At 41.8% G+C, this 121,896-nt stretch overlaps 2 protein-coding genes across 2 annotated transcripts; both read right to left on the bottom strand.

The window, feature by feature from the left end:
- Positions 1-1,088: 1,088 nt before the first annotated feature.
- Positions 1,089-23,411, bottom strand: shmt2 (serine hydroxymethyltransferase 2 (mitochondrial)). The gene is made up of 12 exons (XM_083972108.1): positions 23,296-23,411; positions 15,543-15,734; positions 11,746-11,825; positions 10,761-10,961; positions 10,519-10,600; positions 7,686-7,808; positions 5,556-5,695; positions 5,270-5,432; positions 4,730-4,829; positions 3,783-3,938; positions 3,049-3,156; positions 1,089-2,867 (listed from the first exon to the last, which is right to left on the bottom strand). Exons 1-12 carry the CDS (start codon positions 23,326-23,328, stop codon positions 2,740-2,742), a joined length of 1,506 nt encoding a protein of 501 aa, XP_083828234.1. The 5' UTR covers positions 23,329-23,411; the 3' UTR covers positions 1,089-2,739.
- A 3,115-nt stretch (positions 23,412-26,526) lies between these two features.
- On the bottom strand, positions 26,527-76,530 carry nxph4 (neurexophilin 4; the record flags this gene model as incomplete). Its single annotated transcript, XM_083971447.1, has 2 exons — positions 26,527-27,300; positions 76,477-76,530. The coding sequence occupies 2 exons, from the start codon at positions 76,528-76,530 to the stop codon at positions 26,527-26,529; spliced, it is 828 nt and encodes a 275-aa protein (XP_083827573.1).
- Between the last annotated feature and the right edge of the window lie 45,366 nt (positions 76,531-121,896).

The raw sequence follows: 121,896 nt of genomic DNA, 5'->3' as shown, positions 1-121,896 counted from the left end.
TCTGCATTAGACTTAAAATAAAGTTATCATTACTTCGGGCGTCGTGTCTGAAGGGTTGAGCAGGCACCCCATATGCAGAGGCTCGAGTCATCCCTGCAGCCGGGTCCGGTTCGAATCCCTAGGTGTGCCCTTTACACTCCGTCTACTGTCTTGTCAACGCAAAACCCCCCAGAAAATACTTAAAAAAAAAAAAAACATTTCTGTGAAATGCAGGGCCGGCCCAAGCCTCCATGGGGCCCTAAAAATCTTTATTTTGGGCCCCCCAATAGTCACGGGGCCCCAAGCAGGTGCTTAGTTCACTTGTGCCTTGGGCCTGCTCAGTGTGAAATGCTACATGAGCTCCTGGTGCTAGTGTCTGGCTGTGTAGCGAACAGTTCACTATGGCACTAGAGGCCACATGGCAAACAGAGACTAGACATGTGGACAGGGTTTAAATATGGCGGCCTATCAGGAAGGGTGGGGTTGAATTGTCTTGCAGCTGGAGGAGTAAGGTGTCAAAAAGGGTTAGCCCTCAACTTATCTCACTGTAGCTGACCAGCAGGGCTGAATGTGGTGTTCACTATACAGCCATAAGGACTGTTTACTGAGACCCAGTGAAGGAAGCATGACCTAGTTTGGCTAATTGTTTCCCAAGTTTATTGAGTAGAAATCAATTCCATCATTTCCAAACACCATAGGCGTCATCACTAAACTTTGCATTTACTTTGTTGTTGAATTGTGCACTTAACACACAAAAGAAATGTGATAAAGGTCAGTATTATATAAGATACAAGCTTGTGATTTAGAAATTCTTTTTTCACAAAAGTTTAGTAAAAAAAAAAAAAAAAGTGTGATGTGGAGTGAAAGAATACAGTAAATAAAATAATGGATGCAATACTAAAATACAACTTAAACTGATTTTCAGTATTTAAAAAATTATCCCAACCCTGCCAGATAAAGAACCCCAGTAATAATCAACTTAAAGAAAAATGATTATCCATCAATGAATCAATCCTGTATACTGTATAGTTTAAAGATTTACTACTCCCCAAAAAATTGACAGAATGACATCTTTCTTTGCTTTTTGAACTTCACTGATTCTGACAGTATGCGAGAGGTGATGTTTATTGATATCACTTACACAGCATAAATGATTGGGTTTTATTAGGTTTCAGCTAGTAAAATAAAAATGTTATGTAAAAGACAGTTAGTTAAAACTTGATGTACAATAGCTGACAACATATCAGAGATGAGAACAGACAACAGTGAAAACAGTGGATTTATGAACACCGTATAGTAACAAAGTTAATGGTTTATTTTGGCAAACGTCTACTCCATTGGCCATGAAAAAAAAAACTACTTTTGAAGCAGTGTTTTGTGCAAAGTAATAAAGTATGACACCATTTCTAACATCTTTTATCTCAATTGTGCTGTAAGACCATTTCACAAACAGAAATCTTCCTCACTGATGCAGTGATAATGACAACAGTACCATCTGTGAACCAGGTACAAAACAAAGTGGAGTGAAAATGTTCACTGCACTTTGTCCAAATCCATCTGCTTCGTTTCCATGACTGAACACTGTGGTGTAATAAATGACAGTAAAATCAGACAGACTGCACTTTAAATCATTTTTCTTCTACAGCAATAAATTATATTGATTCCAGTATTAGACAAAAGAAACATGTAAAACATTGGCAGTTACATAGGTAATTCTTATTAAATAAGATATAGAAAAGTATACTCTTTGTAAACACATGAAGTGAAGTATGAGATTATCTGAAATTTCTCTAATTAAGCCAGCTGGTTATTGATCCCTCATACCAACACACAGAGCAATTAAAATATGACATCTATGGTAATACTGGAAGAAAAAAATGATGCAATCACAGTAGTGTCAAAATAGCAACACAGTTGGATTTTCACACAGGCTGGGCATATTATATTGTTAAGATATTTGGTTCTTGTTTCCACTGTGTGAGGTATGTTTTTAAACAATGTATGTGACCACAGGTAGTGTTGGACTAGAATATATCAAAAGATGTTAAGATTACTTAACCCACCAACTAATCATCCTTGGACCCTTTGGAGATAGCTACACAAATTTCCATAAAGTTAAGGAGCTAGGTAACTTAAAAAAAAAAAGATATGGTAATGTGTGATTTACAACAAACTCCCTCACACCAAAATGTCATGTAAGGCCAACACAACATTGCATTAGTACAACCTCTCACATCACGAAGCTTCCTTGTGTACCTGGTTTCATAAACAGGAAACGAGAGTAGAAAACTATCATGCACAGATCTCCAATGTGACTATAATAATCTCCATTAGTGACTTTAGTTAAGACTCTTCAGCATTACTTACAACTAATTATACATTTAATCAAGTTAAACAGTCTGTGACACCAATAAATGTTGGTTATTCTTCTCCTCCCACACACCCACATAAAATAAATGGCGTTAAGATCTTCACATATAATAGAAAATAAGCTCTTAGGCTCTAAAGAAAAACTGTATGATATTTTATTGTTCTTTTGCCTCAGTATGGAGGCCCTGTTTTTACAAGAATAGATTGACTGATGATTGTAAATAAGTATAAAAATGTTGTTTCCCAGATCTGATTTGAAAAAAAGGGAACTCAAGATTTATCCCAATTTACAGGCACCAACCACGTGACATCTCCCCTCTCCTTACACACTTTTGCTCAACCAGCTTTCTACTACCTGGCTTTCAGCCCCCTGACTCCATATTGACTGGCTTAATGATCATGGAAGCCTGGCATAGGAAAGGGCCTGGCAAAAGCCTCAACACGGTGCCGCAGTTCAGCGATGCGAGCAACGGTCTCTGGGTCCTGAAGAAGGAAGTTCTTGAAGTCCTGGAGCTTTGCTGGAGAAGACAAGCAAAAGCAGAGGGAAAATAGTTGGTCCTCCATACAGAACATACAACATGCTGCAACTTTCTAAAAAAAAAAAAGAAACTGAATAAAAAGGACCACAAAATTTTGACACGTTCTTCCCAACCACCATGCTAGACTGTAATAAATCTCCCATCTCACATAAAGGCTTACCTGTCTTTTTCTTGACATCCAAGGCAATCTTGAAGCCCTCATCCATGAACTCAACAACTTGCACAAAGTCTGCTTCTTTGAACTGTCTGGAGGTCAGGGCTGGAGCACCTGGGACATAGAACAACACAAATCTCACTACTTGATGTAAAAAGTAAAGATCTGCAATTTGTTCCTTTTACTTTGGCAGTTTATCTGATTGTTATTCATTTTTTCCCCCCATTTTTTGGGAACAAGCAACCTGAAGTATCTTGAGATTTCAGTAATGAAGCTGCAGACTCCAGACATGTCACACACACTATGCTGATAGTCAGTGGGTCGAAATAGGTGCAGTCCAAGTCAGACAGGGATAAGTGCAGAGCATTGTACTGTGGGTAAAATACCTCGCCTTAAGATAAAGCTAAAAATGTGGCAGTGTAGACGTGGAGCTCTTGAACTTCCTGGAAGATGATTAAAAAGCCAAACACACTTAATTAATCATGATTTGCTCAGTGCTTGTGGCTTAATTGGTGGCTGACTAATTTCCATATGCAGAACTAGATTTTGAATAACTAAGTCAAAAAAGATCAAGTGAAAAGGATGTTAACAAAAAAACACAGTATGAGATATGAAAGTGTTTGGACATACCGATCAACATTGTTTTCTTGTTCTGTATTTGATTTCTGATGAAACCTTTAAGAACTATATGAAGAAGCCAAGCTACTGTAAGTGTAGTTTAATGTGGAGTTGGTCCATACCTAGCCTGAGGCCACCAGGGGTCAGGGCGCTCTTGTCCCCAGGGCAGGTGTTCTTATTGGCGGTGATTGACACGAGCTCCAGCACCCTTTCCGCTCGAGCTCCGTCGATGCCCTTAGGCCGCAGGTCTACCAGGACCAGGTGGTTGTCGGTTCCACCTGAAATATTCAGCATGCCTTGTAAAAACTTTTGAAGAGCAGGAGAGTGGACACAAACACTTCACTTATAAGCCTTTGATCCGACAATCTCAACTTCACTTTTAGATGGGTGAGGTAATGCTACTGGATTTGATAACTATATGATATGAAACTGTGTACAACTAATGATGAAGCCAAACTACCGGTACTGAAGGCTGGTGTAGTGTCAGGACCTCAGATGCTTCACCTCTTCACGGTTCACATCCATCTGTCCATGTCTAAGCTCACATCTACATGTTTCAAATACCAGATTTCCACTCTACGCTAGGTACTGAGGGTGTACCTATATAAAGAACTGGCAGCTAATGCAGTTCATGGTCTGTTAAGCTGTTCCATTACATAGAGGTTTCTATTATTTCGTCCACCCTTCTTATATCAGTGTAGGAAGGCTGATTAACAGAAACATATCCCTGCATAATGCAATGCAGCTAAACAATATCACAACCTACATACTCCAAAATTGGCACACAGTGGATACTATATACATTTTTTTTTTTAAAGCTGATGCCAGCACATTAAATACAGTACAAGATTCAAGTATTCACTCGTCACAACCAGAAAAGGTTTCATTTTCTTGACTGATGAGGCAGTTTTATTGACAATTCCCCATTTGCACATCATCAATTTAAATGCATTTGTTTTTCCCCTGCCGTGTAATTTGCATTTGTGTGACAGGACATTTTTCTTTATTTCTCTGCAGCGATGACCAGTGTCTCAAAAAACAAAGGAAGTTTAAATACAAGTTAGATTACCTGATACCAGGGTGTAGCCTTTGCTGAGCAGAGCTGCAGCCATAGACTTGGAATTCTTTATCACCTGGACGATGTACTCCTTGAACATGGGGGACTGTGCCTGGTGACACATAAATGATAGAGTGAGCTGAGCTAATCCATAAGATATCAATTCAAGAAAACTATTTTCTACAATATGAACTTGTCATTTTGTTTAATTCAAAAGGTCCATTCCCTTTGCATCTTAGGAAGAAAAATATTAATAATTTCCTCTGATAACTCTTTAAAGACAATGATTAACCACGGGATCGAAGTACAGCAGAAGTTTATTTGATGCAAATGAAAGATACTGCTGTTCCACCCTCTTGGACAGATTACATTTCAGTAGCTTCATCCTGTTCAAGTTGTGCCAAAGCATCTGAGTGGTAAGATTTGCTTTCATGTGATTCACCACTTATCAGCATCTTATTAGGAAATAACCAGGGTGATAAAGCGTAACGTCAATACAAATAAAGTTAGTTACTTCTACATTGAAACTGGGCGTTGGCGTGTTGTGCTGACCTGTCTCAGTGCCACAGCTACACCGGCGATGGCGTGGTTGTGAGGTCCGCCCTGCAGGGAGGGGAAGACGGAGAAGTTGACCTTGTCCTCCAGGTCGTACATGATCTCCTTCCCCTTCTTGTCCAGCGAGCGAACGCCTTTACGGTAGAAGATGAGGCCGGCCCTGGACAAAACACAGCCATTCACCAACACAGCATTTCAACCTTTTTGTTTTTCTTGAAAACCCAAACAAGGTTTCATCCCCTTGTAATTTGATTTGTCCCTGCCTCATGTCCGTCCTCCTTACCTGGCTCCTCGGAGGGATTTGTGTGTGGTAGATGTGACCAGGTCAGCGTGGTCAAAGGGAGAGGGGATAGCTTTGGCCGCCACCAGGCCACTGATATGGGCCATGTCGGCGAGCATGTAGGCCTTAATGTCAGTGCACAGCTGGGAGAGAGAGAGCAAACAGAAAATTAGGATTCAAATGTATAATTTATGGCAGGAAGTTTTCTAATTCTTTTTCAGTATAAAATCCAAAATCATGACATTACTAAAATACTGCAGTGCAGGCAGTCAAGCCTCGGGGGATGTGAGACACTTTTCGTTAAGTTGGATCTATGATTGTGAGGTTAAAGTGCTGTGTCTCAGATAAATGTGAAGATGTCTGCATCCAGAAAGGTTTGGTGAAGCTGCTCTTTGTATTTAGTTGTATCCTTTGCAGCCATGAACTGCCTCAAGTCTAACACCTCTACAACACCTTTAGCCCTCCTCACTTCCACCTTGTTTCAGGAGATTTTCTGCCTTTAGTTTGATCTTCAGCGAGTGAGACATAAGCTCAGTTGAACTGAGGCCAAGTGACTGACTTGGCGAGCTAAGAGCATTCCACTGTTTGGCCATGAAAACCTCTTCAATTACCTTTTCAGTTTGCTCAGTATTTATAAAGTGTGAGACTATGTTAAAAAAAACAATTCCTGTAACGTCAATCCAATATACGGTAGAAATAGATTCTATATTGGTGACACCCTCCCCCCCAGTTGGCAGTCAGCCTTTGTCACTATTTAATTTTGAACATTAAGTCCTGTAAGAGTGAAAATGTGTACTATATTTGTATATGCATTGATTTGATGTACACTTCTCTACTAGAACTTACTAGATACACAATTCAACTTGCATCAGTCTGTATCATCAGTAACCCTAATGTGTAATGCTTTTCATGTGACTGGGCACACGCGCACACAGTTAAGTTGATAAGCAACTGTACATCTGTTAGCGGTACCTATCGTCTGAAAGCACAGATATTTCACATGGGAGCTCGTGCAATTAGATTCTTCAGCATTCTTCAGAGGCCAAAAAATATTACAGCATAATTCAATAAATACTTGATGTCTCTTGCCAGCATCTATTGAAAAAAAAGGTACAAACAATAAATAGCTCACAAACATGCAAATGACTCGCTGGCGAATGATCAGAGCAGTAAACAATCTTTCTAGTGCTCCAATTAATATGCATTATCATGACAATCTCCCTTCCTCTATCTAAACTGGATCAGCACATGTTTATTAGATTAAAAGGCAGGGGGGGTGGGGGGGGGCAGGGTTACTGGAGGGGGTTAAGAACACAAGAGGGTGACGTGCAGTAGCTGATGAACACTGATAGTGAAACAAGTTTCCTATGTGGGTGGAGGGGGGCTGCTTCAATCTAGGTAACACAACACTGAAAATCTGGAGTGCCGCCCGGCCCGGCAGATTCTGCCATAAAACAGTGAACAGTTCCACAGAGACATGCCAGGGGGAAAATATGGCCCCACTTCAGGCCTAGTGGCAAAGTAGTTATGGTGCTTAATAAAAACACAGCCCTGTAATGGTGGGACACTCCATCTGATGGTACTAGCTAAAGTGGAGCCGTGCAACAAAGGGAAGCAGTCATGGAGTGAATGAAGTGAGTCAGCAGGTGGGTATAACAAAACAGATAAAGAGGCCTCTTGTGCACTGTCAAAGAGGGCAGTGAAGTGTGCGGTTAAAAGTTGGTGCTGTGTATGCTGTGTGTGTGTGTGAGTCAGAGCGAGTGTCCATGTTTGGTTTGGTTGAGTAGGCAAGAGAGGAAGACAGCATCTGTGTTGTTGTGTACGAGGGTGAAAAGACCCGAAAAACTGGCTTGTGTTTGGAAGTGTTGAGGTTTTAAAAGCAAATCCTCTGTATTTGGAGCGGACAAAGATCTCTACTCAGGGATAGAAATTAAGAAAAAAAGATAAGATATGTTTGGAAGTAATCCTTCCTAGGTCTGACTACGGGACGCAGGTAACAGTCGAGTGGAGAAGGTTGACTGAGTTTTGAATAAGAGAACAAAAGCTGGTGTGTCTTTTCCTACAGTAATGTGGGATGATAAATGGAGAAACCAAGCTGCGGATAGAATTGAATATACAGAGTTATCCATGCACCTTCCGGATGCGGGCGTAGTCAATGAGGCGGGCATAGGCGCTGGTGCCAGCAATGATGAGCTTGGGCCGGAACAGCTTGGCCGTCATCTCCAGCTGGTCGTAGTCTATGAGTCCTGTAGCAGTCTGCAGAGAGTGAGACAGATTGAGGAGAGAGAGAAAGAGAGTGAAGAGGCAGAGAGGACAGGATAAAGAGAAAATGGAGGAGGAATATGAGGATATTAGAGGGAGAGTAAGGGTCAAGAGGAGGGGAAAAAAAGAAACACGGGAGGATGAAAAAAACCATTGGATATCTTGAGGATCAAGAGAAAACATATCAGTACGGAAGAGAGATTTTTTCCATTTGAAGCCCATTTGAAGTAGCTGCATTTGAAGTACTTTGGCTACCTTAAAAGTGGAAGGAATTTATCTAAGGGAGGCATTTCAACCTATCATATCATGGAGGGATATGGAGCAATTGCAGTAATTGCAATTGCACTCCCACTTATCCTTATTCAGCCTTTCAGAGATCTACTTGACTGGTGTGATGAGGCTGGACGGATTAGAGGTAGGTTTGGAGACTTTTCCTGCTCCGCTCATTGAACTGAGCCATTTCAGAGACATGCTAGACAACCCATTGTTCAGACGGTGTACTTCAGAGTCGCATGAAATAGAGTCAAGCAGGACGAGCTCGATGTCCAGTGGCTTGTGCCTGAATCGCAAGTTTTACAAACCTTCCTCCTCCACACATCGGAGAGGAGAAACAATGCAGGGGAGAGAAAAAGCACGATGGAGCAGAAAAAACAAAGGGGACAGAGAATGAGGAAGATGCCGATGAGAAAAAGAAGAGGGAAAAGGAGGCAAAGCTTTATTTAGACAACCTGATAATCTCCCATCTCCAGAGCACATCTATGGATGGCCCCTCACTCCATCAAGCTGCTCATTGTGAAGACAGAGCCAGTGGTGCTGGCCAGCCTGTCGATTTCCCATTATCTCTCTCGCAGAGGGGTCCTGCCAGACCATACATCAGCAGGTCTGGAAATGCAGACTTTCATGGCCATCCATCAGCCGCTACCAACACTGCCATGCAACTATGACTCAAAGAATGAAACACTACACACTCATATGTAACGTTGATCTTATCTACATGTTGACTTGAAGCACAGCTTGTCACATCTGAGTGTCTCAGGTATCATAGATCTTCATTCTGTGGGGAGCAGCATTTCAATTGCTGTATTAATAAGAGTCTATGGTTATATTGTGAGAAGACTACTTGTAGCCATACATCAGTTCAAACAAATGAGTTCAAGTCCCTCTGTTGGCAAGAACCTGCCAGTGAGCATCTGATGGACTGATGCTTCCTTGAGTTAAGGCAGGATCAGACTACATGATTTCAGGCCAATTTTCAGGCCTGATTATGAACATCGGGAACAACGAACGGATGTGTCGTGTAACATAACTGACGAACAGCGATTTTGCATCTAGGACGCTCTATGACACCCTGAAGTCAAGCGCGTTAGAATTTTTTTGCATTTCTTCGCCTAGTCTCACATCTCCTACGACATGAATCTTGATGTTGACCAATAGGATGAGAGAACGCTCTGACGTACTGTTTACACACAGTGAAGGTGCATGCTTAATGTGAGCAATGCAAGTTAATGGTTTTGAGGTGTACACATTCGTTAACATACTTCATGAACTACAGTCCATACTGTCCTCTTCAACAGACCCAGGACCAGCTCCATGATCGTTTTTTTTCTTACTTTTCTTTATGTGTCTGAGCAAAAGACTGCTCACATCACACACAGCGCTATAGAAACCATGATTGACAGTTTGTTGTGATGCCTCCCCTACGGCCCATGAAGTCACGCAGGGTCGTGATCGGTCTTGATCGATGTTTGGTCGGGGTCATACTTGTAGTGTTGCTGGTCTCACGACCAAGACACGCCAAGAATTTATGCCACTGTGATCGTTTAATCTGACATGGTGACCACTGGAAAGACCAAAAAATCGTGTAGTCCGAACCCGGCCTTAGACAATGAGCCCAAACTGCATGGTGTAGGGGAGGAAGCAGAATGGCAGGGTTTCTTCTTTTTTCTATTTATTTCAATGAAGATACTGTCACTCATTTGTTATTGTGTATGAAAAATATTCTTGTAGAAGAATTAGCCCTTTTTGCCTCATTATTTCAGAAAATTACTGCAACAGAAATTAAAAGAAAAACACTGATTTTACACTTGATTTAAAATTAACCAATTTCTCTACAGATCTTCAGATTTGATATGGCCTGATGAAGCTGACTGACAGTAGTGTGTAAAACACTCGCAGCATCATGGCAGAAATATAACATTGTTATAGTGTTTATTGTAAGCAGCCATTATTCTACATGGACTGGCCCGTTCTGGATTGGTCTGATTATTAACAATTTTCTCCCATTTTGTAAACCAAGCAGTTTATGGTTTGTCTATAAATGCCAACGCAATCTAGATAGCAGCAGAGATGACAGGTCACACCACTGAAAGCAACATCAAGCAAAACATCTCAGACATCTGAGCAGACTGCAGCAGCACTGGCACATGGACAACTCTAACCAACAATGCAACAACAACACTGAACACCTCTAATGAATCATTGGATGATGATCACAAACGTAGAAGCCTACAGCGGTTTCTTATATTATACTATGTATAAATATGATTTAATCTGCATCTGCTGCACAGTTTTCAGAACGCTTTTACATGTTTTAGTGTTGTCGCCTCCTTTCCCATCAATTTTCTTCAACATTTCTAAGAAACCTGGTGTCTTGTTTAATGTCTCCACTTGTTACTTGATATTGTCAGTGGGGGTCTGTACTTACATTTAGCTTGTAGGGCATGGACTCAAAATAGATTGAGGTTGCCGAGATCCTCTTTACATCGGACATGTAGCCATGGGTCAAACTGTGTTGACAAAATAAATATGAAGAAAAACAGAAAAAGAGTCAAGCACTCAGTTATATTACTTTGCACATTAATTGATTTATAGTAGACGTGACAGAAAAGACAACTTTTTATTATTCCTCAGGTCCATACTAGTGTTAAAATAAGTCTGACTACTGACTGTCCTCCGTCGGGCAGGTCCAGGCCCATGATGCGGTCGTGGGGGTTGAGCACCGCAGTGTAGACGGCAAAATTGGCGGGTGAGCCGGAATATGGCTGGACGTTGACGCCCCACAGAGCCGGGTCCAGGTCAAAAGCCTCCAGGGCTCGCTTCTGACACAGCAGCTCAATTTGGTCCACCACCTCTGCTCCACCATAGTATCTGTGGGTGTGTGGGTCACAGGGTTTTCAGAGGAAAAAAAAAAGAGACAAGACAAGACAAGATCGTCTATAAATGAAAACACTTTGGCCATTATTAGCGGAAGCATAACCCCTGCAAGTAACTTGAATGTATCTATAATCTCAACAAAACCTGTTACCTTGCATGCATTAAAAATACAGAAGGCAGGTTAGGTCATTAAGATGGAGAACAGATGTGATAAATGTTTAAATTGACCACAGATCTAGGTGGAAAAGCTCATCAAAGCTCTTCAGTGGAATTACAGATGAAGGAGCAACAGATGGTTATGAGCAAGCCACTCTTTCGGTGAGATAATCCTTTTTGGATCATTACATTCAAGAGTAAAACGGTAGTTAAGAAGGATGTGGGAAGAAAATAAAAACTGAACATATTCATAGGGAGGGAGATTTTTGTATGGCTTGTAATTCAGGCATTAAATGAGAGGTTTTTCAAAACATATCATCTCCCCTGTTTGCTGCTGATAAATTTGTATTATCCAAGGGAAATAATAGAAAATGGGAAAACAGAAAATAGAAAATGTGCAACTATCAGCCAGGCACAAAATTTTTTCAATGTTTCCCCTCGGGAATTTTCTTTGGCAAAGGCTGTGGATTATTAGCTGTGTGGTTGGCATGTACTTTACAGTAATAGCACAAGCTAGAGAAAACAGTAAATATCAGTGTGTGCGTTTATTTGTGACACGTATCCTGAAGCAGAAAATATCAACCACCTTAATAAGCTGGGGTGTGGCTGCATAAGCACTCACCTTCTCCCTGGGTAGCCCTCCGAGTATTTGTTGTTCAGACAGGAGCCCTGAGCTTCCAGAGCGGCTCGACTGCAGAAATTCTGTGGTGGGAACACACACAAAAGCAAACACACACTCAGATCAATTGCGTGAGTGGACAGAAGGGACAAGGACGGCAAATTAAAGTCTGTTAAGTGATAGTGAGAAATCCCCCTCCAGCTAAAGGCAATCATTACAATATTGAACCTCTGGACTTCCATAGACTAACAGTCTGCACTTTACAATGCTTATCCCCCTCGCTGCTGGAGGATACAAGATAATGTAATAAACTTTTCTGCACATGCTGAGATATGTTGGTGTGGCCTTTTTTTAATCATTTCGTGATGCGTTTCTCAAATAACACATTTTTTGTGAGTTGGTTTGCTGCAAAAAGAGTGCAATCATTCCCAAAGGTTCTTTGTTTATATTTTGTGCTGGAGGGTGAAAACGACAGGTTAAATAAACAATACCAATAACCAATATAGGACTCGGGCACCGATTCATTTTAGTACCCTGATTTCAGTCAACTCATTCCTGCGATTTTCTTTATTGGTTGTTTTCTGTTTTATTACCAATTACAGTATGTACCAGTTGTAATCTGACTGATGAATCATGATCCTATTTCTGTATTTCTATTAGAGTTACTTCCCCTTAAAATCGATAAGTTGATGAACAGCAAATGTAACATTTTAATAAACTATTTTGTTAAAAAAAAAAAAAAAAAAAAAAAAAACTTTTTAGCACAAGAACCAAACTTTAAAAAAAGGGACAACGAGGAGTTTCTCCATCGGCAGAACGAAAAATCTGCGACAATAAAAAAGTCTCATATTAATGTGGATGAATCTACGTTACCCACACTTGTTAATGGGCCCATTTTCGATAAATATATCGTTTTGTCTCTATCGTTATTTTGTTATTATTAGTGGTGGCGGAGATGCTGGGCGAGCCGACCAGTGTTTCCTTACTTTCGGTTTCGTGGCGAGTCATGAGAATAACGCCGCTGAATCGCCGTTTATGATCGGAACTACGACGGTATCTGAACCTCTTTGAACCTCTGACTTTAATTCTTGATGAATGAAAACATGAGTCGGTCTTGCGCCGGTCAAAGAATTTTACCGTGCGCGCGGAGGCTCATAAATGTTGTGTGAAAACGCTTCGCTTTTCCAAAACTCCTCGTTGTCCCTTTAAGTTGTTTTTCAAACATGATGATTTTCATTTTACGTGCATCTTAGGTGACAGTAAACTTTTATGCCACTGGGTTTTGGTTTGTCCAGCAATTTGACGAGATCTGATTGGTGTATAGACATCATAAAGACCTGAAAATTATTCTAGAAAATAATCAGTAAATTAATCAGTAATCCAAATTATCATGGGCTATGGCTCTAATTTCAACAATAATTCCATATATATACTGTATCTGGCATTTACAAAATATCATACTCATGCATTAGAGCTTATAATTCAAATTACAGTAAGTTACAGTAAGCCTTCTCTGGGACACATGCACAATTTGGGGAATATGGCACAGGAGTGGATGTTATGGCTTTTACCATATTAGATAATCATAGTTAATGATTGGAGGAGGGGAAAAGGAAATAAAATTGGGTGTGGGTTTAAAGCTTGACCCAGTGCTGGTGGTATTGAACAAAACAAATAGAATTTGACACAACAACCTGTTGCATATACACAAATGTGCTGCTCCAACAGTATAGCTGCTGATGGATACCACTTTGACACGACCTTCTAACACAATATATTATCCAAGTGGCCAGTAATAGGGTCTGACAGATAGCACACAAACACCTACAGTCTCCACTCTCTCCCTTGTGGGAGTGGTGGAGTGTGTGTGTGTTGTGTGTGTAGTTATGCTAATGCTTCACCTGGGAGCCAAGAGAAGATCAAGGGAGATAACAGCTCCAGTAACAGCTTTCTGCAGCGTCCGTCTGTCATGCTGACGACTGTGTATATATTAGAAAAGGAAATGTGTTTGCCTCTCAGTGTCTTGAAGTGTGTACATGTGTGTACGTGAGAGTACGTGTGAGAAAATGTATGTCTGCCCTGCCGGAGCTGCACTGTGGTGTGCCTTGCAGAATGAGGTGGGGAGGAGGCAGGATGAAGATATCAGCTTTATCTCACAGCAGAGTGGTCAGGCTTTGTGCTGAGAGGGGGCTGATATACTCCACTGAACAACTACTGTGGTGAAGAGGAAACAGGGGGAGAGAGAAAGAACAATGCCAGATAAAACCTTGTCTGCTCCCTTGAATAGTTAAATTTCCCCATTTCACACCATCCAGCCTTGGAGTGAAAACAAACAGTCACAAAAATGTGCTGCAAGTCATTCAAGCCAAGAATAATTTGCAGCACACTGTGCACAGTTTGGGTCAGTGGGTGAATAATAATGGTTATTTGAACAGGTTCTTTATTAAAGCAACATTATGCAACTATCTTATCTTAAAATACTAGCTTCAAAATAATTGTGTTGGTACACTGACTTGTAATAGAGAGAATGGTGCCTCTTTCCACACTCTCTCTGAGCAGAACTTCTATGTAACTTGGGCTGAGACTGTCCGATCTCCTGTCAGAATTATGTCATGCTTTATAGCACTAATGTTACACATCAATAACTATGGGCCGTTGGGTATCTATAAGAACAAGCTAATATTAGTAACATTAATATTCTTAGTGTGGACATCATGGCAGAGGCAACTGCTAGACAACTGCTGTGGACCGAGATGTTTTTGGTCAGTCAGATGAGCTGAGGGCCGATCTTCTAGGGTAGCGCTGCTTCCAGTAGACTTGGCCACTCAGACTAACAGAAGCTGAACAGAAGATTGTTGTGTACGATGTGTCCTGCAATAACCACTTGTGGCTGCAGAGGCTGCTGTAGCCGCTGCTCCTCAAAAGTTACACAATCTTGATTTTGTTGAAGTTATATCCATTTTATGCACTGTATGCTAGAGTAAGGAGGAGGTCAAAGTTTGACTGTCCTAGCAGACAACTGAAAACTTGAAAAACATGGGGATTTAGAACTAGAAATCAGTGAAAGAATATATGAAAATATATATTTAATTTATATAAACTTTTATTTAATTTTTAAATGCCAGGCCCATATCACTTATTGTCCTTGTTGTGGTGTACATACTGTATTGAATGAGCCCTAATAAATCACTGATAAAGTATTTTCTGTCAATTCTGACAGCAGCTGAACAGATACAGTACTAATCGCGCTGTTCAATCAGACAGAAACTTACATCATACCTGTGTTTCACAAATCAAACCAATCTATACAAAATGATGTAAGTTATTTCATCACACTCTGGTAAAGGCAGAATGAATGAAACACTATTTAAATTTTAATAGCAAAGTATCTTTAAAAAAAAAATCAGACCACTGCTCACAGACTTGACACTTTGACCCATGGACATGGCACTTTTTGAATAAATAAAGGTTTCAATCAATCAATCAATCAATCAATCAATCAATCAATCAATCAATCAATCAATCAATCAATCAATCAATCAATCAATCAATCAATCAATCAATCAATCAATCAGCTACCATGTCCCTGACTGAGGAATTAAGGTATAAAAAGTTGATCCGAAGGGCTCTGGATATGCTCCCCGTTTCTTTTGCACACCAGTTTTGTTCTCTCTGCAGTGCAAATTGTTAAATTGAACGTGTAGTATGTGTAGCATGTAGTATGATGCAAAAACACACACAATTTTTTTTTTTTTTTTTTTTTAAAGAACAAAATCCATTAGTTGTTTGAAATGTTTTACCTCAGATGCGATGAGTTCTAAGCCTCGGCACTGCCTGTCCTTCTCTTTCAGCAGCAGATCCCACATCTCAGGGTCGTCCTGAGCCAGGCTCTCCTGGCCAGTCCACGGACGGTCTTCATCCACTGTTCTTGTAGCAGCATGGGACTGTTGCCCACGTGCACTGAGACGGACTGCGGCTCTCTGGCACAGCGGCTATGTACAGAGAGGTTGAAAGGGTAGTTTGGGGTTAGATGGAACAGGGGCGATACAGACAAAGGATAAAGAACACTGCACTGGGTCGTTGCACTGCATGTGGGGAAGATTTTCTTCAGACAAATCTGCAGACTCTGCTACTTCACCAAACTCTTGCAACAGCAATTCAAATCACCACAGCTTTTATGATACATTTATACAGTACATATATATTAAAAACTATAAAACTAGTAGGATGACATTAAGGGCTGCATGTGCAAGATTTTTGGTGCTGATGATGTTGTTTTTTTGGGGGGGGGGGTGTCTATGTAAAGATATACACAAATAAAATTGTTCATATGGCAATTCAGCCATATGAATGACATTTATTTACATCAAGTATTTGTTCAGTTTGCATACTTAAAGTGACACCCTGATTTGTCATGTAAAAATAGACATTTCTAGTTTCTTACCCTCATTCTATTCCTCATACACTCAAATATGTAGCCTTGTATAATTAGAAGCTGGCATGTTTGCATGATATCAATAATCAGCATGGTTGTTCAATTATGCCTCTATCAGCACTTCCACAAACTGGGGGACTGACTTTTACAGCCTCAGTGTACCAAAGGAGGCATACAGAGAACAGATTCAGCACTTCCTGCTTATCTAATCTGGACTGGTGCTGGGAAGTTCTTCTTCTTCTTCTTCTTCTTCTGCTGCTGCTGCTGCTGCTGCTGCAATGTCTGATCATGTGAGTGTGCAGAATCTATATAATTTCCACTGGCTGTTTCTTTTCTATTTTTTTCCCCCAAGTTAAATAACAATACAATAATATACCGTTAATGTGTGTGCGCACATACTGTATGATAACTCTGCACTATGTGTGGCTGGGTGTAGATTAGATGCTCAGTATAGAGACAATTAAAAAGCTGTATTCATGCCCTTCAGTGCACAAGCTCTCTATAGAAACCCAATCAGCAGAGAGAGTACAGTCTGTGAGAAAATGTAGAGGTAAAAAAAACAAAAAAAAAACTTAAACGGTTGATTGCACTTGGAACAAATTGGCTCTTTCACCGTCATTTAATCAACAATGATGATGACTTTGTGTTGAGATCAATCCCACCACAGCCAACCTATGGTTATCATCTATACAGGTGTGCTGGGGTGTGAGGGACAACCTCCCTTTAATAGCACCATTAAAAACCAATTAACACAATACTTAGGACTGGCTGAGGACACCCATAAGACAAAAAAAATGCAATTTACGCTTGTTCCATGTGGTATGAAAAATGTTTGGGCAATTAATCTTTTGACAAAAACAATGAATGTGAAAGTTGGGCAGCGTAATGAATGCTACACTAAATGGGGAGTCTTTTCTGCAAGCAAAAATTAACAACCACAGCCTCACTATTTTACATCTATTGTTAAAAATAGACAGTTTAGAGGACCGCTTATTCCCAGAAGTAGCTTGAAGGTAGTTTATCTACTCCCATCGCCTTTTCTCCCATCCTCTGTACTCTCTCAGCTCCCGCGAGTGACAGAGGGGACTTTGGCAGAGGGGACACTGGTGACACACCAGGGGAGGCGACTGGCACATTTATGGCCGATTTCTAACAATCTCTACCTTGGCCTTCTGTCACCAGTGGCAGTGGGTGTTGGTGGAGAGGGGGGGGGGAGGGCCCCCTTCCTCAGGGTTCTGGAGGAGATGAGAGCCTGGGGAGACAGGTCGGGCTGCCTCTGAGGACACGCTTCTCGCTGAGAAATCATACGGGTCATTAAATCTTGACGGGAACTGTCCTTCGCTGTCTGGGATTCTGCTGGGACACACTGGGGCCGGGGAAAGCAGCCACGGGGAAAAAAAATCCAACATAAGACATTGCTGCCATAGTTAGAGCGCAACTGACGACTGCAAAACAGACAAAGGGGGGGCCGCTCCCTCCCTCTCCTCTGTGCTTCCACCTTCATCCCTGCTTCCCTTCTCCCATCCTCCTGTCCCCATCATGCCACCCTATGCTGCTCAGCACTCTCCAGCCAAGTAGCGCTCATGTGACATCTTTATTAGTTCATTCTGCCATCCCCATCATCAATACCATGACAACATCCAAACGGGACAGCTCTGGGCTTAAGCAAAACCGCACACAGGTCAGTCCCTGTGGTCTACCTCTCTGCTTTCCCTGCCTCATCTCGCAGCCCTGATCATTACGGGAGATTAATTAATAAACACAAGATAAACTGATCCAAGAAAAGTAAGAGCCAAGATACAAGCACCAAATATGTCACAGCGGGACTATTTTTAGGCGACAGATTATGCTGTCGTTTGAAGGTGAACTTGATGAAAACTCTGCTGCGAGAAAAGGGGGCGGGATAGGCCACATCAACCTAGGTGCTGCTGCTGAGCACAAAATAATGGCAGTCGCAGATGCGCTGGATGACAATAATAAGTTAATTGTTGGCAGTTTGCCTTTCCTGTCAAACATCTGTGTGCCCAACGAACAACAGCAGAGAAGAAGAAGAAGATGCTGGAAGACAGAAAATCTTTTCATTAATACTAGTTTTGTCCGTTTCCTGGGGCGACTCCCGAAGCGAGTCAATTTTACAGATGACTGCTGTCCATCAGTGGCTATACCAAACAACAATCAGCCTGGTAACGTGAGGAAAACAGCAGGCTCTGGAGAGGAGACACAGTGAAGGAAAAAAAAAAAAAGATATGTAAGGTGGAAGAGAAGAAGTGTCAACAGGGCAACAGCATCCGTCAGCCTGACACACAGTTGGCTCTTTCCCTGTCGCTGACTAATAGTAGGGCTGTCCGTTACAAATTGCCCTGTGATTCAGTCTGGATGACACTAGACTGAAAGAATCTGGATAGGGTGAAGAGGCGTGAAGGGATGGAGGCAGAGTCCAAAGCCGCTCCACTCTATTTGGGTCAAAGGGTTGTCAGGGTGACAATCAAGAGACTTAAGCGATGCCAGCAGTCTTTCAAGAAATGTGGGCAGTGGAACGATACATTTACTTTTATGCTATAATATTTCCACAGCACTTTATGTAGTGGAGAAGAAGATGGTGAAAGAGCCCTACACTGGGCTCACTGATGTCTCAATAGGTCTTGGTGCATGCTGTGAATTATACTTGTCATATTATCAAGGTAAAGCCTGGCAGGGCTCAGGGCCTCTCTTGCATCTGTGCCCACAACCCCCTCCATATCCCTGTCAAGTAGACAGTGTGTTAAACTAGAAATACATAACTCGGATTTCCTGCACTCCATAATATTGTTAGGGTCACCTAAAGGCAAATTTGGGCTGCTAAAATACAGTCTAACCATTTTAACAAGGGTCCATTTGGCCGAAAGGTTTAGAAAATCCACATGGTAGAGGTAGACTATGCTCTAATCTGAGGTCTGAGTAGTCTTGAAAGTTTGGTGTGTTTTGTGTTTAAGCAAGTCAGGAAATGTGGAACACTTGACATTTTTTAGTTAGTAGCTGCCATGTTTCACTGTGTCAGTGTAGCTCCAAGCAATCATTCCCAAGAAAAAAAAAATGAAGCCATGAATCAGTGCCGACAGTCTTTCTGTTCTGCTGCTGTTAAATGAATAAAACTAAACTTAAAAAGCTAAAGAACGCCTCCTGAGACAAATGATTAGGTTAGTTTGTGTCAACAGTTGGGGTCTTTAAGCATTAAATTAAGTCTTTTGTGGTTGTAGTGTGGGAGGTGATGAAGCCAGACAGGCCGTCTTCAGGGTGTCATCTGAAACCAGATCATTGGATAAAAACATCTTGACAATTTATCTGTGGGTGTCTGGGTGACATTTAATATGCCAGTGCCACCCCAAAGACATATAACAAATCAGTTTCCGTAATGGGTGATGCCTCTTTTATGTGAAGTTAACCTCTGTTTATTGTACTGCACTTTCAACATTTACAACCAAACTTTTGTCCGGCACTGATACTAAGTAAAAACAGCAGAAGATAACTGTCTGCACTGGTTCATACTCCCAGTCTAAGTTTATGCCAGTTCCCTGGTTACATCAGCCTGTTGACTTTCCACCTTGTCCAATTACAACAGACCTACTGTACTGTACGCTTAGGTAATACCAGTGGCTAGGCACGAGGCCAGTAAACAGGTTAAAGCAGGAAAACCTCATCGCTCAAATGTTGTTTTTCTGCATGCCTACACTGAAAAGGAAAAGGACGTTTGGTGCTGACAATTTAATATTTTTTACTGTCCAGAACAGCAAGTCCTAAAAAAGTAAGGATCTGTAAGCATCATAAAGCTCACTGTGTGACCTCCGACCTCCAGTGCTTATAAACACTAGTGAGCTAAAACTAATTTTCAGATGGTGCAAAATGCTGCCACACAACTTTTAAGTGGCATAAATAAACGTGAGCACATTACCCTCATTTTAACCGTGCTACACTGGCTGCCCATTCGTTTTAGGATACATTTTTAAATTATTTTATTTGTTTTTAAGTCTCTTAATGGCCTCGCCCCACCATACCTCTGTGCTGAGCTGTTAGAACCATACGCTCCTACACGCCCTCTCAGGTCAGCTGACCAGCTGTTCCTGAAAGTCCCCAAAATAACAAGCAAACTCAAAGGGGACCGCACTTTTTCAGTTGTGGCACCAAAGCTATGGAACGACCTGCCTCTTGACATCAGAAAAGTAACGTCGCTGCATGTTTTTAAAAAGCGCCTCAAAACCCACCTGTTCTCCATTGCCTTTGATTCCGTTTAAATTTATGTCTTTTAATCTGCTATTATTTATTTATTTATTTTTGACTAATTTTTTCTTACAGTATGTGATATGCTTTAAATTATTTTATTGGTTTTATATATACGCTTTGGTATTACCTAAGCGTACAGTACAGTAGGTCTGTTATTTTAATGCATTTTATTTTTATTGTTTTTATTCTGTTTCGGTTTATGTACATTTTGTGTCTTATGCCGATTGTATATTTTATGTGTAATTTTGTACAGCACTTTGGTCCACTGTGTTTTTAAAGTACTTTATAAATAAAGTTGGTATGGTATGGTATATAAAGATGTACAGCAGATATGCTCTCTAATGTCGTCATGCTGCTGAAATGAATCTTAGCTCATTTCCCTAGATCTTTCATAAAACTGCCAAATATAAAATCTTTTAAGGCTACATTCTGTGATATTCACACTCTGCACTGTTACATTACAGTTATCATGTGCCGTGTTGTATTCAGAAGTTCTTCAAATGTTGAAAAGGTGTGTGTTGAATCTCAGATCAAGCATATTCAAAAGTCCTCTAATTAATGAGAAGTTGTTAATTTAAACATCCGAGCAGTAGGCTACTTAAAACATCTGTGAAATTCAGACATAATCTCTACCAAAACTAAGTTATTCCTATAACACAGAGAGAGAGAGTCAGATAAAAGAAAATAGACTATCTTACAGAAAAATAGATAAAAACTGAAAAAGAAATGCTCTCAGTCAGAGAGAAACAGTGTGTGAAACAGCTGAAAAACAGCCTTGGTTCTTTGCCCTTTGTACTGGCAGAAAGGTTTCATAATGGGATTAGAAATTATTTTTTTATTGACTTAACTGGAGTCTTAGGAATCTAATAAATGCAGGAGGTGGTCCATTTTAGAACAAAAATAATGGCCAAACCAATCTGTTTTCCACAGATATTAATATCAACAGCAGCAGATGAATGGCTGTTTTATAAAAGCTGAGTTTTGCTGATAGCAGGTCATATTGATGGACCAAACCAAAAAAACTTACTGAGATAATGCTCAACAAAAAAAAGCAAGAGAATAAAATCTTTTTTTCACATTTACAGAACCTACTGTATGAGGACACCACATGCCTTGACCCAAAACAGGACAGTCTTGTGAGTCCTTTAGAAATTCAATGAGGATGCACATTTAACCAATTTGCATCAATAGGAAAAGCATGCAGGCACGTGAGCCACCCAGTTTAATAGGAAACTTCGACTCTGACTTAAAAAAAAAAAAAAAAAAACTAGGTCTGAATACATGCCACATGTTTTTGGCACACACTTAGCATAGCCTAGTTGTTTCAAAGAAACATCACCCCATCTCCAAAATAGGTCATTTAATTCTGTTAGTTCATGACTATTAATGGTTCTCAACATAACCCCTGCAAACACCTGTATCAACCCAATGTCTCTGCTAATCAAACAACTTGCTTAATAAAATGAACTTTTCTTCTTTTTCTTAAACTCTGACCTGAAATAATTGGGCATCAGTTTAGTGATACAAAATAATTGTATCTTACAGTCACAGAACCCAAAAACATAAAAACATAAATGATTAGCTAACCATTACAACAGATCCCATTGTAAAGTTCACGGTAATGAGGCTCTGTAATTAAATCACAACTTTGAAAAGCTTATAATATTACTGACATCCTGTCCGAGGTGTCTATTGCACTGGAAGGCATTATTTAAGCCTGCAGTCCATAGTGGTCTTTATTATACTGTAAATGTAGACAATAAATGCGTGATTTAAATCTTTAATGACTGCATGATCACTGAAACGGGTTAAGTGTTTTGTTGCTGCATTTCATACTGAAAGGTGTTTCAATATTTTGCCCATGCTCTTATCTAAAGACAGTATGAAATAGAAGAATTTCACTATTAGTCTGACTAATAAACTGACAGATAAGCAGAACTTCAAACATTGACAACATGTATAATAACTGTATTATATAGGCTATTACCCTAATAAAAATAGAGATTACATTATCCTTGCAGCTCCCCTACAGTCATAAATATTCCAACAATCAAGAAGCTGCTGACACTGAGATACTATTATCCACGTCTGGGAAAAAAAACCGCCGCCTTATCTGTTGCATAATAATCTTAAAGTTGGAGTTAATATTTGCTTCGTGCCTCATTTTGCACTTTGGACGTTATTGGGAGCAGGACCACTCATTACTGGTTAACGTGTCATCGTCTGTGACCCTTCTCCACAGCCTACCTGGGGTCATCAAGACAGTTGAGTGTGACAAGAAGCCCCTGTGTTCAAAACAGCACAACTGTGTACACCTGAGTTACTGTAAAATGAATCTACTTGTGGTTTTAGTGACGCGACTCAATTTTAGTAATTGGCGCTGGTTTAATTGAAAGTTTATCGTTCGGCAGACATGCGTGGGCTTCTTGCCATTTCCCCACATGATGAAACAGAGCAGCCGTGGTTGCATCATCGCGTGGAGCCGTGGACGCTGCTGCAGCAGCAGCCACGGTATGTAACGTGCTGATAACTGACCTGCTAGCTTATCGGCTAACTTAGCTAACAACTGTCAGTGCTCACAAAGTGCACCACGGACAGCACAGAAAACAAAGCCAACAGAAAACTTCTGCAAACGGTCTTCTCACTATTTGGTGACTTTTACTGTACAACGCCTGCTCAGCACAAGTGGAGAACATAAACCTCCCCCTGACTGTAACGTTAGCATCCCCCCTGAGCTGCGTTGGCGTTTGGCTAGCTAACAGTTAAAGGTTCAACTGCACAGAAACGACACCTTAACTACCCTCCTGAGAAACACCGTGAGGGAAACACTGACTCAAAAGTGTACTAAATCATATACCAACCCGTGTGACTTGTCTCAGAGCGAGGGACAGCATGTTTCCAGTTGTCTAGCCGGAGGAAGAGGCAGCACAAGCAGCTGACGGCTCCGAGAGAGCTGTTTGAAGTTGTTGGCAACGGCGAGTTACGCTTATCGTGCCGAAAGGGCTGATGGGAATCGTAGGCGGTTGTGGGAAAACTACACAAGCACCTGAGTGTACAATATCCATTAGGCCTACTACTGTGTTATTCATTTACTCATCTCCATGTCAACCTTTACAGCTTTATGGGTTTATGAGCTTTTTAAAGGCAGTAAAAGTAGCTGACATTATTTTTTTGTATCTAAAATACCAGAATATTCTCCATTTTTAAAATGATGTGCAAATGTTTATCTTTGGCAACTATGAATGCAAACAACCATGCTCCTAAACTTTGATAAAGTGAAACATTTCACATAATCTTCACAGAAACCATAGGCTGTATAAATAAACTGAACCCTGACTCATCTATGAATAATAGCCTATCCAGCCCCGAAAGCACAGTCAGTGTGGTCCCTGTTGTTTGACTCAGCAATACAAGTTGTGTGCAATGGTGACTGTAAAACGTCCTTTCATAAATCTTCATTTGGACAGATGTTTTGTTTGTTTTTTTCTGTTTGGGATCGTATGTTGGTAGCCTATACTGCTCTGTATTTTTTATAGTTGACTTTAATTTTCAAAGCTTATCTTAAATACATAGGCTGCTGTGTTTTTATGGCATTGGTTGTCCCTATACAAATAAACATTGGATGGATGATATATTGTCTGTTTGGACTGGTTACCAATACATGAGGCTTTTTGCAATCTGTGAAATGAATGCTGAGAAATGCATCACCTCTAACCTCTAAGAAGTAAGTGGGGTACCTTAGTGGCCTGGAGTCAGGTCAGTGTCCCACGTTTATCCAGCTGGGGTCTTGTCTGCATGTCATTCCCAGTTTCTCTCTCCCTCCAATTCCATATTGACTGAACTAATGAGGGCAGTAAATATCCCAAACACACCAAAAAAACAAAAGAAATGTAGCGCATAGACTGTAAATGAAAACAAATGTAGACTTTATGACATCACTCAGAGGTTTCTGAAAAGCATACCCACCTTCTCACTAAAAAATGGCACAGCCTTTTAAACAGGACAGTGGTATAGAACACAACCCCTCTACAGTTGAAAGAAGAAATATCTATAGAGACCAAAACAGTTTTTTTTTGTTTTTTTTTTACACCAAGGCTTTAAACATATTCGTCTCCGCCGTAACATTTTGCATTTCAACATTGGTATACAGGCGTGTTGATGATATAATTTCTTTTGGAACGAGCCTCAAGTGGCCATTTGAAGAACTGCAGTTTTTAGTCACCAAGTTGTGAGTTGGCTTCATTTTTCAGCCCCTGCAAGTTGTCACTTGTACATGATCAATGTGTCAAGTAGAATCTTTAATATGAGTATTGTCTCATTGTCTCTGGTTAGTTTCCTTGTTGATTTACTAGGTGTGGACTTCTGGGAAAGATACCTGGACAAACACACCGACACACACACAGACATGCAATCACATCTTGGGTCACAGGAGTCACAATCTGAAGATTCTTCAGCAAACAGCTGTGGAGCATCTGTGTAACAAAGAGTCGAACTCCACAGAATCTGGGTTGGAGCGCCTCCATCAATCTCTGTGGTGTGACTGTCCACAGCAACTTGTGGAAGATGCATGGACCTCCCTGGACCTCCACCTGGATGTCATTGATCAAGAGCAATAAGGTATTGAGCCAGAGTGAGATGAAGATTCAATTAGCATTGACTGTGTGTTATCTAATGAAATTCTGAGCATTATCATCATCATCATAAAAGGTGTGGAGAGCAAAGGACAACAACTCTGTGCTGAGGGAGGAAAAAAAGGAGTCTGTGATCAAGGAAGAAAGAGAGACAGTGTGAGAAAGTTGCAAGGGGTGCGACTACTGTATTTCAAGATGAGATCTGTGAGACAATTGAACTGATTGAAGACTGGCTGAATATATATTTTTTAGCATTGGTGAAACTATCCTGCTTTATCCTTCCATAAGCTCATATTTTTAGCATAAAGAAAGCCAAGATAAAGTAAATATTATTGTGGCTGAGATTATAACAGTGGCAGCAGTGATACAGCAGTCAATAAAATGTGAGGGAGCCACTTGGAGGTTTAGGTGCAGCTGAGAAATGTTTGCTCAGGTGTGCAATACTTCCTTTGCTTGCATCATCACACAAACAGAAGTCTGTCAGTCAAATTATTGCCAATACAACTGTTATTTTTCAGTTTCTTTTCAGGTTATATGTAATTAAAACATATCAGATACCTCCCTTGGATTCAATTACTGTATATGCCAACTCCCTTAAAAGGCGTCAAACATTATCATTATGTTAAGAATGTTTCACAGTTGGTTTTTCATGTTGAAATTCAATCCATACCCAACTTTCCTTCAGTATTTTAGAAAATTAAAATGACATATCTTCACAGAAAGCTCGGGCATATGCATTTCTAATCAGAGCGAAATGTAACTTAATTCATAATGGTGTCCTTGCTGAGTTAGATAACATGAATATGCTGCACAGCTTGTGCCCCACAATAGCGCTTCTAGCTCTGAACGAACAGTCACTCAGTAAAAGACAGGCAGACAGTTTAAGAGATTTTAATGTGCTTTTTCATACAGTATATTGTATGCATATCCAGCATAGCATTTCTCATACATATAACTCTCTTATATCCAGGGTTTGAAACGTAGAGCTGAGAGGATGATTAACAGTCAGTCTACCATAACATTACATCTGCCATACAGTGATGGCACAGCACAGCCGCCTCAGAGGTTCACTTTGTACTCAGAGGGCATAATACTGATTCCAGCTGTCTTCAACCGAATTCTCCAACTCCAGAAAGTAATAACACTGAGAAACAAATATCTAAAAACAATAAGTGTGCTGAGGTTGAGTACATTATTTACAGAAAAGAATCAAATAAAAACAGAAGTTAACAAATACAAAGTTGGAAAATAAGTCAGAGAAATCAGCCATATCCTAATCATCCATAACTCTGATTATACTTGATTTAAATCCACAATTCACAGCAGTTTAGAGGCAAAAAAACTGTCCCCTGCATCTTCACCGTAATCAATATGACTATGACTTCCATCATTACCGTTATTATCATCATCGTTGTCATTAACATTGTCTCTTTATTATTTTCTCAGTTGAGTCTCACTTATTTATCCAAGGTAGGGGTGCTCACTTTGGAAGTTGTAGTCCGGACACACTTTTTGAACCAGCTTGTAATCAATGCTTAAGAAAGAGATGAAGATGCAGATCACCTTGAAGGGTTTGCGACAGAGCCAGGAAGCGTGGGACTGGGTGTGCTCTGTGAAGCAGGTCTGAGACGGATCATACAGGCAGGGTTTGGGCTTCTTGGATCTGTTGGTTTTCTCGTACTCCATTTGACAGTTGAATGTCTTTATCTCTTTGGGGTCCATGGTGGACTGCTGGGTCTCCTGGATCTGGACGTTTTGCTGGGTGTGGGGGTGCAGCAGCTGCTGCTGCTGGAGGACCTCAAACTCCACCACTTTGGTCGGTGGCACGATACTGACCGAAACGTTTCCCAGGCTGGATGAGTTGTGGCGGAAGTAAACAGTGAATGTACCGTTGATGTGTTCCACGATCTTCCCTGTCACCATCAAGCTGAACTTCAGGGTCTTGACGTTGAAGTAGAAATCTCCCCAGCCAAAGATCTTCTTGGTCTTCATGGCTGTCTTTAGTGAGGGCTTGCGCTTCGAGTGGTAGCCTGTCTGGTCCTGGAGCAGGGACTGATTCCGATCATATGGGTAACTATAAATTGGTGGCTTAGTTTTCGAGGGTGTGATGGTGCGGCTTGGGTACTGAGGCTTATCAAATCCTGCTGCCATTTCTCTACCTGTACCGCCACCCATGCCAATTTTCCCTGTCATCCCCATGTCTGAGATGTCCACTCGCTTCTCCAATCCCTGGACCTGAGGAAGAAAGAAAAAGGAAATATTATTGAGAATGTGCAAAAGGCTCTTAAATCTGTCAGCAGATTTCAGTCATTTCAGTCAATACCCCAAAAGCACATACATTTAATAGGTGACAAAATTTGAAGTGACAATTTCTGTAAGAACTGGATCATTTCCTTATCTTAGCCATGTGTTTATTGTAACCAAGTTGTTCACGTGCCAAAAACTGACTAATACATTAAAATCATTGAAAAAAAAAATTGAATATTGATTTGTAACAGTTTTGGAGGGCAATGGCAAATGGTGTGATCCTGTCACTAAGGAGCATCATAATTTAATGCTTTTCTAGAGTTACATCTAATCCTAATGATTTTTTTTTTCTCCATTGGGCCACACACAATGTAAATCTGAGCAAGCAGTGCATGTTTTAATAGATCTTGTAGGCGATGTTACTTGTTAACATTAACTTACATTATATGTTTTATGTTGTTTTATTTATCTCCAATCTAATATTCAGAGAAGATTCTTGTATGTCCCATTTAATGTCATCTGCTGCCTAGGTCACTCCTCTGCAGAGATCTTTTTTATTTTATTTTATTTTACCTCACATGATTTTCATTTCTGCGAGCATCCAAGTTGTTAGATGTTGCCATGTTTCATCTCTTGGATTCAAGAAAACAAAACCATCTATTTTTATTAACACACCATAATTTTGTTGTCAGTGTTGCTCTGGAGAGAAAAACAACTCTGCATGTAAGGTAATGGATTTGAGCCTTTGTTTTTTCAGACAGCTTTCTTGCCTTTAATCCACAACCTGGGTGGTTATTCACAGGGCTGATTGACTGGAAATCTTCCTCTGCTCTCTTTCATGTCTCATCAGTCATAGTCACGTTTCCATCCATATGCATACATGTACATGCACACTTTAAAGACACACACACACATGCACGCACACACACACACACACAGACACACACATCCAAGTGCACAGGCAGGTTCACACATGCAGACTTCAAGCTTGAAACTGTCATGAAGTGACAGGAAGACGTATTATGACTTTTCGCAGGGGTTACGTGTGCTTCCCCAGAGGATGCTTTTGGATGGAGTTTGTAACTATTCTCCAAGTGGATAAACAAACCAAAAAAAAACAGATGAAAAGCCTTTCAAAACAAGCACAGGATCAGATTTTTGTACATACTCATACAAGGACAATTTCTGTCTCCCGTCCTTCCTTCCTAGCCAGAGCAGTGGAGTGGACAGGTTTGTGGCAAAGCTTTCCTCATCTTTCATCAATCAGTGAACAACTAATAACAGCTCCACATTGCTATTCGTAGAGGCAACAGTGCAGCACTCAATACAGCTCTTAATGTATTCAGTCATTCAATTAATTTACCTATTTCTGTTGGCCATTCATTAACATGCCCGTAGAGCTGATTTCTAACTAGATTGATTGAGGAGAAAATAACTGAAAATGTATTGACCACTGGAGGAATAAATTACCCCAAAAACACAGAAGGTGTTGATAAATGAGCAGCAACTGGGATAATGACCAATGAAGATTTTTTAAACAGACAATGAGTCCCTTTGTTATGGTGACAGAAGGCCTATGCAGTGGTCTTGCAATTCTGAGTTGGGGAATTGGTGATGCGAGCTGACTTTGACAGGTAGGTATAAGCTAGAGAAAAACATGAGAATACGTTCAGCAACAAACAGAGTGCACGGTGCATGCAAGATGGGGACTTCCTGTGAATGCGCTGTCAGCAGTGCTGTCAGCTAGCTCCATGTGTTGCCATCTGTCAGGCTAACACTCTGCTGGTGCAGGCCTAATCACTTCTCTAGCTGATGGCATGGAGCTTGAACTAGCACCATCATCATAATCCTTAACCATCTTCAGCAGGAACATCACGCCATGAACCTCAATCTAACCTTCAGGGTCAACCGTATGAAGCTCAGAAATGATTTTGTGTTGGGGTTTGAGGTCGACATGAGTGTTTCGAGGTGTGGCGGGGGGGAGGGGGGACAACTGTACACAGTCAGCAACTTTACAAACCATCGATTGAGTGGGAAAAGATGAGTGTGGAGAGCGGGCTTCTTCTTCTGTTGCACGAAAGTAATAAAATGCCAACAGAAACCAATAAATAGATGGACTTTCTATTAGCATAAATATGAAATTTTTTCTGGTTGACAGTAAATCCATTTAAAGGGTGAGGATTTGTTTGAAGAAATATCAGATATTTTCTCTTGACATGAAATCCATAAGCTATAGACTTTTTGCAAAACAGTGGATGTTTGCTATAAGGTCATATCAGGCTTCTGCAACCAGCGACAGGCTGACGGTTTGAAAAATACAGCTTCACCCTTTTCTTCCTGCACAGCCTCTATTCAGGTAGGTTGCAATGATTGAGAGGTGAGTTTTGCAGGAATGGCCGATGGGATGTTGTTTGGGGCAACAAAAAGGTAATGAAACACACACCGGAGCATGCACAAACACAAACACAGACTCAATACAATTGAACTGAACGTTGAACAGTGTGTAACTCAATTGCAAAAAAAGTTGTATTTTTACAGTTGGAAGGAACTTGCTCAGTAAAATGCAGCAAATAGTTTATTAGTCAGCCCCAGAACAAATTGTGTTACTGTGGTAACATAATTTGTTTTGAGGAAGCATTACAATAATACAAGTCGAGGAAGCATAACATTAATACAATTTTAACAGATGTCTTTTGGTGGAAGGTGTTAACCAAAGCACAATTTAGTCCCATTCACGCATGCATGTACTTAACTGCAAGTTACAGAAATCAAAAACATTTTACTAAAGGGAAGACATATGGCATACTGTAGGATAGGAATCAGATTTGGTAATCTTTGCAGCTGTAGAAGAGATGAGTATCACTAGTTGTTTGAATTTAAGAATTTAAGAAGCTAATTTTGTTACAATGGGATAGGCCAGGAGTCATTCCTGCTGGGTGCCATTATTTTGTTGTTATTATATTATATATGTTGCAGTCCATGAAATTGCTGACTCTGGTCAGGAGACTGGATCCATGCTAGAGGCTGTACACTTACTCTGGCACAACTGTGTTTGGAGCCAAGTGCTAGCATCAGCATCACAGCGTTTCATCCAGTAATTGTTGTGAGACATTCACCCAAAACTACGGATGTCAAGCTCTTCATGCCATGAGTGGAAAAGTCTGGGGATCACCAGAAAGTCACCAGAATACTGTATGTTGAGCATCTGTGCAAAATTTAATGCGATGTATGTGAAATTTCACTGAGTTATTTTGGGATCAAAGTGGTGGACCAACCAACTGATGTTTCCCTCCCTCACGACACATTATCAGCAAAAAAAATTACTCAAACTTGAATATAAAGTGGTAAAACTGTGAGTTTATGGAAATACAGGTGGAAATACGTTTACAGGAAACACAAATGTCATTTGTCACACACTACTGTGTTTCCACTGTCTACTATTCATTAAATATGAACCAGTCATGCCGAGGAAAAGTGCTTCTAAAATGATTTTCTCATAACGCAGGAGGAAACCATCTTAAAGCTGACTCGAAGGGGGGGGGGGGGGGTGCTTTAAGTTCACCCATAGGGCTCCTCGCCTGCAATGATCTCTACAGCAATGAAGCTTTACGCATGTCAACACGGCATTAATGTTTCCTCCATTCAGAAATAAGATTCCTGTTTGGTAGGATGCTGGAGGAAATCATAGAGGGGGGGGTGGAATAAGTATTGTGGTGGACTTATACATATGTATGATAACAGGCAACTCAATAACAGCACAATCATAAAAAGAACAATCAGATTACAGAGCTTGGGAGATAGAGGGAGATAGTGAGGAAAATGTTATTAGTGGAGAAGTGAGATGAGGGGAGGAAAGAGGAAGGGGATCTTGTACATTTTCGAGGAAAGGCGAACATTAATCATTTTTAACTTCATTTTGATGTTCATATGAGCAAAAAGCATCCTTAGCTGCTCCTTAGAAGAGAAGGCATATAACCTACTTGGAAGTAGATGCAAGAATGAGATGTAGAGATTGTTCAATGCGGAGATTGAGTTGGAGTTCAGACTTGGAGGAAAAAGTGACAGGAGAAAAATGATGAGACGCACATATGGGCAGATAGAGAGAGTGAAAGTGAGAGACAAGACAGCAGAGTGAGGGGCTTCACACTAATTTAATAGATTAGAGAGGGTCCGATGAGCTCTAGAATTGACTTCTGAAACCTGATAGCTCCATACCACCACAATTAAGATCTCTTTTCATCATTAAGGAAGCCTTCCGATCAATGGTAGCACCAGTGTTTCTGCGCTCTCAGTCTCGCAGGTATCAGGTCCTCTGTCTATACGGTTCGCTCACTCTCACAGTCATCTAGATCTTCCACACCTCCTTGATAAGCGAGAACAGTTGGAAGGAAACAGACCGCGCTCTCCAGCCTACAACTCGCAACACCCGCCCTCCCATCTATTATCCCTGGAGGACCGATGAGGAGATGAGAGCCCCTTGTCTCCGAGATCTCTCCTCGGCTTATTCCTTTGTTTAATTGGAGTTTTATTGGTGACAATCAATTCATTTCTATCTGTGCTCCAGGCTGCATTGATCTGCTGTCACAGAGAAGAGTCAAATGTACAGTTCCACTCCCACAAAACCACAGGCTCTGATGCCAGCCCCCGATAGTCTTTCTCTCTCTCTCTCTCTCTCTCTCTCAACTTTCTGTTTCTCCTGCTTTATAGCTAGTTGTGATTAGAAACAGGCTCACCTCATATTTCCTCTGGAAGAGCAACACAGGCTGCAAAGTATCTGTGAGCAGTCACAGGACACTAATTCAGCCTAAGATGTTGTGAAGGTGAGTTCACATCAGTTTTCACTTTCAAGTCAGTGTTTACTTTAAATGCTCCCTCACCATTTCTGAGAGAGCAAAATGTCACGAATGTGCTCGAGGTGTTGGTGGAATGCTGAACATCTTAATGGTAAAATGTTGTCTCATAGTGCCACTGAACTTCAAAGATTAATCTTTCTAAAAAGAAATACAGACGCGCCATTTATACTGCAGCACGATTTGTGTTGAAAATCCTTTCATTTCAACTATCCATTTCACTTCCACATCAGGTGTTTAAATGACCCTGAAATCCACGAATAACTCACATTAACCGAAAGCATCAGAGTTTTATTTAGGCTGAGGAACTTTCCACAGATGATGTAATTTTTGGTTCGCTGGGCTGTGAAACTATTGCTCTTTTATGCAGATAAGTGTAAAGCTGAATATGATGAGGGTCACTGTAGTTTGCTACTGGAAGACAATGGAACAAGCCAGTCAGGTTTAAAGATATAAATATATTAATTATATAATAAACTTCATATCTGAAGCTCGTTTTGTTCACAAAGTGCTTCACAACAGAGTAATTCCATGCATTAGTGCTTCACACTGGAGGAATCTTTGCTGATATTTGAGAGTAAGATGGGAACAATAGATCAGCAGGTAGACTTCGGTGTTGCTGATGGAGCTGATCTATTTTCCTGCCTCCACTTGGTCATGAGGTGTACTGTATATACTGTAGGTACTGAATTTAAGGAGAATACATTTATGGGTAAAATCTGCTGAAACCACACTAAAACTTTTGGAAAAAAAAACTGAGTGAGGACCCATGAGCAAACTAAAGATGCAGAGCAGGTAGGTTTAAAAAGTTCTTTAGTTGGAGATCAGCAAGGAGCAGATCAGAGTCAGCGGGCAGCAGGACACTAGCAACAGGTCGTCTAATCAAGGGAGCTGTTTTAAAGCTACCTGCAGCAGGCAGACAGGAATACTAACATGTAGAGATAGAAACAATATGGCTCAGACTACCAACATTGTGCAAGTCTCACAATGTGAAACTCACTGGTAGCATGGAGCACAAACTATAACACAAACTAATATCTAATGTGGATTGGTCATGTGGTGGTAATATCCAATATCCAGTTTTTACATTCAACTTTCACAACATTTGCAAACAACTTTCTCGTTTCAACAGCCACTAAAAGCATATTACACCACAGGTCACATTCACTCATCCATATGCAGATTCACTTAGACATGCATGGGGTTCAGTATCTTGCTGAAGGGTTTTTCAACATGTGGACTGGAGGAGCTGAGGATCATCACAGCAACCTTCTGTGTCCTACTCTACAGTACCACCTGAGCTACTACAGCCAACACTGAAGTCAACACTGATACCAACATGGTGGTCGATCAGATTGGTGCGTTCCTTCCTGCTGATGCTCGTGCTGGACATTTTAGGACTGATCAGGGGGAGACTACAGATGTTCATGAGGAGTTTAGAGGTGCTGCTACTTTCATTGGCAGGAACCGGTTGAAGTTTTTGTGTTTTTCCACTTGTTGTAATATCATAAACTCCTCCTCTACGTATAGCACATCAGGGGAGACCTGTAGGTCTCATTCCAGGGTTTACAAATCCCATTTGCTTTGTAAACACAATGTGTGATTGCTCTGGTGAAGATGTGGCAGAAAAGATGGATGTCTTAGCATCTTAGCTAAGCCTGCTGCCACGATGACCTGGAGCTGAATAGGTGATTAAAATGGACGGGTGAATCGATGGATGTCTTTGGACAGAACTGTCAACAGACACATTTAATGTGACAGAAGCATATTTTTCTCCTGTTTGGCTCAAGGATATTTTGTAATTGTAAAAAGGTCCAGGTCCCATGAATTTGAGAACCAACTACAGAGGATACAGGAGAACATCCCTCTGATCTGCCAGGACATTAATAGGGTTAAATATAGATGAACGATCACAGCTATGGCAATTTTCAAAATATCTACCGTTGACAATGACATACTGTATTGTGGTGACCATGCAGTGCCCTGTATTTTACTTTTCCTCTAATGCTTACTGCAGATCTTGCACAGAGAACTACACCACAATACTGACTGAAGAGTTTACACTAAACTATAAAGTTTGTTACATGACTATCTGTAGATATGTAAATAATATATCTGTTTTTAAAACCTTTCTAGCAAAATTAGTTATTAAAGGTCCAGTGTGTAATATTCAGATTCTAGTTTGCAGCGCTCACTTGCTCGCACTCACCCCTCCCATCGGCAAAGTGACGGTGGCCTCCGAGGACAAAAAAACATTTTACAATATTCTGCTGTTTCCTCCTCCTTCTTCTTTCCTTCCGCCTTGTTCTTTGTTGGATTATTCGCTAAACTGGCGACATGCTCTCTGACTGGTTGGATGTTCAACATGGCGACACAAGAGATGGCCACGCTCTCTAAAGCAAGACCCTTGCTATGTATATATAAAAGAAGAATTATAAGGCTACGAAAACCAAACAAATTTTATTGGTAACGCTTCCTTTTACGGTACGGTAATTACCAGGTAAATACCAGGTAATAAGATGTATTTACTAGGTAATAACCAGGTAATTAAATGCAATTACATTGTAATTACCAAGTACTTACTAGGTAATTACAAGGTAATTACCCAGTATTTACAGATATTTTTCCTGACTACTACCAGGTATTTACCCAATAATTTCCTGGTAGATACACAGTAATTGTATATTGTAGATTTTAAACCCGGTAGTTAAAAAATATTTACCTGATATTTATCTGGTAAATACCAACAAGTTACCTGGTATTTACCCAATAATTACCAGGTAGATATCCTGATGTGTCTATACGTGACTTTGTTAGGGTGATAATAACTTAGATATTTACCTGGTAATTACCAGGTATTTACTCAAAATGATCGCTACCTTACCTGGTAACTACCACTTATTTACGTGGTAGTTACCTGATATTTACCTGGTAAATATCAACTAGTTACCTAGTATTTACTAGAAATATACGGAAAACTACCAGGTATTTATCCAGGAATTATATATTATGTATTACCAGTCAACCTGTGTAGTGACAGTGAGGGTATAACTTGCAACTATTTACCAAGTAATTACTTTCTAATTACCCAGTAATTACAATTTACATTATCAGGTAAAACCTTGTGAATTACCCTGTAAGGAAGGTGGAACTGTACTGTAAAAGGAAGCGTGGTTTGTTTCAATGATATTACCATGTACTTTCCTGGTAACTGTAGATTATAATCCTCTGCCCCCCATCAGGGTGTGTAATTTTGAACATGGTACCTGGTAAAAAACTCCCATATCTACCTGATGATTAACAGGTAAATATCAGAGTTTTACAGAGTAGTTACCATGTAAGAAAGGTGGAATAGTACTGTAAAAGGAAGCGTGGTTTGTTTCAATGATATTACCATGTACTTTCCTGGTAACTGTAGATTATAATCCTGTGTAGTTTTGAACATGGTACCTGGCAAAAACTCCCATACCTCCCTGATAATTATCAGATAAATATCAGGGTGATATCAGAGTTTTACAGAGTAGTTACCATGTAAGAAAGGTGGAATTGTACTGTAAAAGGAAGCATGGTTTGTTTCAATGATATTACCATGTACTTTCCTGGTAACTGTAGATTATAATCCTGTGTAGTTTTGAACATGGTACCTGGCAAAACCTCCCATACCTCCCTGATAATTATCAGGTAAATATCAGGGTGATATCGGAGTTTTACAGAGTAGTTACCATGTAAGAAAGGTGGAATTGTACTGTAAAAGGAAGCGTGGTTTGTTTCAATGATATTACCATGTACTTTCCTTTACATAAAGATACAATGCATTTTGTTACACTCTGTGACAAATACGCAAAAACATGTGAACTGTCAAAGAGACTAACTTTAATCCTCTTAATCTGCAAAACAGTGAACTTGAAGAGAGTCAATACTCTTAAAGGTATACGCAAACATTTTTTTGTGTGTCTTGTCTCACTCCCGAGTCCATGACAGGCAGATAGACACCATCCTTTCAACTGTGCGTGCAGTAACAAGGGAGATACGGGCAGAGCTGGCGCACCGCTAATTAGCTTAGCTCAAACGCTGGAAGTATATAGGTAGTGTTAGCCTGCCTCCACCTAAAGTCACTAATTAGCTTAGCTCAAACACTGGAAGTGTATGGGTAGTGTTAGCCTGCCTCCACCTAAAGTCATCAGAGAAACTCTTCAGCAACTCTAAACGGAAACCGGCGGGCCGATCTTCGTCTCAGAGCTGACAAAACTCTCTGGTAAGACATCTTGAGCGGTCAAATGCCGCTAACGGGACGAGATCGGTCAAAACGGAGGGTTCAAGCAGAGACGGTTATTTTGGTTCAAGCGAGCTACATCGAGGGTAGGTTAGCTTCCTATTTCAAAACAAAAGCACAAATTATATCGTCATGGTTTTCTGTATGTAAAGAGCAACCGGTGATTGGTTGGTCACACCGCAGCTTGAGTAGCGCCGAATTTGTCCTAACAAAATTGTAAACCACAGCTGGTATTTTGACAAATTAACGACACACTGCTGATCTAAACGTCTCCTTTCTCACTTAAAAATGTTTGAAATGTCGATAAAGTGATATATTTACAGAGTTTAGAGCTAAAATGAAATCAGCTTCTGACTGCTGATTTCGGCTCGGGTAGGAGGCAGGCTAACACTACTCATACACTTACAGCGTTTAAGCAAAGTTAATTATGGACGATAGGGGCTCTGCCTTGTTACTGCACGCAAAGTCAAAAGGATGGTGACCTATCTGCTGGTCATGGACTCGGGAGTGAGGCAAGACACGGGAAAAAAATGCTGGCCTATCCCTTTAAGTGCTAAACATACAATAACTTGCATATTAAAAAAGAAAATGAAAAGAAAAACACAAAGTGCAGAGCTTTTTGCCTTCTTCACATGTCCAGTCTACACATTTTGGCAAATTACATCAGTAAAAACTATAACCTATCCACACCCCACCCCACCCACAGAGATGGGTGCTCCAAGGCTATCCCAGTGATGCTTCTCCCTAGCATGAGGACATACAGGTATTCTGTGCTACTGCTTGTGGTCGCCAGGTACTGCACCATGTTTGTTCCAGGCTGAAGAATAAAGAAAAAAAAAACAAGATTCAAAAATTAGTTTGTACAACAGGTTAGGTTCATCTCTACAGGTAATGCTGTATCAGACACTGTATCTGGAGTCTTAGCCCATAGCACATTTCTTTAGGCACATGTAACAGCCATCTCAGGTAGATATAAAATCTGTACACTGGGTACAGTAGCCCATACTGTATGTGCACAGCCAACAAACTATGCATCTCTGCATTTAACCCTTCAAATACCCATCCTGTTGATGCCCATGTGGTAGAAACAAATCATGAACTATATATTTTTTTTCTATAATGTTTTCGAAAATATCTATTTATTCCATTAATTTTTAATCAGGGCCCTATATGAATTCTGGGATAAGGGATTCCTTGATTTTTAGCCAGAAGTCGAAATTAAATATGCATTTTAGACAGGGCAACACACAAACTACTCACCATGCCTTGAGTGTCCATGAGAGGAGGCCACAATGTCATTTGCCAGCAGTTCTCACCAATTATACTGGGTTCTGTAGTGGGCAGAGAAAAGAAAGACCACAATAATCTCAAAATAGCAAACCCAAATACTCCAACCTAGCACCAACAAGCACTGCGAGCAAAACGTCTCTGCTGCTAGTCACTATGGTGACGTCCGTTACGCCCCCCCCCCCCCCCTCCTCCTCCCTCCACTAACGACAAAGCAAAACAGTTCGAGCTATACACACACACGGCTAACAGAAAACTACACTCACCCTACACTCATAGACTTTGATAGACAGCTATGTGCAGCAGAAGCAGAGTAGGAGGGCTACTAGCACCACCAGATGTCCTGGATGTTAGCCAGTGCTGGTAGCAAGTCTCTTCCTCTTAGCAGCAGCAGCATCGCAAAGGAAAGGTGAGCTAGCTCGATGCTAACTTCGACTAGCGCTAGCAGTTAGCATCCGCTGCTAACACCCACTTCCCAACTCACCACAACGGTCCTCCTGTCAATTAAAACACAAGCCTGGAGGCTACCGTCATTTCCTTTCCTTCACGGCCCTGACAATTGATGCTGCTGCTGCTGTGCTGGAAACTATCTTATCAGGTGAAAGTAACTAGCTAGCTAGCAAGTTAGCAGCAACACGAGGAAACAATGCCTGGCCGCAGAGTGAGGTGAAGTTTTTAAAGTAGGCTAATTGGCTACCACATTAAACTACCAAACCTGTTGGCTAATAATTATAAGTTTACTTACCAAACACTGTTTTCTGAAGCTGGAGAGTGATTAAGGTGTCGTCCAAATCTCAGCCCAATCTGTTGGGTCTAAATATTTAACCCAACCTTGGAGTTTTTACCAGGTACCATGTTCAAAACACCCTGATGTGTGGTAGAGGATTATAATCTACAGTTACCAGGAAAGTACATGGTAATATCATTGAAACAAACCACGCTTCCTTTTACAGTACAGTTCCACCTTTCTTACATGGTAACTACTCTGTAAAACTCCGATATCACCCTGATATTTACCTGATAATTATCAGGGAGGTATGGGAGGTTTTGCCAGGTACCATGTTCAAAACTACACAGGATTATAATCTACAGTTACCAGGAAAGTACATGGTAATATCATTGAAACAAACCACGCTTCCTTTTACAGTACAATTCCACCTTCCTTACATGGTAACTACTCTGTAAAACTCTGATATTTACCTGTTAATTATCAGGTAGATATGGGAGTTTTTTTTTACCAGGTACCATGTTCAAAATTACACACCCTGATGGGGGGCAGAGGATTATAATCTACAGTTACCAGGAAAGTACATGGTAATATCATTGAAACAAACCACGCTTCCTTTTACAGTACAGTTCCACCTTCCTTACAGGGTAATTCACAAGGTTTTACCTGATAATGTAAATTGTAACTACTGGGTAATTAGAAAGTAATTACTTGGTAAATAGTTGCAAGTTATACCCTCACTGTCACTACACAGGTTGACTGGTAATACATAATATATAATTCCTGGATAAATACCTGGTAGTTTTCCGTATATTTCTAGTAAATACTAGGTAACTAGTTGATATTTACCAGGTAAATATCAGGTAACTACCACGTAAATAAGTGGTAGTTACCAGGTAAGGTAGCGATCATTTTGAGTAAATACCTGGTAATTACCAGGTAAATATCTAAGTTATTATCACCCTAACAAAGTCACGTATAGACACATCAGGATATCTACCTGGTAATTATTGGGTAAATACCAGGTAACTTGTTGGTATTTACCAGATAAATATCAGGTAAATATTTTTTAACTACCGGGTTTAAAATCTACAATATACAATTACTGTGTATCTACCAGGAAATTATTGGGTAAATACCTGGTAGTAGTCAGGGAAAAATATCTGTAAATACTGGGTAATTACCTTGTAATTACCTAGTAAGTACTTGGTAATTACAATGTAATTGCATTTAATTACCTAGTTATTACCTAGTAAATACATCTTATTACCTGGTATTTACCTGGTAATTACCGTACCGTAAAAGGAAGCGTTACCTTTTTATTTTATAGTGATTATACACTTATATACAGTATTCATGGGTAGTATTCAGATTTTGACAATAAACCTTGCCTATTATTACACACTGAACCTTTAAAAGCTGTTCCACATACACCCTTTAAAAAGGGGTGTCAAGGCTATATGTTGTTTTGATTGTAAAACAGTTTATTCCTGTGTGAAACAATGAATGACAGTATAAATTGCTCTTTTACTAAGGACTGACAATAACTATCAAATACACAGCTAAGTCCGATAATGACATGAGAGCCAATTATAATTAGCCAATATTGCCTTGATTTAGCTCATTTTCAGTCAGTGTGCCCCCTAAGTTGATTTGAATCAATAATAAGCACTGATTTTTGAAGAGTTTTAACTGTTCTTGTTCTTGTTGTGATTACAGTATGATGTCAGTTATATTATTGTGTTAAATCAGAGACAGAGCTACAGTATGATGTAAAATCCATCTTTACTCACTCCATCTTAGCCTTTAACCTCGGGTGTAAAGTATATAGTATATAATGTTATCGATTATTGGCATTGGCAGCGGTTATGAGAAGCAGGAAGTTATCGTTTGGTGGTATTGGTGAAAAAAAAGAGTTATCGGGCATCCCTACTTCTTAGAGTTGCCTCTTCATGTTTAAGAAGAAAAAAAGATTGAAGATATTTTCTAATGTTCAGGTTAAGTTTCCACACTCATCTGCTTGTATGTAGAATAATGTGTAACAAAGGGGCAGCTTCACAAGCATTCACAATGCACAAGTCTGTGCATGTCCGAGCCTCAGCCTTTATCAATGTGACACACACACAATAATAACTGAAACCATGGATGCAATGGCTGCTAGTCATGGTAGCTTTCAGAGACAATAGCCTGCTGCCGCCTGAAAAGTACAAAAATATTTAAGACGGATGCAAAGAGGCAAAATCAGATCTGGAGCAGAACGCCGTTCTGAGATGTAAGGTGAGATACCGCTTCCACTTAATTATCGTTCTAATTGTTGTCTAATTTTAGCTATAACTGGTCAAGTGCTGCTTGGTTCGCCTGTCCTGATGACACATTGCAGCCTTGTCCTTGCTGTGCCTGCTGCTGCTGCTGCTGCTGTGAAAATGGAATTAATTTGTGAGGCGAATGAGACTGAACATATAGCATAGGTGCTGTGGCTCAGACATGTCCAATTTTTAGCAGCAGTGACTCCACTCTGTTTTGACAACGATCACATAACAGAAAAAAATGAACTTTTCTTCCTCCCTCCAAAAAATGGAGAAGTGAAAATGACATTTAATTACAAAAAGCAAAATAAAGCCAGAAGGAAAAAAGATAAACCAGTAGGGGGAGAAATAGAGAGAGAGAGAGAAGGGGCAGTAAAAGCGATTTCGCAGTCCAGTGGTGTCGCTGGATTATCATGAAAATGAAAGCTACTGAGTCAGGGAGTATCAGTGAGCAAGGAAATGGAGCCGGGACAGATAACACAGTAAGGGAGAAAAAGAAAACGAATAAGAGAACGAGTGTAGAAAAAGCAGAGAGGTCTGTAAGACAATATGAGGTGAAAGTGCGAGGAAAGAAAGAAAAGGTAAAAAGACAATATATATACGACACACAGTTAGATTATGAGTGCAATAAGACAAAAATGAGAATAACTTCACCCCATAGAGAATAATCAGGGGGTTTTTGAGAAGTAATATCTGTAATATTGTTTCAAGAAGACCAGCTCAGCTCTGAAATAATTTTAGTTAAAGAAGGGATAAAGTCCTCTTCCCATGTATCAGGCTAACTTTAAGTGTTCTGACTGATCATGACCAAAAGGTTTCACTTGAAAGAAGCTTCACTTTTTGAATAAGCCAACATCTTGTATCATATACAGCAAATAAAATGATATTAAAGTGTTGTTTTGATCCGGCATTTTCTGGAGAAATAAAAAAAGAGAGAGGGAGAAGGAGATAAAGGGAGGAAATAAAGAAAAAGAAAGAAAGGCAGTGAGACAGTACTCTGCCATTTGATGTCTACATAAGAGGATTTATGAAGGTATTGTGTGCTGGCTTAAGTGTTATATGCTGACAATATTGCAAAATATTGCAGATGCCACTAAAATTGGACTGACGGGAGAATGTAGAAATCCTCCTGGTGTAACAGTGGAAGATGTTTTTCTGCATTTCTCTCTGCGGAATTCTACATCAAATCAACCATCTTAAATTAAACTACTTAAAAAATATTGCAATTGTAGCTAAACCTTGATCAACTTTTAGTTTTTTCCAGATGTGTTTTCTTATCCAGAGTTTGGTGATGTAGTCAGAATCTTATTATCTTAAAGGGATAGTTCAATATTTTGGCAAACTGGCCCATTGCCATAATCCCCATTGTTTTAGGAGTCGGTTAATTACCTTTAATTGTCGGTGCAAGCTATTTTTAGAACAGCGGAGCAGAGCCGCGAGCTGCTCAGAGCTACACTACGGAGGCTAATGGGATTTCTTGGTTTCCCTCATCAAACTCATCAAATACACAATCCAACAACTCCAAACGCTCTGGTGGACAAGTTGTGACCTCACATTCACCACGCTATTAGATAATAACGGAACGTTACGAGACCTACTGCTACTTCAGGAACTCATCTCCACAGTTTCTCAGTGTCTTAACATCACTGTAGTTAAATTTTACACTTCTGTTTCCAACATAATCTGAACTGATCTCAGCTCCTTCATTTAGCAGTAAACTACTCCAATGCACATGAGGATCACAGTAAAGTGGGTTACAGGGAGATGGAGAAAATGTACATACTGCATCTCTGCCATCAGGGAATAAGAAAAGTCTACAAATATGCTGGAAACTACTCTAAGATAATACTGCTTTTGTAAACACCATCTTTTTAAAGTGAAGTTTAGATTTTGGGACAATGTAAGATATTCACCCAGGGGGGTTGCACACTCACCAAGCGAATACAAACCACCGCCAAATGAGCATGCAGTGCTAACAACACACTGATCATCACAGCCGGTATTGTGTGTGGGAGTTTTCATTCATGTCCATTTAAACAGGGCTGCCACAGCCAAATCAGTGAGGGCATTTTTCATATTTAGCCAGACAGTAAATCCCAAATTAAACAGCCAAATGAAAACCCTGTAGACTGCTACAGTCCTCCAAAGAACTTTGTTTTCTGTCTATTTGTCTGGACTTTAAGAAAGAAAACTGTTATCAAAGCTTTGATATGTTCACAGACACAGCACAGCCACAGATGCATTACAGTACATGCACTCAGCATGTATTTACTAAAAAGTGAACAAAAGCTTACACAGCGGAGATAGGAAGAAAAATGCATCAAGAACCATTTAAATTAAGTTTTCATGCATACCACATAATGGCAATATTACTTAATATCAGGGGGAATGATAAAAGCAAAACAGCTGACAGCCATGATCTGGAATTAATCTGAGGGACTAATGCCTGAGACAATACAGGTTGTGTTAATCTAATTAAACATGTAATCTCAGTGGCACTGACCACATTGGGATTATTGATTCATGTCAGTGGTGGGGGATATGTTAATATAATAAGATCTAGTGGAGCTACATAACACGAGGAAAATCAGCCAAAAAAAAAAATCTGGTGCAAGACAACTGCAGGTGCACAAACCACTGCAAGTCTTCAAAGCAGCCGTGCAACCAGCCGAGAGATTAGACAAGACCTGTTGCTGAAGCCATCATCACGCCGAGCCTGTCAAAGCCCATGAGGAGGCTTATGGGAGGTTATTGCAGAAATGTAATGCTGCTACTTTCAAGTTTTACAAGTACATAATAAGCTTTTATTTACATGTGGCTTCACCCAAACACCAAAAATAAACAAGTGTTTGTACAGTATTGTAGGAATGTCATCACTTCTTTATTTTTGTCATTACTTAGTGTCATAGTTGGCATGGGATTTTGAACCTGTCATGTGAAGTCACTATGACCTTGCTTGACCTTTGACCTCTACCACCAAATTCAGGTGGCCATTTGTGCAAAATTTGAAGAAATTCTCTCCTACGGGTGTCACATTGATGAGATCAAAAATGTGTGTGACCTTTGACCAACATCTAATCAGCCGATCCTGAAGAATGTAAAAAACAAAAACACATGAACACCGAACAACAAAGCACCATCATTTGATACTAAATGCCACATTTTTGATACATACAACACAAAAATAAATATAATATTTACAAAAATAAAAGATATTGTTTCCACCAAGCTATTATAAGTTGAAAGAAGAATTCTAGCTACAGTGATGAAGCCGATTAGATATTTATGGTGGTACTGATCCGTCACCTGGGAGACGAAGCTGGCATTTGTTACTGTGGCCTTCCAAGTATCTCCATCAAAGCCTCCTTCCTTTTTCTCCCGTCCCCTCGTTATTGACATGGCAACACATCTTATTCATATCCAGATCTTATAATTTAATTTAATTCAAGTGGTATTTTCTATTTCAATGGATTAAACTAGCCCCTGTCTGTGCTGGGATATCCCAAGTGTCTTATGCACCTTCACTCACACTCCATGTTCTCCTCGCCCATCAGACTAGCAGGTGTATGAAATTTAAAGGACACAGAACATTGACTGTCTGTCTCATCCTCTGAAAGTAAGATTCATATAAACACATTACTGAGTCAATAATGGTTAACTCCTAAGCTGCACAATGTGTTTGGTTAAAATGATGCGACACACTGAGGTTGCAGCCATTCACACTCCCCTCGTAATTATGTGGAAGACACGTTGCTGCAGAATATCATTATGATGTCAGAATGAGTGACAAAAGGAAGAATACCAATCATTTAATTTAAGAAAGAAATTACAAATCATAACCTGGTGAACGACTTGATTCTTTTTAATTACAGTCTTGCAATACGCATGGCCGATATTGTTTCATCTGTTTTTAAATCCAGTTCCGAGTAGAACAGTGCCCTGCAATCAACTTGTCTAACATCTCTTTGTGCTGCCTGCTCAAAGGTGGACGAGGGAGAAAGTTAAAAACCGACTGCAGACAAAGCTCTCCCTCTCAGGAGCCTGACTTCAGTGGCCATAGATCAACAGTGTGTAGTCGTCCTCCCTTGTTCCTCCTATCTCACTGATCACTTTGGATCAGCATGCCGCGGTGTGTTTGCCCGGCTGTGGTGGGTGGGCAGGCAGATTTCCCACAAGTCTCCGGTGATGCCACGGCAGCACCTGATCAATCACGAAAAGGCAAGTCGTTGGGGAGAGCCATCCGAGAGAAAGGGGGAGGGGAGAGGAGGGGCGGGTATCGGTGGAGTGTGGGTGTCTCGTTTGCATGCGGGACGGCGGGCAATGCATCAAAAGATGACAACTCTCCCGGTCTTCCTTAAATAAGGGTAGTGAGACTCTTGCTGGCTGTGCCTTAACTTTAATCATTCATCTAAATAACTGTTGCAGAAGTCTGATCCAGGAGGGGGGGGGGGGGGGGGGGGGGGGCAGCAGAGAGGGGCCGCCACCGGTGCGGGGAATATGAGAACTGACATGGCGCTCCTGGATTTCTCATTTGTAAACGTGTAAACATATATTTGACTCAGATTGCAAAGAAGCACGAAAGCGCTTGTCCTCATCAGCCCCAGCCTCACCCTCCTCCTCCTCCTCCTCCTCCTCCTCCTCCTCCTCCTCTTCTTCTTCCCTCACTTTCTCTCCCTCTCATAAATTTATGTATTGAAAGAGTTTGAATTTCATTGAGGTTAGACTAAGCAAGAAAGGTTGGGGAGGAGGTTCAGGGTACTCAGGCTCTGGCAGCATGAGCGACGAGTTGAGCAGCTAAGTGACAGTGATTGATGCCCTCTGTATTTTGCAACTTATCAAGCGTATGTATATATATACACACGCACACACACTCACTCTGCAAACACATAAACAGCAGAAACATTTGAGATAAATAAAGAATCAAATAAACACAGGGGACTGGCAAAAAAGCAGAAGAAGAAGGGAAAAAAACGATCTGCATAATGAATAGATGAGATGGGGAGAAGGGAGGGAGAGGAGGGGCAGAGATTCCCAGCGGGTGAAAGTGAGCCTGGGAGACGTCAGCTGGGGAGGGATACAGGGACACATGGGCCTGTGACGACTCCGACAAGTCACCCAGGCGGCAAAATAAAGCTCGGCTTCCTCAGATTTGTTTCCAGTGCTCATCAGTAGGAGAGCTGGATGACGGATGGACTGGTACTGAGCGCAACGCGAGCGTGTCAAAGTTACTCACCATAATAAAGACCTTCTCTCTTTCCCTCTATTCGCTTCCCCCCTTTTTTTTCCAGCCACCTGCGGTCTCACTGCCTACATCCCATTTCATTTCACTTCAATCTGCCTTGGTTTTGCGTCTCGTGCTTTGTCCTGTATGCTTTCGCCTAATAACAAGCATTTACATATTAGAGAGACTGATTATTGAGGTTTTTTAGATTTCCATGCTCGTTTTTTGGGGTAAAATGCTAGAAGATATTTTTTGTTGTCTGTCTTGTTTAATCCATTCCCTTCCAATCTTTCCCTTGGAAAATATGTTGTGTTTGTTCCCTTCCCTTTCATCGCCTCATCTTTCCTCATCTTCTAAATCCTCCACCGTTCCTCCATGTCCTCTCACAAATTAATAATTAAAAACCTTAATTTCTTAATTTTGTTTTTCACTATTTCAGCCTCTCAGTCCTTCCAACCATCAACCAGCATAAATAGAGCCATGACTTGTTCTTTTGCTTAATTTCTCCCATCTCTTGTCATTTGTTCCATCCCTCTATTTCACTTTCCCTTTTCATGCCTCCTCATCCTTGTATACCTCCATTATCTCTTTCCTTCCTTCAGCCAATTGAACAATTTCCTCCTTGTTCCTTTTCTTATTCCATACTTCCTCACTTTATTTCAACCTTTCACTTTCCATCCAGTTACTACTACCTTCATCTCTCCCATCCCTCTCTCACGGTCACGGTTCGGGAAAGAACCCACGAGCATGACTAAGGAGGACGATTTAAAACTAAAGTATTTACTTGGACAAAAAACAAGGATACAAAAATCCAAGCAGGGGAAGAGAGTACAAAGGTTTGGGCTGAGGCAAAATCCACAAAAAACAAAACACATAAAACACAGTCAAGGTCCAAAATATGACCAGGATCAAAAACAGACAGGGAAAGAGTAGAGACCTGGAAAGCTAAGGTGCATGGCACGAAAATAATCTGGCAGAGAGAAACAGGCTGGTATGTATACGACACTAGAGAGCTAATGAGGAGACGGCGGAACAGGTCAATGTACAAGAGGAACAGGTAATAATAATAATAATAATAATCATAATAATGGTGGCTTTATTTTAAGAGCCCCCTTTATATCTATATTTATATATAACAAGGTTACAATACTGTATTCCAAAAAAGAAAAGTCTGAACATAGCAGAGACGAAACAATAAAATGAATAAGACCAACATAAGCAATTTCTTCCACTCCTCAACCGTAACACCATTCTTCCATTCTTCCTTTCTCCCACTTTCTATTCTTCCGACTGTCAGAGCCTCAGCCTCCCAGTTCCTCTCCGCAGTTTGGGAGTTAGTCGGCTTTTGGGATGTAATAGGATGGTTCCACAGAGATAAAAAGACTAAGCGTTTCCATGTCTGCTCCTCCCCTGCTGTGAGGGATGCTCTCCACGCGTCTGAGGCCTAAGCCGAGCGGGGCTGAATGGGGATGAGCGGGGGCAAAGCTCAAAACCTACGAGGGGGTACGCGCCTCGCCAGCTTGGGGGCCGACTGTCTTCAGCGGGTCTGATGGCTCGGCTAATTGGAGAGAAAACTGTGGGAGGTGCCACTGAATAAAACCCCTCCGAGATGCTGGCAGCAGGACGACATTCCCCTGTTCACTTCAAGGTTACGCACACACACACACACACACACACACACAAACACACACACACACACAGAAACGCACACCTGCTAACGAGGCTGAAGCGACAAGGTTGCTGTAGCGTTATTAGCACCCAGATGAGCTCCACTCTTCTATATGAATTTGGTTAAAATGAAGAAGAAACTGCGCGATAGTGTTGAAAATGAGACAAAAACATACACTCTGGAAAAAATAAAGAGACCACTCCAAAATGTTGTTAATAAATCAGCTTTATCTCTGCATGTGGCAGCCATCGTTTCCAGTGTCTATTGAACTCCAACACAAGCACACCTCACTCTACAGCTGATCACCTGAACCAAATCATATTTAATGAGGAAGATTATAAATACATAAAAAAAACACTGCTGCGATTATAAATTGGGATTATTCCACCAATTTTGATTTCTAAACTCTTCCTAAGTTTAAAAAGTAGTGTTGTGTTTAAAATGAATATGAACTTGTTTTCTTTACATTATACAAGGTCTGAAAACACCAGAACATTTTTGTTATTTTGACCTGTTGCCATTTTCTGCAAATAAATGCTCTAAATGACAATATTTTTATTTCAAATTTGGGAGAATTTTTGTCAGTAGGTTATAGAATGAAACAAAGGTGTTCATTTTAGTCAAACACATAGCTATGGATAGTAAAACCAGAGGAACTGATCATTTTGAAGTGGTCTCTTATTTTTTCCAGAGCTGTACACACAATGTACACATGATGTATAGAACTTTTTTTTTTTCCTTCCCTCTCTTGTCTTTTGGATGCCTTTGCCAGTGTATAAATCACCCAGCTTCAAGGACGCAGCATTGGGACCCCTAACTGGGATCTTTCACATCCACCATCTGGACGCAGAAAACCAGAGTGCTGACCAGCGGCCCTGCTCTCATTCTGTTCCTCGGGACGAGCTGCGAGATCGGAGGGGGGTGGGTGTAAACCGTAGATAGAATCCTAATCAATCCAACGGCTGCTTAGTGTGTACTAGACTTCATATAAAATCCTCTCTGGAGGTGAGGAGGAGTGGAATACAGCAGCATGTTGAGAGGGAATGGAAGACAGAGACAGAGACAGAGACAGAGAGAGGCTGGTACAGACAAAAGGAAAGAGAGAGAAGCTGTCAGTGTCTCTGCTCATCCAGAACTGTCCGAAGCATTCATTCACACTCTCCCTCCCTCTCTCCTTCCCCCTCACTCATCCTCCTCCAGAGGCCGCGGTCTTCCATCATTCGACTTGCTTTCACACTCCGAAACCCAATATCAAAGTAGATATGAAAAGAAATGAGAAACGCAGCGTTGTCTTTCCACAGACACTTTGTGTCCGCCACAGTTATTTGTGTCAAGCCATCCACTGGTGTAAGTAGACCTATATCTCTCTGGGATGTCTGTCCGCCTGCCCTGCTGTCTTTCCATCAGGCCGGAGACATTACGGAGGACAGAAGTATTCCTCTTCCGCTCCCTCTCAACCAGACAGGACAGTCACTTTGTTTCAGCTCAGCTCATCTGACCTGCAGGGTGCCGCCCAGCAGCTGATCACTTGGTCACTGTCAACACCCAGATGTGCACGCACGCCGCTTAACACACACGGACATCATCCCCGACCGGAGATGTCCACATACATACTGCACAGTCGGATAAACACCTCTGTGCAACCGTATGGGAGGAAGCACTCTGCCTGTTCTACATCCATCTGCCCACTCCCCAGTTCCTATGTACTGTATGTAATCTGAATTGGTGGATGTACCAAAAAAAAAACCCAGAAAAACAAAGGAGAGAAGTTCAAGGATAAAAATAACCAACCTGTTTTTTTTTTAAATATTTATAAACCTGTGAATTACATACCTAAATCACTTCATCATAATGGAATATCCCGTAAATCCAGTAATGCTACAAAGCAGCCTGCATTGATCTGCAACATTTCCTGCTATTCAGGGACTACTCAGAGATTATCCTGTTCTTATTATGACATTTACGTCATTTCTGCATCTTTGAGACTATGATAATATTATACTGACTAAGAAGAAAAATCCAATTGTTAAAGCTATAGTGTGTGTGTGTGTGGGGTGGTGTATAGCTCAGTTAGTAGAGCACCCGCCCCATGTGTTGAGACTATATAGTCCTCACTGCAGGTGGCCCCGGTTCAAATCCCGCGCCAAGCGGCCCTATCCTGCATGTCACCCCCCCCCTCTGCCTCCCATTTTCTGTCTCTCGCTCTACTATCCTATCCATTGAAGGCGAAAAAGCCCTAAACATATATATATATATATATATATATATTTTAAAGCTATAGTGCGTAACTTCTACGTGTCTGTAAATCTCCGTTTCACCCGAAGCCACTACAAGAGGAGATGATACAATGCTGATTAAGCCGCTTGGCTCCTCTAACACCTTGCGGTATTTTTCAGTATTTGTTCTTTTTGTATTTGGTGTCTTGGGCGACATTCCCACGCTGGCTCACAGGAAATAACGCGTTCTACTCGGTTTTACCTGACAACGATGTTGCTGTTGGAAGCAACATGGCGGAGAACCCGAAGAAGCGACCAAGAGGTTCAGAAGTGGATCCTACTAAAAAGAAAAAGCCTTCCCGTTCGGCAGAAGGTCTTTTGGTGAAGAGAGTGACAAACGGTAGCAGGGGAGGGGAGGGAAGGGAAGGGGCGGGTTACACCGGGCCATACACCATATTGAGGTGCCGGCCGTATCGTTGTAATAACGCAGAAATCCTCTAGGGGGAGATAGAAGTTATGCACTATAGCTTTAAATAGTAATCAAATTCATTACGTTACTTTATATGGGGGTATAAATTCACCCAGAATAATAATAATCCTGTCGTTGTCCTGGAAAACTTTGCGCCTGCGTGGATACGGCAAGCATCACAGGTTAAAGATGAAGCAGGAAGCGAGAGTGTGAACTATTGATGGATGTACAGTTGTACATCAATACGAACAAACAATACGGAAGAATCTCATCGCTATAACGGATAAGCTCAGTTCTGTGTGTCTCCTCTGAACAGAACCAGCCTCTGAGGTACAGAGAAGGTGCAACAGGGGGATTTGTATAAAAGAAAATGTGGCACTGCTATGATAGCTCCATTTGTATTACTGACCTGCCCTCATCACAATGCTCATGTTGATTCAACGGCGATAAAAGACTCTGGACAGACCAAGACTTGTGACTAATAGTCCACCAGGATCTGTGGTTCAATTACCGTGTGGGGCAGCTCTCCTCTGTCCCTGGGCTAAACGCTTTACTGGAATAGCTTCAGTAAACACACAAACACACACACACACAGTGAACACATGCCAGATCCCACGCGCAAACAAACAAACACACACACACACACACACACACACTCACAGCCTTTTATTAATGTGATGTCACTGACCAAAGGATATCAACGCTGATACATTTCTCTCTCTCCCGTTTTTTCCCCCTTAAAGACATGTCCAGAAGAAACGTATTGGAAGATTGGATATTGGCACTATCTAAATGAATGTTTTAAGGCCCCGGGGAGTGCTCACCGCTCCGTCTGGGTCTTTAAAAATCAGGGGACAGCTGATGAAAAGCCCGGCTGAAGCAGTTTATCCGCAATGAGCGAGAAAACACAGGAAATGAACAGTGACCTGCGAAGTCAATCCTCACTCTCTCACAGAACTCTTTTGACAGTTGGAATTCTAACCATTTTCAGCTGAATCCAAACTTTCGCTCAGCTTTTGTGTAATTCTGATTCAAGGACGTGCAAATATGCATCTTGGGTAAACTAATGACATGATGTTGTGTGTGTGTAGCTGCCTCCTTTTAGACAATATGTCCTTAGAAGGGAAAAGCAGCTTATATCAACAGAACGGGCTCGGCCTTGGCATTCACAGCAGCAAACATGACGGACGCGACAGAAGCATGACTAGAATTTTCCCTGTGCTCCCCCCGCTGGTCCGACCAGACTTACCATGACAAAAGTGAACCGACGGACTTGCGCGTGCACACAAAACGCCCACACGGTGTAAACACAAGACGGGCCTAAAAGATCTGGCTGGTTTCCAGAGCAGATGGGTGGGTTGGGTAGAGGAGTGGGGTGAGCCTGGTGGGTGGGGGGTGCAGGAGAGCGTCAATCTGTCATTTCTAACAAGCCAGGAGACTTGGAGCCAGGGCAGGTCACAGGCACAAGACACACACATACACACACGCACATACACACACACGCCCGCTCCGCGTCCTTACGTATGCGTCACATTCCAACTGTGGCATTCCTGCTAATTAGAACACAAATTAATGATCCAAGCAAGTGAGACAGCCTGCCTCCCCCTGCCTCTAGTCAACATTTAGCCTTCCTCCCAGTTGCATCTTCCTCTGCATTGGCTTCTCATTCTTTTTTTTCTCTTCTCCTTTCCTCTTTTGTTTTGCCTGTTATTTAAAAAAGAAAAAAAATGTCCTTTTGTCTTTTTATGCATATTATCCTCCTCCAACACTGAGGACAGAAGCACTCTAGGAATGATGTGCAACCACAATCGAATGTGCAATTAAGGATAAGACATGATTTATATACACTTTGAAACTACAGATGAACGCCGGTTGTAGGTGAACGCTGCCACTGAACTGCGACTGACACTATAATGAATGTGAAGGATGTTTGTTTTTAAAATGTGCACTAAGATTATGTGAAATATGTGTGGCATCTTTGATATGATAAAATGCAGGCACCAAGTGCTTTTTTAAAAATAAAACCTAACTTAAAGTTTTTAATGAAAGGCTGATCCTGTCTTGTCTGGTCTGGTCTCTGTGCTTTCATCCGCTACTCCAACTGTTTCAACTGTGAAGTTCAACCTTGGACAAAACAGAGAGTAAAAACCCCACATGCCTCTGCCTCGTGAAATCAATTTTACTGTTATAAATCTTTATTAAATTCTTATACTTAGGCTGCATGCTGACAAAGGAGTGACCATGGACAGCTAAACACTCAACAGTCTGCCTACATAACAGCACGGGTTTGGCAGTGAGCTGCCGCAATGCACATCTCTTCCTAGCCCGATGTTCTCTCAAGTTTCCCGGGCCGATATTCCACTTCTGCAGCATTGTATTTCTCCTGTTTTTATGAATTGATGCATTTCTCCTGGTTACGATGTAAGAAATCAGTCTGGGGTTTATTAATCATACAACATGGAGTCATTTTTGCTGGATTTAACTAGCTACTCCACACAGCACTTTGACCTACAGACTGGGAAAGGTCAGACAGAAGTTGTGATGTTACATTCATGTGATTTTCTTGTCTTTTAGAAAGGCGCTCTCATTAGTCATTTCAGACAAGTGCTCTGAGACTCGGTTAGTACATTCACACAAACTTGTTTTAAAATATATTTTCATGATGTTAGGCTGCAGGTGTGAAGCAACTATTAGTGAAGCTAAGCATGTAGTTTAATTACAACAGCCTCCGTCTCTTTGAATTCCTGCATGCTTTGTCTCTTTTACATTATTTTCCCTGTTGTGTGAAATCAGTCCGTGCATAACACGAAGAAACTGTGAAGAATCGGATGTGTAACTTGCAGAATAAGTGCTGGTAGTTCCCCCAGAGCTGCAGTGCTGAATAAATTGCTTGTTCTGTGATTGTATCTGTTATTCTTTCGGGAAGAACAGTGATAAATTCTTCTGGGGCAAAGTCAAAGAAAACAACAACAAACTCAATCTGGCAGTGCTCCTCAGCGGTCCAGGACACGTTACCCACGATGCATCGGTGGAGGGCTGACCTTGAGTGCTAGGCATTAAGGTCAGAAAGCATCATTAGTCCTGCTTCCCCACTGCAAGGCTAAGAATAGGAGCTCCAACACAAACTCATCATGCGCCCCTGCGTTGTTGCTTTATTCTCACTGTGATTCATTAATATTGGTCAGGGCTTCACTGGAATTAAACAAATAAATAAGAATAATACTGGTGTGCATGTGGGTTTAAGCGGGATTAAATGAGCAGCAGAACAGATCTGAATTGAATATGGTTATTAACACTGCCAAATCAATACACAGCATGTGTTTTATCCACTGTCTTGATTAACTTTGATACTCAAATCAACTGACAAAAAAATGACTCTTTTTTATTTATTTTTAAAAATCTATTTCTGTATATTTTCTTACTCGGGCTGTGTCTGCCAGATGATGCTACATTTACAGGTGTGTTTTCTTGCATTTATTGAGACATGCAGCCAGCACACATCTATTGTTACTTACCGATAAGATTATCTCTTCATGGCACATCTTATTGCCAAGAAAAAAATAAAAAATCTCCCCGAGGTGTTTGTCAGACACTTGTAAGTACGCCTGCTTTGATTTATTCAAATAAATAAATGCAACCCTGCTCGTTCGAGTAAAGTGTGCTGGAAAAATAACACCTTCCATGACAGGGGAAGAACATGTTTTTTTTTTAAACATATACAAATCACCTGCCAGTAAAAGCCCACACCCTGCATCTCTGTTTCCTTCTCTTCAATCCCAGTTGGGGCTCTGGCTCACAATCAATACCTTTCACCGCTAAACCAATCTGCAATAATAAAGGCATTACAGACAGGGAAAAATAACACCAAATCTTATTAAATATGGGGAGATGGGTCTCTTCCTTTCTATGTCTTCCTGTCTCTTGTTGCCTAGGTGAGCAGGAAGCAGCTCCGTTAGACAGATTGCAGTGGCTGGCTTGATCCCTAAATGTTTCCACCATGATCAACAGGCTCAGGATCAGGGCCGGTTTTGTGAGTTACAGGTAGAGTTTGGAGCTTATCATTCTGCTCACCTCTCCCACCAGCTATGTATATTTCACGGGATTGTCTTTTATATTCAGTCTGTGGCTCAGTGGAGCACTCATCTTTATTTCATTTTGTGGCATTTTTTAATTTTAGCTGAGATTTTTTTTGTTGCACCCTGCACTCCTCCACTCCCTCCATCTTTCCTGACAACCCCCTCTGCTGACTGAATCAGTAATGCCATTATGCATCGTGCACTCCGAAGCTTTCAGCAACACAAACACTAACTTCTAGCAGTCTCATTTTTGCACCGCGCCGGGAAAGGGGAAAGACTCACATTGTGAACATCCATGCGCCAATTATTTTGTCACAAAATGAGTAAAGATCTACAAGCCAGACACTGTGGCAGGTCTGTCACGTTGCTTTACAGATATAATTCAGAAATCATATTTCATGGGGAAATTAAAGGAAAGGATATATATTGTCTACCCCAGGATACGTGGGAAAATATTCTATGAGGAAAATATATTTTATTCATTGGGGTGAAATGATGGAAAATTGTTGTGTTTTGTTAGAATCTGTCCCTCTGTAAAAACACTTCAGCACAAGCCAAAGTCCATTTTGTCTGCAAAAACACATATGGCAAAATGGAGTTGTACAATCATGTCATCATTTCTTATTAAGTATTGTATGATTATTACTGGTGCATTAACATGGAAGCAGGATATATGTTGTGGGTAGCCGAGGTTGGGCCAATGCAAGTTATTTTATACTGTTTCATTATGACTTCCTCACCTACACATTTCATTATGTTGTGTGAAGTGGATATATGTTTTATAATTGTTTTCTTTGCTGTGAAACTCCAAATCGTGGTCAACCTGTTTGTTTTAGTCCTGCCTAGACTGGAGTTCAACTGTAGAATATTTAAACTGAATACATAGTTTTGCAGCATGATGAAAGAAGCATGGAACCATCAGGTCTCATCCTAGGGTTGGATGTCCTGCCACAGTGAAGCATCAGACAAGAAGGGCTTTGGTCGGGGAGGTGACCAGTCCAGAGCTCAGTGGTTGCTCTTGGAGATATTGTAGCTCAAAAACACTCCATCAATCAGGCCTTTATGTTAGAGTGGCTACACATACTAGGGGTGGGAATCTTTTACTATCTCACGATACGATTCGATTCTGATTTTTGGGGCTACGATTCGATTCAAAATCGATTTTCGATTCAAAACGATTTGATTCATAATGATTTCTGCTTCAGTCTACCGGTGTGCAAAGGATCCTCATGATCTACTCCAGTCTGCTTTGCAAGACAGAATGACTAAAGTGTCTTTTTCACATTTATTGAGTTTTAAACATTTATCCGTACTTAGATGGATTTGTTGAAACTGTTGCATAAAAGCAATATCACATATTACTTAAGTAACAACATAAAATTAATTTATTTTAACAAACAATAGTGTAGTTAAACAGCTGCCTTTTAAATTCTAAGGAAATGGATTTTCCATAGAATTTCTTTCATTGTTTTATTTTTTAAAATCGATTTTGGGACATTTTATATCGATTCTGAATTGTATTAAATGAGAATTGCGATTCTTATGTGAATCGATTTTTTGGTACACCCCTAACACATACAGTATGCTACTTTGAGTGAAAGGCATATGACGGTGTGTTTGGAGTTTGCAAAACAGCTCTGAGAGCATGAGGAAAGAGATTGTCGGGTCTGATGAGTGAATCAACAGTGAATCCGAAGCAAACAGTCAAGACAACGTTGGAATAGGACTAGTCTCTGCCCAGACGTGTACTCCACAGAACATCTGCGGTGAGACCTGGAGATGGCACCGCACAGACGCTTCCAGTCCAACCTGACAGAGCCTGAGAGGATCTGCCAGGACAAATGGGATAAAACTGCCTAAATCCAGGTGCACAAAGCTTGAGGAGACATACATGTGAATACTTGAGGCTGGGAGGTTTCAGTTTTAACACATTTGCACACATTTCTAAAAAACGTTTGTTTTTACTATTGTTGTCATGGGATATTGAGTCTGAAAGTGTGAAAATTGTTACTGTATTCTGTTGAATTTCTTTTCCAGTGTACACATGGACTTTTCTCGCACAAGTTTAACTGTCACCCGTTCCAGCAGTCTCAGAATGACGACAGAGCAGTTCAGTTCGTCTCATTACATTTGGCTTGGTCTCAAGGGGACAATTAACCCGCAAACACAAACGCCTCTAAACACACTCTGTTGGGTTTGCCAATACACCCTCAAGTCAATACAGTGAGCAGCTCACTCTTTATTTACATATTTGTCTGTGGTCTTGGTAAAGCCATTCACAGACCCTGTGGACTATCCCAATTAGCTGGTAATTGAAAACTGAAACTGAGCCGTTTTGGATAGTGCCAGGATTAATGCAAATCCACATCAAGTCTATTTACTATAAAAGTGTAGCCAAAACTTAATACACACGACTGTGTGTACAAGCTGCTGCACTGATCATCCCAAAATAGCGCTTAGAGAATTAGACAAAATAAGATACCCTGGAAGCTGTTTTTAAAGTGCAGTCAATGGAATAGGTTTGTATAGGGACGGCTGGGACATGGGGCATTAGTGACTGTTTTAGAAGTAGCATAAAGCATCTGAACGTGCTATAGATGGTTTTATTCCAAGGCCACTCCATCAGAGCATGTGGCATATGTCTGAGAAAAAATAGCAGGTCACTGAATTTGAAAATGTCAGATAAATTGGTCACTGCAGAATATTAGTGATAACAAGCTGTTTTTCACACATTGTTGAAAAAAGAGAGCAGAGATTTCTCTCACATCTTAAAGGTAGGGGAGGAGATCTTTTTCTGAAGCATTTTTTACTGTGTTAGTTGAACTTCATGCATTGAAATCCTCTTGACACCCCAAGTGAAACCAATTAATTAAATGTTTTGTTGGGTTTTTTTTTTGTTTTGTTTTTTTACAAAAATTCATTCATTGGATCCTGTTGCGTCTATCAAACTGCCATTGCGTGCAGAGTCTTCAACAATTTACGGTAGGGAAAAGACGATGCCAGAGTCAGAGCTTTTGCTACCTTGCTAAATTCAATATCCCGGTGCTCTGGAGTTGTGGCTTTGGAGAGAAGTCTGAAGAAAGGGGCTTGGACTTTTGTATTGTGTATTTTCAAAATGTAGCCTGCTTGAACCATTTTTCCAGGATAGACTGTACCTTTAAACCACAAGCTTGTCTTACAAAGAACTATTAATTAATCAAGTGTTTGTGATTTTACAGGAAGTATGTGATGAGGTTTTGATCTGATGAAGTGTTTGTAACGGTAAAAATATTCTGTATTTACAAAATCTAAATACAGCAGGTGAATATCAAAAATTAAGCGTTGCTTTAGTTAAACATCGTAGCACCGCAGCTTTAAAAACTCCTGATGGGGGGTAACTGATGATTTCTAACTACTCTACCGTTTCCTCCCACAGACACTCTCACGTCTTATATCTGAAACAAATCAAATCCACTTCATAGACTTAATGAAGTTTTTGCACAGCATATTCTGCATATGCTGCAATTTCAGTTCTGTTCTCTTCTATTAACTCTCTGCCAAACAATTGTCCAGCGTTTTATGGTGCCTAAAAATCAAAAGAAGGGATTAAAATGTTCAAGCAGCATTCAATAGTACAGTACATGCTCTATTCCATGTACATATGAAAAAAACATCTGAGGATTAAAGCACTGACATGTCTTTATCCGACATGACATTCAGTCTGATCTATAAAACGAGTATGAAATTGTTTGGCAATGGAATGTTATGTCTCCAACACTGGTAATATGAATGGGAAGGAGACGCTGGGGTTTGATGTCTCAATAAAGAACAAGAATGAAATCATTAACTAAATCATTTGGCAACAGAATCTAATCTTTGCTACATCAGACGAGGTAAATGAAAATGGGAGGGTGGGATGATATCTCAACAAAGAACATTTGTTATCACGGATGAAAATCAATTCTAACCAAAATAGAAATCATTGTAGAAGGCAAAGTGCACAAAGACAGCAGCTTTGTTAAAGGTAGGTGTTGTACAAAAATATTAACATGGTCTAAAATACAAGCTGTTTTTGTTCTTCTTTTTTTTTTTATCTCAAAAACACAATAAATTTCAAAACCTTTTGTAATCTTTGTCCTGTAAACGATAATAACCTGAGAAGGTAGTGTACTGTAGTGTATCTCATGTGAATTACAGAATTGATATGGGTGACACAGGAGGCTTGTGGATTGTGGATTAAACATCAGAGAAAATTACAGAAAACATTTATCAGAGACATTCATTTGTAAATCTCATTTTAATCTCTATTTAGTAGATGTGGCAATCTCCGAATAATGCACATCCAGTTAGATACCAACAGCTATGGCCTGATGAGATTTTGTAAGCTGTAATAAACCTTGAGGCACACAATTGCGTAGGAACAAAATTTGTGGACACATCGTTTTTGATATTACTCTAAGGTTAAGTCCCCAAGTTGATCACAAGAGTGATGCTCAGCTAGTAAACCACACCATAAATCCTGGGTGTGTCGCTCTCGAAGTGAAGGTTTACTCATTCAAGGTCTACACAGGAATGCCTGAGACCAGACTACTGCACAGGTGTATATATAAATACACAATAGTACTTTTTTTTAACCTCTTGGCAGTTCTATTTTACAAGGCAGTGGGGGGAAGTCAATCATTCACAGATATCTTTTTAATCTTTTTCTTTCTGTCCTTGTGTGTGTGCGTGCGTTTGATTGATGTGGCCCAGCAGGCCAACAGGACGCGGTGCTGGCCTCCCAATACGCCGCTGCTGTCTGATGTAGCAAGACATGAGATCACACTGGCCTCCTTATCTGGACTACAAGAAAACACCCAACCACACAGAGTGACAGAGAAAAAATATATAAAGGAAATGAATATACCTAGAAAACTAGAGGAGCTGGGACAACAGAGGAAGAGCAGAGGAGGTGAAGGGTGGAAGTGGTGAAGGACGGATGGGAAAACTGAAAAAGTCTACAGTCGTTGTAGCAGCTCTGAGAAGCTGTATTTTGTCACAGTGGTAATGTTTAGAAGGTGAAACTATTGTTCACTGTTGCACTATTATTTTTATCTTTATATTGAGGCTGTGATCTGTTGTATGTATGTGTGTTGGAATGTATTGTTTTGTACGTTTTTATACACTTAGACTGCAACCAAATTGCCCAAGTTGGGACAAATAAACTATACTTGACACATCGGGCTCTAGTTTCGTAGACCAGGCGCAGTCTAGGCGCAGCTCAGGTGCGCCGCGCCAACAGGATGGGCCCTAGTTTCCCTTTCCACTAATAAAGACACTCACATTTAGTAACCCATATTTAAACCCGGTGTAACAAAGATGAGAAGTGTACACTGATCACAACGTAAACAAATACCATGCGTAACAGGGATGAAACCAGAAGCATCTGAGCGTAAAGGACACATTGCCGAGCGTCTCACTCTCTCTCTCCCTCTCTCTCTTTCCTTTTTTTTTTTACGAGATGAGAGATGCTGAGTAGGCTAGCTATACTCACTATATACTCTGATGCCGAGGCTGTTTGTGAGTGGCTGAGAGAGATGATAGTTATTTTGTTAGTTTGCATCACAGTTTCAGCTGTGTTATTTCAGTCAGGCCGAGTTTCCGTTTCAACCGCCTTTGATCTGACGTCAGATGTGACGGGACAATCTATATACCGTAGATATAAATTCACGTGTTGAGTTGCAGTCGCAGTTGTTGTGATTATTTATTGCATTTAAATGTGCCTGGAGCTGTGGAAACCTGCCTGTGAGGTCTTGGTGACGTGTGCGCACTGCGCGCCAGTCTGCCAAACTACCACTGCGCCACCCTGCGCCACCTTGCGCCGCGCCACGGAACTAGGGCCCATCATCTTAGTTTACTGTAACATATTGGCATACTAACAGTTCCTACTTTGCAAATGTTGATGATGCAAAGGAGGTCCAAGGTGACTGCATCCTCAGGGGAACATGAATAGGTGTAATACTGGAGGTGTCTCCTTGCTTGCATGAAGATTAAAAAGCTAATCTCCTTTTGGTTTTATCCATATGATTAGTGCATATCTGGGTGTGTTTCATTTTGGAGCTTTAACCTTTCTGTGTATTTTGAATTGTGTTCAGGGAATGGTTTTTGTATTGGTTGTACTACATAGTAGATATTTGTCATGGAAAACGCCTGCTGGAGGTCACTTGACTCTAACAGAGCTACTGTATTTAGTAAAATTACTTGAGCTCACAATTTACTCTCAGTGTCGCTGTCAGCAGATGTGACGATCACTTCTTTCTGCAAGTGTCCAGTGAAATTACGTGTTTGGTTATTTGCAAATCACTTCTGTCAGTGTGTAGACAATAGACGTCAGCATGTCACTGAAAAGAGAAGAGGCAACTGTCATGAAACCAAAAATACACAATGCTTCCCTTTTAGCACAAGATGTAATTCACAGAACAGATGTATCCTGTGGCACTGGAATAAAAACATAATATAATATAATGTAATTGTATTTCTATTTCAAGTGTTAAATTGAATTAACAGGGCATTGTGTTTATGACAGAAAGGTTTGCTACACAAGAGGATGAAATAAACAGGAGTATGTACAGGATTAGGCCACCTGGATCACAGAGCATGCAAATGAACTGGATTCAGTCAAGCGACCACTGTTTTTTCAGAGCTTGAACCGTAGTTAGTTGAACTTCATGCATCTACTCATGCAACGCATTCTGTATTTCTCAGGCAGAGACGCACTGAGAGTTTGAGGTTACACTGCTGCCAAATCCTCTGCCCAAAGTCATAAGGAGAGGAGGAAGAGTATGATCAGCATTCCCCGGTTGTCCCTACAGGGATTACACTGCTCTGCTGGTGCCCTCCTTGTTTATGCTGCATTACATTGTTCACACTTCTCCTCAGATGAACATGCTCAACACAGCCCCTCTGCATGAGGCGGTCTGTCGCTCTGTCTGTCACTCCCTCCCTAATCCTCATTCTCTGTCTATGTGTGTCTCTCTAGGTGCCACATTGTGTCACTGTCACTGACTGGTCATGTCGCTACATGCAAGTTTGGGGCCTGGTCCAAGTGTTCGCCAAGGGGAGGGTGACATCTGGTGAGCAAAGTGAACTGAGGTTTCAGGAAACTTTCAAACCACCCTATACACCACATCATTAAGATCATTATTTTATTTTTTAAAATATCATGATTTGCATCATAACTTAAAGGGACATTGTGTAGGAATTACTCCCATCTAGCGTTGCGGTTGTATATCGTAAGCAACTCAATAGTATTTTTCATGCTGCATTCACGTGAAATTGGGCAGACGGCAGACAGACGACAGCCGCTGCAGGTAACGGCATAAACAAGCCTCTATGTAGTGGTCCATCAGCACGAGGCAAAACAATACACGTGACAATATGTTGTCATGGCGATGTCGTATTGTTTACCTGACCCATGTTTTACCGGCTTTCTCTCGACTTCTGTGACTAAAATGACATCTGGTTTGTTACTGACGGCCGTCTGCCCGACTGCAGGTGAATGCAGCATCAGTGTAACGCTCCATTCCTCCTCACTGCGTTACCGCGGTGACTTTTCACAGACACCACCTCGACCTGAGCCGACAGCTCCGGTGTCTCCGCTGAGTTTCCGTGGTTTCCTACCGTCACGCTGCCACTGAACGTAAAAACATGGCGACACCACATGGCAGCCAGCACCGAGCTTACCCGCTCCATGGAGATATGAATGATATGAACGGCTAATTCAGAGCTGAAAGGAACACTTCAGTTTGTTGATGGGGGTGATTACTGATTAATGAAAAACAGACTTTTGAACCAAATAATCAATTTCCGTGAATAGATAACACGAGAAGTTACACAATGTCCCTTTAAGGCTCCATAAAAAGAAAGAACATTTAAGACATAATGACAAACAATAATCTACAATTCAGGTTTAGGGGCTTTTTGTAAGTTTTCTTGCCCAGAGTGGGGGATGGTGATTATTTCTTGACCATAGTTTCAGCTGGCTGTGCTATTGAAAAGGGAGGAGCTAGTTGTTAGCATGCTAACTTCAGAAGAGGAAAAGCTGTGATAGAGACGTGAGTCAATCGTGGTGTTGCGAGGGAAGGACTAACAATGTTTCCTTTAGACTGGATAAGTAAACAGCTGGTAATGGCTATGAAGCGATAAGATAGCTCCTTTAATGTTTCCTTTTCAAGCTTAAATCTCAAAAGCTACATTTGTGCAACGCTAATCTTGATAACATTCACTGAGAATCAGAGGAACTAACCCACGGCTTTATCAACTCCACTGTGCTACTGTGCTTCTTTGTAGTTACAGTAGCTCTCCCCTAATCTTCATTATCTCACTAGCAGCTGAGCCACAATGCAGCTGCAAGGATGTTGACTGGCACTAAAAAGTGCAAGCGCGTCACTCCACTCGTCACCTCTCTTCTTTGGTTAGAATTTCAATTAAGGACCTTGTTGCCAGGTCCCACCTTACATCACAGATCTTATCCTTTGGCACTCGGCTCCTGCGTCTCTCAGATGTGAAAGCTCATCCCTCCTGTGTGTCCCACGATCATGACTAAAAGTAAAAGGTGACAGAGTCTTTGCGGTTGCTGCTGCAAAGTTATGAAGCCCGTTTCCATTAGATACAAGATGTGCTCCCTCTATTTCTATTTTTAAATCTAGGCTAAAGACACATTTTTATTCACTGGCCTTTTCCAGCTTGCTAACATTTTGGTCCATCGTCATGTTCATAATTATGAATTTGCTCCTTCTTTTTTTTTCTTTGTTTATGTCTCTATATGTGCTATATACTTTATGTAGTTTTAAATTAGTTTTACTTTTCTGTATTTCAAATACCCTTTTCTACAGCCCTTTGGTTGCTGTGTTTGAATGTGCTCTAGAAATAAAGCTGACTTGACCTGAGTCTGAATCTGGAAGAATCAGTAAACCATGAGCAGTGCTTTAGGTTAGATTATAACGGAAACAATTCTGTATTTTTGAATTTCAACTGAACGCCTCTCAACAACACAACTGGCAGCTGTCAGGAGGTAGAGTGGGTCCTTCACTAATCAATCCTCCTGCCCACATGTCTAGGTGTCCTTGGCCAAAACGCTGAACGCCAGACCCACCCAGTTTTACATGATCAATGCTCAGGCCAGCAACTTCCGTAGTAGCTTTAAAAAAAAATAGAATCTCTGTATAAATACAATAAGAAATGTATAAATGAGGTGATGAAGATTTAAATTTAAAGGAGACATATTATGCCCCTTTTCCACAAATTGTGACATGCTTTGGTCAAAATACTCCAAGGATCAAACATCACAGCTCTTTTCATCCTCTCTAAACAGCCCTGTTCAGAACGGCTGGTTTCAGTGCCTGTCCCTTTAAATGCAAATTAACCACTGCTTGCCCCGCCCACTGGTCCCAGGTAAGGGTTCAAATTCGAATCCTAGTTACATCACTGGAAGACAACTGACGGAACAGCTCATAAAACCACCTGGATTTCAACCTAGGGAGCCTGCACATTACACATTTCTTTTGTCAATTCTCACATTTTGGGGGCCGGACAAACACCCAAATACATGTTACAGAGCCTTCAAAAAGTGATATTGATGTCCCCTTTAACAATGGCAGAGTCTGCAGAGAAGAAGCACTCTTTGTGGATGGTTCAATTCTATTAAAGTCAAAGGAAATGTTGTGGTTATTTTTTAGATGAACTATTTGGATAAGCAATTTGAAAAATATTACCTTCATTCATACCATAAACCTCAGAAGATAGTTTGTACAGTTGTCACAGGCTGATCAGTTTTCATCAGTTTCCACTTTGACCTCTTGGCCATGGCTGAAATATATTTCTTTCTGGCACCAAATCACCACTGTACTACTTATGCATTGTTTCCCTCTTTTTTTAAAGGAAAGTCATCACATGTTGTTTTAAGTAATTGACTAATGTTGTCGTCTATCTGATAAGGACAGCCTCACTCTATAAGGTTTACATGAAAGATATCCCCCCCAATTGATGAGGTCAATTGAGGGGATATACTTACAGTATGGAAGTTCTGACCCGTGATAAACCAATAGGAGCCAGTTGAGTTATGTGCCCCTGTGCTCAGGTTGTAAATGACCTGTCAATCCTCTGAGGCCGATCCAATCATCAAGGAGGAGGATTCTGCTCTGCTCAAGCTGGGGACGCCTCTTATCCAAGTTAAAAATGTTACACGCCTTGTCAGACCACATGTACTGTAGTGAACAAATACATCTGGGCTGCTTGTAAAAGGCTTCACACTTATTAGTAACATCTTCACTGACAGCTACGGTTCCTAAATACAGTCCTCATGTTCTATCTGAAATAATATATATATTTAAAAAAGCGTGAAGCGGTAAAATGCACGTCAAGGTCCTTTAACCCACACTGACAGTTAAGATCTGCAGGAGGAGTATAATGTAATTTGCCAGTGTGAGGGGAGATGTGAGATGATTTTCTGATGTTCCCCTCTGCCCACACAGCCTCAAGTTCAGTTTGCTGTGCACTCCTCTCCTTCCTTAGCCCTGACCTAGACTCCCTCCCCAGCAACCTCCTTTGGGCCAACTTGGACCAAGTTAAAGGAGGGAAAGTCTACCCTCACCGCCTCCACACACACACACACACGCACGCACGCACGCACGCACGCACGCACGCACGCACGCACGCACGCACGCACGCACACACACACACCATTCCTTCCCCCTTGCCATCAATCTCCCCACCCTCCCCTCCTCACTTGCTTCTTCATTGCTTGGGCTAATTAACTAAAAACCAAGCACAGATTCTATATAATTCAGCAGTGAGAACTGCCATGTCTTGATCCAGAAACACCCAGAGAGAAACATGGTGACTGGAGCCAGAATCCACCAGGAGTGGAAAGAGGAAAAAATAAAACACAGCTCTCGTCTACAGCAGCACCAGCTATCAGTGCACCAGGAGCTAGAAGCTGAAACCATGAAATTCTCCTCACATATTTTATTTCTTCAAGGGCTACATTTTAATCAGACACACTGGCAAAGTAGTTGAGGGCCGAGCAAGACCAGTATCAAGGCAGCGGAGAGGGGGTGTGGGGGTGCAGGGTAGAGGAGGAAGTGGAAAGAGCATGCAAGAGGAGAAATGGGGCGATGGGTGCAAAAGATAGAGGCTCGATTGTGAAGGTTTTGACAGGCAGGTGGCAGGTGAGAGAGGTGTGAGATGAAAGACAAGCAAGGGGAGAAATACTGGGAAATAGACTGAGCTGCGCGAGAGATCTGTGACCAAATGGTTCTGCAGAGTGCTCGCCTCTCCGCTGAAAATCTCCTGACCGCTCTCCGTTGAGTTTGAGTCCGGGAAACAATGCATAAAGAAAAGTTTTGACGTGGGGAATATTCTGCGGAGAACAAATCCTCCAAAATAAAGAAACAGATGAATAAAACACCCCCTTTTTCACAAAGCGCATTGTCTGGCTTTCATCTCAATATTACATCCCATGTAGCCCCTGAAATCCTCAAAAAACCAACAAGAACGCGAACAAGACTCCACTGTTACATGTGCTCCTATGAGAAGATAAAAAAAACATCAAATCCCTGAGATTCTTGTATGTGCAGAGGATTTCCGCAGGATCTTTTATTTATTAAGAGTGTGATTGCTGAGGTTCAGTGCATGCTGAGGCTTACTGTACTAAAGGGGTCACTATCCTTGCTCTCTTACCTATGATTTTTTTTCTCCCTTGCAGTCTGCCACAATTCTCCAATAAATTTAATGCATGTCTGAATTAATGCATTACAAGCCACACTGGAGATATTAAAAAATGATAAAAACTAATCCCTCCTCCACAGTCCCATCTGTGGCAGGGTCCTCACGCTGAGCTGACCCTGAGCATTCTCTGCCGTCTGCACGGTGAGTTATGATATCTGGTGCCGCTCGGATTACGCTTTAATATTTCATTACATGCACAAAATCTTCTTCTATATATCTCCCCCAGGTGTGTCACTATTAATCACAGGACAATGTGAAAAGCCAAGGCTAACTATGTGTGTTGCACTTATATACAAATATTGCATCCATGTGGGCAAGAACAACATGCCCGTGCATTTACAGTACTGTATGTATGGAGGTAATTACGGATAGTGCCTATAAACAACCACTCAGACACTCACACACACTCTGCAATAATACAGTGCTCTCAGTTTGAGCCCGTGTTCAGTTCACATGCTTGTCTCGCTCGCACCAGTAAACACACGTGAATGCATGAGAATACACACGCTGCAATATCAAATAGCAGCACAGCATGTTTTCTCCCTCGGGGAGCTGAGACTGGGCAACACATTGACCACGGGCCGCCATAACTGGTGGCCCCCGCCGAGAGCCGAGCTACTCATCATGCATGTATGAAACAAACACGTTGCCCATCATCAGGAGCCAAACGTCCCTTCTGATGTGATCTATTTCCAATGCTCGACTTTGCTCCTCGCAGCCAGGAAAAACAGAGAAAGAGAGAGAGAGAGATTAATACACTGCTCACATCACCAAGATGACTGGGGACCAGTCGAAGTAGAGCAACCCCAGTCGAGCAATCTAAAGTAGGGCTGACCACTCCACCACTCCACACCCAGAACCTCCCTCTGCTGCTTTGTTTATTAAGTCATGCAAAAGAGGACAACAACAACAACAAAATGCTAATGGAGATTCAGGGAAATTAATAAATACTAAAAAACACCCCCCTTTCAAAATGAGGGAGAAAAAAAAAAAGGAAGCCGACCCGTACCGTATTTTGATTGATGATAACTTACAACTTTGAAATTTTTAATCTGAGTGCCAGTATGATAAATAGGATAGCTCGTTTTAGTTTGACATGTTAACACCCACATTCTCAAAAGTTAAATGCTGTCCAACAAAAGTCTATTAGCAGCTCTGTGAAGTTGTGCCGATGCACAGTGGGGCTGTGACGCCAACATGGCAACATACTGTACCCTCAATGACAGTGTTACCTTGCTGATGTGTAGCAGGTACAGTACAATGGTGAACCAAGTCACCTGCTTAGTGTTAATGACACTGTGCTAATATTCACTAATTGGCACTAAACACAAGGTACAGCTCAGTCAGATGGGAAGCAGTTGGCTGGTATTGACAGCAAATTCTGATGTGATGAAGGTGGTTGTTATGTTAAGTTGTGCAATAATTCTTATAGTGCTCTCAAATATGGTGAATTTATGAGGTGTATGTATGTGCTATGTTATGGGATATGTGCAATATGTGTTATGTTATGGGATATGTGCAATGCTGTTATGTGTTGTGTTTGATGGGTTGGTATGGCTGAGGTGTATTGTTTTTTGACATTGGACAATAAAGTTTATCGTATTATGTTATGTTATGTTATGTCATGTCATTTTAACATGGGACTCTATGCAGACTGACCCACTGTTGGAGACATTCAAGATATGTGCAGTTTTTGGTTCCTGTGTTGGCCTCTTGCTAATAGCAAGCAAATCTATGATAATCTAAACCAGGCACAATGTGATCAATCAATCAATCTAATAGTAAACATGATGACAAATCTGACATCTGACCTGACTCCTACAAAAAAAAAAATCAAGCAGGTAAAATTAGGTAAATAAATTAAAACAGTTTCTGTGTCAAAGATGCATTAAAATATATGAAAAGATGGATGAAGTTGTGCAGCCTCCCCCTGGCTCCTGCTCCTCACTGTTCTGGACCCTCAGCAGGTGATGGATGTCTGTCCTCCTGTCTGACAGGGTTGACACACCCAGCTGTAATGTCCCTTTATCGGCTTCAGTTAAGTGTTCATGCCCCCCCTCTCAACCATGATGGCTGTAATACCTCAGTGGTAATTGCAGTGTAATAAATAAGCTCTTTGTTTATCCCACCTTGGTCGTGACAACACAGGACAATCAAGCAGTCATGTACCCTGCATTCCTTAATTTTATCTTGGTTGTATACATGTGTTTATGCAGGGGGCTTGTGGATAACTCACTTCATCACATCACCATTCTATGCATGCATGTCTGTGTCATATATATTTATGGCAAACAGATCACAAGTAATATTCTCAAACTGATTCCTTTTCAGGCGTTATTGTCCCCTCAGACAATCCCTGACAACTCATCCTGGAGAGCAATTTCCCACAGTCGCTCCATAAGGCTTGGTGAGTCATACACAATACTATTGTAATAATGGTAGCCCATTCATTGAGGTAGGCGTGGAGCATCAAAATGCTGGGTGAGTGCGTGTTCTGCAGTGTGGGTAGAGCTCTGTTCAAGACAGAAAACAGACCCAAGAGGTAAAAAGTTATACAGGAAAGGACAGTGTTGAAAAAAAATGAGAGTTTCACAGAATTAGAGTTTGTGTTTGCACTCTATCATCTCAGCCATATCAAAAGAAATTCGAACAATCTCAATCATCCCCACTCTCTCCTCCACCACCGGAGCTGGCAGTTACATAAACGGCTCTGACGGAGGCTGGACGGAGGCTCAGAATGGGAGACGTGAGACCCTCTTGGGGCTGAGGCAGCAGCTGTCCACAGGCCTTCTTCTCAAGATTATCCTGGCAGTGAAACACTGGTTGCTTGGTCTGATGTGGAGCCCAGTGTTCTGCTTCTGTCTGTTTAACCGTCTTTTCACTGTCGCTCTACAACCCAACTTTTCAACTACAGGTCAGAGATACTCTCTTTCTTATGTTTGTTTCTAATGAGCTCTGATAAATTAAGGGCCGGAGCTATTTTTAACTTATTCCATGGCTGGAACACACCTGTGACATGATTTAGGAGATTTGTTGGTTCAATACAGAGCCACAGTGAGACTGACTTTAGACTGTACCCATTTTGACACCAATGTTGCCTGCAAACAGCCCATTTTGGTATTAACTGCTTTATAATTCAGGCACTGGAGATCATATTCCATTTTAATTAAAACATCTAAATATTTAAAGTTGAGTACACCACATTAAATTCTACCTTGATAAATTTGCTACAGCACTGTAGGCCTACTGCAGTACAACTTTGATGTATGTACTTACACTTTACATTATTTTGCAGGCAAATATTCAACTCTATGTCTATTTACCACTTATAGCTACTAGTAATTTTACAGATTCTGAACAAAACACAGTCATCTTATAAAATATGATGGATTTTTTTTTTTTTTTTTTTTACAATCAAATGAGCATGAATGAAAATGAAAATTTGCTCTCCTTTGATTCTAAAACATCAAAATGCTGCTCACATGTATACATATCCTAAATTTGTGATATATATATGTAATCATGTAAATAGCTACTATAGGTCACTAGTGCAATATTATTTACTTTTGATACTTCTACACTGTAACAGTGCCTCTAGACTGTAGAGGTGTAAATCCAGGAGTTGTAGGCTACTTGTCAGAGAGTGAATTGACACTTCAGTAACACTATGCTTACTTAAAAATATCTGAATCCTTCCTGCACCATTGTCTTTTAGTTATTACTGGATAAAAATAAGCTGTGCGGCAACAATGTTATATTACTTTAACATGTTTAAGATGATGTGGCATTAAATAAGTTAAAACAAGTGTTATTATGATGGCTCGGCTGCGTAACCCTGACAACACTAGCATTCCCATATGAACAGACCAAAAGATGTGAAAAATTATTTTGACCATATGTGCAATTACTGTACATAATTAGCACATTTTCCATCCATCCAGCGTTACGATGTGAGAAGTTTTATATGCAGCCACCAGTGAGTGTTACTGTACATGTGAGGCTGCAGCTCTCAGGCTCAGATCTGATTTTAAAATGACACAGGAAACAAATTCAGGGAGGTTTAATTCGGCCAGTAAAGGTAATAAATCACTGAACAAGAGCCCAATGGCAGATCAAAATTGATGGTATAAACCGTTACTATATAAAAGACACTCTGTTACCATTCTATATTGACACAAGCTTTTTGGAACACCTCAAAAGAGCAGACGAGACAGGTAGGGGGCGTTTTATTCAAGTCGTCTGCTTCTGCTTCTCTGATTCCTATGTTTTTCTTTCCAACAAAGAAGCTCCAGCCAACTGCCAACGTTATTTGCAGTTATGTGAAAGCCCTCCATCTGGCATTCGCAACCCAGTCAATCCAAACCCGAGCAAGACTAAAATTAAACAGAGAAATAACTTGATTTTATACACGATCCTGTGTTTTTTTTTGTGTGTGTGTTGTTCCACAAGTACCTTGTGCTACCTATAAAACATTTATTTCAAATTACCTGCTGAGACATAAATGGTAAGCCAAAACTTTAAAATATAAGCACTGTAAAAAATCTTAAGTAGCAGACTGCAGGAAATAACATCAATCATTCCTCTGTGCAGGTGTGCATAATAAGAGATGGGACCACCAGGGCGGAGGTCCCTGTGGAACAATTACTCCCAGTTTATCCAGCTTTGTAAACACTGCCTAGAGTTCAGACCTGTGCCAACTTCTACTCAAAGATTTTTTTAAGAGTCAGAGTAAACAACTGGTTCCATCCATTAACATTTATTACTCTTGTGATGCACATACCAAGTAGGTGACCAGCTTGAGCGGTCTGTAACTTCCTGTTTCCCCTGGTGTTTCAGACACATGATCCTCAGCTATTGGATGGATTGCCATGAAGATCTTTCATTTATGCTCCCCAAATGCTATTGCTAATGCCAATGCTAACATATTTATGTTAACGACCAAAATTAGAATTTGTCAGACAATTAGGTTTATAAACAAAATGTTTGCTATCTGCCTGACCTCTACTTTGAGTTCAGTGCCAATTAGCTCACATCAGCATGCTAACAACACTTAACACTAAACTTATTACAGAACGTCCTTCCTCCAAACAACGAATCCAACATTTTAAAATTCAAATCAACTTCACTCAGCGGTATGGATGAGCATAATGTAAATCCTAAGAGATAATCAATGCAGGTATTATCCTTTTTTTAAAATACATTTTTTCCATTTTCTGTTCAGCACCTCTTTAACTGCATTATCGCAGATTGCAGCTCATGTAATACAAAATGTTTCTGTCATTTTTTTTATTTACAAAAATGCCAAATGACCAACAGTGTCTCAAATGAGGAGAAGTGCCCATCATATTCAGTATAATTTCATGATTTGAGCTGCCTGGTCAGCCAATTTAACTGACTGAAGGACCACTTTTCATTAACAGAGAGTGAGCTGCAACTATAATGGTTGTGAAAAATACAGCAGAAAATCTGGACTGAATCGTTTTATTTTGCCATCAATAAAATGCCAGGTTTTAGAGACATCAAATGTTCCAGAAATCTCATGTGACTATACTGTATTAATATTTTCAATGTGGAATTACGTTATTTCATCTCAAGTGCAACATCTAAATACACTGAGAATGGATCTGGCGTCTAACATGTTTTTGACAGGTCAGTGGGCCCAGACTGGGATGATGAACTTCGATTTTTAGGAAGTTTCGGGACTTAATCCTAAAATTAGTTGCCAAAATGTGAGAACGAAAACACCAGAGTCCCTGTTTTCCAGCTGTTTCCTGTGTGCCCAAATAAGTGTGACCTGCCTCAGCCTTTAAACCTGAGACACATCTGCTCTGCTTCAGGCTGGCTGGATGAAGTAAGTAAAGATGTAAAACGAGCTAATGTGTCTGACTCAAATTTAGTTATTTATTTATCTGAATGAGTCACCACATCATCATGTAGGCTACGTGTTCTTCTCACCTTCATGTGAAAGCTGTGCTTTTTGAGACACGTACTTTGGAAATAAATGCACTTGAACCTGTACTCTTGATCCCCTCCTCTGTTCATGCAACAGCCTCTGGTTAATACAGTGAGGCTCCAAAGGGCCAGAAGGAGGTAGACGAGGACGAGGAGGAGGAGGAGTGGGCTGCAGATGATAAGATGCAATTGGCTTCAGCTACACTACACGTGCATAACGTGTTTGTTGTTTCCTTTGCACTGAACATGACAGAAAATATAAAACCCTTGAAATTAATTAAATCTAAAAAACTGTTGTGTTACACAGATTGAATGCAAATTGACATGCTGTGAGGACAGTCTCATAAAAAAAGACTTTAAAAAAATAAAATAAAACGTGCTTGTGCTATTATATACACCCATAAAAACTACTGTAGCTCATTATCTGTGGCAGTAAAGTCGGAGTCAAGAAGGATCAGTGGTAGGACGTAACTTCAGTACTCTGCATTATAAAACCTACCTAAAATATTATATGTATTATGCATGTGTGTGTGTGTGTGTGTGTGTATAGGAATGCTTTACTATGCATGAATAGTAGCTGAATCTCTGACCCAGGAACACCTTTACACATCACATCTGCATATCAAATATGAACAGGTGGCTCGCACAGCAAAAGAACCAAATAGCCGCAACAGGCCTGTAGAGCAGCAGCAGCAACTCTGTCCACACTCCTGGATATGCTCAACGTTCCTCTTTCTTTATGTCTTCAAACAATAGCACGGCCTTATCAATAATTTCGGACATAACCCTCTCTTTCTTGGAACTACAGGTGTAGTTGAGCTGTCAGTCAAACTCAGGCTTGTAATTAATATCTGTGATGCCAGAGTTCATTTCTGTATTGTGTGCCTGTTTTATTATAATGGATAAACTGTACATTGTAAAAATCGAGTTATGATGCAGGTATACACTCCTGACTATACTGCCTCTTGTCTAAAAGAGAGAGTTTTAATTGAATCCCACAAAAATGGGATTATATCTTGTGTGTCAATGTCTGCAGTCTTACATGAGCTCCGTCACATGACCAGCGATGATAAATGCTTGTACAAGGCAGAATCAACACGTTTGTAATGATGTTTTATATCAAATTAGTTTAAAGACATATAACATCTTCATTACATTAAATTTCCCTCTCCTTAAGGCTACAATACAAAGCCTGGGGTGGAAGTGTTCATTGCACCAAGCAAGTGATGACTCATTTTGAAAGTAATGAGTTGTCAAAAATGGGGCACAGGGCCGTCGAAAGGGGATAAAACAAATTAATAAAAATGGATTGTTGCTTAACCTTAAGCAAAGTAGAACAGAATCCATTTAAAAAATACTGTATGAATCGGTGGCATTTTTTTTTCTTTTTCTGAGGTTAAAGAATTGCTTTGATCTCTGGGAACAATTTCAGAGGCAATAGATATGGCAGTAATGTGATTGCTTCTGTCAGCATGATTCAACAGATTACATATCTAATCGGTTTGTTGAATAGAGAATAATAATTTGCACAGATTACAGCAGGCCGGTGGTGAAACTGGGCTGTTTGACAGTTGAGATGATCCACAGGACGGACAGATGGACGGACAAAAAGACAGCGAGTGGGAGGGGAAACCACCAACTACCTGGTTTAATCCATGGTTGTGGAGGGGGGGGGGGGGGGGGGGGGGGGGGGGGGGGGGGCAAAACAACTGATCCTAACTGTTATGATGGCTGTGCCTCTCTCGCCCCACACAATGGCGTGAATAAGTGTATAACATGTGGGCACGAACACAAAGCATGAAAACACTCGTACACGTTTCACTGGAACATACAGAGAGCGGCTGAAATGCAGAGCTATGCAGAATACGAGAGACATGACTGCAAAGGAAGTGGGACTATATATAATGAAATTAAAGTGACTCAGTTGCTGTAATATCCCTGGGGTATATAGCTAGTTGTTTTATGGGGGGAGATAAGAGGATTTTGTCAGGTTGAGATGCCGGCTAATGCTATTGTTCCTACTGGGAGCATAAAACAGCAAAGAAGCTTTTCACACATCTTTTCTTCTTTTGTAGTGCTGTTACTGTAGATATCGTTTCAAAGTACAAGGTGGAAAAAATTATAATACTGCAGCGTTAGGCATCATAGGCACGAAAACACCTTTTTTTTCCCCAAGCGAAAGAACCCACTCACAAAAAAATATTCTCATCAAAGCATGCTAACACAATTTCAGTTTTGTTAAGAACATTTTTTGAAAATTACCCATGAATTAAGTTCTATATATCACTGAATATAAATGATAGTGTTACGGAGATTTCAGTCGATCGTCATTCTCACCCCTCTGTCACTGTGCCTCCCTGCCTTTCCTTGCAAACACTCACTTATGTGCTCACATGGTGTACTTACACAAGCCTTCAAATTGCTCTAAATGACCACTGAGGGTGGGTTTTCTTCAAAGAGACCACCAAATTGAGTTAGAGAAGTGCTTAATGTTATCATCTCTTCTTTCCCCTCCGCTGACTTCTACTTTGCTGTCTTCCTGTCCCCTCTCTCCTCCTTCCTCCACTCTGTGTGTGTTTACCGAATTTATCACCTGCCATCACTTCTTCACTGCCTCCTTTACCTCTTCACTTCTTAATCCCTCAAGCTAATAGTGCTCCCAGGGATGTAACTTGTCAGATTATGTCTGCCAAATCACTGTCATCTACACTGCGGTGGAGTTGTTGAAAACAAACAAGATTTTTATCTTCCCTCACGCCATGAAAAAAAAACATCTGACACAACTTCAAATGACACATTACTGAAAAGCGTGGCTGATATTATCTAATACCAAGTCGATCCTAATACTTGAACCCGAGTTGCACTCTCATGCATAAGATGCATGGCTGTTCCACTTTGCAGGAGAAATGATATGTATTCAATCTTCAGAAGAAGTGGAGGTGTTATTACCTGTCACAATACAACCTAACCTCAATCTGCCAGCAGGCAACTGGCTGTTTTTGTTTTTAAAAAAAAGGTAACATCTTTTGTTGTTTGGAGAGTATGTCGGCTACAGTGAGACACCAAGCACATTTGTTAACAGCGAAGCGGTCCACCCCTGAGCTCTTTACAGTCCAAACGCTATGGTGTGACACTTGAATCGAGTGATGTTTTTCTGATTAAAATACTTTTTACATGTGTGGGCTGGTTTTTAATCCTGGTAAAAAAAAAAAATATATATATATATATATCACAAAAGTCTTATTATAAATAAAACCACAATAAGATTTTTAGAGTGTCAGCCATATTTTTTACAGTCATATCTGAAGACAAAGTTCAGTGTTTCCTTCTTGTTAATGAAAGTCAGTGGGAATAAAAAGATCCATAATGGAAGTGGTGCAGAAGGCAGGAGAGGAGCAGGAAGAGGAGGAAGCTGAAGGTGTCAGAGGTGAGGAAGAGGGAGGACACGAGGAACATGATGGAAGGTCATGTTTTTATTCTCTTTCATTTCTTGCAGAGGCCAAAGACACACTGAGTGCAGATGGCGTGTATCTACTGGGACAGACAGTGCTGCATTGTATTCTGTTGTATTGAATTGTATTGTGCTCTGTTATGTGTTGAGGTCTAGATATAATATGTGCATTAGCGCTGTCAGTGTAAAGCAATCAGGAAAACACGCTGATATAAAACAGCCCCCCACCGCCCCCCTAAAAAGAAAAAAAAAATGAGTGAGCGCGCGCATACACGCACGCATTTAGCCAGAAATAATCAGCAGCTGCAGCAGCCGAAGTAGGCGCACAAACTCTTTGCCACAACGATGCCGAGATAATGAAACAAGCCACGGGCGTGTTTAACTTCTGAAGAGAAATGAGAGGAAGTTGCTGGGAGCGCACATAGATAAATAGATAAGCAGGGCTGCTTAACGGCACGGGAGTAAAGGGGAAACAGACAGCAGAGATCTGCGCGTTTGGAGATCAGGGGAGAGAGGAAAAAGTCGCACACGCGTTTTTTCCCCCCGCCCAAACTGATAAAACAAAACTGAATCCAAATTATAACCTACGACTTAACAGTCTGTCTGTGGTCCAAACAGCTGTTAGAGATATAATCACTTTAAACCAAGTTCCAGAGATCACCACTGGAAACGGGATCGCGGACAAACAGCTGAAATCCGGCAATACAGAAACTATTTTTAAAAAATCACCTGAGGTCTTACTGGTGAGATTTAAATGCGATTCTGTATTAAACATTAAAGATATATGTCCTTTAAAGACAGCTGACCCCCTAAGAAGGAGAGGGCAGGTGCATCATGACCTCCTCTCCTTCCTTCTCCATCACATCTCCACGGTTACGCACGGGAAGATCATCTTAGTTTCTCTGAATGATGATGAACTCACCTTCCGTAGGATCCACTGGCAGAGAAGAACTATGGTCCAACCGAGCACCTGCATGTCACCTTCCTTGTAGCGGAGCACCCCGACCAACAACAACAAAAAAAAGAAAAAGAAAAAGAAAAAGAAAAAAAACTACACGTCTCCCCGCGTGGACATATAAACACACGTCGCGGAATCCAAGCAATCCCAAGTGTTTAGGCGACAAAAGTGTAAAGTGTCAGAAAGATAAAGTTGTCGTGTTTGTTCAGTGAGTGTCGCAGCGCTTTCTACGGGCAAAAACTTTGAGCGGCGGTGGCTTCAGTTGCTCCTGTCCGCCTCATGTGGCACATCCATGGTGTTTGTCTCCGCTCATGCCGGACCAAAGTTTGTGCGGAGACCAAGTCAGTTCAGAGGGGGGATCTCACAAAGACCACCAGCGCTTCTCGTGTTTTGGGGGATACTGACTGAGGTTTCTCTCTCTCTCTCTCTCTCTCTCTCTCTCTTACTCCCCTCCTCTCTCTCCCTCTCCAAGCGCGCGTCACGGCGCACAAGCAACTACTGGCAACCGCACTGACCGCAACTGTATGGTGGTTTGTATTTAATCCTGTCGGTGTTTAGATTGTGAGACGATGATTCACTGTCTGTAGTTATTTAGACAGGAGGCTGTGGATCGTGCTGTGCGCTCTCCAGAGTTGTTGTAAGGTCCACGATTCAATCAGTCGATTGATCTATTGATCCATTGACAGAAAATATCTGGGCCACAATTTTGCCAATTAAACCATCTTAAATCATTGATTTCAAACTGTTCTCTGCTCTCTGGGATGCTGGAGCTCATCTTTGCCAGCTGTGATAATAAATTGAACATCTCTGTGTTGGTTGGTTGGTTGTCTCTCATTGGGCTCAGAGAATTTGTTATGGCCATTTTATTCATTTTTTCCACATTGAATAATCTTTAGAATAACCATTAATAGAACATAACAGTTGCAGTCACATCTTATAGATATTTTATTCTGAATTATGTTTTGGTTTGTTATGTTTTGTACAATATTGACTTTATCATTCCAATTATTAATAGAGAATAAATCATGTAAACCTGACCTGTGGTGTTAAAATCTGAATTTGAACTTAAAAGTCTTTTCATTTGTTCCTGCTCAGGACAAAAACATGGACCACATGAAGGATTGCAGCAGAGATAAAGAGATAAAGATGAACTAGTTGACCTGAAGGCAGCACACGTAGCAGCTTTGGTCTGTGTCACTAACTTCACACTGACTGCAATGCACTCACATGTGACCCCGCCTCACTTTCTCCGCTGGCAGCTGAAACTCTCCAGAAGAAGACTCTCACACATAAAAACACGAACCCTCGACCGCTTCCTTTTAAACGACCTCGTTGTGATGGAGGCCAGCAGCACACGCTATAGCCACACTATAAACTCCCAGAAAAACAATTTTGAAATATTAATGTTGCATGGAAATATTGGGGCAGTGTGGCCCCCGACATGTCTCCCTGATGGCCAGTCCCAGCTGCTGCTGCTGCCTGACTGTGCCACCTTCAGTATGAACTGATCTGGGATGGGCGGTGTCGGCCCGCTGTGCTGTCTGTGTGGAGATCAGTGGATCCGTCTGCTGGATTGTTAGCGTTCCTGTCTTGACTCTGTTGCATTATATAATGCTGTCAATCAGTCATACACATCTGGCTGAGCGACGGGCCGACCTCCTTTTGTATAAGCATAATGTCTGTCTCGACTTTCTGCCAGTGTATGATGAAGCATGTCCCTTCAGTATAACTGTCTGTCTGGGTGAGTGACTGACCAGCTAAATGTGTGTTTGTTTTTCCCAACGCCACTTTAAATATCCGTCTATCTTTCTATTTTTCCATCTGCTCCTCTACTGCGTGGCTTTACCAGCTATTTACAGCACGTATACAGTTTACAATTGGTACACAAACCTCTCCTCTTTTTCCCTCTTCCACCTGCGAGAATGAAATTTCTCTGTGTTCCTTTCTCCCTCCATAAACATTCTGCTGTAGATTTTTATCTGTCCAGTGAATACGAACAACAGTTTTTGGCCCTGAACCTTGAGATAAGAGTTTCTTCTACACTTTCCTCTTCAGATGCGAGGCACCCTTGCTCACCTGTGGCATGTCCTCATTCAAGGTGTGTGTCTGTGTGGCCACAAGTGCACACCATGCTGATGAGCTGATGCTACGTCACAGAAGGAGAGGAGTGTCTCTGTAAAATGAGCTGCTTTCTGGTCACATGTTACTCTATATGTTGTGTATTAACCAGTGGCGGCTGGTGACTGAAAAAATTGGGGAGGACAGGAGGAAGACCAGTCCACGGCGTCATGTTATTTTATACTAGTTGACTACTTAGCTACTTTCTTATATTCAATGAAAATTAAACAGTAAAACAATGTCTTGCAAGATTTCTTAAAAACAACATAATTTTATTCAATCCTACTGTTTTCAGATTAACACAGCCCTAATGAAAAGACAGAGCATTTATCATGTGGGATGTAAAAATTAAAATTAAAAAAAAAGTTCAGTGACTTGCCCTGTCCTGGCTTTGAACCCAAATCCTCTGCACCGTAGGCGACGATGCTAACCGTTTCACCAAGAGCAGAAAATGCTCTTACTATTGTGGTTAGCACGTCTTTTATGGGTGAGTGAGTTTACTGTCAGTATCACTAACCGCCACACGCTGTCACTTCTCCTTACTGGTACCTCCTGAATGCTTCTCTCCGATATCTCCCAACAGTTTATCCAGAAATCTGCTGATATTTCCTTTCAAATCAATGCCAATATCGCTGAAAACTCCGTATTTCTTGTGCTAGGAGCAGCACGGCTGGGAGTGAAAGTTTGGCGCACATAGCAACAGTAACTAAGGGGGGTTGGGGAACTGTCATTGGACCAACGTGATGTCAATCTTGTGTTCTGATTGCTGATTGGTACAGAAGAGCCTCCTCCGTCATGACGTCATTTTACGTGTCTTAGCCAATCACAGGTCAGGATGAAGACATCCTAAATGCATTGAGTCAATGGAAGAAGATCCCGCCCCGAGGCCAGTTAGGGAGGTAAAAATCTTGCCACCTCCGTAGAGCCCCCACCTTCCTGCTCCCTGCTCCTCACACAGCCTGCTCTGTCTCCTGAGCCTGCTGGCGGCGCAGTTGAGCCGTTTTAAGTGGATTTTCTTCCAAAAAACAAACTTTTTTTATGATAAAATACATATATAATATTTTATAAATTATACTGAGATTTGGTAATGATTTATTTCAACCAGTTACTCTTTCTTAAATAAAAAATAAATTTTCCTTTTGCCTCTCAAAAATAGAGGAGGACCAACCTCCTCTGCCTCAATGGACCAGCCTCCTCTGGTATTAACTGTCTGTTAGATGTACACTCTCAGCCAGCTGCCTGTGGCTCTTCCTCAGTGTGAGAGCGACGCAGCACTGCCTCCCTGCGAGACAGAGAGTCACTGCAGGCAGGAGAGAGAGAGAGGGCGCAGTGGGAGGAGGGTTGGAAGTGGCTGAGGTTTAGTTACAGTATCACGTACAGTAAGTCTGCAAAATGCCTGAAATGCTGAAGCACAAACAGCTGGTCTGATAGTTATCTCTAATAACATGCCTGTCAAAGCACAAAGTCAAGCGTGCAACCATCTTTAGAATATACTCAAAGACCCAGTGCTGCTTCAATAAATGAATATAATAAAAATAAATTTAAATGTTGTGCGACAGTTAGTAGAGAAAAGATGTTTATGCATACCAAAAAAAAAAAACTGTTTAATCAATATAAAGAGGAAGTCCTCTTGCACACATTTGCCAAATTGCAAAATCTGCATTTTGAACAAAACAAGCATTCAGTGTACAGTATGCATGTGTCCTTCAATTCATCCTTCAAATTAGAAATCGTCCATCGAGACTTGAAACACAATGTGTTATGAAAACAATCTCACCTCATGTGAGATACAAGATGTGTATCCTCGTCAGCACTGTCTCTGCTTTTACATCCACCAGTCACCCCGACCACCTTCACACAACACCAGGAGCACAAAACTACAGCAACTTTCTTCCTGCACGATACCGATGTCGCAGGTGGAAATGAGAGTTCCGTCAAAACATATTTGGAAAAACAAAGTATAGGTATAGAACAGAGATAGATAACAAAAAGTTTGGAGACATAAAAAAATGTCACAAAGAAAAAAAACCTAATAGGCTACTACTCGAAGGTTGCTCTATTATGAAGAATTAAATACTTCAGAGTAGCCTACGTTACACTTCTGTGTTTCTGTCAATCTTTCAGCTGCTGTAAATCAGTGTGTTACACCCATTGCCTCATCTTCAGCAGACCATGAAACCCTGTCTATCAAACACAGCGGGTCTCAAAGAATGTGACCGTTTCCCATTTCCATCACTGCCCTCCGTTCAATCTACTGTCTGTGATTTGTATGGCCTCAGCGCGCTCTGTCCTCCTGTTTCCCCTAATTTTTTTCCCCCACTCTCGGAGAAGAGACGCTGGTGTGAGTGCAATTTCTGATCCACATTGGAAGTGGCAGGTGAATTTCGCCCAGCTGCTCCCCTTCTCTGTTCCACTTAGCGGCGACGCTCCTGCTCCGAGTCGCTCGGTCGCCGCATGGTCATAGTAAATGAAAGAACATGCTCTGAGCAAGAGCCGAGTGCATCTACTTTCACAAATATCATCCTCGCATCATTATTCCCCTTGTTTCCTCCCTGACCGTCAGGAGAAGGTTTGATAATTTTCCGACGCTGCACCGCTTACGCTGCTGCTCCTGTTCATCACATTCCTGTTTGCAAACAAATTAGAGTCATGTATCATTAAAGACAATAAATTACAGTCACGACTAAGTGAAGTGACAAGCATACACCCATTAAAGCATTAAACAGACTTAAAAGGCTCCAGCATTAATTCAGCGTGATGGATTAAGCAAAGAGCAGGTGCTGGAAAGTTAGTGAAGAAGGATGTGTGAGGAGGACAGCGATGGATGATAGAGGAGGAGATGCAGGGTGGTGGTGGCACAGGGAGACGAGCTGGTGAAGATGAAGACAGAGGAAGAGGAGGAGGAGGTGCTGGGACAGAAGAAGGGACTACAGTATGTTAAGGAGGAGAGGGGTATGAAATCATCTCAGTAGTAGATCAATCAATCTTCATCCTGCTCTAATTACACTCTTGCAGCGTAGTGGTGTTCACATCTCACATCTGTGTTTTGTACTTTGCTGTGTCTCATTAAAGGTGTTCAGAAAGGCGGTGTGTAGCTCAGGAGGTTGAGCAGCCGCCCCATGTGTTGAGGCTACAGTCCTCACTGCAGGTGGCCCCGGTTCGAATCCCGCATCGAGCGGCTCTTTCCTGCATGTGTAGCCGATGATCGTATCTGGCCCTCTGCGTTGTGTTTCGCACGGCCTGCCTTAGGTGGGGTTTGAACCCTGGTCTCCACGACGATGCTAACCGCTTCGCGAAGACAACAACCGCTTGGCAAGATGGTTAGCACGTCCTTTATGGGTGAGTGAGTGCACATCCGTTACACATGTCATGTAATGTAGCTAACTGTTAGCTAGTAGACTTGCTAACTTAGCTAGCTAGGCTAAGTGATGGAGCGCAGGGATCCGGAGGAGAAGAGTGGAGTAGGGACGGAGGAGAGTTTCGGTGGTGGTGGACGAGTCTCCTCCATCGTACCCCTCATTTGTCTCAGACGTTTGATTGACAGATGACGGATCCTGATATCATTGGCTAATGAATCGTGAGCAGCGTGATGCATAATTCGCGCTCCTGCATTATCCAATGCGAAAAAAAACTACCACACTTTCATCCCGGATTTACTCAAAAATAGAATTTTGCACAAAGTTTGGACTACATCGTCTGATAGATGAGTTATGACACTCATGTTAAGACCCATACTGGGCTCAAATTCAATTTTCTTTTCTGAACACCTTTAAAGGGACAACGAGGAGTTTTGGAAAGCGAAGTGTTCTCATACTACATTTACCATGAGCCTCCGCGCACACCGTGAAATTCTTGGACCGGAGCAAGACGGATGTCTTGCCAAGAATGTTTTCATTCATCAAGAATGAAAGTCAGAGGTTCGAAGACGATCACATACCGTCGTAGTTCCGACCATAAACGGCTGCGTTATTCCCATGACCCACCAGGCAGCGTCCACAAAACCGTAAGTAGGAAAAGCTGGTTGGCTCGCCCAGCATTTCCACCACTAATAATAATATCAAAATACAGATGGAGACAAAACAATATATTTATCGAAAATGGAGCCATTACCAAGTGTGGGTAACGTAGATTTATCCACATTAATATGAGACTTTTTTATAACCAAATACAAACTCCTCGTTGTCCCTTTTAAGGATAACACTGTCTCCTATAGAAATGATATCTATATGGTATTGATATTCCCAGTTATGCCGTGGTAAGAAATGTGATCATCGCTAACACATACTTTTTGCTCTAGCTGAAGAATCTCTGCAGTTTTGTTCTGCATACAAGTCACAGAGAGCTGCTGGTGGATTGTGGGTGAAGAAAACGCTGGACGTAAGAGAGAGCAGAGTCTGCATCCTAAGCTCTGAAGTGTATGTCGGACATTGTGCGAGTGGTGTGTAGGTTACTCAGCTGTGCACACCAGAAGCATACAGTACTAGTAGTATTTCTCTCCGCCTGTCATACTGAGAGCTGATCTTTATGGAAACCTCCTGGATTTCTAAAACAGATTTTTATGTGTGTATGATGTGTGTACTGATCAGAGGTATCTGAACACCGCTCTGGATCACTACACTTCAACCCCTTGTGTACTCGTGCTGATTATAAACTTGACCTGAGTCTCCAAATTGTCTGACTGTTGCTGGTCTCCCTGCCTCTCTGCTCTCTCTGTCTGACACCATTATGTTAACATTGCCATGCACTCTTCATTACTCTGTTTGTGAAGATTTCATCAAGTGGTACAGTAGTAAATGTTACTGGGGATTTACTGGCTGGTTTTGCTGTGCTAAAAACACAATGGTGTATCTGTTTTCCTTTTCTCTGATTGACAGCCACTCGTACAGGGCTGGTGTGTGAGTGCAGGGTAGTAGGCAGTGGATCAAACCACTGTGAGGCAGAGGGGGATCATTTGAAACTTAAAATGACATTGTTTTGCTTTCACAGGTGAACCACATTTATATTATTATACTTTGTTAATTTACATAGTTTAGTTTACAATTATACACTGCTACACTTTAAATATGTTACATGTATGTACATATATGTTTGTTGTAACATTTGTTTTGAAAAGTGCTATATAGATAAAGTTTATAAAGTTTATTTATCATATGAATAGACGCTGTGTGTGTCGTGTTTCCACACCTGCATGAAACCAAGACTGTGTTTTTCTCCACTTAACTTAACTGAGTGCTGTGTAAAAATACTCATAAATTATTGTCATGAAACTTTTTTTTCACATTTATCCCCACATTTTGCTGATTATAATTGCAATTAGCTGCATGTAACTTTAATTGGAGACACAGTCGTTACTGAATAATCACTATTTTTCTGTGCGTTCATTCACTATGATAGAAGCAATTCAAAGAGCTGATGACGTGCAGTGGAATTAAACTTTTAAAAATCAACAGAAAACAAACCTTTATTAAAACCTGCTGTCCACAGGGAACAAATGATGCAGCCCAAGCCGACCAATCACAGCTCTCATGGTCTCTGTGGTATCACTCTGGCTGCCATACAGTAGGCCCGACCTGCAGGAGGCATGTCAGTTATGGCCATCCCATTGCATAGGCTCCTAAATTGATGCACATTATAAAGAATAGGATGATGGAGGAGAAACAGCAGAAGTGGAGGAGTAAAAGTGGAAGGGACAGGAAGAGGTAAACAGGTAGGAGGAGGTGCAGGTGCAGAAAGCAGAGGAAGAATATGAAACAAAACCAGCCTGACAGGGTTGACAAAAAACACTGCTTATTATAATACATCAACACAATCCGAGGGCCATCTAAAACATGTACTTCATGAGTTAGTGCTCGCACACTACTGCAGTAGACACATCGCAATGATGAAGCAGGATTGGATGTAATTGCAGAGTTGGGAAAACACCCAAATTTAGCATCCACTACACAGTAGAATCCCTTTTCTTCTCGCTGAGGTAAAACATTTATTGAAGATAATTGCGAGAAACGGCAAACACGCCAAGGTGGACAAAGGAAAAATATACTTAGCCGTGCCTTTGACATTTCTTGAAAGTTGGAATTTTTTAATGCTAAAAATAAACGGCCAGGCAGTCACTGCAAGCATGACAGCAAAAAGAGAGTGAGAAAAAGAGTGAGGATGAATGACAGATTCCTTGCCACGGCATGAGGAGCTTTGGTACGTACACAACTACACTGCTCAGTCACGCGTACGCACACACCTGCTAACACATACATTGAAGCGCCGATCCCGGGGTGTCTAACTCGGAGGTTAAAGAACACAATGACGGGAGGTCACCTGGCAGTAATGGAGCCTTTTGTGTCTGGAAATAGTCATTTCCCTGTGTAGTCTCGGGGTATCACAGCAATGATATGAAACCCTGTCATTTTGTTTTCCTTTCTATCGATTTCAGAAAAGGAGAACGTGTGGAAAGGATAGAGGGTGAGAGAGGTACAGCGGAAGAGCATGAGCGGTGTGCCTGTTGTGGGTGTCAGGACTATGCCATTGTCATTCAAATGTTTTGTTGCAGGAAGGGAATTTGAGAGGAGAATGGGAGATGAGCACTAATGGGAAGCAAAGGGAGAAGTGGAATAATTGGATTTGATTACGTCTGTCTGTCAGAACACGACAGGACATAATATGCGGCTGGAATTATTGTGACAGCGTTACAATGTGGGTGACTCTTTGTCAAGTTGGTCCAGTGTGAAGAACTTTTGGGATGAGAATTGTCTTGAATTGGAACTTTTTCTGGCAGTGTGGCTCTAGTGATAGCGACGTCCGTCTGCTGGTCTGGACAGAAATATCTTAACAACCACTGGTTGTCGGTGATCTCCTCGTCCTCTAACGGCTCCAGCAGAATGATGCTCTTCAGTATTATCAGCTGAACATGAACTCAACATGAAACATTCATGCTTTCCTTGGGATAAACCAGAATAACTTTGGTGATTATCAATTCTCCATGTAGCATCTCTACAGTATGTGGTCAAAATTATGACTTGATATTTATTACCATCACAGTAAACTGTGGATATAGCCGTATTCTGTGTCTACTGTTAATTACCTTGGCCAAGAAGGTTATATGTTTTCCCTTGTTTCTGTTTACGCCCCTTGCAGGTGGGATGAGGAATGGGCCACAGTTCAAACTATCAATATCAAAGATTTTATTTTTCTCTCAAGTCTGGCGTATGTTGCTGAGCACTGGCCTTGGACGAGGTCTCGCAGAGTGGCCACCTACTTAAGAAATCTTGGCATGCTAACACACAAAGCTAATGTCAAATGCACAGTAGTAAACATTACACCTGTGAATCATCAACAGAATTAAATGATCACTGTCAGCCTGTTAGCATGTAGCTCAAGGCACCACGAGACCCGCAGTAAATAAAATCGTTGCTGTAAACTCTTTGAGGGCGTGAAGATCATACACAGCCTTGCATTAAAATCGAAGGGACTGCACTAGGTAGAGGTTTATCAGTGTGAACACTGTCTTTTTTAATACTGGATAGTACAACTCTGGAAATACTGACTGTGTGTACTTTGAGGAGTGTTGGGTCTTTTCCTGAATTACATAAGAACTCAAGGAAACATTTCAATCATTGTTGGACCAGTCGACCATCCAACCCAGTGCTTTGTTTTAGTCACTGAAGAAGTGATTCATCTGGTAATATTTTAGTATCTAGATTCTTTATCTTCTAAACCCAAGGGGTCTGGCAAAACTAAACCTAAAACCTTAAATAAAGGACTATTTGTTAAGCTGTGATATAATTTCTGACAAGATCTTACAAATCACAGTTTCATAAATGCGGGGTCATGCAGAAGGGAGCCATTCTCTAAAGGTATATTCACCAAGTGGTCATTATCATGCAATTTAATGGTCAGTGGAAAACTGGGGTTACTCCCATCAGGGTAATGAGATTGCGTTGCTCTCATTTGAAAATTGACCTTTTTCCCCAAGGATATCATTTAAATTCATTTTATCCGTTGATTTTTTTTCCACACTGCTGGGCCTGGCTCTACATGGCTTTGATTGGGGAAGGAGGGGCATTAAGAGATGTTGACTGGCCACTAACTGCCAGACTTATGAGTTTTGTTTAGGACTGTAGCTATATAACATGAACTGTTTCATACTATCTAAAACCACAGCCATATAGAGTCTACCTGTACATATAGGCCCATAATGTAGAAGCCTGAAATGTTAGGATTTTTTTTTTTTTTTTAATTATCATTAAGGATTTAAGTGTCTATGGATATTCTCATTCATCCAGGTCATCTACCCAGAGATAACGATGACCTGGATGAATGAGAATACCCATAGACATATTACTGAGAATTTTGGGTCAGATACCCTAAAAATGGTGCAAGAATATGGAAGGTTGGCTTGGAAAATTGCAAACCACAGAAACCACTTACGGTTTAAAGGAGAAGTGACGTTTTTTTTACAACCTGGACCTTATATTATTTCTGGCATAAAATATGGTTGTTTACTCTCCCATATAACTTTGGTGTCATTAGGAGTCATTTGGACGATATTTAGATCCATTCAAGAATTGCGTATATCCATATAATCTGAGCGATCAGGGCACCGAAATGTAGCCTCTATAAGGCATCTGCCGCGAAACTCGTTAATTTCACCAATATTTAGTTATGATTCGCTGGTGTTAATGCCAGAAATAAGGTCCAGGTTGTAAAAAATAACACTTCTCCTTTAACCTGAGGTACAGGCAAAATAGGCTCTTAACAACTAGCCTACAGTTGCTTTTTTCAGTTTCCCTTGTTTACCACTGATACCATCAGAGGTCGTATAAAAGGCCTTAGGATGGCCAATAATGAAGGCTGATGTGCGGACTACTGATAGGATTTGGATACTAGCTGGGAACTGATCGATTTTGGCCCGGAGGCATGGGTGAATGTGTCCAATGCTGAAAGACCCTAAACACTGTGTGACCTCAGGTTACACTGCTGATGTGCCCAAATGCAACAGATGCCGCACAACATCAAACCCGCTTGACATTGTGCACTTATTCCACGGCTTTAGTCACAGTAGGGGCTGTAGACAGAAAACTGATGTGTAAATAAATCTAAAAATCACTTTGATGAAGCACGGTCACATTCCCCTGTCTGACTTTACCAGACACAACAGTTTTCACAGAGCTTACATTTCATTTCAAGTGTTTTCAGTGCATGTTGTTGTCCAGTGACACACACTCATAAAATGTCTGGTGATACAGGAACCTGAGATTGGAACTGCTTTCTCTCCTACACCGAACACACAAAGAGATGTAATAGACACCAAATTGTACAACAGGTTTTGATTTACAACATGCTGTCATTTAGGCACATTTCACAAATTATAACAAAAGCTATATCAGACCTGAATATAAAAGAACACAAATTCAATAGCTATGTCCAATCAGCACTCAAATCTGACATCATCATTTTCAAGCTGTGTCTCAGCAGTGCTCAGGCCTCAGCAAGCCAACCTTTAAGAAATAGAATTACAAAGAGCTTTACAATTACAAGAAAAACTTAATTAAAAGGGAGTTTTGAGAGAGATGTCAGGTAGGAAGCTGTCTGACATACTGGCAGCAGATTATAGCTGTTTTTGCACATACCGTAGGTCTTTGCTTTCCTTACTTTGAAATGTGCAGTTTCACAGTAAGGAAAGCCATGTCCATTGATGAACTGACCATAGTAGCAGGTTAGGCTCTGAGATATAGTACTATGTGAACATACATTCTTAATTGAAGCTAAATAGTATACTGTAAATATAAACAAGCCATTGCTAATGTGCTCAGCTACACTATACTGTAAGAGAAGCACATTATTTGCATTCTCATTGTGTTTCTAGTCTCCAGAGTTGTCAGCCTGAGAGTCAACCACAGTGACATCTTCCAGCTGATAATACTCGCTTGAAAGCTCAGTGTGAGAGCCGTGGTTGACCAGAAGCAGGTTCATGCACTGATTGACCTTGTCTGTTTCTGATTGGTGAGGATAAGGCTTGGTCAAAAAATGTTTTTAGTGTCTCTGCAGAGTCTGAGTCACAGAAGCTTCTGACTGCACATCTCCACAGTGAGATATATTTTGTGGAATATCTTTATTTACTTTAACAAAAAAAAGAAAAAATTCTAAATCAACAATACAGGAGGGGGTTCGGCTGCTGCTGCTGCCATCAGCAGAGTCATAGTGAAAAGTGTTTGGTTATAAAAGCCGCACTGCACAACTGTTTGATTACGAGTGGATGTTAATAGTCAGCCTGTAGCCAAGCGGCTGACGCATGAGCCAGTCATACTGACACATGAGTCAAACAGCTGCTGCCAATGAAATGTGACTTCACAGAACTAACTCCGGAAAACAGAACAGAAACAGAAAACAGTGATGATCACGAGCAAACAAGTCATTTTCCCCTCTTTGCTCTATTTTCATTTATCCAGGCACCTTCACATAGAGACTCATTTCTGTGAGTGAAAGCAGCTCTGCCCTAAGTGCTCTACCACACACAAATATAAACACGCACAACCGGAGTACAGGAAGGGTAAACGCACACATATAGCTGAAGATGCAGTCTACTGGAGCCAGTGCTGCTGTTGTTGTTGTTGGGGTGCTGTTGTATGAGTAACCGTTGGAGATAAAAAAGCTCCTTTAAGCTACAATGGTTATAAATTACCAAAAATAATCTGGCAGCCAGGAAAGCATAGAGGGCCTGTCAGCACTCCACAACTCCCCATCTGTCTCACACACACACACACACACACACAAGTGCACACACGTTCTGCACGTACTGTAATAGCAGCAGAATGCATCTGCTCCCACCTCCTCTTCCTCTTCCTCCCCCTTCATCCACATCTTATTAAGATTCATATCCCCGAAAGGTGACTCTTTAGTCAGGCACAACGACAACTCCCCTCCGCCCCCCCCTCCACCACCTTGCCCCGCGAGTTGCCTGGAGGTACAGGCACGGCCGGGTGACAGGTATAGCACTTCATTCCCCTGGGCACTGGGCAGGGGTGCAGAGGTGGAGGGGGTGTGAGTGTGTGTGGGGAATTCAGGGTGGTACAGGTGACACAGAGCAGGATTATCAAGTCAAAGATGCCCCCTGCAGATAAGAAGTCTCTGGGGAAGAGTGGCTGTCTGAGAGCGCTCTCCCTCTCTCACTCGTCCTCTTACTACTATAGGTGTTTTTAGTCTTGCTCTCTTTCTGTCTGTCTCTTTTCTCTCCGGGCTTATCTACCGTACCTCACACCTCCCGTGGCTTGCCATTCTCTTTATCCTCTGACATGCACCCCCCCTCCCTCCCCTCCCTCCTCTTCTCTCTATGGCATTCCTAACTCTGAGCACTCCCTCTGCACTCCAACAAATAAATCCAGCCACTTGACTCCTGATCTGCCATGCTGTTAAAGCAAATACTCAGTTCCCCACAGCAGCCATATGGGGGGGTGCACAAGCTGTACTTATTTTTTACTCCCCTTAGATTGTACCATTTTGTAAGAGGTTGAAAGTTCCCTCTTTGTTTGTCCTCCACAGGAGCTCGGCTGCCGTCGGGTTTGCTCTGTTCTCTCTCGTCAAATTCACTCTGAACCCTTTAATCACACGCTTCCACCACCACTTCCACTTTGAAAAATGTTATATCTCATCTAGCTTAGTATAACAAGCACAGACAAGGCCACAGCTTGCATTTAAAACTAATGCATGGGCTGCTTCTGCCTGCTTATCTACCAGAACTGACTCAGGGGTTTTTGGCCATCATTTCTATCAGTTATGATAATACTGTATTTCTGTATTTGATCTCTGAGAGAGCAAGAAATAAGAAGGTCAACAATCAGTCAGTTTGAACAGGGAAAACTGAAAGTGAGTCACAAATGTTAATAATGATCTCTCACTGCACTTAGAACTGTGAGTGCATGACACAATGGATCAAAGTTAAAGCAGGGCCGGTCGATGTTTCTAATGTACAGTCTGGTAACTTTTTATATAACATAGCCAATCTCCACACTGACACACACTTGATAGCTTTCACCTTTTGCTTTGATCAAGATGACCAAGGTTTAAAGTCGCTGCCACTGACATCTTGGTCGTCTTAATCAAAGCGGAGATACTCCTCATGGTTGAAGCGGGGCACCTTGAGGTCCAGGTGGCCAGAGATTATTAGCGGCGTCCTTTAGGTCACGAGCACAAAATGACAGCTGAGGTGTAAATCTGTCTGGACGAGATCCGGATACGAAACCTTTAAGTTGCAGAGCTCAAAAGTGATGATCACTCTCCTACAGATTTTACATTTTTAAATGATAGATGACACTTAAACAGATGTTCGATAATACTCTTCAGAGTGTTGATGGGTAAGGAGGAGGATTCGTTGTGTTGCTCAAGGGCACTTTGGAGGATTGTGTCCTCCCAGCTGCTCCTTTGGGACATTCAGAGAAGAGGAAGACCAAGCTGAAGGACTGAAGGCTCTGGCTGGTGGCACCCATCAGGTGAGGTGTTTAATGAGGCGATCCAAGCAGACAGGCTAGGCTAATACTTTCACACCAGGCTGATTAGTGTGAAGAATTCTAGCTAGAAACAGGTCTGGTGCCAACCTGGTCCTCATTATTACTCTTCCAGCCGGGAGGAAAGAGACTATTTTTAACCTTAATTTTTAAATATTAGACTAAATGTACAATGTACAACCCCCCCCCCCCCCCCCCCCCCCCCCCCCCCCCGTCTAATATGTAGAAGATGAAAAAATTCAGATCTAAGGGGTAAACTGGTAGCTGTCCTGTCTCTCCGGCCACTCTCCAGTGTTGCAGTCAAACATCACATCATTTCTGCAGATTTGTCTGCTGATTCTACTACAACCCAAAGCTCTTCTACTGGATCCAGACTGGGGAGACCAGACTGAACCAGCTTGAGATGAGTTTTACTTTGTGACATGGTACATGGTAACATGGTAAACTGTGGCTACAATGCGGATGCACATGGTCAGCAACAATACACTGATTGGCTGTGACACTTAACCGATGATTGATGGGCATTAAGTGATCTTGAGTGTACCAAGAAAACATCCCCCACACCGTTACACCAGCAGCAGCAGCAGCAGCCTGGACTGTTGACACAAGGCAGGTTGGGTCCATGGCTTCATGCTGTTGATGTCAAACTCTGACCCTTCCATCTGCTGCCTCAGTGGAAATTCAGATTCATCACACCAGGCTATGTTTCTTGGCTTCAGCCGTCCAGTTCATGTTCATCTGTGCTGGCTGCAGCCTCAGATTTCCATTGTCGCCTGACAGGACTGGAACCCAACATAGCCTATTGTTGTTATCCACCTTTTTATTTTGTAAATAGTAAACTCTTGAGGTGTTCGTGTGTGAACATCCCAGGAGATCAGCGGTTGCAGAAAAACTCAAACCGGCCCATCTGGCACCAACAATCATGCCACCGTCAAAGTCACTGAGATCATATTTTTTCCCTCATTCTGATGTTTGATGTAAACATTACCTGAAGCTCTTGGTCCATCTCTGCAGGACTCTATGTACTGAATTGTTGATTGGATAATTGCCTGAGCAGGCTGGCAGGTGTACAGGTGTTCCTAACAAACTGCACAGCAGTTGTATGATCTTCCACATCTGGTTGCCCTGAAGTCTGACAGCGTTAACGGTTATTTTTCTTATTTCACCTATTTCTACCTAGTTTATCAAGTCATTTTAAACAGCGGGGCACATCTCACTTTACGTTGTAAGCAATTACTTGTGATCTAATCTAAATACTGACAACGTTCCAGGTGGTCGGTGGTCGAGTGGTTGGGGCATGTTGGCATATGCCTGAAGGGCTGATCGCGGGTTCAAACTCCATCAAACAAAGACTAAAAACGGCCAAAATATGTCTTCCAAATGACACAAAAAAATCAATACAAGCATCGGGTCTCTCGGATACTGCGCCTGTCCACGTGGCATCGATTGGCATATTTCTTCTGGCACGACTTGTCGTGTTGACTAGACTCATAATATTTGGAGTTTGTTGACAGCGCCCAAGCTCTCCACTCTTCTTCTCTGCTTTTGGTGTATTTGGGTGGCAGTGTTACAGCGCCACTACAGGCCTGGCATATGTACTGCAGCATATTGAGTCGTTTTCAGATAGACACAGGAACTGTATGGTTGATATGCACACCTGATTTTTTGCAACGTAAGTCATATCCTCATCGCAATAGCCTATTGAACAGTGTCTGACATTTTGCTGATATCGAGCAGGGCCTAATACAAGTACCATTACTACTGAAATAAGACTGCAACAAAGTGGAACAGATAAAAGTTAAGAGTTCATGTAACAATAGTTGGTCTCTTTGTCTTATGGTAGAACTAATCAACAGCTTCAGCACAGCAGCTACGACCTCTACATGACATCGTACTGGCAGAAAGGTCCACGTGATAACAACTTCAGAACAGAAGGTCCTTGGCTGCCTCGTGAATTATGGTTGAAATGGAAAAAAAACACTGCACATTTATAACATGCTGCTAACGATGGTCCAGCGTCTAACTATTTACACAGGCTTTGAGCCCTTAACACTAGCTATATGGCACGAGCAATTAAATGTGTTTGTAAGCCATGAGTGGAGAGAAGCCTTTGACGAGAGGAGATGTGTTTTATACCATGAACTGTACACCATTCAAAAGAGGAACAATCATTTGTATTTCGAGTGAAATCTCAGTTATTCTCCCTCTCATGAGGCAGTCTGTTGTCAGCCTAAAACACGAGTAAATGCAGTGTGCATGTCATTGGCAGAGCGCCACACTGCACCGACCATGAATTTATCATGACTGACCCGAGCTGGAACCTTATTCAGTATGTCAAAGCTTTTGTTGCCAACTACAAACAGAACGGGGTTTGTGCAGGGCAAGGACGTGCACACACAAAGACAGCACCAACCTACCAACAACCGTCAGGCAGAACACTCCCTCACTGCATGCACACGCTGTTCATTAGCATGCAATGTCCAAAGTGGGATGCAATGCACAGGTCCTGTCCTTCATTTTGAGATGTGGATGGAACACGGTAGGGCAGGAGATGGCAAGTTAACAGGGATGGGCTGTGGCTCTTAATGAGCTCCTTGTTGGCTTCCTATCAGCTCAGAGCCGGGGTTCCACTTTTACAAGGCATTGTGGGAGCTTATTAGAAGGCATTCCCTTTAAAACAATCATCCAGCAGCAATCATCTCCTCCCTGTTTCTGTGTCCATATTTCAACAGTTGGTATAAGTCACACCTTCTGTTTCCCTCCGCCCCAGCCTCATTGTGGTTTCTACATGAGCCTCTTTCCACTCATCATTCTACCTCTTTTACTGCATCCACATCACCTGTTATTCAGGCATTTTGCTCAGTATTCAGATTCCCCTGGAGTGGAGTCAGATGGTGGTAGCGGTGGGCTCCCTGGGGAGCAGATCCACAGTCTGACATGTTTAAAATGGATCAGAATGACAGGATGTGGAGAAGTGAGGACGGCTGAAATACAACGAGGGGCATACAGTATGCATCTCTGCTGCTGAGAGGTGGTGAGAGAAGGTGATAATGGAGGACAAAAATTAAGTAGGTAGATACAGTATAATTGCTGGATTTGCAAATGAGAACAACCAAGAGAATTAAGCACATCCAGAAAAGTTGTCTCTAAAAAACATGACATGATATGTAAATTTGCTGCATTAAGGACTTTTTATTCAAGTTTTTGTGCAAATGTAGGAAGTTTGTGATGCGAGTAGATCACAGTCAAAACCTGGGCAAATAAAATTCTCTTTTAGAGATTGTGGTTGCAAATTCCTGTAAAATGTTCAAGGAAAGAGAAATCTTCAGACTTTCTCGATTTTGATTCAATTCACAAATCAACTCAACTTCAGATTAGATTAGGGGTGCACCGAATGGCATTTTTTGGCCGAAGTCGAATACCGAATAAAATCAAATCGCTTGGCCGAATAACCGAATAATACTGAATACCGAAAGTGGTTATAAAGTTTGACTATTCTGACAGTTTTTGAATATTCCAGTTGCTGTTGCTCATCAAAAAAGCACAACAAGTTATATAAAGTTTTTCATTTAGGCCTATATCGGCCCATTGTGAGTGCAAGTACATTCCAAAAAACCCAAGTGTCTTTTAAAACAGTGGTTCCTAACCTTTCTTGGTCAGATTTTTTTTAATTCATCAATTAGGCTACTAGACATTTCAGGCGACCTCATTTGAATTTCAGGCGACCCCACGTGGGGCAGAGTCCTGCATCGGGTCGGATCCCCGCGGGTATCCGACGGGTACCCCGCAAAAACGGTGTTCAACGGGTGGATAAGCTGTCTTGTGAAAATTCACGGGTCAGGCACGGGCGGAACTCAAATGAACGCGGGTGGGTACGCGGGTGTATGTGTGTAGGTCTACAGAGAAAAACTCACACGCAGCTGCACGAACCAGCGTAGCAAATCATTTTTTTTATCACTCACGGCAACAACAGAGAAGCATCTTGATGTAAATAAATCTTTGGCCGCTCGTGTGACCGCTCACAGCTTTCCCTGGAGTTTAGCCTGTCATGGCTTGACTGCTCGGCTTCTGGGTAAGCTATAAACACACCGATGGGATCAATGTAAAGGCTGAAGTGTCCTGCTTTCATTAAAAAAAGAATTACGTCGCTATCATTCTCCGTTCCGGAAATAGCCGCGAAAAAATACGCCCCCCCCCTCTCTCTTTTCTTTTTTCTTTTTTCTAAAGAGTACGGCTGTACCCCCGTTATCGCCGGTGATGACAGCGATCTCACGGGCAGCGGGTCGGGCAGCGGGTCTTACTATTGACGGGCGGGTCGGATCCGGGTTGTATTCAGAAATAATCACGGGTGACGGGTCGGGACACGGGCTTAAAAACCAACGGGTCGGGCGGGCGCGGGTTTCCAAAATTGGACCCGTGCAGGACTCTTACGTGGGGTCCCGACCCCAAGGTTGGGAAACACTGTTTTAAAAGCTGTCGGCCACGGACGGAGTTGGCGACATGCTGGGACGAGGAGCTTTCGTTTTAACTGCTGCAGCCATCTCTCCCTCTCGTACTCAGCATGCTGTTCATGGTGTTTAGTTTTTAAATGATTCATTAAAAGGTGCGTTCCTACAGGAACGGTCCCCTCACTCAGTCCTCTCAGTGGCCGTGTCTCCGCTGACAGGACGCACCGGCTCTTGGAGCGACGTGCAACGGTGGGCGCTGTCGCTGTGCAGCTTTCCCCCCACTGCTTTTGTTGCTGTTGTTTTTCCAGCAGTAGGAGTCACTAAAGCTGGGGTTTAAGCTGCTGTTTCCATCGTCGCGCGATCGCGTATTTATCAGACTTTTTTTTTTTTTTTTTTAATATTCGGCCTTGCATTGCGCTCATTCCACCGAAGGCCGAATGATGCTTTTTTTTGCAATATTCGGACGAATATATTCGGTTACCGAATATTCGGTGCATCCCTAGATTAGATGCGTGTTTATCCAGGTTCAAATAAAATACTGGCCATTTGTGTGAATTTTTAACATATGTTCTGCTGAGCACTGGCTAAAACGTGATTTCTGGGGGTACAATGACCTTTGACCTCTGACCCTCAAAATAATTAGTCCTCTACTCCAAGGGCAGATTTGTATGACATTTGTAGAAATTCCCTCAAGGTGTCACAGACGCACGAAAATCCAATCAGTTCATTACTGAGTACAGGCGGACATTTGTGACAATTTGAAGAATTCCTTATTTATTCAATATGTCAGTATAATTTAGCCAATGTCAATCTGTGACTTAATAAATGAGAAATGAGGGGCCATCATGTCCATACCATCTGATCCTGTCTCCACAGAGGCTGTGCATCAGTTTAGTGTTACTGTTACTTTCTTACATCAACTGTGGAGATGGGGAGAACAAGTTTACTTAATTGCTGCCCCCACCATACTCTCATGGTGTTTGACCAGAGGGAAAGTTCCCCTGTGTCCCTTCTTCAGAGTTGTAAACACAGATACCTGCTTCGACACAAGTCGCAGCCCTTGTGTTATTTATTAGGGCCTCATGCAACATGCATAATGAGTGTTCAGATCCAACCCCACCTCTGTGTAACACCTCCCTCCTCTTCGCTTTTATTTCCCTTCGGCTCTACGCTGATCTCGTATGTGGCCTTCCGTACTGGAATCCAATTGTTGGAAATCTGTTATAGAGACAGATTAATTTAAACCCTGGGTATCGTTATTTATTTCATTTTTTGGTGTGGTCTACTGTTTTGCTGATCCACAAGCAGTTGGACAAAAGGGTTGATATGGGTTTCATCTCTAACGTTCAAAGGACAAACTGTTATGGGATGTGGTATCTGGGTACAAGGACAGGAGGTGAGGTGAGGCTGCTAGCCTGCAGCTAAAGAGGAGGAACATGCTCTCTGGTAATGTCGGGAAGCACCTGGGTTTTGTTCTCAATCGAAGGGCAAATGAATTGCGGGAATGTGACTTAAAGCAGAACTATGCAACTTGGCCGGAAATAGCTCGCTCCTTCGTTGGTTTCTCTTTTTTTCCCTCTCCTGGGCTCCCCCACAGTTCTGGGAGGCACATGTCACTGTCGTAAAAAAAAAAACTCGCCGCCCCACCTCCTCCACCCCCTCCCTACACGTGCTTGTGTTTACTGCTGAAGGTAGAGAGCGGTGTTTGCTAAGCACGGAGCTAATGCTAACACGGAGCTAACGCTAACAGGGAGCTAATGCTAACACGGAGCTAACGCTAATACGGCCACACACAGACAAAGACACAAAGACACAGACATACACACACACATGAATAAAGGTTCCAAAACGCGAAGGCGTGTGTGTGTGTGTCATGATGTATTACATTATCTTATAAAAGATCCATGGTGTGTGTGTGTCTGTTAGCATTAGCTCCGTGTTAGCCACAAGCCGAACTTCATCAGTACAAACATGTTTCCATGGTTTCCTCCGACTTTCCGAACTCAAACCAATCACGATTCATGACATGCATGACGTCATCTGCGTTCTTATCTCGTACTGCCGTAAGGCAGTTTCTCGCGATAGTTCTATCCATTGATGAGATTTACACCGAGACGGAGGACTGATCTTGCAAGTGCGGTTTTCAGCCAGTGGGGGGGGTGAGCGCATTGGCCTAGACCCCATTCACCTCATAATAGGTCACTCAACCATCACAGTGACTCTGAGCCACAATAATTACAGCCGAAATCCTGCATAGTTCTGCTTTAAGGGTTTTTCCAGGACTGCTGCATAAAGTCATCAAAGCTAAACTACTTATTTATGGTCTGTAAATACCTCCAAATTCTCAGGTGTTTGCTTGATAAACCATAAGGTCAATAGCTCCTTGACCAGTTTGGGTCTGTTAAGGCTTCATTAGCATTACCATTAGGTTTATTTGACTATCTACTGTAGAAGAATTCAGGAAATAACTTTTTTTCACACACCAATAGCTGTGTACAGCAATGGAAGGCAACAGCAGTGTTATCTATAGCTGGTCCATCTCACAGTCCTCAATAGCAACTCAATGTGGCCTCCAATCTGCCTTGAAGAGGTACAGTAGGAGAACCTCTCATCTCGTCAACACAACAATCACCAGAACCCGCTCCTGGAAGAAGAGTAGTGAGCAAGTGTTCGAGAAAATTTTACAAAAGGTCCCTTGAAGACGTTATGTTTGGGTGTGGCAGATTGAGTTTGTTGGGAGACATCTATGAGATAGCAGTGTTAGTAATTGATTATTTCTTAAACATTCTAAAATTAAGGAATATCTAACTAGAAAAAAACGGACAAGCTACATTTAACTAATCATACAGTCAATTAATCAATCAATATATTTGATACACAAATAAAAAGCCTACACCCTGATGTCACTGGTTTCCGTGCAACCTGCTAATGATAATCAGAGGGGAAGTGAAGGAACAGGAAGTGTTAAGTGAGTGAGAGAGAAATGAGTCATGTAAGAAGAGTTCCGGAAGAGGACGTGAGAGAAAAGAAGTTACTGTAGCTAGAAATCTGTGAAAACACAGATGTATAGGTGTCTCACCATGCACACTAATGTGTCTCACTCTCAGGAGCTCATCACACCTTCTCAAACACAATGAGGAAGTAGCAGAAGACTACACAGGAGGCTCTACCTGCTCTGTACTTTATCAGATTCATTTTGATTTTGTTGAAAACAAAAGTATTGTAGTTTGGAAAGTAAGTCTGTTTACATCTGTCTCATTTGCCACAAGAGCATCCTGCATTTGGAGTGGTTTTCACACATAACAGGGGCAGGCTGGCTGTTAAAGTTGTCGGATCAGTTTCATGAAATGTGCGAGTTGGTGACCATTAACAAGGTTTGAGATGAAATGTGTTAATGCAGCTCAGCATTTCTGTTTCGATATTAAAGAGCATCTCAGCACCATTAATGTGAAACTGAAGGGAAGAAACCAGATGATGATAAAGTGCCTGACAGCAAAATATACAAATAGAAGTGTAAGAAAGCCAGAATCCAAAAGCTGAATGCACTGTATGAGGACGATTTTCCACAGTGGTGGTGGAAGTATTAAATTCACTGGTCTGATATAAAGTGACTAGACTGATGTATTGTGTTGAGCTTACATATCCCACATTTTCCAGCAATTTTGAAACCTGGTGAAATCTGTGATTTTCATCGAATTGCCTCATGTAAAAACCTCCTGCTATTCCCATGATTTCACATGACTTCATGTCAACCCCAAATGCCATCTTTTGTTATTGTTTTGACATTCTATACAGTCTATAAATGCTCTATTACATGTAAATGTCCTGTCTTAAATATATCACTCATGAAAAAGTAGGAAAAAAACGTCTCAAAGTATCATAAACCTGATTATTCAGAAACACATTCAGAGTGAAGTAGCATTATTGTATTATCAGATGGTCTTGCATTTACTGGTTATTGAATAGGAAGGAACTGCATCACCTTTATGGACTGTTCATATGTTTTGTTCTGTTCTGTGTCACTAAAAATGTAAAATGAAAGTAATGGAGTAGAGGTGTAGAGAAGCAAAATAAAAATAGAAGGAAAAGTGCCTGAATAGGCTTTACAATAAAGCAACAGTAGTCAAGGAAACTAAAAAAATGTAGTCACTGTCCAGCACTAGTGGCTAAATACAAATGACACACCAGGTCCAGAATGAAGGTGAAGTCATTTGAAGTCAGATTTATAAGTCACACAAACATGTTTTCACCTGTCAGCATCTTTCCAACTGAAAACAACATGAATACCGCACACACAAACCAACAAGCCAGACTGATCACTGTAGCCTACTGTCTTCATTTGTTCCAACACTTCACCTGATCCTCTCACACGACACAGAGCCTTGACCTCGACCGTGTTCACGTTTCCACAGATCAACTCACACACCACAGACATATTCTTTAGTGACCAAAGCTCAAAGACTCACTTCAAACCCTTCATCACTCTGATGGAAAGTGACAACAAACCTGCATATCGTCCTTCAAAACGCATTGATTCGCTTAAATGCCATGCAATCTGAATTCATTCCATTGGACATTTGCAGGGAGCTCATGTGACTTCTTTAATTGGATTTATTACATCATCATCATATTAGTATTGGATTTATTGTAACACCTCTGTGAATTTATAAATCCTATGTGTATTGACTTTCTACTAACTGTTAAAAATAAACACTCCCACCTACAGGTATGGGTGGGTGTGAGGGATGGGTCTCTTTGCCTCCTTTAAGGTCTTTGGGGACTGAATGACACAACTTGAAAAAAAACTGTGTGATGGCAGTGAAAGCTCATGATGAATATAAATGTAATTTACATGCTATTTAACAATTACTTCATTCAAATGTAGCAGGTCGCAAAATTAGCTTAATTGCTTTATTAGGTTACACAGCTGGTGGCAGTAATTCTCCAGTTGGGTGCCATCTCAACTATTTCAAGGAACAAATAACACTTTCCAGTGATCAGGAACTAAATACTGTAGTTGACAGCTTTCTTTGTGAGCCACGTGGTAAACAGAATATCTTTGATTTCTCTGTTGGTCAGACAAAACAAAAGCTTTGAAAACTTAACCATTGAAGAGCTGTGGGGAATTCCAACAGGCAATTTTACAATTTTCTAACATTTCATATGCAAAGTGGTGAATTGAGAAGATAACCAGCGACCAGGGTTCAAACTTAACTTTTTTGCTCACTGGCCAACTGGCTAGTGAGCTTTAAAAATCTACTGGCCAGAAAGATTTTTTACTGGCCAAAAATTATGTATAGCTGTTTTGTATATTTTTCATTGTGTTGAACTGTTATAATACACTCATAAGCATTTTTAACACATACCATAGCTATTAGCATATTTTTGTGTGGAATAAAGGAGTCAAGTTTGCCTTTTTTCCCTAAAAGGTTTATTTTAGGGATGCACATAGTTAACCGTTTAACCATTAACCTATAACAAGAACTTGACCGAATAATACTGTAATCAGTTAATCAGTATATATATATATATATATATATATATATATATATATATATATATATATATATATTTATTAGCTCCTTATGTCGTCAACTCATGGGGGCGTGTCGACATGTGCAGACTTCCACTGCCTTCAGTCATATTATTTAGTAGCTAAAAGTTTCACAGGAGGACTGACACTGTGCACCATGAAGGAAGATCAGACAATAAATGTAGCCTACACGGACATAGATGGGCATCACCTGTAATAACGGCGCTGCAATAAAAAAAAAAGACGTTGCAGCTCTCCTGCAGCTCCACAGAGGAGCTGTCAGAGGAGCTCTGCTGCTCCTCTCTCTTCAGTCTGGTGTTTGGCTTCACTTTCAATAAGAAAAGTTCCATATGAGCGCGATCAGCAGAGACAGAGCACAATGGATGTGGCATTGATATCGCAGCGCACATGTTTATTTAACGGCAAAAAAAAAAACGTCGCTCCAATTTTTATTTTTTTTTGCCGTTAAATAAACATGTGCGCTGCGATATCAATGCCACATCCATTGTGCTCTGTGTCTGCTGATCGCGCTCATATGGAACTTTTCTTATTGAAAGTGCAGCCAAACACCAGACTGAAGAGAGAGGAATACACACGTGCGCCGGCTCACAACCCAGGCGTCACAGCCGGGTCGGGAGGAACAGTAACAACAACGAAGTAGTTTTTTTTTTCACTCGCCAGAGTGGCCAGTCAGCCGGCTTCATTTACTCGCCAAAGCATCAAAGTTAGTCGCCACTGGCGACTGGCGACGGCTAATTTTGAACCCTGCCAGCGACCATTAGCGAATATGACCGCTAGTTGCAGCTTTAATTCACTGTGAATATTGCCGGACATTAGTGTGGGTTGTTGTGGTTAATGGTGAGTCTGACCAAAAAAAGAAAAAAAGATGGAAAACAAAGAGGAAAAACAGAAGGGGAGAGAGGAGGCTCCACCGAGCACAGAGCTGATCTGTGTGTATACGTTGTGACGTTTCCCAGTGGTCTCAGATGCACGGACGGCAACACCTGTTTAATGAGCCACTAATGGTGGCACTAATTGAAGTGGGCTGATTTCATGTTATTGTGAACTGGTCATATAGAGCACCAGAGGAGTTGGATCCACAGAGCAGGAAATATTCAGTGATGGCCCCTGGCTCAAACCGAGGCTAGCCTGATCTCCTATCTCCTCCCTGAATCACAAAAGCTTCTCCGAGCCCTCGGATTTGAAACGCCATCAAGAAACTTATCATTTATTAAAATTCATATTCAGCATGAGAAGATATTGCTTAACATGATCTCAGCAGTACTCGACTGAGACGTTGCTCTGTAGATACAAAACAGATTAATCTTTTTTTCTTCTTTTTTTATGGTGTGAGTGTTTTTTCACTGCTGTAATGAGCAGTGTTTGAGGCTTGGCTGAAGGTTTCAGTGGAGTGGTCTGAAGGATTGTAAGGCAGTGGACAGTGGAGAGTTGTAGCTTGGGAGAAGACACAATCCTCTCACACCCCCAGGCTTTTCCATTATCCCACTCTTTCTGGATCATATAACACAGGCTGTGTGAGTGTGTGTGTATGTGTGTGTGCAGCCACCTAGTATTTGGCTGTGACAGCGCACATGCCTGCACTGTATATATATGTTTGCACATCCACAACTATCTCACCAAGTCCCTGTTCCTTTTTCTCCTCCTCCCAGCTCTGCTCTGTTAAAGCTTTCTTTTAACTCCTGTTAATATCTGGTTTGTTCTACCAACTGGGCGCGTGTTTGAGATTAATTTGCCAAGTGCCCCGGGTCTTGGAAACTTTGTGGGAGGAGAAAAGAGGAGCAGAAAAGGAACACAGAGAACTGAGGTGAAAACAGCATGATAAAGAGAATCGTCTCATTCATTGTCTGACGCCATGCTGTCACACCACAGTTTCCCTTTTTTACTCTGCACAGAGACAGTCACTCACTGTTAGCAACAGAGGAAAAGAGACACAAAGAGGTGACAAACACGAACAAAAACACACGTCAGGGATTGTTTTTTTCTTTCCGTCTTAATACACCATGCAAAATATGTAAATTAAACCCGTTATAGTTCTAATTCCTACTCTCCATATTGGCCCTCGAGTGATCTCTTTGTAACGAGTCTAAGGCAAGTAACGAGGGACAAATCAGTGATCGAAAAAATGAATTAATTCAAGTTCAACCAAAGGTAATCATGATAGAGACAAATTAGAGGGAAAAGGTGAAAAACGAGTGATGCTTCCACACAGGTTCACTGTGTGCTACAATTAGCTGATTATTATCCAATCAGGCTCAGCGGCGGGTGTGAAACTGCTGAGCGGGCCGACTTGATGAAACAATGAAGTGCTTGCCTCGCTCGTCCCGACATCACACGTCCGCTACAGACATTGGCGGTTCCCAAAAGATGAAACTTTATCATTTGGGTGATCCTATGGCTTTTTCCTCGAGCATCATTACCAGCTTGACATTTGTGGTTTTGAGTTATATGTCTCAATAACGACAGGGTGGATTTCCAGGAGAATTGGTACACAGCTCTCATCACTTTGTTCACCCTAACTTTTTATTCAGTGGAATCAAAAAATCATGTTTGGTTTTTATCTAAAATACCTGAGTGACATTCCAATCCCATGCACCACTATTAATTAGTTATCACTACTAATTGAGCATGTTCAAACACTGCACATGGTGTACCTTGCGTTTAGTTTAAAGCAACACTATGTTGTTGTTTTTTTTACCTTAAAATAACGTTTCTAAACTCATTTAAGTGGTAGAAAAACTGTTAATAGGATGAATGGTGCCGCCACTGCAGCCTGAGCGGGGTCGGGTCCTCTGCAACTGCACTATATAACGTTCCTGTTCAGGTAGGAACACAGCACCATGTGGCCCTGGTACACCGCAGCTCTGCTGAGCTCCAGAGACCGAGCTCAAGCCCTGTCTCCCTGCTCCTCTCACCCACACACAGGCGCCCTGTGCTGGGCCGGCCAGCCTCTCCTCCAGAACTCTGGACGACAGTACCGGCGACGGCACCTGTATCAACAACGGCATCGGTACCAATGATAGCAATGGCAACGGTGCCGGCACCGGGAGCCGCAATAGCAACAAATTCACACAGGTAGCAGACAGCTGCCCTTCACGACCAGAGTACCAGTACCACCAAGTCTACATAGTGTTGGTTTAAAGAGGAACTATGCATGTCCTTTTCCACTGTTTTGCTTACGCTCCTCTTGACAATGTGCATTTGTTTACAACAGCCAGTGAAAAATCGTGTGTATTTGTGTAGTCTTAACTGTCATAAACAAAAGATTGCCTGTTACGGAGTGCGTTTGTGATGTGGTGCCACAGAGACAAGAGCTGGGAGGCCGGGGCGGCGTCCGAACACTACACTGATGTTGCAAGGTTGGTTTTCAGCCATGAGACGGCAGGTGGAAGGCAGAGAGCCTCCGTTCTCACTCGTAACAAGTCACAAGTCATGTAGTTAACTATCACAATTACTCCAGAGCTTTTTAATTAAGGTAAAAATGTAGCAGAGGCATGGGAATAATCCTTCTTAGTTCCTCTTTAAATACCAGTAAAGTCTCACATAGTGTTACTGTTCCTACTCTACATCTGAACAATGAAACATGTCCACAGATGAAGCCACGTTAGCTTCACCTGATTTCAGCTGGACAAAGTGAGGAGTCGATTTGGTCATTTATATTTGACTCTTTTCACACCCAGCAACAGCGGGAATGATTTGCAGCCACAAATAACTCCACATACATGAAGAACTGTGAATTTATCCTTTTATGTGGTTTATCACATCATCTCTACAGCTTGCATGGACGCCAGCAGGGCCCCCCAACAGTTGGTGGACTGTCCGTGCCACTGTTCTCCCTCTAAACCTCCCTCAGCGCGGTCAAACCCTGTGTACTCTACCTGTGTGTTGATAGACACTCCATGTCAGGGCCTGTGCCCCGGGTCAGCGCACGCCTTCCCTCTCTTACCCACCGCACAGCAGCGCGACTGTCTGCAGCCTCACAAAGCAATGGAGTAATGAGTCCCATGACAGTCCAGCGGAATAGGCTCTGAATAGGTAATGATGGAGTCTGAAGGTGTTGGGAACACTGGCTGTGTCTGATCGGAGGTTATAATGCAGTCTAGCAGCATTCCTCCCTCTGCTTGTCAGTGAGAGTTGTGCCGGCACAATACCTGCTATCTAAAATTTATTGTATAACACCGCATGCCTGTGTTAGAACCGCATTCCCCGCACACTGCCCATCAAATCATATTCTGATCCGTATCCCCTGGTTAATGGTCTGTACATACAGTCCTTCCCTACATGTATGCTATGCTCATAATAGGAGGAAGCACAGCAAGACAGACAGCCGCTGCAACGCTTTATATTCAGAGGCGGTGAAGCCCAGACAAAGACTAACTGACTGGCTGGACTGAGGAACCTTGGGACCTCGGCTGACACTTCCTGTGTTCCATTCAAATGACTTGTGTTAATGTGCTATTCTTTGCAGCTCCAGAGATGCATCTTATTGTGTGTGCGTTGTGAACGCGCGCGCTGCACGTGACTTTTGTGTGCCTTTCTGTCCACCTGTCTGTATGTTTTTTTTCTGTCTGTCTGTCATATATTTATGTATTTATGCTCAGAGAGAGAGAGAGAGACTGCCTGGCCGTGCCTAAGGCATAATTAAAACCCGGGAGTGCGAGCAGAGGAGAAGTTCTGGGAGGTGAGTCAGAACCGGCAGCGACTGGTACACACTGATGGACTGGAGTGGACAGTTGTCTCTGCACCTTGCAGCTCTGGGTGGGTGGGTGGGTAGTGGTGGGGGGGGGGGGGGGGGGCTGGACCCATAAAGCTCTATTCCTCCATCTCATCTGCGGCACTAGACAGAAAGATAGGCTGCATATTCCAATTACGGCTTATCTCATCATCATCGTTCTTCCGTCTCGTTCTGCTGCCCTTGAGATTTCACCCTTGTCATCCAACTATGTAATCAGAGTTTGGAGAGTTACATTTATTACTGTACCAACACGTGTCTGTGATTAGCTCCTCCATGTACCCGCTGCTTGCTCTTTCACTTTAGTGGTCTACTCCGTTACCTTTGGACTTCTTTGCCTCCGCACTCTATAAGCAATTTCCATACATATCGATTATGTGCGAGTAACAATCTACTTCAGAGAAGGTGGACTGGAAAGAAAGCACAATGATTGGATACGCGAATTGTGCTTAAGTGAACTGCAAAATATCACAGATTTTAGAGTGGACCTGCACCAACAATTGAAAAGTTATGAATTATCTGACTTTTATGTGTCCATGTATTATGTATGTAATTATAGCTATAGGCCTTTTTTTTTTTTTTTATTAAATCACGTTCCTCCCGCACAGTAACATGCTGCTCTTTAATGCTCATCAAGCGAATGAACACCTGCTGTAGCTGGAATGCTGCGCCGAGCAGATGAATAAAACAGTTGTTCATCACCAAGAAATATCTTCGAACCACGTGCCTCCTTCTTACACCACCACGTCTCCTTTTTATTTCCTCAAGTATTAAATGCATTACTAAAACATTTCCACAATGGCTCCTCGCCTCCTCCAGGTAAAATGTCTGTCGAGGTCACGAGCTCCACACGAGGGGAGTTTAATCAGGACACCGACGTGGAGCGACGAGAAACCTGAACAACACAATGAGGTTTTTCAGCTTACGTCAGCATGATCAACAAAAGGTATGGCAAGAAGAAGAGGAGAGGGATGGGGAAGGAATGCATAAAAAATACTAAGAGCCTGTCAGCCATAAATCTTATGACTCCTTCCTCGATCGAATGGCTGCAGAATGGTTGCAGGGGGCTCTATCCACCCCCAACCCCCCCGTCCCCATCTGTTAAAAGCCTGTCTGTTGCCGAGCCGTATACATGTGAGTGGCAATATGTGCATAAAAGGTAAATACTCACATGCATGTGTGCTGGTGCTTCTATCCGTCTCGGGCGGAGCTTGAGAGGGCCAGCTGGTGTGGGGATGAAGATTGGCCCCCCAACACACTGTGCAGGGACCCATTGGGGTCACCTCATGCTATTGATCAAGGTTAACAGAAGCAGGGAGCTCACTAACTGGACAGATTCACTGTGCAAGGTCTTCACACCACAGTGCGCGGCAACACAACTTGCTTATGGGCTCATGCATAGACACTGATGCTCTTTATCCACTGCCACCCTCTCTCTGTAACTGTCTCAGGCTCTGTTTTCCTCATACATCTAACACACACGCACGCACGCACACACACGTTCACACCCACCCCCGCAGTCTGAACTTGAGAATACGGACATTTTTCATTGTCAGGAACCTGCTTGAGGAAAAACACCCATGGTAAGGTCTGCTGATTTCAGCAGGATAGGGATTTAAACATCATACCTGCATGGCATTGTTAGTGCGAGAGCCTCTTTCCTCTGCTCGATAAAGTCATCCATAAAAATGTAATTATTCTTTCTCTGGATTCTGGCAGCTGATGTTTGGCTCTAGTGGTGAACACATCAAAAGGGCAGTGGAGCCCAAATCCCCACTGTGCTTTAACTGACTGGGGATAAAGCACATTGACCCTGTTACATTTGTAGATAAGACTCGGGTCAAATACGAGCAGCAACCACCACGGCTGAATGGAGAAGTCAATGTGAACGTGTTAAGATACACTTCCCCTGTGGGTGTTGGGGCTCTTTTAAAAGGTAAAATTTCTGGCTTTTTTCATTTCTAAGAAAGGTGTAATTGAAAACTGATGAGACAAGTTATTGGATGTCGGGTTTCATTATTGTTGTGTCTGATTTAATTCATAATAGTGATAAACACTGCATTAAACACCAATTTTCAAGTGTTTTTCTTGCCATATGTCAATACAGAAAAGTGTTACTGTCCGTGTGTAGCCTACATGTATACACACTTAACACTGCTATATTTGAAATCCTATGGTTTGAATACTTTCTCTGACAAAGTTGACATTTAGGGTCTCCTATTCTTTCTCATTCGTTAAGGAGTCCAGACATGTAGGCTATGATGTGAACTTCAAACATTTTCTGCTATCAGGGTGAGTGCCTATAAAACACTTATGTAAGTTACATTCTATAGTCTGTGACGGCCTGGTTGCTCATACAGAAACAGCTTCACTCCTGGCAGCAGGAGATAAACTAAATAAACTGATAAACAGATGAACTGTTGAGAATAACGTTGATAAATAAATAGCTACCGATGGGATGTGAGAATGTTGTGGTGAAGGTTTGATACAGTACAGGCAGAAACACTACTGGGTTACATTCAGTGAAAGGAGGTGACGGTTAAAGTTAGAAGAGCTATGTTGTCATGGTTACAAGTAGAAGCAAAGTGTTAGTAAGTATGCAACAGGAAATGAACAGAGGCTTCCTGTGTTAAAGTCCAATGTTTGTCCATCCATCCATTCATCCATCCATCCATCCATACTGTAGCCTACATGTATTCCTACACCTCCTGACTTCCTGCTTTGCTGTCATAATGACTACGTCTGTAAGATATGCCACGCAGCCACGCTACTCAAAAACCCATCTTCTGGGACATTTGCTGAAAAAACTGCTGCCACCTGATGTTACTTAAAGCCCCAGTATGTAACTTATTTGGCTTTTTATTAGCAAAAATCAAATATTGCTTTCATAAATACGTATTTCACAGAAGTCGAATCACACCCGCATACAAATGAAAGCTTTCTCGTACCTTAGAATGAGTTGTTACAAGTTGCTACAAATAACCTACATAAGGGGGGGCACACGGAACCGAGGCGGCCATGTTGCATCGCCATTTTTTACGTTTAGTGGCAGCGTGACCGTAGGTAACCATGGAAACTCACCAGAGCTGTCAGCTCGGGGAGAAAGTTTTCCAGGTAGCGCCTGTTAAAACTGTCACCACTGTGTAGTGTGAGGAAGGACGGAGGCACTGATGTTGCATTCAGGTGCAGTCAGGCAGACGGCCGTCGGCAAACCAACCGGATGTCATTTTACTCCACGAGAGAAAGACGGTAAAACGTGGGTCAGGTAAACAATACCACATCACCATGACAACATATTGTCACACCTGTATTGTTTTGCCTCGTGCTGGTGGACCACTTGTTTACATAGACGCTTGTTTATCCTGTTACATGCAGCGTCTGTTGTCTGTCTGACGTCTGCCCCATTTCACGTGAATGTAACATCAAGAATAAGTTCCAATATGCAACCGCACCGCTAGATGGGGGGAATTCCTACATATTATACCTTTAACAAAAAATCACAACTAACTAAATAAGTGTAACTACAAAGCAGTTTTCCCCAGAGACATTCCCACCATCATCATCACCATGTGTTAACAGCCCACTCCTGTCAAATGTCGAACAACAATTTTTGATTAGAAGGGGTCATCAGAAAAAAACTAAATTACTATTCTTTATCTCACAATAAACCAATTACATCATTTTCTACATAACTTGTTTTTAGAAACAAATGCTACAGTGACATTTCTAATCTATGTTTCCTGTTACTGGTGGTGCTTGCAGTCTGATGGGATAGGCTCCATCCAGTTAAAGCCATTTTTGAAAAGAAAACTCAGTGAGTTATACTTTGTCATTCTCCGACACCCCCCTCACCTCCCTCCCTCTGCAGCGGCCCCTCAGCACAACTCCTGTTAGTTGAACCCTCCTGCTTGAGTGCTGACCTTCCTGTGAGGATATGTGGGAAAGAGGGGCCAGCGAAATGACACCAATGTCTCCTTTGGCTTTTCACAGTCGCTGTATCTTAATCAACCTGTTTATCTCGAGGTAGCGCTTGCACGGTTGTCGTTCCTGTGTGAGTTACGCTCCTCTGCCATGTTTGAATACTTGATTTTAGCCTCTTCATTGTGAGAGGGGGGAAAAAAAAGAAAAAGAAATCCCTGCTCAATTACTTACTCATGCCCTTTCCTGGGCCCATTGTCTGAGGAGAGCTCTGTTCCTTAACCTTTATCCAGTGATGTATGAGCTTAGCGGAGTGGCTGCAGGCCTGTGCATCCATAATGTCAGAGGAGAGTGGAGTATGGCACAGAAAGGGAAAAAAGCCATAAACAGGACTGTTATCTGCTATCTTTTTAATTAGCTTTAAATAATTAAAAACATTTTTCTAAATGTGCACAATCCATTTCTTCTACTAACTTCAGACTACTTTTTTCTATTTCACATTCAGTCCTTTGGGATTTAGGACTACTGGTCAGCCACAACAGGTGATAGATATAAGCAATAGATACAAGGAAATAAAAGCTGAGTGACAACTGTATGGGTATCCTCCTCATACCCACATCAGCACATATCCAGTGCTTTAGGGTGACACTGGTGATAGGCATCATCATGACACGAAGCATGATGATTAAAAGTTTTATGGATGCTGCTGAATATATAATTAGTTTATGAAGATGAAAGCAAGTAGTCTAACAGCAGTCCTGCAATAAACCCTGCCTTCATTAAAGTTATCATGATGTTTCAGAGAGGTGGTGCTGGACGTCACACGCATTTTTGGAGGCTGCTGTTTCTTTTATTTTGTCCACCCCTATGAGCCAAATAAGAGAAATGACTCTCTGTGAATGCAATTCAACCCAACTGCAACACAAACTACAGCTTTCAAAATAACCGTAAAGTTGACTCAACACGTGCCATCACTACTGTACATTATAGCCTTGGTGATGTAAGGATCTGTTGCACAAAGGATGTAGCTTATTGTTTTTAGCTGGGTGAACCTTCAAACTTGCAGCTAAGTAGCAGTGTTCATGGTAGAGAGAGCGTACCCTCACACATAGAGCCCCTATAAGACAGAGTACTGAACTCTTAATGTTCCTACATTTTCTGACTTTGCACGGTGTTCCATATCTATAATGTTTGTTTTGTTATAATCATAAAGATGCATGTGGGGGATGCAGTCACCGAAATTTGTGTTTTTTTTTCCCTCTTGTGCCGAGATACATAACTACTCACCTACGAGGCAAGCTATAACAGAGGCTTATCATTTGGAAGCAATTTCACACCATTCCGCCCCTAATTGAACAGTCTGTTTGTTACACTTCCATTTTCCCCTCTCCGCCCTCTTGGCGAGCCTGTGGGACAGGCCTGAGAAATGACACTCTCTGCGTCTCATTGAGCATCCTCGAGCTCAAACAAAGCTCACGGAGCCGCGCACAGGAGCCACGCATGGCCGCGTTGACTCATTGCCTCTACTTTGTCTGTTTGTGAAGTAACGTTTGGCAGACGGAAGGAGGGACGAGGGGGAGAGGGAGGGATCATGGAAGATCTTTCCACATCCGTGACATCAAGGCCATTTTACCACTTGCTGATTTTTTTACATTTTTATTTGGTGTGATTTCTGTGGTGATAACACAAAATATAATGAATGGCCTGACCCGTCCACCCACCCTCCCTCTATTCTTTTGCACGTCAGAGGATGAGGTCAGTATTTCTATTTCTGAGACTCCAAGACGTATCAATGCAGAGACTGAGTGAGATGAACAGCCCGCAGTCGGTGACCCCTTGTTCGTTAACCCAATTAATATCCCTCTAATTGGGAGATGTTTGAGCATCCATCAGCTTGAGAGGAGAGAGGCAGAAAGTCACAAAAATACTTAATTGGGCTACTGATTGGCCAGTGCTAATTGAAGGCGAGCGGAGAGGGGGCGAAGAAGTGGGAAAAAGCAGAGCACAGGGAGGCACGAAGGGAAACAGGGGGCTGCTGCCGCTGACGGGAACAGTACGACACTTCTGCATAGTGTGAGATGTTGTTCCAATTAAAGCCACTGAGTATCTGTCTTTCTGTTTGCCTCTCGCTCTCCCTGTGTCTCTCTGCTTGTTAATTACTGGTGGGAGTTTTGAACAATCTGCTTCTGAAAACAAAGTGTCTGCTGTTTTCTTTAAAAAAAATAATAGAAAGAGAGAAAAATGAAAGAAAAAGAACAAAACAAATTTATCGCAGATATGCTTTTGGTGGCTCTGGAGAGGAGGAGGGGCGGGGGAGCTGAAAATGTTCAAATGTTCCCTGAAACTTTCTGCAGCTGAGAGGTGGTGACGCTGATGATGACAGGGATGGCGAGAAGGACTGTGTTTTCAGAGTGCCCTGCTTCTTTGGTCACGACTGCAACAAATGGTCTTTCTAGAGACCCTGTCTCACCACAGAAAGACATGTTTCTGTTCTGATGTTGCGGGGGGAAAAATAGTAAGCCAAGACAATCTGGCTGTTAATTATACTCTAAAACTTTTTGTGTGAACCTGGAAAGATGAACAATGAACAAAAGGAGCAGTGTTGTTTTAAATCTCATGACAATCAATTACTGAGATAACCCAGTGGGGTTCTTAAAGGATAATTACAGTTTTTTACAATCTGGACCTTACTTCTAGTATAAAATACGATCATTTACTCACCCAGATAACTTTGGTGTCATTACAAGTCGTTCCGACAAAATTAGATCCAGCCAAGAGCCGCGTATATCCGTATAATGCAAGTACACGGGGCAGCGCAATGCAGCCTCTAAATAACACATTATCCGCCGCGAAACTCGTTCATTTCACCAATATTTTGTTATGATGCACTAGTGCTATTCCCGTCTGAGTCCGGGGTTAGCTGTTATCAACATCCGGGGTCTGTAGGTTGACCTACTGACCTCTGACCTGGATGATGTCATCCCAGACCGCTGCCCGGCTCATTTTGATAATAATCATTCCACTTTGGCATTCGGGTCCATTTTTAGCGCAACTAGCCAGAGCTTTAGTGAGTCCAGGCTGCAGAGAGGAAGCCTGTGGAAGCTGAACTTCGTCCAGCTGCTCATTTTGTTCTGACAAGTCGGAAACACACAGAAACAAACCACAGCATTAGCGGTAGCAACAACCACCAGGTCAGAGGTCAGTAGGTCAACCTACAGACCCCGGATGTTGATAACAGCTAACCAGCTAACTCAGAGGGGAATAGCACTAGCGTATCATAACAAAATATTATATATTATACCGTAGGAACCCCGCCCCCGCCTGTAAAGCCGGGTTTCCACCGTATAAACGACCTTTTTTTTTCTTTTTCTCTTTTACGGCAACATCCATAGTCCTTAGCCCATCATACCGATGCAGGATTGCTGCTCTACCTGGAGAGATTTAACAGCTACAGTAGTTTTAAACAAAGAAGTCATTTACACTGGCTGCTAATTAAAATTCATCTCAGGCGCTGCAGAGTTTTCACAGGACAATGATGTTATCTAACTTTTCTAAAAATGTTCTTTTTTGGTTTAGAAACAAAAGCGCAGAGTACATGGTTTGATATGCATGTGATATTCTGATGGTGTTATGATAGTGTGGATGAGAAATTCAGTTGGTAAAACTGTATCATGTCTCTACAAGTAAAAAAAAGAAAAAAGAAAAGAAACTAGCAGTCTATTTTTAAGTTTGTTAGCTGAACACCATCATTAATCTTTACCACCATCTGTTGACAATGCAGAGCTGTACCAATTACACAGAAGTCACAATGGTGAATGTCATGATCGGAGGATGAAGACAAAAATTAGACCTTAGCATTCACTAAATAAAAAAATAACACTTTGGATGAGAACGTGCAAACAGAGAGGGTGTGTGTGCTTCATCCCTGCCCCTTGTTTTTTTAGTTTTTTTTTTATATATCACAGTGTGTCTCCGTGTGTATCGAAGTTCACTGTTAACCTTAAGAAACTCGCAGACGGCCACTGATCCTTCTCCAACTGCTTTGGATCTAATAAAAGACCTTTTCAACAACAGACCACTTCCCATAATAATCCTGTTGGCTTCTGCACCCCAACTAGTTCCACTCCTTCCTCCCTCACTCCTCCCGCTTAACTCGCCCATATTTTGACCTCGCCCCTCTACCCTTTCACTTTGCTCACTCTCTCCATCTCCTTCAACCCCTCCCTCTCTTCTCTCCTTCCCCAGTCCTTCGCACCCCCCCTCCCCTTGTTTCAGAGGCTGTCTGGTATATGATGAAGTGCACATATTGAGAGACTCTGGTTCCCATCTTCATTTCCTTTTATCTCCCGCGTTTGGAGTGTCAGTGTTATTAATGCAGGCCCATGGGTCCACAAAAGGGAGAGAGACCCGGCGAAGAGAGAGAATAAGTGAGTGAGGGAGAGGGGAAGGAAGACAAAAAAAGGTGGCACATGGACTTCCAGAAAGAAAATACACAAGTAAGAGTGGGAGAGGCGGAGGAGGTGTGTCATAGTGTGATTTATTACATGGGTTTCATTAGGCACCCAACAAAAGGTCAGGGAACCTTAAGGTGGGCTTTCGCAAATGATGGAAAATGCAAACAGTCGTAAGTATTCTTAGATACAATTAACCTTTTCCTTCTCTCAGGGCTGCTCTCCCTGCCTCTGCCTTCTCCTCCGTCTCTCTCTGCAGCCTGAGTGAGGCAGCTTTCACCGGCTGTGGCTGTCAGCGACTGCTCTTACCTGACACTTATTAGGCTCTAATCTTGCACTTTCCTTCCATTCTTTCGCTCAACAGCCAGGCCTGGCCCTGGGTGGTGACCCTGTGCTGTGGAATATTTTCCTCCGGCTAATTTGCAGATAAATCGGATGCCGCGCATTGCGCAATGCTTGCCAAGTGTATTTTCTACAGCACGTTTGCCACGTTCACATGCTGTTGTATGTTTATGTCTACTCAAATGTCAAAGGCTGTGATTATATTCCAAAATATATATTTACATCAAGGTGTTCTTTTAAACACAGTGCCACACACTAGAAAAGTGCAGCCACTCGTTGCTTCTTCTGCTCTTTTTTTGTCTGTTTGCATTTGAGACTTGAGCACATTTTCTTTTTCAGACATGTTTTGTGAAAGGAGACTAAAGATTCATCAATATAAATTATGGGTACACATCAAAAGAAAAAACTCCAGTAATCACAGACACGTCAAGCGTACCTGGTGAGTGGCTCTTCACCTTACCTGGACTCTTTATCAGAGCTTAACTGAAATACCTCCATGAGAGAATGATTACTCCTCTTATGGACAATAAAGTGTTTTGAAAATGACTTAATTAATGTATAATTATAGGAGTGACTCAAACTACCTAGGTGAGTGTGAACCCACTGATTGAGAATTCTCTGGCCTTACTCTAACTTTGAAAGTAATCTTACCGAGTGCAGAGGCAATCTCCTGAGACCTTGAGGTTTGGAGACCTCCTCACGATTCCCCCCTCCCCGCAGGTCGGGTAACAAGTTAAAGGCCTTGTAATACATTAGCTGGACAACTCTCACGCCGGCACAAACTGTTACAGGATCAAACAATCGCAGGGCAGTAAACAGGCTGGAGAAAATGTACTGGCACCAATCAGGGATAATAACTCAGCCTGAGTCTGTGCTTCATATGAAATTCCTGATGTTAAGCACTTGGACACGTTATTTATTGAAGTATAGGCGACAAGTGATTTTTTTTTTTTTTTTATGACATGTAGGGCAAACAATCAAGATTTCAAGGATATCACATTTCATTTCAGGGCAGTTTAGTGCACTCGGCATTTTATGTTGACAAGACAGTTGGTGAGGACAGGATGGTTTATGGACAGTTATGATAGAGAGATATAACTGAGTGGATTTGGCAAAGCAGTGTAAGTGGCGCTGATGGCAGCAGACGATTTGTCCGAGAGACAGCAGAGGATTTAACGTCGACCAAATGTTGGATCCTGCAGTTAAAATCGTGAATGTCAGGAATTGTTTGAGTGACACACACATACATTACGCACACATTTGTGTGTGTAATATCTATTTCATATTTATGGGTTAAGCGTGAACAGAGGTCGCAGAAACCAAAGTCTTGGTTACAGTGAGGGGAAAAAATAGGATTATGTTTAAGAATCTGTTAAATTATCGAAAGAAAGAAATTTGTTAATTGGAAAATACCTCACATTATATGGATTATTATGGCATGTCTTGATTTTATGCAAGATGTTTCCATCTCATCACAGAGCTGCAATTAACAGTTGTATTTTTCATTAACCTCAACCACCAGCTGAAAGCTAATCATAACTCAGCTATAGTAAATGTGAGGTAAACACAATCGCTTCACCTGTAGCTGTAGTTACCAGTCCTCAATTAAATGTACTGTCACTTTCATTTTCATTCACTTTGTTTAACATGGAAACGAGAAGCCGTTCTCCATGTAATTTTGTTTGCAAAATGAAAAGGAGACACATTTAAAACAAGACAATTATTCTAAAAAGAGACAGCAATGTGCAACAATCACAGAAAGTGAAAAAAACGCTGTCATCATTGTCCATGTTACAGGGTTTTGAAAAATTGTTCACTATTAGCTTAAAGGTCGGTGTGGAGGTCCTATTCTGAAGCATTTCTTTTTACAAGATTGTTTAAAATCCTCTTCACACCCTGAATCAGTCACCCGTGGGACAGACAATTGTGTAAAAACAGCATTCAATCATCTTGAACACGACGTTGAAGTTAAAGCAGAAGTAAGCGATCCGGTTGTTTTGGCTAATTTCTTGTCAGCCGTCCCCGCCCTCGTCCCTACGTCGCCACATTCACGCGCATCCCTTGGCTGCACACACAGAGAGGACCGCCCCTTTATGCCGTTCTCTCTCGTCATTGGATAAAGGTTGTAGGATACAAGGAAAGTTTTCTCCTCGGCTTACAGCAGAGCAGAGCGACTGACAGACCCGTGTTTCAGACCAAACACTCTATATAAGTGATTGCTGTCGGAAGATAGAACTATTTAAGACTTATATTAACACGAACATTCCGCTTACTTCTGCTTTAATTGGATCGTGATGTGTGCACGTACCGCGATCAGAGTCTTCAACAAATTACAACCGCGGAAATGACAACGCCAGTGATACAATGTACCACACCTCAGTCTGGTAGGTGGCAATGTACAGTAGCTCTAAGCTGGTTCATTATGATGCGAGGTGTTTTCTTTAATGTGAATGAGCCATGAGAAAAAGCTGGTGGAAAGTTAGCGATGCTGCACAGTGACGAGCAACAGTATCACAGAAAGCCACGTCGCTCACAAAGGGAATACATTGGGTTGCGCCATGAGGCCAATACGTACGCAGCTTCATCTTGATGTGAACCCAGCACTGAACAAGCGCTGCATGGTCCTCCGCTCTGGAGGCGTGGCTTCAAAGAGAAGTCTGAGGAAAGGGGCTATTTTCAAAATGTGGCCTGATAGAACCGTTTTTTTTCAGGATCTCCAACCCTACCTTTAAGTTAGCATGTGTTGTTCGGGCCACAGAGCACATGTTTGATTATCAGAGCTCATATGCCTCACTAAATGTCACCACAGTAAACTTCAAAAACAGGTTGGTCCCGCACACACATCTTACACCATGTGCAGTTGAACTTGCCTCTGACTGATATTCTCCTGTATGTGACTGAACAACAGTGTCTCTTAAATGTTTAATAAGCTTTCGGTAAAGTGTAAATGAGGCCTTAGCAGCTCCATTGTTCAAAGTCAATTCCGACTGTGCGATGGATTTCCATAGGTCGTGGTTTTTGTAGCAGCAAATTTACCGGTAGCTATGGCAACTCCAGTGTTAATCAGGGAGCTAATCAGAGGTGTTATATTTGCTCATTCTTTTGCTGAACCCCCCCCCCCCCCAAAAAAAAAAAAAAACAAACAAACATGGAGCTGTAACTGTTGTATAAAAGCCATAACACCCTTGGCAGCATTTACTGCTACTGTTATGGATAATTAATGACGGTGATAAAAACTGTCAGAACTTCAGACCTATTGATCACTGTCTGGAGGACATTATGAATTGCTGAAGCAAGTTACCAGAGAGCTGTGATATTAATCAGTGCAGAGAAAATACAGACATGTTTGATGGAAACGGTCGATCAGTGGAGACGGAGGATTAGGTTTATAATGTTGGGAAAGTTAACCCCAAAAACATCCCGTTGGAAATTAAAGTATATTTTTTGGGGGCTTTTGATGCCTTTTTTAAATTGATAGCACAGTTGAGAGAGAGACAGGAAATGGGGAGGCAGAGAGGGGGAATGACATGCAGGAAAGGGCTGCCCAATGCAGGATTCGAACCAGGGCCGCTGCATGGGGCGGCAGCTCTACCAAGTGAGCTAAACGCCGCCCCATCCCGTTGGAAATTAAACAATATACAGTGTGTTATGGTAAAACCTGAAGGTGCAAGAGTTAGTGATCAGTCCAGTTGTGGTTAAAAAGAAAAAAAAAAGATCGCATTTTTGCCACTTTGAACCTGAAATGAACAGCTGACACCATATGAGGTCGAATAATGGGGAAAAACACTCCTTGACCTTGTTCTATTTAAAAAAAAAAGACAAGTCTATAAATACAGAGACATCTAGACCATTGTAATCCCCATTATTCATCTACTGATAATGTACTGGTTTCCCACTGATCTAGGGCCGACCTCCTCTACAAAGGCAGCGTGTTGAACTCGGTGCTGCAGAGAGCCTGCAGGTTTACTGGATTATGAATGGTCTTTAACGTCTTGCTGTGAGGCTGTTCTCTGTAAGCAGATGCTGAGGTAACCGCTAACTGGCCGCTTAGATGAACATTTGTGCAAGGCGGCCTCTGAAGCGCCGCAGTGTTATCATAACACCACCTGTTCTGGCCATCATCTTAAAGAAGCAGAGTGAGCCTTGTCTGTCGCGCCCCCCTCTCACCTCTCTGACTCACACTCACTGGTCCTCCTTCAACCTCTGAAACCTCACACTCTGTACTTCAGTTTCTAATGTTCTTCACTTTCTTTTACAGCACAAAAAAAAGCAAATAAACAGTAAGTCAAAGAGACACGAAGGAGAAAATATGCCTCCATTTGTTCCAACAGATGATTGCTATGATCTCTGCTCCAGAGAAGTCGAATGAGTTTGTTGTGGGCATCGGTTCACTGGTCGGCAGCCTCCTCTGCGACTCATTTACACGTAACCACTTGGTGCCTGTAGGATACATACAGTATCAGGTTTGAACGGCTGCAAGGAGCATTTGAGACATCAAATATCTGAATGTGAGTGAGAGTTTGTGAAGACAATGCATTTTTTGACACGCTTGTAGTTCATGAATGCAATTAATCCATGTGTTTGTGAATGGGCACACTAAGAAAATTGGTGACATTCGTCAAACAGCTTGAGGAGCATTATCACCACCTCCTGATTTGCATCCAGGAAAACCACGACAGACTGAGATCACATTTGTGATTTGGCAAACACACTGGCATATATTTGTGACTAAGTGTAAATTAATGTGTATTAAATCTCACCTGGACTGAAACACTTATGACAAGTGTAAATGGGGCCTTAATGTTGTTGGGTGAGCTGTAGCAGCCAGACAAGACTTGAAACCAGGTACTGCCCAAATGATCAGAACATATGTTTCACATATGTTCGACCACTACAGTGTTCACCTTGCCTGATCTTCACTTCAAACAACACACTTTCATTTAATTTACACCTATCAGTTACAACCTGCAAAGCTTCACTTTCTGTTGGCTGATGTGCTATCTGAACAGCACTTTATGGATGTGTTTGTTGTAAGCATCTGTTTTTACTGTGTGAACATTTATGTGAAAATTATCAAGCAAAGATGGGGGAAAAAAAGAATAAGAGTTAAGAAATTTAAAGGGATAGTTCAACATTTTGGCAAATTGGCCCATTGCCATAATCCCTATAGTTTTAGGAGTAGGTTTGTTACCTTTAATTGTTGGTGCAAGCTTTTTTTAGAACGGCAGAGCCGAGCCGCGACCGGGTCAGAGCTATGCTATGGAGGCTATTGGGATTGGTTTCCCTCATCAAACTCAAACACAATCCAACAACTCCAAAACACTCTGGTGGACAAGTTGTGACCTGCACATTCACCACGCTATGAGATAATAACAGAACGTTACGAGACAGAGTTGTTTTAGAGGTAAATCCATGCAAAACAGCTGATGCGCGTTTCTGTCAGGGACAGTTTTTCAGCAAGCAGCCTCGAAAACAACTCCGTCTTGTAACATTCCGCTATTATCTCACAGCGTGGTGAATGTGCAGGTCACAACTTGTCCAACGTTTTGGAGTTGTTGGATTGTGTATTTGATGAGTTTGATGAGGGAAACCAAGAAATCCGCCGTTCTAAAAATAGCTCACACCGACAATTAAAGGTAACAAACCTACTGCTATGACTATAGAGATTATGGCAATGGGCCAATTTGCCAAAATGTTGAACTATCCCTTTAACATTGGTACAATAATCCCAGTACTTTTTGGGGCTTTTTGCCTTTACTGTAAATGACAGGACAGTAGAGATAGACAGGAAATGGGGAGGAAAGAGAGGTGGAATGACATGCAGCAATGTGAAAACTGATCAGTGCCTCATTAAGTAGAATGATGTGTGCTAGAATTCAACGGACACAGAAATGGAACGGCTGCCACACATGAAGAGATGCTGATTAAAGCTTCAGTTGGTAACAATTATTTAGTCATATTTGCTGCCGGGACTGTAACTATATTCTGATAGTAGTACATGAAATGGGTAATTAAGGACAAACTCCAACTCCTCTGGCTCCACCTACAGCCTGTAATCCTATTTGCCAAAACCCAGTGCTCCCGGTGCTGTTCCACCAGTGGGCAGGAGTAGCAGCCAGAGTAGTGCTTGGCAGTGGTTCATAGTGGGACCCGACGGTGTATCGTCTTGAAATTTCCAACGAAGTCGCGGACTTTACTTTCACTTTTGTTGACTTACCAACTGTAGCAAAGAAAAAATTGGAGTGGTCTCCTAATATTTTCCAAAGTTGCATAAGATGGGAAGAAGCCGGAGAACATGGAGAGAACCAACAGAGACGTGAGGAGAGCATTCAAACCCCAGACCCATCATAAGTTAGCGCTGCTGTGCTACAGTAGCTACAGGCTGGAACGAGCACCCAGTGGTGTTTGTCACATTAATACTCTTTCACGTAGAGCTTTGATGCTATACTGGATGTAACGTCATGCTCTATACTTTGGCACTGTGCAGTGAAAAATACACAGTGACAGCTGAACAACCCAAATGGTCCATTTAGATTAATACAGTGTTATTCTGATGTGGCACTGAGAGGGTGAGATATTCTTCAAGATTTAGCTGTTAATCAAAAATGATCTTTGACCTTGCATGAGTGTGGGATGACGGAGCCGCTCTACTATTTTCCCGGCAGATGACAGACGGAGACGGCATGTCATCCTTTGTGCTCAGTTTCTCTACGCACTAGTTGATCGTCTAAACAACAGTCACTTCACTGTGTGAAGCTACACGCCGCCCTTCAGGCTAATGCCAAGCCTCAGCAGTCTCAGCCTCTTCTTTTCCTTTAATCAGTTCTGCCACTTCACTTTGAAAGCTAGTAATTGTCTAACGGTGGCTGTCATTTCCACAATTGTGAGAGAGAAAAAAAATATGGTTGTAAGTTATAGGAAAACCTCAACAGAGCACAAAAGCACAATAACAATCACGGACTGCGCCATTGTTCCTGCTGACTAAGGCTGTCTTAGGCCTTGATGCCAAATTCCGATTTGTTGCCTATATCCATATCTGATACCTGCATTTAGACCTTCTTTGCTTGCGTGAAACAACCCGCTGAAGAGGAAATAAGCTAGTGAACTTTTTTAAAGACAGGAGATTTATTATGTCACGTAATAACAAACCAAGGTGAGTCTGGTGCTCAGAATTTATATCCAACACGTCTGTGTCTGTCCTTACAAAATAAAGTTACAAGAGTATGGGACAAAGCCTCTTGGACAAATTTGTGTACATTGTTTTTTCTCTCTTGATTTCTATAATCAGCTCAGTTCAGTTTTAACGGTAGGAAAACGTGAAATCTGGTGT

This window comes from Trachurus trachurus (assembly GCF_905171665.1).
Source record: "Trachurus trachurus genome assembly, chromosome: 5".
In the NCBI taxonomy this organism is placed as follows: Eukaryota; Metazoa; Chordata; class Actinopteri; order Carangiformes; family Carangidae; genus Trachurus; species Trachurus trachurus.
Note: the sequence above shows the minus strand (reverse complement) of the source record. Positions and strands in the feature narration are given on the sequence as shown.

Coding starts and splice junctions, on each gene's coding strand:
- shmt2 (XM_083972108.1), bottom strand. CDS start 23,328: ATGCTGTCCCTCGCTCTGAGACAAGTCACACGG. Junction 3,939..4,729: donor AGGCTACACCCTGGTATCAG/GTAATCTAACTT, acceptor TGAATATTTCAG/GTGGAACCGACAACCACCTG. Junction 2,868..3,048: donor GGATGTCAAGAAAAAGACAG/GTAAGCCTTTAT, acceptor TGTCTTCTCCAG/CAAAGCTCCAGGACTTCAAG.